Source organism: Pseudochaenichthys georgianus, chromosome 3, assembly GCF_902827115.2.
Source record: "Pseudochaenichthys georgianus chromosome 3, fPseGeo1.2, whole genome shotgun sequence".
NCBI classification, from domain to species: domain Eukaryota; kingdom Metazoa; phylum Chordata; class Actinopteri; order Perciformes; family Channichthyidae; genus Pseudochaenichthys; species Pseudochaenichthys georgianus.
The window spans coordinates 37,232,824-37,377,002 of NC_047505.1; the positions used below are offsets into that span (position 1 = coordinate 37,232,824).

The 144,179-nt window shown below is 41.5% G+C and overlaps 1 long non-coding RNA gene across 1 annotated transcript; it reads right to left on the reverse strand.

Annotated features, from left to right (window-relative positions):
* Positions 1 to 3,551: 3,551 nt before the first annotated feature.
* Positions 3,552 to 119,557, reverse strand: LOC139433338 (uncharacterized). The gene is made up of 4 exons (XR_011642862.1): positions 119,472 to 119,557; positions 110,894 to 110,973; positions 102,873 to 102,919; positions 3,552 to 3,654 (listed from the first exon to the last, which is right to left on the reverse strand). It is a non-coding gene; the product is annotated as an uncharacterized lncRNA (long non-coding RNA).
* Positions 119,558 to 144,179: the final 24,622 nt, after the last annotated feature.

A 144,179-nucleotide genomic window follows, 5' to 3' on the forward strand; every position in this document is an offset into this window, starting at 1 on the left:
TTCAGCTGGGAGCCCCAGCTTGACACAGCGCGGGGCTCTGCTCTCGCGGCTCTTGCCGCCACCGGGCCCCAGCCTGACACGGCGCGGGGCTCCGATTCCGCGGCTACCGCCGTTGTTGAGCCCCAGCCTGACACAGCGCGGGGCTCAATCTCCGCGGCGGTCGCCACCATGTCCCGATTGCCGACCGGCGAATCAACGGACATGAAGGGGTCCTGTCCCGACAGGCTAGCTTGGCGCGCTAGCCGTCAGCGGAGGCTCTTGATGGTGAAGCGGGCACAATGCCCGCACGAACCGGGGGTATCGATAGCTTCCTTGGCGTGTTCCAGCCCAAGGCAGGACGAGCAGACCTGGTGTGAGTCCGTGCTCGAGATCTTAAACCCGCAGCCTCCGAGCCGAGCCTCCGAGCCGAGCCTCCGAGCCGAGCCTCCGAGCCGAGCCTCCGAGCCGAGCCTCCGACTCCTCTGGTGTGAGGGAGAGAAGGGTCCATCCTCATTTGCCGGGGTGTCGGCGCGGAGGGACAAGCTAGTAACAGGTATGTTACCGAGAAAAGAAATCCAACCTTATCGTTATTCCGAAAGGAAAAACGAGGGGGTAGATTTTTTTCCCAAAAAATATTAACTGGTGTGTTAATATCTTTCTTATCTCCGTCTCCTCTGGTGTGAGGGAGAGAAGAGTCCGTCCTCGCTCGGTGTCGGCGCGGAGGGATAAAATAGCAACAGGTATGTTACTGTTTGAAGAAAAAATCAAACCTTACCGTTATTCTGAAAGAAAAAACGGCAGGGCAGATTACAATATTAACTGGTGTGTTAATATTTGTTCAATTCTTCTGCAAAGCAAAAAAGTAACCGGCAAGCGCCCGTCGACCGAATGTTAGCTTGGGTTCAGTCTGTGGACCGTTAAGCTAGCCCGGTTACTGATATTCGAGATGTGCTCTGAAGCGAGAAGAGGTGTTTGAATGACGCTGCGACGTAGCGCAAGCTACTTAAAGGGTGGGTGGATTCCCTGACGTAGACGTCAAGATCACCAGCCAATCAGGATTGGCGTAATGAGATTGATGCTTCTGTTTACATACGCGTTGAGGCGGATCCCATAGTGAGACATCTCACTTCATGTTACTCTGAGACCGTGGGGTTACGTAAGTAACCTATAGTTCTTATTATACATCCATGCTCTACATTCACAGAGGGCCCGCCCATCTACTTCCGGTCCATGGGACCTTATTTTGGAAAAATTATGCATTGAAGTCAATGAAGAGAGAAAACTTATTTGTGCCATGAATTACACAGTTTGTCAATCATGAAAATCCTTTCCATGTAAAAAAGTCACAGTTTGTCGTAAAACTGTTATATATAAATATAAGACTATGAAAAATATGCAACTAGAAAGACTACAAATCGCGTAAGTGATGTCATAACTGTTTTCCTCCACTAAGAGATAGCTAAGATCAGCGCCATATAGATAGAATCATTTATATGGCGCTGGCTAAGATAACTTTAACAAGATGCCTGTGTGCTTAGTACCAGGTTGTTATCATACCAGCAATGGGTCTTGCTCATTCTTTCGCTTCCCGTCTGATGAAAGGACCAGGAGTGGCTGGATCAAGTTAGCTACCTAGCTAGTAGCTAGCACGTTAGTTAGCATTACAGCCTTGTCATTTTTATTAGCCTTAACATGAAGTAACATTAACGGCCCGTCCACACTACAGCTTCAAAAAAAGCTTGGAGCTGGGCGTGTCTGAAGCTCGACAACAACAAATCACATGAATCTCACGCCCCTGACACACAAGCAGCGGTTTGATTGGCTAGAGCTTGTACTGGCATATGATTTGATTGGCTGATGCTTCCACCGAAAGCTTCAGAAGCTTCAAAAGTTGAACATTGCTCAACTTTTGCAGCCTGAAACGCCAGGAAAGCTCCGCTCTGCTTCCCACAATGCAGTTCAGTGAAAAGTGACGTCACCCCATTCAAAGTGAATGGGCAGACGCGTTGGAAACCGTTTTTGAAGCTGTCGCAGCTGTAGTGTGGACGGGCCGTAAGTAAGCCAACATGTTAAACAGAAAGAGTGGTAGTCATATTTCGTGAACCCTTTGAAGAGTACTGTCACACCGGTGTGATCATTCTATAATACACCATTTAAGCCCGGGGGAGAAATGCTAATGCTACATTAGCATCTGTGATCTTTTCTACTTCACGCTATCTGCACAAATGGTTGACATTAAACTATAGACTGTATATATAAATGGACGTAGGGTCCGTGACGTCACCCATAGGATTCTGCAGAGTTGCCGAGAAGCCCTTAGTAGGCGGAGTCGGCCACTAACGGCTCGACAGTGATGTCAGAGTTCAACTCCTGCCTGCTCCAAGTAAGGGCAAAGAGGTGAAGCCGAGGCCGGACCTGCTGCCACCGAGCTGGAAGTTCCAGAGCTAGCTGAAGCTACCAAGCTAAGCTAACCCATCTGCACACTGCCGTCACATTGTACGTTTCTAAGGTAAGTGGACATGAAACTATTCAGCAAACTATAAATAATAATCTAAGTTATTGAGTTTTTAGCATAATACTTCAGAATCTTAAAATCCCTTAACGTGTGTATGCAATTGTGCTAAATTCAACACTGGAATCAAGCAAATATGAATATGTTTGCATGGCATTAGTTATTTATATTTTGATATCACTTAATTATATGTTTAATACATTTAAGTCAAACTAAGGTACATGTGATGGTCGCTAGTTAGTGCTCTTACCTGTGAGGCCTCCTCCAAACAGCATAATAACCAGACTGTATCATTAAAACTAAGTACCAGTTCTAGATACTTGACTGTAGACAAACAATTCAAAAGACAAAATGTATTTAAAGACCAATCTTTATTTGAATGTGCCTCTTAACCTGATATATTAGTTATACAGTAATAGTATTGACAATCCAAAAAAACTGAGCAACTCAACAGTCAACTTTATATTTCTTATTGTAAAGCATTTATTATTTTCATTTTCCTCCTCTCATATTCAGTGTGGGCGGATTGAGACAGCGTGGTGTCCAGAGGGCTGCAGAGACTTCAGGGAGAAACCTCTGTGTGATGGACGTCCAGTCTGTTGGTTTGGAGAGGACTGTGGGTCTTTCCTCAGCGAGGAGGACCAGGCCTGATGGAGGAGCCCATGCTGGGCAAAGCTGATACCAACTGCACAGGCCTAGTCTGTCACGTTATTTTTATACATTTAATAGGTTTACACCTTCTGTCCATATGTGCTTTTTATTTAAAACATGTTTGATTAACTTTTGGTTCACATTTCAATAAATTGTATTTGTATTTGCATCCTTTCGTCCATTATTCTTACTGAAAATGTTAGATTACACATTCACATCTGACTGAAGATTGGCCCCATTTATTTGTGATATTGCAAACTCTGCAGTACAAGGCACAAGTGATGTGAAGCTCATAAAGCAAGGCAAATACAAATAATCAGCTGATGGAGTGTAGATGTGGAAATAGGTGCATTCGATCAGCTGACTGTGTTTTCACAATCAAAGTAGTTTCTTAGTGAATGTCCTGTACTGGTCTTAAAATCTCATAACATCAGCTTTTAATTTTCCTCTTGGATGTTCTTCTTGACCCTCAGAGAAGGAGAACATTTCGTGTCTTTCAGGCATGTCCTTTCCTAACAAAAATTACAGGAAACATAAAACATATTATTAAAGAACAAGTGTGTTATTTATGAAAGCGTTGTGTTTGTGTGTTTAGGGGCTGTTGATATAATTATTTTGCAATTGTAATGTTTTTTTTTATTTCAACAGTGAGCTACAAAGACAATCATATTATGAATGAACAGTATGAAGTTCATCAACATTGAAATATATGTTATTATCAAAATAATATTTAACTGTTATCAAAACGTAGTGCAACTGTAGAAGCTTGCTCTGTTGTCCCCACTGAAAGAATAACTTTTACCACGTTTTTTCAGACAATATTGAGAGATAAATAGTAGCAGTTCTCACTATGTCTTAAATATCTTTGCCTTCAATACATTAAATTAGAAAGCTGACAAAGTCATATTGCTTGATCAAGTCTCAAGTCTTTGGTCACGAGTCCAAGTCAAGTCTCAAGTCTCTAAAAAATAAAAGTCTCATGTCTCTTCTGGTTGTAATAAGCCTTCTATTGTCTGCTATCCAGTCTGTTAAGAATACTGCACAGCTATATCTAAGAAATTCAAAGCATGTACTGTATTATTATCACTCCTATATCTATAAGCATACAGTATCAGTACTGATTAGTTGTTTGTTATATGATCACTTTAAACAGGCTATTGCAATGCAATATGAGGAAAAACATCACACTTTAGCTAAATGCAAAACACTTCAGAATCAGAAATCAGTATCACAAATACTTTATTAATCCCCCGCAGGGAAACTGTGTTAAAAGTATTTAAACGTAAACATTTGTTCTGTGCCATTTGTAACTAAAAAACTATTGCTGCAATATTATCTGAAATATACTGAACTGGTGATATTAAAACATGACCTGTTCCAAAAGAGATATCTACCATTTGTGAAAAATGGTAGATACAATTTCTTTGTATGACAAAAATGATTCCTTGCATAAAAGTAAAACTCAAGGAACAAAATATGGAATATCACTGGAGTTATTGGCTATCTTGACTCTTTTACTAACAAAACAGTAACCTTTTTGTGAAAACAATTACCTGTGTTGTTTTGCCAAGAACAAAATATTTAACAATAATAAACCTGCAATAAGATCAGAATGGTTTACCTTATTCTTCTCTTAATACACACAGGGTATGGGTCACAAAACATTCACAAGCTTGTAGGTATCCTCCAGTGGCCTACTGTAAGACCTAGAAAGGTATTATGCAACAGAATGGTTACATTTCAAAAAGATCAAGCTGGACAGTGTCCTTGCACTAAGCCTGGCTCGGTGAGGGCGCATTATAAGGCCTCCATGACTGAATACCCTTTCCACTGGTGCACTGGTGGCAGGAACAGCGAGCACTCTCATAGCCACAAGATAGATCCTTGGGAAGACCTTTGCATTTCTTTTCCAGAAGCCTAGGCAGTCTGCTTCGTCTTCTTCACCAGAGCACACTTGGAGGTAGCGAATGAGCTCAGCCTTGACAGATGATACATGGTCATCCTTCTTTTTGCTTTTCTTCCTGTAGCCAGTGAAAAGGCGTGGAGTTTTAGCAGGTGGCTCCTCGTCCTTATTATCCTCTCCACTACTGCTCTCAGCAAGTATGGTGACTTTCCGAGCCTCAGCCAAGACAAGGTCTGAAAAAGTTTCACAAAAATCATGGTTAGTTACAGTATTATGATGTTGACAGTGGTGATGGTTAATTTAATGAACGATAAGTAAGTCTAAATGAGATTTTACTGATGTTATTGAAAGCGAGAAAAGATTTGAGTGCCTGAACATTTGGGAGGAGAAGGAAATGTCTACAATGTATTGAATTGTATTAACTTGGTGCCTGAAAACTTCAAGCCATGAATGATGCATAATGTGATGATAATACGTTTGGAAATGGTGTACATTCACCTACCCATTATTATCTCCTTCACCTCACTCTTGACTTCATCTGGTGCAAGGACATCTTGCTCTAGCCAAAAGAAGCAGAATGATGGGTCTAGTAGTGCAGACATCATGTAGACCATATCTCCAAATGGAAGATCTCCTGCAGGTTGAGCCGAGTCATCCATTTGCAAAGATCCCCCGGAAACGGCGTTGCAGTGACTTCTGGAGAGCTTTCACAAAACCGGCCAGATGCCGAGTTGTATTCAGCATACTGTTGAGGTGGCTGTTGAGTGAGAGAACGCAAGGCAAAGCCGCACTTAGAGTCATCACTTTCTCCCCTTGTGTGAGGTCTGTTGCTTGAAGAAATGGGGCCAGAATTTCCACAAGCTCTTTCAGTTGACTCCATTCTCTTGCTGATAAGCACAGGCCTTTATGTCCTTGGGCTTCCAGAAGAGTATTTAGGCTTTGAGGATCCAGGTCAGTGACTGCCTCCAAAAGGCGGAGAGTTGAATTCCATCGTGTTGATACAGCAGAGGGGATGCTTCGATTGGCTCCATACTGTCCCTCAAATGCTTCTTTCAGCCCACAAGTGGAATGAAGTAAACTGCAGAATTTTGTCACTTTTGCCATTGCACTGTTCAGAGTCCTTTTCTCCTTCAGTCCATCTCGCACAGCAAGCTGTAATGAATGTGCAAAGCACTGTAGTCGCTGTTGACGGCAGCTGCTCGGGATAGATTCCACATCGTCCTGGATATTCTCACTTATATCCTCCCATAAATTGCTGTTTTCCAGGTCGTCTTCAGCATCTTCACTCTCAGTTGTTGAGTTTCCTCAATGTTAATACACCAAAAATAGAAAACACAATGATTGTTCACGAGTTCCAAAACACGAGTCCAAGTCGAGTCCGAAGTCTTTTGAGCAGGAGTCCAAGTCAAGTCGGAAGTCTCTGTGTGTGCGACTTAAGTGCGACTCGAGTCTAAGTCACAAACTCGAGTCCCCATCTCTGACCTGGACACCTTAAACAAACAGATATATATATGTAAAGTACCATGTGTAGCCTACAAACAATATAACTGATTATCTTCTGTTGAACATGTTGGATAGTGTATTGTCCGAGTCAGGGTCCTTTTTATTTTACTGTAACTTTGGAAGTTGTGTTACCAATGCTTACTGTTTATTTGATACCAATTTGGTAATGCAATTAATAAAAACAACAAGGTTTGGGTTCGTTCTTCAGATGACTGTGACGTTAACGTGTAAGCTCTATAATGAACTACAGCTCAACCAACCATATTGTAATATCTAAGTAATCATCTTGAAATATAACATTAATAATTGTAATATACACATCTTATTGTGAGGTTGATTTCACAGCCTACACTACTTCGACATTAGCTTGTCTACATACTTGAGCATAGCCAATTTAAAATTAACCTTAGCGATGCAGTTCCTACCTACATAATAAAATATCTCTCTAAGTTACAAGGATGACCTTATTTTATCAACCTCAAACAGAAGCCGTTTGTTCTACAGTATTATCCCATTTAACGCTTAACACTTGTCTATTTCGTTGTAACCTTTATATATACAGTCTATGGTTTCAACTTGGAGACTACGATTAGCATCGTTAGCACCGATGTAGCTACCACCCGCTTACACGCTAACCCAAGCCTTAACATTCATTACGTAGCTGATTAAAATCATTAACACATAAATAAGTACTCCATTTTCACTTACCGCAAAACCGCATGCATGCACCGTCTGTTTCAACCGCAGAGCGAGTCACAATAGTCCGATAAATATACACATGAAGAACAAACAAACACGGCCGGGGTCAAGTTGTGTTCCCTGGATGAACTAAGCAGGCAGAGTGGCTGTAGCTTCACGGAGCAGCTAGCAGAGAGACAAGAAGCTAGCAGCAGCAGTCACTTGACAGAGCTGTCACTCAATGTGACCAGGCCCTAATTTATGCAAACACTTTAAAGAGCCTGTGACACGGTTTTCCCCCATCATCCAAACCCATCAATTTGAGTAAATATTGTCCCTTTGAAAACTGTTACTGAACTGATTTTGGATATTTGTACTTTGATAACCATTAATCTGCCCTTCAATGTTGACAATTTTCTGGATCTTCTCGCGGATTCTTCAAGTCCCGCCAAATGATGGGTGACGTCATTGCGGGCACAGCGCTCCAGCTGCACCGTTCAGGATCCCAGCTTCTGCATGTAAACCTTTATATATATACAGTCAGATGTAAACGCACGACGGCGCACACAACAGCAAGCTCAGACAACGATGACAGGTTAATTTTGAACGTGTCTGAGAGCTCATATGAGGCTGAAGGATCGGTTTATGTTGTGTCTGTTAGAAGTTTAGGAATGAGGTGCGTCAATATGGGCGATCATAGGTCATGTAGCCAGTGGTGGAATGGGACTAAAAATCATCCCGGGACTCTCGACCGGCCCACTTCGGTACCGCTAGTAAATTGTCAACGGGGGGAGTGGGGGATGTCAGGGGCGGCGGGTGCTGTAGATAGTAAATGTAAATATGTAAATATTTGTGTCACTGCATCCTGGTAAAATACAAATATAATGTATAATGTCTGTGTCTTTGACCTTAGCGCTGCTAGCCACCTGTGCCCTGTACTACGAAGCCAGTTCAACAGACCCTGGATATGTTTGAGTAACAAACAAACTAACAACAACAAACTAACAAACGAGATCTCGCTAAGCGGTCCTGCGACGCTGGTTATCAACTCGGTAATCAAGCCAGGGTTTCTCTCTCCAGCTGAGAGCGCGTTCACGTCTAAGACACGAGTGGATCTGACTTTAATTACATTTGTCTCGAGTGTTTCGTCAACATAATGTGTTGCTTAAAATAATACTTCTGCATACAGTCTGTGACACTGTGAGTGTTGCACGGCCAGATGAGGCTGGAGAAGCTGACTCAGATTAGGAAATATATGATCAGAGTTGGGTGTAACACCTGCAAAGAACACATGCTAAGGTGAAGCTAACGCACATAGCTGTTGTTTATTTATATCACACACGTAGTCTGTTCTTCTTCTCTGTTTTCCGGTTGTTGCCTGTTTTGAATGACGAATACACACTACCGCCACCTGCTGGTAAGGAGAGTTATTGCCACTTACGCATGCGCAGTTCGTACGTGCTCGGCTGAAGTCTTTGCGGTGTGCTCCAGTCTGGCTCCAGTGCAACACATGGCCAACACGCAGGAGAACACGCTGACGCAACAGCGTGAGCAGAGATAGACTGTGGAAAATATACAGATAGCAGGAGACAGAGGACAGCCATGGTCAAATAGGAAAACATTCAGGAGCTATCTGGATCAGTCTTATGCGACAATGGAAACTGAACTAAAGAGAACATTTGAAACTTTAGCAGTCTGCGTGATCTGCCTGCAGGGAGGGGCGGGCCGGCCCTGCGAGTAAAGTAACGAGTAAAGTAACGAGTAAAGTAACGAATTACTTTATGTAGAGAGTAACGAAGTAGTGTAATATATTACTTTTTTAAAAAGTAATATGTAATATGTAATATATTACTTTTTTTTAGTAACGACCCCATCTCTGTATATGATATATTATGATATTATATGATCGATGATCTGATTGATGATGTAATATACGTGTGCGACACATCGGCGTCTTCTCTGCATACGGCAGTTTAAACTGTATTTCCTTTATCCTGTAATATGACTTGAGAGATTTAAACTCCGCACACTGAGTTGATCTCTTTTCTATAGACGCCGGAGGCGGGCAGCGTCAGGTAAAATAAGTTATTTAGCCTTCTCAAACCTGAGCCTCATGCGCCGCCTATGGGGGATGTGCTAGTGACTTATCCGACCGGCCCACTTCGGTACCGGCCCATCGGGATTCGTCCCGATGGCCAGTCCGCCACTGCACCCAGCCCATGTAAACTGTCAACGGGGGGAGCCTCGCTGCGGGGAAACGGTGGACCTAGTGTCCCGATCGGAGTGGGAATAATAATAATAATCCGTGCATTTTATCCATTAATTTCCCCAACATTGTGGTAAAAAAAACACAGGTTTAATCCATGTTGTTGGTGTACTACAACTACAAAAAGCATCGGTTTGTTTTCTCATCAGGAAATGCAGACCGGCTCAAACAAACGATTTTTAATCATCATCCTCACAATCATTTAATGTGTTCATATGTTCGCCGAATTGACATGAAAGCATCAATAAATGTAGTTTCATCCACTTGAGTTTACAACTACAAAAATAATCGATTTGTTTTTATATCACATCTGACGGGAGGAAATTCAGCAGCTCTCACTCCCGATTTTTAATCCTAATGTAATCATCATCTTCACCACGATCATTTATGTTTATGTTCGCCGAATTGACATGAAAGCACTGACAAATATGAATATACTGTAGTCAACTTCATTAAAACGTTATTAACGTGCCTAATCTCAGTAATTCACCATTTCTACGCATGACAACACACTTTGTCCGTGTTTGGCTCTCGAAGCGTTCCCGCATTGACGTCACTTCCGGCTTCCCCCAAAACTTCAAAATGAGTCGATGGAATTTCCCCGCGATGTTCGAAATTATTGATATTTAACGGAACGGTATCGCTTTTTCTTTTTTAAACTGACGGTTCGAGATTACTAGTAGCCCAATATTTCATTGCACTAATGAAGCTGAGTGCAAGTTCAGACAGGAAGACCTAACACTCCGTATTGCTCGTCATGGCAATACTTGCTCCCTCCACTGGATGACAGGGAGCGCCTCTCCTTAGCCAACATATCACTTCCCTCCATTCACAAGCCTAATTATCGCACCTGTTAAACCCTCTATATATGCTCTCCCCTTTCCTATCAGCTGTCTTCCAGGCGTCAACGCGCAAGCAGCAGCAGGGCTTTGTCCCAGCTCCAGGCATTATTCATCAGCTCCGCAGTCTGGCGGATTAAGCTACAGACGGCGTTCCCCAGTTCGGCTAGCGGGTCCAGCCGGCCGCCCCGCAAACCCGGACACGGGAGGAAAAAACAAGGAAATCGGGCTCCACGGAAGTTCCTCCGGGCTTAATGGAAATGGGCTTCTTCACGCAAACAATTGACGCACGCCTTCAGTCTCTCGAGAGGGCATCACTGGCTCAAATACGGCGCTTCCGGCTTCACGCGGAACGGTCCTCATCGCAGGCGAAGCTTTACCCATTCTGGCTTCAAACACAACCCCTCCTGCAGGCAGGCAGGCAGGGGTTAAGCTACATCCCATTGAAGTTACTTCCTCCTGCGCCTCACCTCTAAAACAGGCGTCAGGGTAGCGCTGGCAAAAGGCAGTTGCAACAAATTCACGAGATGTTTCGTTATATTGTTATGACATTACGGTCATGCAGAGCGAGATCGCTACCCCTTTAAGAGAGGGGCGTGACGCGTGCATGTGTGCGTGGGTATGGTAGAGCGAGCGAGCGGGATACATGTTTTCTAGAAGTAAACAAGGCAGCAGAGAAAGGATAGGTCTGTGATCTTGCGAATCTATCTCGCGAAACAGAAGAGCTAAATAAATGCAACGACCTCCCAAGAAGAGCTCGCCTCTCTCCAGTCTTTCCGATAAAATGGGTTATTGAACCCGAAGCGTGTTGCTTCTGCTGGGAGACGACAGAGAGTCAATCCCCCCCCACGTTTCCACGACTACGGTCTGGGAGCCGACAGGAAATTCAACACTATACATTTCTACTTTAGTTAAGGTGAGTTCCAGGCAGTGTTGGGTGTAACGTGTTACAGTATGGAGTTGCAGTAACGTATTACTTGCGTACGAAGAACGTAATGCATTACTAATGCAGTTCGGGTAATTACTACCCATTACAATGCTCAGTAACTAACGCAGTTTCAAGCTTCAACACAATATTACCTGAAATGAATGGTGTTTCGTAGGGCTTCTTCTCCTTAATGACAAGTCGCTGAACATTATCCTGGTTATGACACGACCAGATACTAAATTAATAAGGAATTCACTCCCAATATTAATTTAATGATTATTGACTAAATGATCGTATTTTTCTCTTTTTTCTTCCCCAAAAAAAAAAAAAAAATAATAATGTTCCGTTTCTCGGTGCACCAACGGCTGAATCTGCTACAACAACATCTCCTCTGCAGTAGGGGTGCAACAACTAATCGTCTTAATCGATCAAAATTGATTACCAAATTAGTTGCCAACTTATTCAGTCGTCGAGTCATTGGTGATGTTATCACGTGTGTTTTACGCGCCGTTAAGCTCCAACGTATTGGTCTTTTATCGGTACCGGAGACATCTATAATAGGCTATATGTCATGTATATTGCTAAAAAACGAAAATCGCAACGATTCCCCGTTCTGCCCTTATAAATCCATGATCAAATTCTGCATCTTAGACCTTTCATTAATCCTCTCTCACCACTATTTCTTATTTCAGGGGATATTCCCTTAACTCAACAGCAGTTCAATCATTACTTAAAGCAAGTTCTCATTAGATCCGGCTTATCACCCCAATTATTCTCGGGGCATTCGTTCAGGATAGGCGCAGCTACCTCCGCTGCTAATCAAGGCGTCTCGTCCTCATCCCTGCAACAACTCGGACGATGGTCCTCCTCTGCCTTCACATCCTACATCCGCCCGGACATCAGTGCCGTGCTGGCTATCCAAAGGTCCCTCAAACACTAAAAGATGGTAAATATACCTATAACTGGTGTGGTAACACGTCAGCATGTATACGTGTCTACGGTTCCGGATCTGTCAGGCTATGACTCCGGATCTGCGTATGCTAATCCCGCAAGTGCAGGTCGCGAACGTGGGTCCAAGTCAAGTTGCCGACACAGGTCCGCGGTTAGGTTTAACCCTGCGGGCGCAGGTTGCGGACACAGGTCCGCGCTTAGGTTTAACCCTGCGGGCGCAGGTTGCGGACGCAGGTTGCGGACACAGGTCCGCGCTTAGGTTTAACCCTGCGGGCGCAGGTTGCGGCCAGTGGGTCTGCGTCATGTTAAACCTGCGTGCAGGTTTCGGGCAGTGGTCCCGCGCATGACTAACCCCGCAGCCCGGAAGCGATTCCGGCGCTCATCATATCCCCATGTTAATCTCTCTTTTCATCCATAGATCTCCGCAGCCAGCCGCAAGGTAAGGATTGCTCACAGCTCCGTACTTCATACTTCACTTCTTTTGGGGGTTCATCAGAGCGGTTCTTTCCCTCCTGAATGATCATCCTGCAAACCCGGGGCCTAATCGCCAAAACATCATTACAGTTACTTATCGTAATACGTCATCACTATTCCCGCATATCATGTGTCCCGGTAATAAACCTGTACTCATACATCACGTCTCTTCTGATTGAAATGTAGCTCAGCGTAAGTTCAATCAGGAAGACAACATCATCGGGCGTCACATGTTATCTCAATAAGTGATCAGGGGCATTACGCCCCGGCATCTATGACTCATCCTGGCGCACTTAACTGCTATTAAGCTATACTATATCGTGGGTCATGTCTCAGCATTTAACTAAGTGTACGTCTTTTCTGCGTGCATTCTGCACTTCATTCATATTCTCGGGTTTGCTCACTTGGCTCGCATCAATCCAGGCTATGATATTCATGCATTACTGTACTCCAGCTAACAGCTCGTGCTTACTTATTTACATCTCCCTCTTCGCCCGGACATCGGCTCGTGCTGCAATCTAAGAGCTCTTCAGTTTACCGATGGTAAATAATGCATAACTGGTTGTGGCGTCTTAATAGCATATCAGGGCTTTCGTTCAGATAGGCTCAGCACCTCTGCTGCAATCAGGCATTTCTCCCTCATCCCTGCAACTCGGGCGGTGGTCCTCCTCCGCCTTCACATCCCACATTCGCCGGACATCAGCGCGTGCTGGCTATCCAAGGTCTCTCAAACACTAAAAGAATGGTAATTATGCCTATACTGGTGGTGGTGGTGTCATAGCACGTCAGCATACGTGTCACTGTGTTCATGTTTAACCCTGCACGTCAGGTTGTGACCTCCGGGTCTGTGTTGATGTTTAACCCTGCACGTCAGGTTGTGACCTCCGGGTCCGTGTTCATGTTTAACCCTGCACGTCAGGTTGTGACCTCCGGGTCCGTGTTCATGTTTAACTCTGCACGTCAGGTTGTGACCTCCGGGTCTGTGTTCATGTTTAACCCTGCACGTCAGGTCGTGACCTCCGGGTTCGTGTTCATGTTTAACCCTGCACGTCAGGTTGTGACCTCCGGGTCTGTGTTCATGTTTAATATTATTGCCCGTACGGCCGGGATGCCCCGTACGGCCAGGAAGGACGCCTGGGAGGCATCAGTACGTCTAAATTCCCACATGTATTAACCTCTCATTTTCATCCATAAATTTCCACTGCATCCCACAAGGTAAGATGTCTTCACGTTCAGTACTTCATACTTCACTTCTTTTGGGGGTTCATCGGAAACGGTTCTTTCCCTTCCCGAATGATGTCCTACAAAACCTGGGCCTAGTCGCCAAAACACATTTCATTCACTTGTTATAAACTGTCATCATTATGTTTCATTTATATAATGTGACCGATAATAAACATGTATTCCATACATCACGTCTCTCCTGATTGAAATTAAGCTGAGCGCAAGTTCAGACAGGAAGACCTAACACTCCGTATTGCTCGTCATGGCAATACTCGCTCCCTCCACTGGATGACAGGGAGCGCCTCTCCTTAGCCAACATATCACTTCCCTCCATTCACAAGCCTAATTATCGCACCTGTTAAACCCTCTATATATGCTCTCCCCTTTCCTATCAGCTGTCTTCCAGGCGTCAACGCGCAACCCTCCTCCACCCCTTCGCCTCCTGCTTCCAACTCAGGGCCAAGCTCAACCTTCTCCCTTCCAACCGGACCTAACCACTCATCACCACCACCAGGTCTAGACCCAGGGGGGTTCATCGGAAACGGTTCTTTCCCTTCCCGAATGATGTCCTACAAAACCTGGGCCTAGTCGCCAAAACACATTTCATTCACTTGTTATAAACTGTCATCGTTATGTTTCATTTATATAATGTGACCGATAATAAACATGTATTCCATACATCACGTCTCTCCTGATTGAACAGTTGTTGGGATGCTGTCACAGGCTCTTTAAGACCTAATATAAATAAAAGGGTTGTGTTAGAAAACAATTCACTCACAGATTTATAATCATGAAGGTGGAATCTAAATATATACATAATATTTATTGCATCCATGGGTAAAAACATGTTTTTTTATGCTGTAAAGTTGGGCATTTTAACATGGGGTCTATGGAAATTGCTCCTTTCTGCAGTCAGTCCCTATCGGCCAATATATGAACTGCAGTGTGTGGCACTTCCGTATTGGCGTCCTGGTTTTTCCCCAGAATTTGCCGCTTGCATTAAACATTAACAGAACAGGCAGTTCAGAGAGAATCAAAGGAAGGCAGGCAGGCAGGCAGGCAGCTTTGCATGACATTCTTCTGGACGTGTTTCATTGTGTTGATAGTGAGGGTAGTCAATCCTTTTGTTGACAAGAAAGTAGTGACGGCCATCTTTGTGAGGTGTGTTGTTCTGCTAGACCGGAGATGTAGTTCATTCAGCGTTTCACACAAACAAATGTGTTACTTCACAGTTTTACAACACATTTTTATTTTTTTGACTTGCAAAATTATCTTATTATTTTATCTTAGCCAGTGCCATATAGATAGATTCTATCTATATGGCGCTGATCTTAGCTATCTCTTAGTGGAGGAAAACAGTTATGACATCACTTACGCGACTCTGGGATTTGTAGTCTTTCTAGTTGCATAGTATTCATAGTCTTATATTTCAACAGTTTTACGACAAACTGTGCCTTTTTTGACATGGAAATTATTTTTTAAGATTGACAAACATCTATGTGTAATTCATGGCACAATTCCAACGGGATCGAAAGATAAGTTTTCTCTCTTCATTGACTTCAATGCATAATTTTTCCGAAATAAGGTCCCATGGACCGGAAGTAGATGGGCGTGACTTCGCCACTCTATAGTAACTCAATGAGAGAGTAATGTCAAATGACAGTACAATTGACCAATCATATCTTCCCTCTAAATGGGTGGGCTTTATTTTCGCGGTCTTTATGACAAGTTCCACCCGCTGTGAGGTCTATGCAAGTGGTGCAGTGACCATAGACTGTATATATAAATGGACGTAGTGTCCGTGACGTCACCCATAGGATTCTGCAGAGTTGCCGAGAAGCCTAAAGTAGGCGGTGTCGACCACTAACGGCTCAACAGTGACGTCAGAGTCTAACTCCCGTCTGCTCCAGCCTGATCCAAATAAGGGCAAAGAGGCGGAACCGAGGCGGGACCTCCAAAAGTCATAAGATAAGTCCGATATTTAAATGAAGAATACTCCACCAGGCACCAACACCACAAACACGTCCGGGTTCAAGTTGTGTTCCCGGGATCAGCCGAGCAGTTGAGCCCCTGTAGCATCCTGGATGTAAGGGAAACTTCTGTGTAGCAATGCAGTGGGAGTCACCGACTCAGGAAAGAGACACGGTAGAGCAGGAGCTTCGATGTCAAACACTGATGATTTATTTGGAGTTTCGGCCGGAGGATTCACATCACAGGTCACAGCAGTCACGGTGAGACTGCACGGGTGGGTTGCCACGTCAATTCTAAAGAACTCTACCTCAGACCCATGTATTTAACTGAGAGCATCATCAACATGCTGCATAACAAGATAAAATCATAACACCTCTATCAGCTGACGTCAACAGGCAGGAACATAGAATCATAACACCTCTATCAGCTGACGCCAACAGGCAGGAACAGGGAGACAGAACACTGAGAGCACAGCAGCCAAGGTTACGAGGTGCGTGTGCTCAGTCAGGACAGTTTGAACTGACAAACTGGGTCAAAGTTATGGGCCTTGGAAAATATGTCCACAACACTGGAGCTTACTGAGCAAACGGAGCTACTAGCAGAGAGACAGAAAGCTAGAAGCAGCACTCACTTCAGAGACCTGTCACTCAAGGTGACCACGCCCCCTAATTTGTGCAAACACTTTAAGACCTAATATAACTAAAAGGGTTGCGTTATAAAAAAATGCACCCCCCACACAGCAGTCATGAAGGGGGAATCTAACTATACAGCGAATATGGTTTTTTGAACCACGATGTAAACATGTTTATTTCTGCAGTAAATTTGGTCATTTTAACATGGTGGTCTATGGAAATTGCTCCCTTCTGCAGACTGCTCCTACTGGCCACTAGATGAACTGCAGTTTGAGGCACTTCCTTATTGGCCTCCCGGCACTGCCCTAGGGCCCTTCTCACTTCTCTTATTTTTCATTTCCTCGCTCCTCGGTCTCGGTCTCACCGGAAGTTGATTTGTCTGGGCCGTCTTGAGTAGCGTCCCAATGGCCTTATTTTTGCCGGAGGAGCGATAATGGAGGAGCTATAACCGAAGAACCACCAGACCATCCTTCGATGAAATCCTCAGACACTTGCCCCGCCCCCTTACTGTGGATCGCTCACTGATTGGACGATGCAGTGCATGCACTGATCTGATACTTCATGAGAGCAGTTTCCCAGCGGAGTGAAGAAAATACATGAAACTCACGAGAGTCACTCCTCAGTTTATACCGTGTTTTGTTTCAATTAATGTATCATTTAGTTACAAATATGTGATATATCTGAACAACAAAGTGGTCAAAAATCATTTTCTTCATTTCTTGGAAACATTTTCATGATCGCTTTTTTCAATACATTTTAAGAATGGCGTTTATCTTTTTTGAGAATGAGTTCTTATTTTATGTAATGTATTTGGGTCTACAACAGATGATACACATGTTTGTGTCAGTAAATGTGTACTAACAGAGGCGGGGGGGTGTGTGGAAATAACGGGGACAGAGCTGCTGTCAGACGATCAGCTGTGCAGTGTCATCACAAACGGTCGTAGCTTCACGTGACGCTCCGGAGGAAAGGACGTCCCATTGCTCTTAAAACTCATTTCCCTGCTTCTCGTGGTTTCCTTGCATCTCTCCATGCTTCCCTGGTGAGAGGGACTAGTCACAGGGAAACGACGCAAGTGAGGGACGCAAGGAATCCATTTAAACCGAAGTGAGAAGGGCCCCCAGAGTTTGCCGCTTGGCAGTGACGCGTCCTAAAACCCGGAAGTAAGCTGCGCTCGGATTCCCTCGACAGAGAAGCAATGGGATTTCTCCATAGGATTTTGGAAAATAGCTGGAAATAAGGTCTGTGAAAAATGAACCTGTTAGATACATGCACGTTTTGTTCAGCCGGATAATATCCACGTCTACCCTACTTTTATTATTTTCGAATCATAAATCTAATCGATATATTTATGATCGATAGATTTATGATTAGCATAAGTTCATGATGGCTCACTTCAGTGATAGTGATGACATCGTTGCGAAATTATTAACCGAGTCATTTTCAAGATTGAGTTACAATGATAAACTGGCGCGGCAAAGGATCAGCTGAATGACCCGCCATCAAGTGCTTCATCCAGAAGGACAGGAGGATGGACTTTGTGTTCAAGTGATTTGATCATCAAAGGTAGGCTTAAGTCATTTTCAATGTGGGCCGCCGTGCCGACTTCATTAATTTGTAATTGTTACTTGGCTGTGGGTGCCCTGTTATGATAGGTGTTTATATAAATGGTGTTGTTCTGTGTGGTAGAGGGTCGCTGTCATTGATGCGTTTTGCACCCCGGGCCACTGTTTTGATATTCCGCTGAAGTATACGCTGTGACGTAATAACTCTTCTTTTTTTCGAGGGAAGGGAGGGGTCAGAGGGCCTAGGTATAAAACTCACGGCTCGCCACTGTAACACACAAATATGACACAACACAAATAATATGTTGTACACTTGTGTTTCTGCAATGTTTAAGTCACAGTTACATTATTCGTTTATAACACAAAACAGCAGGGAGAAACCTGCTCCAACAAAACCCAAACCTTTACGAACACACACAGTTCCCCAATAACCATCAAATAGCTGGTTTCAACACCTTTGAAATAATGGTAACCTACCAAACCAGAGTTCAAGGTGTAGTACCCACACAGCCATATAAATGTACCCAAGGTTCCACATACATCAAATACATAATAAGGTAAATTCCGTATAATTAAATTGACCTGTATCTTTGTCTGTTATTATCATTCAATTGTGCTGCAGTTTACCATTCAAATGCTGCTTTTCTCGTTTTTCAAGGCCTTCACCACATTTTTACAAAGAGTAGGGAAAATCTTTAATATTTGATTTTCAAACAATTTTCTATTCAAAATGTACCCTTAAGCAAAGAATAATTAACTTAAAGGATGAAACTCTCAGGATGGCCTTTTTTCATAAACATCATAAGTATTGGCTACTATAATATGTATTTTAGCAGCTTTACATATTGGGTAGATTATTCTTCATACTGGCTACATATTTTATAAATTGGTCATATGTGTTGTGTAATGTAGTAAAGTTACAGTATTTACCACTGAAACATAGATATGCAGATATATAAAGGATTATACAATTTAAACTCTGAAGTAAAGTGACTAAAATGTATTCTTACAAATTACATAACTTGAGCACTTTGACCTTTGGACTAAATGCAATATCAGTACAGCTGATACTCATCTCAATTTCACTAACTGTATTTATAATTTAAACTCTAAAGTGTAACTGCTGTGTTATTGCTTTATCAGTCAGAAGCACAACATCAGCATGTGTGTGTGTGTGTGTGTGTGTGTGTGTGTGTGTGTGTGTGTGTGTGTGTGTGTGTGTGTGTGTGTGTGTGTGTGTGTGTGGTGTGTGTGTGTGTGTGTGTGTGTGTGTGTGTGTGTGTGTGTGTGTGTGTGTGTGTGTGTGTGTGTGTGTGTGTGTGTGTGTGTGTGTGTGTTAAAGCATGACATTCCTGTGTGCTGCATCGTCCATTAAAGAGATCAGAGCTGGCACCTCTCCGCAGACCAGGCCCAGGTCAATCATGCAGTCTGTGCAACAGAGACTGTCTCCATCCCCAGAGGAGCACTCTGACCCTCTCATCTAAATATTGCATGAATTACATGTGCTGAGTTTCCTGTACCAAGTTAACCGCTGCTGATAAAGATAGATGTTCCTCTTCTGCACAGGGACCTGCTAAATGTAGCTCCCCCAGATGGCCATATTCTTTACGCGCCGTATATGTCAGTGATATGAGTCGAAATATGGGAGGATCCCTAAACAGCAGGTCTTACAGTGATTCAGGTTAATACAGTCTGGAGACTAATGTAACACAGCCGAGTATGTGAAAGCATAAATATAATGTTTTTGACTGTAAGCATTCTACAGCTCAGCGGACTTTGGTTCATACGATGTGCCGTGACATTGGGAGTTGATGTCAAACAATAACAACACTCTTTATTCCATCTCCTCCGTCACTCCCCTCTAAATATATGGCTCCATAAAGATGAAAAGCATTATCCAACACTCCAAATATTGTACTGTAATAAAGACCATGGCAGCACCTTAAGTCAGCTGTAGGCACTGATAGAGGATTCATTAATTTGCTTATAGAGTATCTGCCAGGCTTAAAGCGGGTTGGGAGCCAACAATTATCAGCTACTGTAAGTCTTATGGAAATAATGGCAGTGTTTTATAAATACTGACATGTAGATATCAACAAAGTATACATAATCCAAACCCATTAGATGTATTGCCTGGAGAAAAGCTCCACATAATGTAGTTTAATCTTCCTGATCTATATCAGTAATTGTGGTGTGTTGCGTCTAATTATGGCAGCAGCATTGATAATCCTGTTAATACCAATCAGATAGGCAGTGGAGTCAGAGTTAGGGAAGGCGCGGAGGGGGAGGAAGAGAAGGAGGAGAGTGCAATCCTTTTAAACAGCAATGGGAATTTGATCAGCGAAAGACCATGCTTAAAGGGGAAAGTGCTAAATAATTTAAATGCCAGTAAAACTAATGACCATAGTTACTACTTTGTAAGCTTTTGTGGACAACTTTAAGACAATATGTGTGAGTATGTGCTGGTTTAATCTATTGCATGTTATATGTTGGTCATTCTATAAGCATGCAAGTGGTATGACTCTACTGTATACCCGATAATTCAAACAATGAAGTTTGCATTTTGTGTTGTTGGTAACAAGTATTTACAACAATTGAATGGACTGCAGTTGGTTGGGGCAGATATACCAACACACTCTCACTCCCTAAGCGTCCAGGAGCGACGTTTGGTCAGTGTCCGTGGCGTCCAGTTGTGACGCTCCTAGGCTCCTTCAGCGTCATAAAGGGACGCAAATAGCTTTCAACTGATTGCAATGTATTCCCATCTGCGGCGGGATTTGACGCTCATGGAAGCACAGCATTCGTTTGTGTCGGCTGCCCTTAAAGGCAATGTGAGCGTCCATTCCCATTGGATAACGGAGAATTGTACACCCGGAAGTAAGTATTCCTCTTACTGTCGATTGATTTTACAGTGATATCTGCACTACTCATCGACTAAAAAACACCAGATTATCCTTGTTAATTACACAACATTGATTGGTTTAAATTGTGTGCAATGCTTTTGTATTTTTCCCCTTCGATTCGGAGAAACAAATATTTAAGTAAAGGATGGCATAAGACACTACACTACCCAAAATCCCCAGCTATCGTTTGGACTACACCATGTGCTCTGTTTGACAAACCCCATTTTTTTTCATCATTCATTCCAATGGCTGGTGTCTATGTCATGTGATCTTCAAATTTCTCCCTGCAGAAAAAGAAAACATGGCCGAACTTCGTTTTATTCTCGGTGGAAAATGCCTATTTTAAAGTTAGTTTGGCCATTAAAATGCGTTTTGATGTCATTTTATGCGAGAAATATGAGTTTTTATTTCAGATTATGTGTGCAGTGGATGTACATGATCTTTAGTTTGCTAGTTATTACGAAGATTACTTCAGGAAATCGCGACGTTTTCATTGTTACCAAGGTGGTTGCTAAGGACGCTGCTATCGATATTATTTCTGTTATGTTGTGTAACTGTTTAATGGTGTTATCTTTATTGCTACCCCCTTCCCCGTCAATGTATAGTGTTGGTCCACAGCGCAAACATATTAGTTTAACAAAATCCGCATCTAAAGATAGCCTACGTTATTTTCCCCTGTGCAATTCCAGTCTCACATCTCACAGCACATCGTCATTAACAAATACCGGAAACAGACCGAAACCATTTAAAAATAATACAAAATAATACGAGTGTGCTTGCTTTTCTCTTTGAAAGTCATCACATAACGGCATTGTAATACACGGTTCGGCTGCATTAAATATTACATATCTGCCGTAGTTCTGTATTTATAGAGCCCTGATGAGAAGACTTCTAGACAAACATGAGGAACTGAAAACGTGACGTGGATCATAAATATAAAAATACAATTGTAAAGTGGCTACTGCCTGAGATCGAATGCTGTAGTTTTATTAAATGTGCCAACTGCTAGGACTGTCTTAGGGAAGACAGCTTTTAGATGCGCAGCTCCTCTGTCTTGGAATAGTCTGCAAATTAAATGGAAACTGAACAATCTGGTGCCACTAAATGTTTTTAAAGCTCGGTTGGATGCTACTCAATCGGAAGCTATTGGTACCTGTTTATGTGGATAATTATGTAAATGATGCTGTATGATGTCCTTTTGTTGTTCTATTTATGTTTTTATGTTTCATGTGGAACTACTTGAGCAGGTCTCCCTTGAAAAAGAGATCAATGATCTCAATGGGTTTTATCTGTATAAATAAAGGTTTGAAATTAAATGAAATATCAGCCATTAAACAACATCTTACATTTTTTTTCACACAATACGTCTCCTTGCAGTATCAACACTAATTCGGCTGACTTTTATATTTGATCCAATTGGTAGATAGGCTGTATTTACACCACAAAGGTGCACAGCTGATATAAAGGGACACCTAGTGGTTAAAGTATGAATTCCATTATTTTTATTATTAGATATTAATAGGATCCCTATACAGTATATTCATTACTCGTTATTCTCTACTAATAGTTAATTAAAGACTGTATATAATGACTATTTTGCACATCCCGTTCAAGATTTCAAGATTTTCTAAGGTTTATTGACATATTATGATATGTCAATGATAGGCCTACTACACAACTATGGTGTCGTTCTGCATTGAATGAAAAACTTGGGTCGCAGGTTCCTCAATAGTGCATTACAAGACATCTATCAATATGTGTGCATACCTCCAGCAATGTTAACTATGTTGAAGCATTTATTTTAACTGATATTATACACAATGTATTATACTCTTATAAGATGTATGTAGATATTTCATCTCCGGCCTTGTCAGGTATTGAACAATCAATAAATAAAGAACACAGAATTGTTAAATATAAAACACAGAATTTGTGTGATTATACTAAATGATTTACAAATAAACACAACTGCATATTTACAACTGTTACACATGCTGATGTAACGCAAATGTTCCAACTTGGGATCAATAAAGTATATCTTATCTTAAGCTGATCGATGGCTACTGCCATATTTGCAAAATGTGCCTCTGAACCTTGACAAGTGCATGTTTCAGGCTTATCAATTAATGTAATGTAATGTAATGTTATCAATTAACAACAGGGGTCACAAACATAAGACCAGTTGTTAAATAAAGCTCTTCTGACTTTAGCTGGCATGTGTGTATATACATTAATGCTGCCCATTATGGGCACAAGCAATTTTCACCAATCTATTAATTATATGTTTTAAATTTGAGTGTTTCCTATCCCCTAAACCTCCAGGGATGTACACAGTTTAATACTGGCAACTTCTTATTATGGGAAATACGAAAACGTCTTTTAAAACTACAACTCCCAGTAGAGACGTGCCATAGATAGAGAACATGTTGCGAAACAGAATAGCCAGCATGTGTAGTTCTGGGGACGGGGTGGGGGAGGGGGGGACGCGGTGGACCCGTTCAAATCCAGTTCTCATTCATAACACTCCGTTCGATGTCTCACTATGGGATGCGCCTCATCGCGGAGCAAACAGAAGCATCAATCTCATTACGCCAATCCTGATTGGCTGGTGATCTTGACGTCAGCGTCAGGGGAAATCACCCCCTATAAGTAGCTTGCGCCACAACGCATGCGTCATTCAAACACCTCTTCTCGCTTCAGAGCACATCTCACAGTAGCCGGGCAAGCTTCACTGTCCACAGACTGAACCCAAAATACCATTTTGGTCGACGGGCGCTAGCCGGCTACTCCTTCTGCTTCGCAGGAAGACGGTAGTACTAACGCCGTTAGTACTTAAAAATCGACCTCGCCCTTCTTTACGAGAAAGTAAGGTAGGTCCAATTTTTTCAAGCTAGCAGCATACCTGTTGCTAGCTCGCTCCCTCTCTACCGACACCACGGTAGCGAGGCAGTCTTTCTTTTCTCTTCCCAACAGAGGGGAAAAGGATTAAAAAAGGAGCATACAGCCACACCTGTCAGTATTCTCCGGGAATAAAAGACCCACAACGTCCTTTTTCTCTGGATTAAGGACAAGGTGGTAATACCTTTTTTCCCATCCCACCTGTCGAGAGCGGGCCCTCTCCACGCCATGAGGCGACAAGGATGGACGCCCCTCTCCCTCACACCAGAGGAGTCAGGGACTCGGTGGCTCGACTCGGTGGCTCGACTCTGCGGCTGCGGGTTGAAGATCTCGGGCACAGACACACACCAGGTCTGTTCGTCCTGCCTCGGGCTGGAACACGCCCGAGGCGCTATCGACAACCCCGGCTCATGTGGACATTGTGTCCGCTTCACAGTCAAGAGCCTCCGCCGATGGCTAGCGAGACAAGCTAGCCTGTCGGAACAGGACCCCCCCATGTCCATGGACCCGCCGGCCGGCAGTCAGGACACGGGGGCGTCTGCCACAGAGAGCGAACCCCTCTCCGTGTCGGTCTGGGGCTCATTATCAGCGATGGCCTCAGAACCGGAATCTCGCGCCCTGGCAGGCCGGGACCCGGTGACGACAAGACACGCGGGAACGGATTCCCGCGCTTTACCAAGCTGGGGCTCCCGGTTAGACCTCACCATGGTCTCACCCGCGGAGGATGTCCTCGAGTTGGATTATGAGGAGGACGATGAGGAGGACGCCCTGGCGTTCCTCCTGTCCGAGTCAGATGAACAAGAAGAGGACACCTTCATGTCATCCGCCCAGGCTGCAAAGCCTGGAGCGAGGGCTGCTCTCCCGGGCGACAGCACACCAGCTTCGCCCGGTCTGAGCATGGATCTGTAGGCCGTGTGCAAACGCGCTGCGGTCAGACTCAATGTTCCGTGGCCTGAAATGGCCAAGGAGACCTCCAGGTCCCGCTACGAGGGGAAGCATCTTCCCCAAACAGCGGGCAAAGGGAGGCAACTCCTCCCGGTTTTTCCAGAAATGTTGGATGAAGTGTCGGTCTCGTGGAGAGACCGGCCCTTCAGCAACAAGGTCCCAATCCAGGGTGCCTCCTCCCTGGACTGCGATGGAATGGAGAGGCTCGGCCTGCTCCGCATACCGCCCATGGAACCGCCGGTGGTCGGCCCACCTTCTACCGAAGGTGGGCCCCTCACCGAGCAGGAACCCCACGCTGCCAGCAAAGGCGGACCGCTTTCAGTCTACAATGACTGAAAAGTCCTACAAAGCGGCAGCGCTGTCCGCCAGGGCCCTGAACGTGTCCTCGCTGCTAACCGCCTACCAAGCGGAGCTCTGCGAGGACCTGTCGGGTAGCCCGGGAGCAGCCACTCTGGACGAGATGGCAGCGGTCACGGACATTTGGAAAGGTCCAGCCGCTGCCTTCGCAGCAGCAGTCCTTCACCCAAGCTGTCTCGAACTCTGCTCGGTTTAAAGTACCGGACAAGCAGAGGTCGCAGCCCACCCCGAGTCCCCAGCCCAGGCTGGAGACAAGGGCAAGTTGGCCGAGAAAATCTCCGGTTCCGGCTGCAGCTCAGGCTCAGCCAACCCAGAATTTCGGCCAGCAGTCGAGGAAGAAGAAGCGAGCGGCGTGACAGCCCCTCCTTCTCCCCTCCGTGAATGTGTTCCCGCCGCCTCGAGAGATGCCTAAACACCATCCTCAAGTCCGCACAAACACATGTCACAATTGATTGATTCCTCTGTCATAAAACATTTGCCACTGACGCATCCAGGCTTCAGGCCGAGGACGCAGCTCAAAAGAATGAAAAGAAAATCAATGAAGCCAATAAACAGCCTGTCAATGGTTCTCCTTCTGAGAGCAGCTACGGCATCTCTCAAAAGGCGGATTATTGGCGGGTCTGTGAAGGCACCACCGCCACGCGCAGTGCCGGCTGGGGCTTTAAGGGCACCACCGTCACGCGCATGCGCAGTGCCGGCTGGGGTCGTGAAGGCACCACCGTCACGCGCATGCGCAGTGCCGGCTGGAGCTGTAAAGGCACCACCGTCACGCGCATGCGCAGTGCCGGCTGGGGCTTTAGGGCACCACCGTCACGCGCATGCGCAGTGCCGGCTGGGGCTTTAAGGGCACCACCGTCACGCGCATGCACAGTGCCGGCTGAGGTCGTGAAGGCACCACCGTCACGCGCATGCGCAGTGCCGGCTGGGGCTTTAGGGCACCACCGTCACGCGCATGCGCAGTGCCGGCTGGGGCTTTAAGGGCACCACCGTCACGCGCAGTGCCGGCTGGGGCTTTAAGGGCACCACCGTCACGCGCAGTGCCGGCTGGGGCTTTAAGGGCACCACCGTCACGCGCATGCACAGTGCCGGCTGGGGTCATGAAGGCACCACCGTCACGCGCATGCGCAGTGCCGGCTGGGGCTTTAGGGCACCACCGTCACGCGCATGCGCAGTGCCGGCTGGGGTCGTGAAGGCACCACCGTCACGCGCATGCGCTGTGCCGGCTGGAGCTGTAAAGGCACCACCATCACACGCATGCGCAGTGCCGGCTGGGGCTTTAGGGGCACCACCGTCACGCACATGCGCAGTGCCGGCTGGGGTCGTGAAGGCACCACCGTCACGCGCATGCGCTGTGCCGGCTGGAGCTGTAAAGGCACCACCATCACACGCATGCGCAGTGCCGGCTGGAGCCATAAGCGTGACATCTCAGCTGGCTCTAAGGAGCATACAGCAGGAGATACTCACGACATCTGCCTAAAGTTACACTTTATCTGTTTTCACAAGCCCAGAGAGAGTCAACCCATATTCTGGAGAGAGAGGTTCTCTCTCTCCTAGAAAGAAGGGTTTTATCTATAATGCCCGCCGAGCAGAGTCAGATTACGCAGACAAATGTCCTCGTAAAGCACCCGCTCAACATGGGTCTCATAATAAAATTAAACCCCTAGAGAGTATTGGTTATTATGTAATGCGTAGTGGCACTACACCCGACTTTTCTAGTGCGGGACGCGCCTACGGGTGCTGTCCTTTCACGGAAGGTGGTCACCACGGACGCATGTCAGACAGGCTGATAGGGTAATTACGAAGGTCGCCCGGTGAGAGGTCTCTAGAGCAGAGACCTCCAGCGGGCGCACGTAAATTAGCTTTTAGCGGTGTTCCCCACCCTAAAACGCTTCCTGCCTTCTCTCAGAGGACACCATGTCCTCGTGAGGACAGACAACACGATATTGTGTATGAACCGCCAAGGGAGGTTGCGTTGTCTCCAGTCACACACACTGGCACACAAACTGATCCCTTGGAGCGGCAGACGTCTCCTCTCTCTGAGAGCGACACAGGTACCGGGAGTGATGCACCTCGGGACAGAACTACTGTCCAGAGGTGCACCACTCTATGCAGACTGGACTCCACATCCAAGGATCGTCAGTCCGCTGTGGGTGCATTACGGCGGAGCCGCGTTAAATCTGTTCGCATAAAGAAAAATGCTCAATGACAGCTGTTCTCTTTAATGCACGATTGAAATGCACTGTTAGGCGGGGACACAAACGAGTGCTTCAAATCCCGCCGCAGATGGGAATACATTGCAATCAGTTGAAAGCTATTTGCATCCCTTTATGACGCTGAAGGAGCCTAGGAGCGTCACAACTGGACGCCACGGACACTGACCAAACGTCGCTCCTGGACGCTTAGGGAGTGAGTGTGTTGGATATACATGTTCTCTTTCATGATTAATTGTAATAACTTTAATGATTAATTAAACTTAATTTGTTAATTATGTCAGTAAAACTAATGCCATTCCCATCAGCCTCAGCTTTAGTGCTATTTACTAAATGTTAACATTCTAACATGCTTTACTAGCATGGTGAAACTGATAAACATCATTCATGCTGAGCATTTAACTTGAAGCACTTCTGTGAATAATGGCAGCCTCACAGTGCTGCCTGAAGACTTATATTGTCTCTCCTGCCATTGGACACATACTTGTTTTGTATGTCTTTGTGGATAAGACTCAGCCAACCTGTCTTTCTAATGATTTGCTATTTTTTGTTGACCATAAAGGTTGCTTAGAAACAAATTCCTAGTTAAAAGGATGGTTAAAATAATAAATATGCAATGTCTTTACCCCTAGTCCAACAACAGAATTGTCCCCTCACAAAAGGGTTGGCTCACCCTTCTATCCCCCACCCCCAATCTCCCCCTGACCCGCAAGAAGATGCTGCAAAAACTGATTATTTTAAACATGAGGCTGGGTGGGATTTGATGGAACCGTGGTGATAAAAAAGGCAACACAGAAAATGGATGAAAGGCATAGAAAATAGATGTAGATCAGCAGTGGAGGCAAATCCCTCCTGTGTCCATCTAAATGAGTCCGAAGGGGACCATACAAAATGGCCTCCCCTTTCCCATTTACAATTCAAGTAGCCCTGTCAGTCACACAGCACATTATTAAAACTCCTACATTTCACAAATATCCTGCACTGTGTCAATAATGCCTCATTAAAGTCCTTAAATTAAACAATGGAGGACCGAATTGCGAGAGATAACTGAATGCAGAGAGAGGAAGTGTCTAAAGGAAAAAGTTTACTTTCTGTTGTTTTCCCTTTGTTTGCCTGAGGAAGGATGTTAGTCGAAGAGAGAGGAAAACTCAGGGAATGCTTGAGCTCCTTCATCCTGCTTATTACAGTGCCGCCCTGGCTCTCTGTCCTCAAGCCTTTCTGCGCCTCACTATTTTAACTACACCTGTCATTTGCGGTCCAGTCATTTTACCTCTCTGCTCGGCTTTCTTTCGCCGCTTACAGGGACTGTTAACTGGGCCTGTCTGTCATGCTGGCTGGGGCTGGATCCGGGGCTGAGGCTGGGTGGGGGCAGATTTAGGCTCGGGTGAATGGTGAGAGTGGGGCAGGCGAGGGCGGGAGTGAATTTGGAGGGGAGGGTTGTAATGAGCTTGCGGCAATGCAGGACTATAGGAACACTGCATGGTTCTTCCCTCCACTGTGAGGCATCCATCTTAACAGCTGCAGACCAGAAAGAGGGAAAAAGGGAAGGAGAGGAAAAAGGTGTATTGACAGAAAACAGATGTGGTAGATTCCATATTTCTCTCATCGCCCTTTAAATCTTTCTGTCTTATTCACTCTCGCTCACTTTCTCCCCGTTTCAATCACTTTAGGGCTTCTTCTCGTGTTTCATGTAAAATACTTTGGATTTAGGAAGGACTTTAAAATAATACATCAAGCTGACTGACTGATGGCGAATATATGTCTGCATATAATCCTAATATGGTGGCAATCACAATGCAGGGAGATTGAATGTCACTTACATATATATGAAATATAGTTGTGTACCTGAATTTGCCTACTTTACAAGTAAGCATTAGATATATGAACTAAAAGTGAAGTGAAATGAAAGAAAATATGCCATATTAGGAGGTTTAACATGATACCAACATCAATTTATTTGGGACCAAAGCTGTTCTCAACAGGAGTTGCTGCTTTCTGCAATATTTATGTTTGAGAGTCAGCGATTTTGCGGGTTCTCTTTACTTTAAGAGTTTTTAATGATATGCACTTCAAGGTTCCCCACAGAGAGACTTTAATTAATCAACAGATAATTAGCATGCACTACAAGAAACATAATACCTTAGCAAAATGCAGCAGAGTAAACATAAATAAAAATCCATTAGCACAAACCTCAAAACAAATATATAATCTTTGACAGATTTTTGCTTCCATATACAGACGTGTTAATGGATCAGATTAACAACTAAATATAAACTAAGGTGTACTGGTATACTGTGAACATACGATCTTTCGTATCACAATTCATACTGAACCACAGACAATGCTAAGCACACCACAAACACAAATGTATATATAATAAATACAAACAAATACATAAAAAGTACTTATTGACTAAAATGCAGTACCACCCACTACATGTACTGAACAAAAGAACATAAGAAAAAAAGGAATGAAGAAGAAGAGTCATTCGTTAGTTTTTAACCTCCCCCAGCGCTGAAGAGTGGATAAACAGAGAGCCAAGTGGCGCCGCGTCTGTGTCTTCATTGCGAGCTATCTTGCTGGTGTTGCTTTATTATTTCATTAAGTGTAAATCCTGTCAGTGCCATACCCCCCCAGCCTGGTCCAGTCCTGCCACTCCACCCTGAGCAGGTTAAATTATAATTTAATTACCAAGCCTTAGCTGCATAAGCTGCTTGGGAGCACTGGCCCCCCAGAATAATTTGAAAAGATGGTGTCTCCCCTCATCTTCGTGCTCCTGATCCACCAGACCTGAGCCCCCTGGAGGCCCACTTCAATATCCCACCTTATTATCTCCATCAAATCAGGCACCTATAACAGAGGGAAAACAGTAATTAAGTTGGAAGGGAGAAAAAAAAAAGCTTTTTGTTTGAAAATTCTTTATAGTTCTTATGAAGAGCTGGATGAGAGCTGTAGGTGTGCCCTGAGGAGATGTTTCTTCAAGCTATTTCTATCACAGACTTTAAAGTTTCTGCAGTGCAGCACTGTTACTTTATCAAGGCTCTCTAACCACACTAACATCCTCTAACATTTGAGCTTCTTTTCAGTGAGCCATGTCACCTATCAACAGTGCAGGAAACTCTAATCAATCAGATGTACTGTATTAGTGCCCACATTTTGACCAGACATGTTTATTTTTTAAATAAAATGTTGCCAGCCATGTTTGAGGTTTTGCATCACAGAACTGATTATAGATAAATGTATTTAACTCTTTACAATATATGTAAATGTTACCAACATGTCTGTGCACAACACACAAAATGCTGATAACTAAAAACTACCACTGCTCGTGTAAACACAGATTTGTGCTCTAAAAGTTTCCACTTTTTTTGTTGTTACTGTGATTCCTAATGCTGTGTCATTTTAAGATATTATCTTCCATAATTAAGGATTTGCACATTTGTAGGGATGTGTGTGCAAACTCAGACTCCCATTTTAGAATAGTAGGAATATAAATGATTACCAATGGTTTGCTTTTATCACATCTTTGGTCCCGAAGCTGTTTAACTAGCAATGAACCACTGCAGCTTATACTTAAATAGCAGCACAAAATGATCCATTTCTTCACCCCAGTATCAGAGACAGACATGGTATCTACATGTATAGTGAAGCGACAAAGAAAAAAAACCTCTATGAATCTGCAGCAGTGATGTTGTGTCAAACTCTCAGATGCAAGAAAAACAAACCTGTAAATCAGCTCTGACAGTCATTGAGAGGGACAATGACAACTATGTTTTATTGTGTTGCAAATACAGAAGAAATATCTTTTCATATGAACTTCCTTTGTCTGCATTTATTTGAATGTAAATACGAGTCGGCTAGTACTGGTTTATTATTCCTTGTCAGATGATCTCTCACCAAGAATGAATCATTTATGAGGAGATTTATTTTCAAAGAGAAATAAAATCATAAACTTGTGTTGTAAAAACACTATATGATTATTCCTGTCCAAGAATAATGATGTGATTTTCTTTGAGCTAATTTGACACCACAAAATTGGGAATTTCATCCAAAAGCAGGCATTATACGAGACTGCAGGGAAATGTAATTTGGAGAAATCAGGGATCTAATACAGTTTATAATACCACTGAAATGCAGGAAGTACTAATTTGCTATTCATTCTGCTTTCATAACATAACTACAGTTTAGTTTAGTTTAGTTTAACTCAACCATGTCAGAGAATAAAGCTTAGTTAAAAAACCCTCTCCACATGAAAGGGCCCCTTTTAACACAGATTTTTTTTTCTTGTGATACAAAGATACATAGGAGATAATGAATAGACTGGAGAATGAGCGTCACCACTCTGCGCTGTTCAATCTTGGGGACAATTGCAGCGTTTTGGGAAAAATTGCTTGTAACCCCCTGTGAACCCACCTCCCCCCCATGCCTATCAGACGCAGATGCACGCCTCCAACAAACACACACACTTACAGTACACACACACACATTTATGCACACTCACTCAACTCACCCCCTCTCATCCTATAATCCTCTGGCAAAGCCCTCTCTGTCCATGTGGACCCCCCACCCAGAGGGACCCTGCCAAGGCAAATTAGAGAAAGGGGGGGCTTTTGTTTCGCAGCACTCTGTGAGAAGAAAAAAATCCAAATCATTTCTTGAGCTGGAGCAATTTGACATGCTGTGATAACTGCTCTGTCAGAAACTTCTTTGACATCTCTAAAAGAGAAGATTTTCTACCACAAAACCAGGGCTCCATTTAAAAACAGTCTTCAAAAGAGCCACAAACTCATTAGGCTGTTTAATTACGCCCTGTTCATGTCTTTCTCCGTCTATCGCTCATCTCTGTCAAAACAGAGGTAAAAAACAAACCAGCCCCATCAGAAGTAGTCCCCGCTCTCAACAGGGCTTTTTTTTCGCTGTCCTTTTCCTACACATCCCACTCTTGGCAGTGGCACAATATCTCATCTAGCTTGTCCTTTCCCTTCTGTACCTGGGGTTATTTTGTGCCTTGAAGAACAAACTCTCCTCATTCCCCCCTTTGGTTCAATCTATCATTCTCTCCTTTGTATTTTCCTCCAAACCAATAAGTTGGGTTGTTGTCTTGCTGTTATCGTCAGCCTTTTGTATAGATGGCCCACTTGTGTTCTTAGGGAAGTGATGTTGTTTGACCACAGTTCGCTTGCTACATTTTCCCTGCTTGCCAGCAGTTACATCTGAAACCAGAGTCGGCCACTATTGGATATACAATCACAGCGCAACAGCACATAAGCAATCAGAGTCACTGACAGAGAGAACATGTCCTGTTTATCTCTCAGAGTGTCTCGACAGATGAAAAAAATGGATTCTGCCAGCAAAAATAAATATAGTTTGTGTGAGGTAATGTTTTAACAGTCACACCTTTTTATAGGTATATGTAAAGAGGTTTACTGGCAGAAAACTCACCATTAGAACAATGTGACAGGGAGTATATTAAATATCTTCTAAGCTTGTTTTAAGCATATTCTTAAAATGTAATTACAGGGTCATGGGAGATACCTTATTCTATAACACATAGGTTTGAGCAAGCTCTCTGATTGGTCAATAGGCGTGTTTGATTCCACGATCAAACAACGATCAAATAGAACGTGCCTAATCACAAAGTATCCAGTGGCCTACACACGCCACTAGCCTACCGAAACTACTTCCATGAGCCTACATCGTGTGGTTTCCATAGCGACGTTTAGCGACACACAGCCGTTACACTGTTATACATTGTCTCTCGTTGGAAATCGGTAGCTACAAAATGTCAGATTTTAAAGTTAATTTTGATTTGTTGGGGGGCCTCAGTATTGATGAATGGTTGGACATGGACACAGACCACAAAACCAACGAAAGATTTGCGGCTATTTCAACTGATGAGTTGAGTGCGTTGGAAAAAAGTCGCAACGAAAAGAGTACATTGGCGTCAACTACCTAGGCGTACGGACCTCGGCGTCCTGCCGCAGTACTGTCGTACCAATGATGACGTTCAAGAACGGCCTCTCGTGTATGATTGCTTAAAGGTCACATGTCATGGTCCTTTCTACTGATCATAATACCATTGTTGAGGGATATTACAATAGAAAAATACTGTGCAATTTTCCAAACTCACATTGTTTCGCATACAGCATCTCTGTAAACTACGTGTATTCACTCTCTCCACTAAACGGCTCGTTGGAGCTCTTGCCCCCCTCCCTGTGAGCCCAGTGTGCTCCGATTGACCAATCCACAGACTTCCTCACACACACACGCAGCTCAGCTGATGTCTCCTCCGGGCTGCTGCTGATAACAGACAGTTGCGATTGCGGCGAAATTCTCTCTGCAGACCCATTCTCACAGCGTTGATCAACCTTTTTCTTCTCAATATCAAGCCACACTTATTGTTTTTACTTCGGCTGAGACTTTGTGTGTGCTCGGGGTGATTCACAACGTCCAATTGTTTCACGTTGTGAATCGCGCTGAGCTCCGTAGAGGTGTGATTTCCTTGTTTAGCGATACACAGCGAAACACAGCCAAACTCACCCTGAGCACACACACAGTCTCAGCCGAAGTAAAAACAATAAGTGTGGCTTGATATTGAGAAGAAAAAGGTTGATAAACGCTGTGAGAATGGGTCTGCAGAGAGAATTTCGCCGCGATCCCAACTGTCTGTTATCAGCAGCAGCCCGGAGGAGACATCAGCTGAGCTGCGTGTGTGTGTGAGGAAGTCCGTGGATTGGTCAATTTGGACCAATCAGCGGGGGCTTAACGTAACGGCTCCACGGATTGGTCCATTTCGTTCCGGTTACAACATGACGTCCTGATGTACCCGGAAGAATCAAATGGATGATGACGTTTCACCAACGAGACGTTTTGGGGAGTTCTTCTCTGTGTTAGAGTTTTACTCGCTACAGGGTGTACTTTGAGGGTTTTGACTCTGCACACCGTTTACATGCATAAAAACCTTCATAAGGGGGCGGGTAATAACCGGAAAAGCATGACATGTCACCTTTAAATATATGCTTTAGAAATTACAACAGGATTTTATAATCTTTTTTGCGCTTAATTTCTTAAAATCCGAATAATTGTTTTACAGAAATGAGGCAATCCTCCAAATTGATCGTAAAGATATAATGAAATTGTTTACAAGTTTTGACAGAAGATTTGTATATGTAATCATGTGGTTCATTTACTTTAGAGTCCACTATAAGCATATCCTAAGTACTGCCCAAATATGAGTCCATATACGCTGTGAGCTTTCGGTTGACACTGATGTTCACGTACTTTTAGGACACGGTCATCTTTTTAGACTTGAGACCGAAACAGTTAAATTTGACTTTTAGAAATGCAATCATGGTGGCTTTAACACACCTCTTGATGTTCAACCGCCCTAAAGCCAATGCAGCCAGAGCTTTATATCTCGCTCTGTTAACCCAGTTCAAACATGCTGTCAATGATTATTCTTATCTGATGGAGAATCACTCCCAAAAGATATCCAGTTTACAGTTTTCTCAATAGCCTTTTCAGCATCAGCTGTGTCTTTGAAAACACTCAATATCTAAATCAAATTGTGTCACTCAATACATGTTTCCCACCCTTTGAGATCAATGTATTTTACATTCTTCATCCCTGTATGCCAATATCAATGATGGAAGAATATCAATAATGACAGCTACATTTGTATCTGTATCAATTCAACAGTGGAATCTATTCCTCTCCTGCCCTCTACTCCCTCTTCACCCGCCAGCAGCTACACAGCTCATGTTCAGCCAGGCGCGTACAGGATATTAGCTTCTCTACCAGCAAATTTGCTTTTCACATCTATTTCTTTCTTCTTCTAACCAGTTCTTGGATGGCTTGTTATTGAGCTTAGTGTCCACAAATGCCATTGATCCAAGCCACAACTGGGATCCATACTCGGGCACTTTAACACTCTCTCCGCGTGTTAGTAATACTAATCCTGCTCCACCGGCAGGCCCATTGATTTTATAGATTCACCCCAAAGTTGTGATAATGATATATCATTGTTAAATTTGGTAGAACAAACTGCTTTGCCAATCTATCAATGTGTGCAGAGGCGCTGATGCAAAGAGGGCCTGCCAGTTCAGTACGATGTGTTTTACACTTTAGATACCACTGTTTTCCCTCTAACATGCGCAAGCAGAGGCATTCACTTTCATACAGAAGCATACACACATACTGTAAACACACAAAAACATTTCAGATAAAGAAAAATCTCATGCAATCTAAATGCAGTATGCAATCATGTACCCTATACACTGACTTTATCAGGAGGGCCCCCTGCAGGGGGCAGGATATGATGGGTGGCACATGGTCTAAAGTACCTTCGAAACACACACATTACCTAGATGGGACCAGACCTGCAGAGAGGAGCACCAGAGAAAAAATAAGAAGAAAAATGTTTACTGTGAAAGCGTGCTCATATTATGGCTGATGAAACATTGGGGATTGGGGAGCAGGGAGCAGAGCAGGCAGAGGTGAAAGATAGGGCTTGGAAGGCTGTGGGGCTGGGGGTGGCGTGGCAGAGGGATGAGCACGGGGAATAGTGAGGCCTGGAGAGAGAACTAATGGGCAACAAGGCAGCAGTTCAAACCGAAGGCGCAGCGAGGCAGCAGTGGCTTGACACAGCTGAAGGCCTCAGAGGAGTGCCAGGCCTATTAGAGCAAGATAAGGGCCTGTTTTGAGAAAGCATCCTCTCAATGGTGCACTGGGCAACAACACAGGCATGGGCATCAATTAAAGACAGAAAATATGACATGGAAGTAGGAGCGCATTAAATAAAAACAACAAACTGCCAGGGCGGCTGCCCTCCCTTCTCAAGGACTGGGATTGGGCAGGGAGCATCAGTCCTGAAATATGGTCGATTTATTCTCCACAGCATTGTCGAGGTGGGGGGAGTTTATGATGAGGTGCAATGTAAAGGGTAGAAAATAAATGAGTCTAGATGCCTTCTGGACACAGAGCAGCACACGCAGATGAAAGATGAGAGACGTGGAGACTCACCTTAAAAAACTCAACCACAATCTTTTTCTTTACAAAAAGAATTGTTGCCGGTAGATGACTGCTATGATAACTAATTTAGCTTTAACTCACCTTTCATTCTTTCCATTAAAGCCTACAGGCAGGATGGGCCAGACCGCAGTGGCCTATATTCTTAACGGAGATGAAACAGCAATCAGACCATTTGACGTGTCGGAAATAAACCAAACTAAATAACCAAAACGATTGGCAGCAAATCCTGTGAATTATTGCAACATTGTTAGAATTTGCCTTAAGAGGTCATGTCATGCCATCACCAATAGGGTGCTTTAGCTCTTGAGCTCAGTAATGTTGTCACAAGGAGCATGACGACTGCCCTCTGGAAGAAGGTGTGGGTGGCTGACGGCCCTCATGAAACACCAATAAACAACAATGAGTCGAAGTGACACATGCTGCTGATGAAGGGGGCAAACAGTGCCATTCTCCTGTTTTTGTTTAGAATGTCTGTGCAACAGTAGGCTTTTCTTTTGGTTCGGGCTGGGTTAATGTGATTTCTGTTCCGCCTGTCGGTTTGAGAGACCCAGCTTTGTGAGCAGTGGTCAGGTGAAGCCTGGACTCAGCCCCCTTTGGCCATTAGTGTGGAAAGAAGACAACCCAATAAGCAGAGAAAAGCTTGATGTGCACAGGTCACTGCACAACCAGCAGTCAAAAAGCATCTTACCCTGGAGATTGTTAAAGCGATAACATGCAGTGGGGATCTGAGGACCTTAATTACAGGTCACTCTCACTTAGGAGATATGACGCAGATTCTGTGTGAATTCATGCTGGCCAATGAAGGCAGTCACAACACAGATTTGAGGCTCAGAGGTTCTGGAACATCTTCTGTAGACAAAACATGGAGATATTTTCCAATCCTGAGTTAAATATCATCCATCAACAAAGATGTTGTGCTTTATTTTCTGTTTTACAATCCCACTCTACTTTCTCCACCATTTCCGTTGCATGCTATCTTTGCTCTTTGAAAAGCACTGAGTGGAGCCGGCAGTACATCTTTAAGGATTTGACTTGCAAAAAGCACATCATAAATTGTTTATGAAATAAGTAGATTTCTTCCCTCCCTTCACCTGCCTCTGACCATGTTAGTTTTATTAAGTTACTTTTAGACTTACACTAGTTAGGAAGAGGCTTACTTGTCTGAATACATCTATACAAATACAGAGAGACTGCATCCTCATCCGTCATGTTGGATTAGGAGCGTCAAAACTATTCTATTAGTGTTAAAGATGCTTGGGTGACATCTTCAATTGAGTCACAGAAGCAGTATTTTGTACTTTGCACCTAAAGAAAGAACACAACATAGGGATAGAATAAAATTTTTTTTTAAAAAAGCAGAAAGTGCCATCATAACATTGAAGTATTATTGGGGAAAAAGGTTTTTTAAAAATCTGTCACCATGTGTCAACTTGATTCACTCTGCAGAAATCTCCTTTTGTTAGGGACATACAGTATGGAAGAAAAGGGGTGAGTAGGAAAATTACCCTCAATAATTGGCATCCCGATCAAGGACAGCTATGGCAGCTGAACAATGCAGCCTTTAATTTATCAAAACTCATTATGAGCTACTGCTATAATGCCAGAAGATATTAGAATACATAGTGACAGAGAGCAGGGGAATCAAACACTCTGCTGTTGAATGGTTTTGTTGACTGTGACGACTCAGGAGTGACAAAAGGATTGTGTGTGTGTGTGTGTGTGTGTGTGTGTGTGTGTGTGTGTGTGTGTGTGTGTGTGTGTGTGTGTGTGTGTGTGTGTGTGTGTGTGTGTGTGTGTGTGTGTGTGTGTGTGTGTGTGTGTGTGTGTGTGTGTGTGTGTGTGTGTGTGCGTGTGCGTGCGTGCGTGTGCGTGCGTGTGTAGCAGAGGCATTCAGTAGCATACCTGATCACAGCTCATCCTAATCACGACCTTGACAGATAAATATGACATTGAGCAAAAGGAGGATATTAATATATATGGGTGTCTGCTGCCTTTGCCTTGCTTTGAGTGTAGAGGGCACATAAAGAAGTAAGCTGTCAGAGGAGCCTGAGGGACGCTTTAACACGCGTGGCCCCCACTGGACGAGCCTGCTCAACTCCTGTGTCCACAGCAGATAATGGACACCTTACAGCTGAGTCATCAACTTTGGTGTTTGTAGTTGATGGCGTGGAGCAACAGGAGAAAGCCTCTTTGACTCTATTATTTATCTGGGCGGGGTAGCTTCTTGAGAGTCAGCAACACGCAGCGCACTGACCAGAGTACTCGTCAGTAACACTGTGTGTGTGTGTGTGTGTGTGTGTGTGTGTGTGTGTGTGTGTGTGTGTGTGTGTGTGTGTGTGTGTGTGTGTGTGTGTGTGTGTGTGTGTGTGTGTGTGTGTGTGTGTGTGTGTGTGTGTGTGTGTGTGTGTGTGTGTGTGTGTGTGTGTGTGTGTGTGTGTGTGTGTGTTTGTCAAGGTGATGGGTGTGTGTCAAGGTGATGGGTGTCATGTGCGTGGAGTGGGGGGCGTAGCTAAGCTAGGTCGCTATCTCACTGTCAACATCTCAAACCACAATGTCAGAACACAAACACTGCAAGCACAACCAAGACATCTGTGCCTTCTTAAATGCACAACAACAGCTGTCATACATTTTTCTAAATATTTTCCAATACAACCTAAATTTGCTCTATTTGATTCCATAATTGAGGGGATATAAAAAATGTCAACCCTGTATTATTCTTTCTATGAAATATGAGGCATCAGGAAATAGTATAGGATCAGGGTGGTTATTGTTCTTCTCCAGATTAGGATTCATTTAGTTTATCGTGATGTAATGCTGAATAATCTGCAGAGGTCTTTCCCTCTCAAAAGAAAAAAGAACCCCGGATTCAACCTGTCAAAACACTAAATGAAGAAATGTCACATTAAGGTGTTTCCCTGGGGGACACAGGATGGAAGCGCTATTAGCTAATGAGCTAACGTTTGCACAACTTGTTTATCTGACAACTTCAGACTCAGACATCAGATGTCCTTAAGCCAGTTGAATTTTAAATTGAAAACAACCCAGATCTAAAAAGTATATGCTACCTCTTATACATTTGAGTAAAGATAATACAGAAAAGCCTTGAACAAAATATGAATTACTGTTTAATATCATGATAACATATGTAAAAATACCATATATCGAATTCAATATACTTAACTCTATTTATTTTTTGCAAAAACAATGTTGTACAGTTGGCACAAGTGTTTCTATGGCTGCTATAAAAACACATAAGGAATGATGAATAGTGGAACTACTGTTACTATTAAAGTTAAGGTTTACTACAAGACAATAAACATGTATTATAGACAGTAAACACACACCTAAACTATAAATGCATCATGTGTGACCTTTGGGCTGCAGTCTTTTCGCCCTCAGAAATGTTCTCCTTCATCTGCAAAAGTCAGAGTGTGTATGAGACAGTGCTCGCCCGCCCCAGAAAAGGCTGGCTCTCCTTACCTTCCTCACCTTTGCTTAATATACTTGTCCCTGACTTACTATGGCCTTCCTCCTGCAGACCCCACAGCCAGGCAAAGACTCTTTTCACCTAATCTCCTGAAACACCGCCGCAACACAAAAATGTTCTTCTGAGCTTCTGTGAAATATCTGTGAAATTAGTGCTCAAGTCTCTGTGCAGAACCTCTTCTCACCTAGAAAATGAGCCTGTGCGTTTACCGTGTACCTTGATACAGGTCAAAATGGATGCCGCACGGACATGGCAGCTGAAGTGGTAATGTACTTCTTGTAAGGAATCAAATTGTCCTCAACACCCCTCCCCACTTTATTACCCAGGCTACTCCACTGGAGGTGGTGAGTGGCTTCATTGTGCAGCTGATCGTGCATCTCTCATTAGCTTCCAGGGTGTCGAGCAGAGTGGGGCCAAGGCGGGGGTTTTATGGCTAATCTGATATATGGTGCTGAAGACACTGCGGTCTGGCCCCAGACAGGGAAACACACAGAGGTCACAGGGGTCTCGGTCAGGAAAATGACACACATGTACCCATACACAGACACATATGAACATACACACACCACATTTGCAGTGATTGAACAAAAATGTTGTATGATTTAACCGATTATATAAGCGTTATAATATTCATAAAAATATAATTTGAAAAAATATCTATTACAGCCAGATATTGATTGTCAAAAAGCATCCATTTGATCTAATTTAACAATTTAGCTTCAAAAATTACATTTACCGGCTCATAGCACATGGGCAGGAGCTATTTAGAGGGCAAGGGTCACTAACCACCCAATTGCCTCTCCAATTATGCCACCAAACCCACCCTCTACACACCCTCGCAGATTACAAGGACAGAAGGCAGGGGTGACCGACACTCAGAGCGGGAGATAATTATCACCTTCCACTGGCTGTGAATGGCTTCTTGTCATGGACACCATGCAGGACCCTGGGTACGGGCTACTGTAGCCAGTCACAGCGAGGGAAGGCTACCTCTCTGGTTTAGTTGGTTTAGCACCAGCCTCCTCAGCATCACTGGAGCTGATCTCCAGCATGAAGACATGAGCCAGGAAGAGGGCAACTCTACCAGTCAAAGCTGGCAGGTATAATTGCACTGAAAATCACTCTAAATTTGCTCCTAAAGGATCCCAGGGAATGAGAGATGTCAGCCCAAGTCCCATGCAGTGAAATATGTAAGAGTGTAGTCAAGCTTAACACACACACACACACACACACACACACACACACACACACACACACACACACACACACACACACACACACACACACACACACACACACACACACACACACACACACACACACACACACACACACACACACACACACACACACACACACACACACACACTTTCCTTCTTTTGGTCTCACATACACAAGAACACACTACTCATACTCCCCCACATTGGAATACACACTTGCTCACAAACTCGCTGGAGCACGTGGCTACATTGTGTATGTGCATAGATACAGTAGATATACACATATGCACGTGAACACACACACACACACACACACACACACACACACACACACACACACACACACACACACACACACACACACACATTACCACAGAGAGGGGACAGATGAAGCTGTAGGGCTGATTCTGCAGGTTTTCCTCTTGGCATCAAGTCCACTCAACTGAGAAGACATTTCCTCATTAGCCAACCTCAGCTTTAGACAGCTGTGGGGCTCAGAGTGTGTTCATGACTGTATGAAGGTGTGTACACCAAGTGTGTGAATGTGTGTGAGAGAGAGCAGGGATCATATCACAGTGTACGTGTTAGTGTGTGCAAAAGAATGGAGGCAAGTAAAGAAGAAAAAGGCCCCGCTCAAAAGAAGTTGATAGCAAAACAAATCAAATCACAGTGTAACAGAGTTTCAGCGATGCACTCCAGCACGGTGAGAGGTCTGCCAGCTTGACCTGCAACTCTGACCCATCAATCTGTATGTTGCTAACCCTGACTGCCAGAGGTGCTGGGCTGTGTGTTCTGTGCTTTCCAACCTAGACTCGGCTATGTTCCTGGGCCAGGCAGAGAGTCAAGGCCAGGGCCAAAGCTCCTAGATAGGTGCTACGTGTTTAGCCTGCCCTGCCCCACCACAGAGCAAGAGAGATGAAGGGATATGTGAGAGATAAATCACTAAGTGCCTCACCTTGGGTCACCGATCACACCAAAGGCCACCGGCAATCTCTATTTAAAGCACTGCATTTGCTGCTTCAAGGCTTTGCTCTCTGGCCTTGCTATAAATCAGCATACACCATCTAACCCCATTGCCGCTTTTTCTCTACACCCACCGATTTGTCTACTACTATGTGCTAAATTACATGTAGAACTTGCTACGGTACAGGTAGTCTGCAAAAACACTGCAAATTAAAACTAGTTGAGGAAGAATCATGGAATTGACCGTTTTTGATCAAAGATAGAAGCACACTTTTTTAAATGTAATTCATTTAACAAAATAAGTTAATACTTTTAACTGTAATTTAAATGGTTAAGAATAGTAAAGAATATGTCTGACTACAGGAGCCATATGTAGGGATTCAGTGACTGAAACAGCGAGCATTCCAATTTCCTTTGAAGAAAAAATTGAAAAAAGGGAAATTCCTAAACTTTAACAAAATGCCTTGTGTGCCTAAGGCGCTCTTTTAGGTGCACACAGTACTGTGGAATGGGAGAGCTCATACCCAGTGATGGTCGAAACTGAAATTGCACTGTGTCACTTGATCGCTTCAGAAACAATTCTGCAGAGGAAAGTTTATGGTAAATAATCACAATGCCATGGGCATGGCCAAGAAAACAAGTCTGTGTGCCTCACTCAAAACCCTAAAATAGAGCTTTCAACGGCAACCTTTGCAATCGCCAATAAAAAACATCACATTCACCCAAACACGGATTCAAAACCATTGTTTCTTGGTGAAAAATAGTGTACAGAATGGTTTCCCATTTCCTTTGTTCCCATTTTGACACCAAGATGTAGGTTTTAGAGTAGGCATGTTGCCGGCACTCCTGTCAGTTCATTTCTGCCCTTCCTCCTGCTGTATAATTTCCTATTATTAATATGACAGAGTCACTTCTCCTGTTTAAAGAGATTCAGAGGGAGAGGAAAAGAGACTGCAGGCTGGGTTTAATGATGTGCTGTACTACAGTTGTTTTTGGTCATGATGGCACACTGCAAAACGAAAAAACTATGAAATATTTATAAAAAAGTAAATCTATAAATCATACAAGAGCTTTTCAGTTGGGGGGCATTTAAAATCTGCCAGGAAATGCACCTACAGTATATGTGATGCCGTTATAATCAAATCCAAAACTCTGATGTTTATGAATACATTTTAAAGACTACAATCAATGTCGACACATCTGATACAATTATACGACTTAGTCATAATCTAAGGTGATCTGGTGTATTTAACAGGAAACTAGTAAATAATATAGTACAATGTAAAACATTTGCATGTGACTAAAGGCAAATGCTCATTCGTAGTAGTCTTAGGAAACCCAAGAAAAAAACATTTGAATGCTGCACCGATCATTTTGACATTTTTGACCTCACGCCAAATCAAAACTTATCACACCCAAAAGTCAGAATATGATCAGCTTTTACCATGCATCTCTTTGACTTATCTGAAGAACTATGTGTGACTGAAGACAGCGAACTCTGAATTGCAGCCTTAGAGACCGTCTTTATTGTGAAAAGGTGGGCCATAAAAAAGGAGAAATCCTACTTATGGAGCTGGCTGCCTGGAAACTCTCTTTGTCCCCAGCCTGTCCAAAAGACAGTCTGTCAGGCTTGTACTGCCTTGAGTGTGACTGTTCTCCTTCTTTCCCTTCCCTCCTTCTCTCCTCAGGTGTCATAATGGCAGCAGACCAGGCCTTGATGGAGGTGAAATGGGAGTAATAAAGAGTGATCCACAGGGAGCAATGTGTGGGTGTCACATGTATGGCATTGCCGTATCACTATGGAACAGCAGGCCTCAGTGCTGCAGAAGAATGCTTTTACACAGAAGGAAAGCTGCAGGTGATACATACAATTACATGACATCTACAACCCTGACAGGCTGACACCCACAGACTGCCGCCATTTATGTGCATGTGTGTGCATGCACGTGTATTTCTGGGGTTAGCAAGCTAGCGAGTAAAACAACCAACAGAGTATTAAATTAAAAGAGAACATGCTGGTGTAAAAAAACAAGTTAAGAAAGAATGAGGGTCCAGATTTATTTCCCACAAAATGAACATCCTTTAAGGACTGGAAAATCAGTCGTCTCACTCTCAAAGGGATCTGCATCAGCCAGGATGAATACTTATAATAATCAGAACACTTGGGGAGGAAGAAAAAAATACAAGACACAGTTTGGCTTCAAATATTCTCATGATTGAGGGGAAAGGGGTATGGTTGAGAAAGTGTCAAAGAGGGAGAGCGGAGTAAGTAAGAGTAATTGTACTTCTTCTATTAACATGACGTGATTACAATAGCCTGATGGGCTGCCTTATTTCATGGAATATTAAATTCAAATGCGGCTCAAAAGGAAGGACAGTGCATAAGAGGGGGAAGGGACACTATATCTTCCCTGAAGCCTCAGAAAGCTTCTACTGGCCAGCAGCCACTCACTGCTGGAGCAAACAAACAGTACTCTCTTTATTATATACTCAGGATGTGTGTGTGACTGCATAGCTTCTGCACAGTATGTACGCATCCCGGCTTTACTTACAAAATAAATATTTCAAATATTTACTGCGGAAAAACTGAAAGACCTCAACAAAGCTTCTACCTATTAAAACTTGAAGTCAGGTCTCTCCTGGTCCATAGTGCCCATGAAAACATTTAGCACTTCAAAAAATGCATTAAATATGTATAAAGCAATCCTTTCATATTTATTTTTACCTTCAAACTGATCATCTTTAAAATAACATTTTAAAGCAACACCTTTGATTGTAATGCGCTGTCGTTATCCATTTTACAAAGACTAAAATCAGTAGCTTCAGAGGGGGTTATAAAAAGTGCATAATTGTTTATCAATAACGTGTAAGACCAAGGTAATTATAATAAGAAATAAGTGAATTTGAACACTTTTCGATTCATCCACAACAGGCCAGTGATGTTAACTGAGGACTTCAGACGTGCAATTGATTTTTCAGGCATAAGGTCAATGTTTATGGAAGGGTGGTTACAAGCTGCAGTGAAAACAGTTGTTCCACTTTAGGGAACTACAGGGAAGCATGTGATCAACAGATTTCATGGCTACTGGTTTTTACCTTGTTACCATAGTGTATAGTGTAACACACCTCACCCTTCTCCTCATGTAGCACTTCAGTACTTTGGTTTGTTCTGTATACATTGCCATGTTTTTATTCCACTACAGGTGCATAGTGGCTTTTTATATAGCATGTGTGTCAGCAAACATGTGTTGTAGTTAAAAGTTAAACCAGTCAGCTTATTCACACATAGTAATAAATATTTCCAATGTCACATAAAGAAAGAAAAGATGCGGTAGTTGCTTCATATTAAACAATATAATTTAAATGAAATGCCAACAGTCTATAATAATAAAATCCATTGAAGCAGCAGCTGTCATCAGCTGTAATGGCAGAGTGATAATGGTACTTCCATGCAGCAACAACAAATTAATATGAACAACTTTAGAGCTCAGTAGTAAACTAAAACTCAGTCAAGCATTCAGACGTCGATGCAAATACTGTGTCTTTGAATCGTTTAATCAAAGTTAATTCTTCCAGTTTTATACAGATTGATTGAAATCTGTCACTTCAGAGTGTGGCTCACCTTGTGGTCAAAAACACAAAAGAGACTTAATTCATATAATAGCTCTACTCAAATGTGTTTAAGCGGGAAGGAATAGCGTATATGAGAGTATATAAGTGTGCATTTAAGTGTGGATCTCTCACGGAACACTTTAATGCCTGAGAAGATAATTCTGCCTCCACTTGTCCGTATCTAATGCATAGCAGGCCTTTCCTGTGGTACACACTCACCCATGAACCAATATGTATTAAAGGAGGCCACAAGTTTGGAAATCATGAACATGAAAAATATTGATTTCTGGTTGAAAGTTTAAGTGATATCCATTTAGTGTTTCTTGTTTTCCATACCTTTCTTTTTTGCACTCCATTAATTCATGGAGAAATGAAAATCACAATAATACCAATAAATGACTGGCACTGCCTGACTACGACACTGAATTAAATCTGTATATCCATGCACTGTCAGATATGAAGCATTCTTAATTTCTTTTATATTCTTAAAAGCAAATTTTTATACCATGAAGTTTGATCACATGCACATGCGAAGCACTTGCATTTCCACGGCTAATTCATTTTGCAGAATAAAAGTATTTTTGTTCCAGGCTACATTTACCATTAAGTGGACAATGGAGCCTTAATGGCAGTATTATATTAGGCCCAGGTGGTAACTGAGGACTCATGCTGTCACTAGCAGCACCATGTCTGCGTGGGATTACTCAAAACAGGAAGTGGAAGAACAAAAGCACAGACACAAAAAGACAAAGCCACTGTGCATTACACTCAACAGCATACTTTAAAGAATTCATTCCATCTCCCGGAAAATCTGGACTTGTAATGCCTCATTTCACAAATGTACCTCAGACACTTCGTCCACAGTTTTATAACACTTCATCATTGGCAAAAACACAGCTGCACTGTAATGCTGAGAGGAAATGAAGTTAGAAGGCAAACTCGTCATCAGTCTTCAAATGAAATCAGATGAGAGCGAGTGTTCAAGCATCGTTATCCAGACTGGGCTTTTATGAGCAAACACTGTGCCTTTATATGGGATGCATAATAAGCACCTCTACCCTCTGGGAGAGTGCAGCCATCAATGCAGCAGTGCTGTGTTGTGATAAACCTCTTCTATCAGTGTGTGTCTACATTGGCTATTAGCTCTCTGGGTGTAATAATAGAGAAGGACACCACCGCACCTGCAGCAGAAAAAAAAAACCTCAAGAGCAATAATAAAAAAAATGTATCAGCGTTTCAGCTTTGTAATTACATAAAATCCATATTATGGCAATCTTTTTATGGAAATGTCACTGCAATCACATTTAATGCACTGGTTAAGACATAAGGGAGATTACACCTCAAAGACACAGGAAGATATACTACCAGAAGAGATACAGATCTCTCGTTCCCAAGTGCACAGGGGGCTGCAAGGAGGAGCAGTGAGTTGGGAGACCACCATTTAACTAAAAGATCGCAATTCAGTACCTGGCATCAGGCAGCATAGGAGCAACTCCCTAACAATGATGCTGTTCTGCAGTATAGCCAGTTCTCATTTCTGACTTGTCTGTAAAAGGGACAAGTCAGGGAAAGTATCTCTTTAAATGATCAGTGTTGTATGGTTCCACAAAATCGTAAAAGGTTACTGTCAATAAGCTACATTAGGAAGTTTTAATTACCATATGCTAAGACTTGCCCCTCTTAGTTACTGCTGTTACAAGATTTCAATATGCATTACACTGATATGATGATGACAGCTTTACAACTCAAAATGGGTTTTAAGACAATGGTAAAAGGCAGAAATAATAAAAACAATGATAGAGTACAAAATAATCAAAATTGAATATATTTTAAAAGGAGACATTTAAAATAAAATACATGTTCCTAAGCAACACGTTTAACTCCAACCTCAGTTCCTTGGCTAATCGTTTCGGTGCTCCATAGAAAAAGAAAGATGGAGTTAGTGAAGCAGTAGGGGGATGGGGGTGAGAAGAAGAAAACTGATTGACCTGAACCGAGACAGCTTTCACCTTCCGTGGCAGATTTTTTCTCTGCCTTCTCCATTTTGCCCTTGGAATGACCGAGTCCTTCGTGAAGCGGCACACTAAAATTAACTTTCCATTTTCACAACAATACATTGGATTGGATGTTAGCACGGAGACCGTGACATGTCTAAACTGGTGTACGGAGGTCTTGAATGGGCTTTGGGGAAAAAGAGCAGACTATCACACATGTATACATATTTAATCTTATATCCATTGTGTTTAGTGTCCAAACACTAACAGTGCAGCCCCATGAGCAGATTAAGGCCCCCAAATGCACTCAATTTATTTTCTCCTGCGTAAAGGGATACAAAATAAAACCCAGGTTGACCTTCAGCTTTGAAATCAACATGTGGTTTTGTTTGGGTGTAGTGTAAGGAGGCAGGTTGCAAAAGAGAAGGCAGAGAGTAACACCACATTCAGGGTGTTTACAGATCTCTCCAGGCTCACCACATGTGATTACAGTCTGATGTTTAACACACCAATTAAGGTTTTTATGGTACTTTGGGCCTTTGCTGCAGGAGACTGGCAATGCACTCCTCTTGTCTCTGTGTGTGGGTTTGGCACTTTACAACATTTCATTTTAAACTCAATTGTGGCATCATAACCACATCACTGATAGAGATCAGATAAACAGAGGTAAATGTATGTAGAACATTTCACAAGCATTTAAAGACAGAGGATAATGCAAGCAGTGTCACGTACTGCAGATAACTATTTGTAAGTCTATGATTGGGGGACTTTAGAGACACTTTTTTGCTCAATAAAGTAAGAATAAAGGCAACTGCAAGACATTTAATTGTAAGGCATATAGTGCAGGCTGCAATGTGTTGTCATGTGTTTCGTAATGCGGATATGACAGCCCTCAGCAAACAGGATCCCCCCTACGTCAGGATCACAGGCCTCCAGTCTGCTTCTCCCCACTGCTAGGTTTAATCCCCTTGGTAAGAGCCTGAAACACGGGGTCTGTTACCACACAGAACCACAGGTAGAGCACGGTGGCCCTTCTCCGTCACAGCCACACCGACAAGAGGGCTCAGCTCGGGGTTGCAACAGAGTAAATGAAGGCTGCCTTGACTGGTTTCAAACCATGGACATTGCTATAGAACCATACACATTTTTAATATGCAAACATGCACCTTTTATAAATAACTCTCATATACTAGCAATTTGAACAGGAAATGTGTTTTCAGCGAAGAAATATGCCACCTGAATTACATTTCTTATTAGTGAGAAAATAGTTGTAATAAACGGATCTGTGAAGTTGCAAAGTGTTCAAATGAACTGAGTGTTTACTAGTTTTTCCTACATATTCAGCTAAAGCATATTGGCATTTGTTTTTATTAAAATGTATGCGTAGAGTACTCAGTTAAATGATAGGTTCACTATTTTTCTGGTAAGTTTACATTTTTGCATAAAATATATACAGAGGATGTTGTCCCTAATCAGTTACATAAAATAAATTGTGGACGGTATCTCGTAAGTGGAAAAGGAAATGCAAAACCTATTGTGATGTTCATATGAGCCCCTTAGACAACTGTTTCATGGAAAACTTGATATTAACAAAATATTAACCGATCCTTTAAGGTTAGAAAAAGACTGGCTAAACATCGAAAAACTCAAAAGAGAAATACTTATTTAATTTATAAAAATGTCCCAGAATCTATAGGTTACTTACGTAACCCCAGCCCTCAGAGTAACATGAAGTGAGATGTCTCACTATGGGATGCGCCTCATCGCGGAACAAACAGAAGCATCAATCTCATTACGCCAATCCTGATTGGCTGGTGATCTTGACGTCAGCGTCAGGGAAATCACCCCCTATAAGTAGCTTGCGCCACAATGCATGCGTCATTCAAAATAAGCACCTCTTCTCGCTTCACCATAGCAAGGAGGGCCGTCTGGTGAGACATCTCACTTCATGTTACTCTGAGGACTGGGGTTACGTAAGTAACCTATAGTTCTCATTCATAACACTCCGTTCGATGTCTCACTATGGGAAATTGTAGCTTCCGTTTTGCCAGATGAGCTTATCTCGAAAATCACCGACCAACCAGAATTTAACAGGTAGAGTCCCGACTCAACAAGGTGCCCAGCACTGCTCGGGCCACGCTTGGAGCGGAGACGTCTAGCCTGTAAAAGCGGACAAAAGTGAGCGGCGAGGACCAGCTCGCCGCTACACAGATGTCTTGGATGGAAACACCCTTGAACAAAGCCCAGGATGTAGCCAGGCCCCGAGTCGAGTGAGCCCGCAGACCCGAAGGTGCTTGCAAATTCTGACTCGTATAGGCCAGAGCAATTGCCTCCACAATCCAGTGGGAGAGTCGTTGCTTAGTAACGGGCTTGCCCTTGTGAGGGTTAGCCCAGGACACGAATAGTTGGTCATTAAAACGAAGCTCCTTTGATCTGTCCATATATGTGTGTAAAGCCCGGACTGGACACAACAGATCCTGCTGCTGCTCCCCGGAGGAAACCAGCGGCGGAGGAAATGCCTCAATGTCAATTGGGGTACACGAACCAACCACCCTTGGTGTAAAGGCAGGGTTGGGCTTCAACAACACTGTCGTTTGCCCTGGGGCGAACTGAGTGCATGAGGGATGTACAGACAGTGCATGGATATCTCTGACCCGCTTGGCGGATGCCAGGGCCAGTAACAGCACTGTCTTGAGTGACAGATGTTTCATGTCAGCTCCTTCCAGGGGTTCAAATGGGGTCATTCTGAGCCCATTTAAAACCACTGCCAGGTCCCATAAGGGCACCAGCGACCTGGAGACAGGGAGGAGCCTGCGCGCTCCCTTCATAAAACGGCAGACCAAAGGATGTTGGCTAGCCGTCTTACCCTCAAAGCCCACATGGCATGCAGCAATAGCAGCCAGGTACACCTTGATCGTGGAGAAAGCTCTGTGTTTATCGATCAAGTCCTGTAGGAATGATAAAATCACCCCGACAGGACATTGAAAAGAGATGTGTCCTTCTTGAAGGCACCACTCCTCAAACACCCTCCACTTACAGTCGTAAAGAGACATTGTGGAGGAAGCTCTCGCACTCTGAATAGTGTTTATCACCTTCTGAGGGAGTCCCACTGTATTCAGATTGTACCACTCACGGGTCAGGCCCATAGTGCCCTGCGCTCTGGACGTGGGTGAAGGATCTCCCCCCCCCCCCCCGCCTGAGACAATCTGTCCCTGCGTGGTGGGGGCTGCCATGGCTGCCCGCACAACAGCTGATATTTCTCCGCAAGCCCATACGTTGTGGGCTAGGGCGGAACCATCAGGCTAAGTGTGTGGCGTTGCTCCTTCACTCTGGCCAGAGTTGGGGGTAACAGAGCCAGGGGTGGGAACGCGTACAGAGGACCCGGAGGTCAATCGTGTACGAGTGCGTCCCCGCCTAACAGTGCGTTTAAATCGTGCATTAAAGAGAACAGCTGTCATTGAGCATTTTTTCTTTATGCGAACAGATTTAACGCGGCTCTGCCGTAACGCACCCACAGCGGACTCACGATCCTTAGATGTGAAGTCCAGTCTGCATAGAGTGGTGCACCTCTGGACAGTAGGTCTCATGAAACGCTCTCAGAGAGAGGAGACGTCTGCCGCTCGAAGGGATCAGTTTGTGTGCCAGTGTGTGTGACTGGAGACAACGCAGCCTCCCTTGGCGGTTCATACATGATATCGTGTTGTCTGTCCTCACGAGGACATGGTGTCCTCTGAGAGAAGGCAGGAAGCGTTTTAGGATGGGGACCACCGCTAAAAACTCCGGGTGATTTACGTGCGTCCGCTGGAGGTCTCTGCTCTAGAGACCTCTCACCGGGCGACCTTCGTAAATCAGCCTGTCTGACATGCGTCCGTGGTGACCACCTTCCGTGAAAGGACAGCACCCGTAGGCACGTCCCGTACTAGAAAAGTCGGGTGTCGTGCCACTACGCATTACATAATAACCAATACTCTCCGCACGCCGTGGCGCGCAGGGTTTAGTTTTATTATGAGACCCATGTTGAGCGGGTGCTTTACGAGGACATTTGTCCGCGTAATCTGACTCTGCTCGGCGGGCATTATAGATAAAACCCTTCTTTCTAGGACAAATATCGGTTGACTCTCTCTGGGCTTGTGAAAACTGTTTTGAGAAGCCCAGGCAGATGTCGTGAGTATCTCCTGCTGTATGCTCCTTAGAGCCAGCTGAGATGTCACCCTTACAGCCCCAGCCGGCACTGCGCGTGGCGGTGGTGCTTTCACAGACCCGCCTATAATCCGCCTTTTGAGAGATGCCGTAGCTGCTCTCAGAAAAGGAACAATTGACAGGCTGTTTATTGGCTTCATTGATTTTCTTTTAATTTTTTTTGAGCTGCGTCCTCGGCCTGAAGCCTGGATGCGTCAGCGGCAAATATTTTATGACAGAGGAATCAATCAATGTGTGACATGTGTTTGTGCAGACTTGAGGATGGTGTTTAGGCATCTCTCGAGGCGGCGGGAATACATTCACGGAGGGGAGAAGGAGGGGCTGTCACGCTTCTTCTTCCTCGACTGCTGGCTGAAATTCTGGGTTGGCTGAGCCTGAGCTGCAGCCGGAACCGGAGATTTTAGCAGCGAGGACACGTTCAGGGCCCTGGCGGACAGCGCTGCAGCTTTATAGGACTTTTCAGTCATTGTAGACTGAAAGCGGTCCGCCTTTGCTGGCAGCGTGGGTTTCCTGCTCGGTGAGGGCACCAGCGGTTCCATGGGCGGTATGCGGAGCAGGCCGAGCCTCTCAATTCCGTCGCAGTCCAGGGAGGAGGCACCCTGGATTGGGACCTTGTTGCTGAAGGGCCGGTCTCTCCACGAGACCGACACTTCATCCAACATTTCTGGAAAGACCGGGAGAAGTTGCCTCCCTTTGCCCGCTGTTTGGGGAAGATGTTTCCCCTCGTAGCGGGACCTGGAGGTCTCCTTGGCCATTTCAGGCCATGGAACGTTGAGTCTGACCGCAGCGCGTTTGCACACGGCCTGCAGGTCCATGCTAAGACCGGGCGAAGCTGGTGTGCTGTCGCCCGGGAGAGCAGCCCTCGCTCCAGGCTTTGCAGCCTGGGCCGATGACATGAAGGTGTCCTCTTCTTGTTCATCTGACTCGGACAGGAGGAACGCCAGGGCGTCCTCCTCTTCATCCTCCTCATAATCCAACTCGAGGACATCCTCCGCGGGTGAGACCATGGTGAGGTCTAACCGTTCCCGCGTGTTTTGTCGTCACCGGGTCCCGGCCTGCCAGGGCGCGGGATTCCGGTTCTGAGGCCATCGCGGATAATGAGCCCCATACCGACACGGAGAGGGGTTCGCTCTCTGTGGCGGACGCCCCCGTGTCTTGACTGCCGGCCGGCCGGCGGGTCCATGGACATGGGGGGGTCCTGTTCCGACAGGCTAGCTTGTCTTGCTAACCGTCGGAGGAGGCTCTCGACGGTGAAGCGGACACAATGTCCGCATGAGCCGGGGTTGTCGATAGCGCCTCGGGCGTGTTCCAGCCCGAGGCAGGACGAACAGACCTGGTGTGTGTCTGTGCCCGAGATCTTCAACACGCAGCCGCAGAGTCGAGCCACAGAGTCCCTGACTCCTCTGGTGTGAGGGAGAGGGGCGTCCATCCTTGTCGCCTCGTGGCGTGGAGAGGGCCCGCTCTCGACAGGTGGGACGGGAAAAAAGGTATTACCACCTTGTCCTTAATCCAGAGAAAAAGGACGGTGTGGGTCTTTTATTCCCGGAGAATACTGACTGGTGTGGCAGTATGCTCCTTTTTTAATCCTTTTCCCCTCCATGGGGAAGAGAAAATAAAAACGTCCTCGCTACCGTGGTGTCGGTAGAGAGGGAGCGAGCTAGCAACAGGTGTGCTGCTAGCTTGAAAAAATCGGACCTACCTTACTTTCTCGTAGAGAAGGGCGAGGTCGATTTTAAATACTAACGGCGTTAGTACTACCGTCTTCCTGCGAAGCAGAAGGAGTAGCCGCGAGCGCCCGTCGACCGAAATGGGTATTTGGGTTCAGTCTGTGGACAGTTAAGCTTGCCCGGCTACTGTGAGATGTGCTCTGAAGCGAGAAGAGGTGTTTGAATGACGCATGCGTTGTGGCGCAAGCTACTTATAGGGGGTGATTTCCCTGACGCCGACGTCAAGATCACCAGCCAATCAGGATTGGCGTAATGAGATTGATGCTTCTGTTTGCTCCGCGATGAGGCGCATCCCATAGTGAGACATCGAACGGAGTATTATGAATGAGAACTACAATATTTCTCCTTCCTTGAACAAAGTGTAAGCTCAGCCTAATCACACATGGGGCTGAAACTGCTGTCATCTACGCCAATGTCCTTCACTAATTTATAGGGTTACTTTTTTGCTTACAATTCTACAGTTGGCAGTTACAGTTTTAACACAATCTATTAATGTTTGATTTGTGGATTTTTTTCATATTTACAGGACTGTTTCATGTGATATATTAATTAAAGGTTACATTTAAGACAATATGGCATTCAAAAAAATATATACCACATAATTCTCTGCACTAGCTGTAATGACATGCCCTTTAAAACACACTAGGAAAAGGCCAAACAAATATAATTCTACAATGATGGCAGTATGTCATTTTGTTTAAATACCACTATAGGTGTGATCGGGAAAGATTTATGGTTTGAAGATAGTGCTGTGGAATATATTTCTTGACATTTATAAACGGCAGCATTTATATGCCCAAAAATTGAGGCTCAGATAACTATAAATAAATATGTGCTTGTGTGTGTTCGCAACTTGATGAAGCAGGAGGGCATGGTGTTTGCACCAGGGGCAAGAAGAAATGCAAAGACAGTGTATTCAGTTTAGAGGAGCCGGTCTCTTTCTCTGTGTCTGTGCATGCAAGGTGATGTTGTGTTCCATCTCCTCGCCCTGTACTATAGTCTTTTATCAGCCCAGATGATGTAGGGAGATACACCAGAGTGTGTGTGTGTGTGTGTGTGTGTGTGTGTGTGTGTGTGTGTGTGTGTGTGTGTGTGTGTGTGTGTGTGTGTGTGTGTGTGTGTGTGTGTGTGTGTGTGTGTGTGTGTGTGTGTGTGTGTGTGTGTGTGTGTGTGTGTGTGTGTGTGTGTGTGTGTGTGTGTGTGTGTGTGTGTGTGTGTGTGTGTGTGTGTGTGTGTGTGTGTGTGTGTGTGTGTGTGTGTGTGTGTGTGTGTGTGTGTGTGTGTGTGTGTGTGTGTGTGTGTGTGTGTGTGTGTGTGTGTGTGTGTGTGTGTGTGTGTGTGTGTGTGTGTGTGTGTTGCTGTGAGTTTAACTCTTGTGTCGGTCTGTGTTTTTCAAGAGACCCTAGGTATCCATGTTTCAGATCACAGTAAACTAACACTGCGTTTTCCTTTTCCTATCTTAGACCTCTTCTGTCCAGAGCCAGCTGTCTAAAACAATTCTCCGACTAAAATCTCTCCAAGAAACTAAGAACATACGTGATTTAATGTAGCAATATTGTATGTCACAATACGAGAGATTAAGTAAATGATAGCAACACAAGCGAATTTCCATGATTATCGATTCCTAATTAAACTCAATGGTAGGAAGAGAAAGATCAACAACAAAAAAGAAACCTTGTTGTTCAACCCACTTTGTTTTGCTTTTGCATATTGTTTTATCGTTAGTCTCAAACCGAGATTCCTGGTACTGGCGATTCCTGTAACACTGTAGACAATCAAGTAACGTCACATTTTTGGGAATTTGGCATTAAATTGGTACCGACGAACAAGGAAGTCAGCCTGTAAACTGTAATGAATGTTTACAACTCTCAGATTGGATTGAAAACATTTGTTTTTTGTAATCTTGAAATGAGTGGTATTCGAACCAATATTTACTCTACTATCAAAAAAGACAGCAGCTATTAACTAATCGCCTTCTACACCCAATTGGACAGCTGTGCACGTAGAGCAGCTGTATGAGCTGAAAATCCCATCATCCCAAAGATGTGATGGAACATAATTGTGATTGTGTAATACTTTCTGATACTGAGGCCAGCAAGACAAAAATATCCATTTGACCAAATATCCACCTCTTTCCAGGCAAGGACATTAACTACCCAAGTGTTCACTTATTTTCTGGACAAGGCCATCTGTTTGACTAAACATTCACCTGTTTCCAGAACCCAATAGAGACCAGGCATGAAAGTGTACAATAGCCCCTGCTCTGCTGGATATGACAATAGGTTGGTCTGACAGGGTGCAAAATGTAACTTCCGCTCTCAAATTAGACCTACCACTGAGCCCACTGACAATGGGATGCTGAGATTGCAATTACCATAAAAGCTAGCAGCCCCCCCTCCACACCGCCAACTCTCAATGTACCCCTGACCTCCATCTACCTCTAAAAAAGGTACTTTCTCTACTATTTCCCTCGAATAGTTCCATTGTGCCCTGCACTTTAGGAGCTCCTAAAGGAAAGGATCCCTACATTCAGATATGTTTGACGAAACTGAACATAAACGAGTGTGTTTGTGTGTCTTTCTAAAATGCAGCATGCTTTTCCCTTCATCTTGCAGAGGCCCATGTGAGAAACGGTGGATGCCAGCCAAGTCAAGACGCCTGAGTTAAAAAGCGGCAGGGCTGAGACCTCACTGATAAAACCTCTCCTTCATTATCTTTTTCATTCGTCTACTTCTGTCATCCCTTGATCTGTTGGTCGCTGCAGTTGCACTCAAGGTTCTGCGGGAAAAGGGGAGGATAATAGGAAACAAAGGGAACACGTTGGTGGTAGCATAAAGGTGTTGACGTGAGGGAGAAAGAAAACACCACTCAGAAGTAACCTTTAAGCAACATGGTCATTAACACCTCCATTACAAACCATTCTGTATGAGCCGCCCTATTAGTCATTCAGAGCCCACGCTTCTCGTCAAGACAGCAATACTTTTTTTTTTTTTTTACAAAACAGCAGGATAGTAGAAAATACCTCTGTTTTCTTTAAACAACATATCTGTCATCGTTATCTTTACCACCAGCTGTAAGTGAGGCACCGGTATTAAACTAATTTTCCTGAATACATTTACAGAGGACGCATTGAGCTGCTATGATATGGTAAGTCAAAACTGAACAGGTATCATGAAAAGAGGAATACGTTCCTAACATGCAATTCCATTGCTGGACATTATCAAAATGGCACACCCAGAAAATAATTTAGCTAAGAAAGTAATTATAGCTATTATGGCAAGCTAGCATCCTTAAGTTACCAAGTAAAAAATAAATAATGTTTAGTACTACATTTATTACAAATTCTACTGATTGCATCCGACTATTTGTATTTTCCAAAAGGCCCTGTCACACTGTCCCGAAATTGACACCCGATTAAGGAAATGTTCAAATTCGGCTCTGATCGTAGCAACATCGGGCCATTCGTGAGGGCATCTAAGCCATCGTATGACCGCCGGTGGAGTTTCTCAGGCTCCGGCAGCAACTTCATGAGCGGCAACTTCGTAAGGCACTCGTGAGGGCATCTTGTCAAATCGTGTCATCTTCATGTTATCATCGGTGCATTCACCCTCACTCTGATCGGGGCGAATGCCCGATGGCACCGATGATAACAAGATGCCCTCACGATGGCCTTACGAAGGGCAAAATTGACACACGAATTCAACACGAAAATGAACCTTCGCAAGGTCCTTCGGAAATTTTTTGGCATGCCAAAGATTTTGCCACCGCTCACGAAGTTGCTGCCGGAGCCTGAGAGACTCCACCGGCGGTCATACGATGGCTTAAGATGCCCTCACGAATGGCCCGATGTTGCTACGATCACAGCCGAATTTGAACATTTCCTTTATCGTGTGTCCATCGGGTTGTTTTATTGCACAACAAAATCATGTAAACATATTATGTAAATAACCCAATTTGTGTTACTGTGAAACTAAAAAGGATATAATATATTATTTTGAAGGAGAGTTGACAGGAAGTTGTTGTTGCTATGGAAACAACATTACGGAGAAAACGTAATATTTTCTACATATAAAGACGGAGAAAGTAAAGAACAAAGTCTGAAAATATCAGTACAGTATCATAGTACTGTAACATAATTGTTTTTGGTACTTTCATTGCAGTTGTATGTCTTAAATGTAATGTAAATGTTGCCTTCGTGTGTGGTTCGGGGCCATCTTCGTGCGAAATTCACAATTCCATATTCGTGTGTCCATCGGGTGTCAACTTCGGGACAGTGTGACAGGGCCTTAAAGTGGGGATAAGGAAGGAATCAAAGTACTTCATGTTATTTAAAGTAAATGCTTTATACTGGCAAAAATAGCTTCTGGATTCACCAGTTTCTTCATGCAATTAAAGTCTGTTCCAATAATGATCAGCTGACTTCCTTAAACTCATTTCGGTGTAAGTTATGGTCTTTCTTTGTCAAAAACTATTTCAATTGGATACACTTTTTTTCTACTTGAAATTCACCTATTAACTGTACTTCAAATGATACAGCTGTTTCATAATTCAAATGGAAAATCAAAAAGACAAGGAGTCATTAACACATAATGGAAAAAGTGATTTGTTAGAGGTCTGAAAATAGGTCCACTTTCCCTACCTATAATCATAGCTGTGAAACATATTATCTTACAGGTATAGTCTCAAAAGTGTCTTCCACTCAGTGCTAACAAGGCCTGAAACTCTAAAGGGGAAGGCAGAAGCCTTAATTACAGAGGTTCATATATTACTTTATATCAACCCCTGCTGCTGCAATATCAATTATACTGTACATTTTCTGCCCCCCCCATTTCCTTCAGGCTGAGACTATTACAAAGTTAACTTTCACTCGCTTTAACTGTGAGTCATGCGTATTTCCAACTGCGCCAATAATTGCATTAATACCAGTAGGGGATTTTAAATAAAATCAACTTATAGCATTTGAAGAGAGTCAAACTACAAACCAGAGTGTGATTGTTGTGTTGGTTAAAAAGCATACAAATAAAAGACAAAGTAAAAAAATAAAAGAATCTCAGCCTGAGATATATGATCAACGATAAAAAATATATTTTCTCCAAGCATACATATCTATGTGTTTTACTCTACTTTTCCACAGCAGATGATAGTATGCACGTTAAAGGGTAATCCTAAATGTTTAAATGTATTGTGCCTCCAGTGATACGATATGACTACATCAGTTTCGTCACCAGATAAAAAACCTTATTCAGGTTTTGAGGATGCATAATGGATCCACCTAATGTCTGTCTTACAGTATATTTGTAGTAGCAATAACCGTATTAGACTAACGTATTTTTCTATCATAAACGTGTTGATATGTAGAGACATTACCATGATCAATACAATACAAATACAACCAAACTATTAATTAAATGCTTTGGAAAAGCAAAGCGAGTAAATATTGATGTCAATTTATAGATTTCATCCGTTTGTAATCAAGCCTAAACTAATAACAAAATAGCAGATTCCTGTTTAATGAATATGCAAGCACTTCAAACAAATACGTCACTTTAATAAAGTGTAAGAATGAAATATTGTACACAAACAGGAGCCGCACAAATCCACACATTTGAACGTACACCACACCTAAATATTACATTACATGTTACTTGTTAGACGCTTTTACTTACATACTCAATACTGTGGACAATCCCCACAGGAGCAATTTGGGGTGAAGTGTCTTGCCCAGGGACACAACGACATGCTGACTGCAGTGGGGTTTGAACCTGTGCTCCCCTGATCCGAACACCAACGCACTACGCCACTGCGCCACAGCCCCCCTAAATATCTTGTGCAAATATGAGCAAAGTCAATTTCAGCCGGGGTCGTGCATGGTGATGCTCTCTCTGATATTGTAGTGGTCACGGTCTGTGTGTGTGTGAGTGTGCTGTGGACATGAGTGGATCCAGCCAGGGGAGTTAGTGCAGGGGTGGAGTTGGGATGGGGGGCTGCTGGATGGGCCGAGGGTTTCTTTGAAGTCTGGATTCCAATTAAACCCCTGACTGAGTTCTAAGCGCACAAGAGAAATGACTGAGGTACATGACATGGCCAGGTCCCCTCATCAACCCAAGCCTTTCCATTTTACCCCCTTTGTCTCCTTGCAGCTCCTAATATTTATGATCACCCCTCCTGACATAACCCCCACATCATGCCTACCACCGAACCAATGGGGAAAACAATCTGGACGGGACGTGAAAACAAAAGTAGCAGAGTGGAGAGCCAGAGTCAGAATCGATGTTGCCCTGCTCAACGCAACATAGAAAATATTTGAGAAACAACCACACAGAAAGGAGAGTAAGATGAGGTCAAAGAATAAGATCAAGCGGAAGAGCTAGAGACAGAAGAAAAGGATAGAGACAAAGGCCTAAGAAATAGCCTTTTGTGATCCTGCCGTTTAACACTTCTCTGTAAGCTCTTGCTTCCATTAACCAAACAAGGGAAAATGCAAGAAAAAAGATAGAAATAAAAAGATCAAACAGTAGTCTGTGAGACAGAAGCAGAGGAACCTATTAGAAGACACATTTCTATGTCAATAACAAAACAAATTCTGTCAAAAATACAGCATTCTTATTTTCCTCAAAAACATGTCCGCTCATTCTGCTTTTGATAACAATTTCCTTGAAACATAAACAAATAGGACTTTTGATGAGACATTATCATTCTACTTGACAATGCAGTAAAACCGAAGTAATTTGCCATCATTTTGATCGGCGCAGCTCGCCCCTCACAGTGAGAGAGATGTATGGAATGGGGCTCTAGCACACTGCCAATTTACCTTGGCGAGACAGACTATACACCTTTACAAAACTCAGTATCTGTCTGCTACTCCACACAGTTTTGTTTTCTCTTGAAAAAGTGATGGTAACAACGATGAAGGTGCACCTTAGCTGGGGGACATGTTTTCGTTGAAAGCGAATGGAGAGAAATGGTTGATTTCAGAGGTATCATTCCTGCAAGGCAACTGCAGGCAATTCATACAGTACCTGACACGCTGCCTAAAAAACACACTGCAGTTTTTCTGTTTTTATTCCAGCACCTTTTGCACATGAATTTCATTCACTCACGCACTCCGAGCTACAAACCGTAGATAACGATACATACTCCATAATTCATTCTCTACTGAATTTGATTTCCTTTCCTTTTTTTTTTTTTAAACATACACAATGCACACACCCTCAATCCTACAACACAGGCATACAAAGTGCAAAAGTGCACACATGTATTGTTCTCTTCAAACTGAGAAGTCAAATATATAACAACTCAAATACACACACTAAACACACAAACACGCTCCGGAATAAAATATTGAAAAGTGTCACCGACACCTGGTCAAATGCTCATATGATTCCCAAAGGAACCACCCTGAATAAACTACTTCCTGCAGGAGAGACAAATAAATTGAGGCAGCAGGTTTTGAGTTGAAAGACGAGGTTTATATGATGTCTGTTCCCAGCCAAGATGGAAAAGGAGATGGGACGAAGCAGGAAGGGGAGCCAGCAACCTTTTATCACACTGGAGGGAGACAGGGAGCTGAGAGACGCAGAATGGTAAATATTTCAAGATGATAGGTGACATAAACAAAAGGTTTACTCTCATTCCCACTTTTTAAGTTGCAACATTTGGGGCTGGTAATTCATAACGGCAGTCCTCACTGACACACTAATACGACACTGAAGAATAGGCCCCTGCAACTCAACCAGGGACAATATCTCCTTCATAGCTAAATCTGTTTCCTCTGAAACTCAGCGATTCCGATCACAAAGGCATTAAGGTTATTTTTTGTATATCAAGGAAATCATCATAATAAAGTTGACAATTAACTGCATCTATACTGTTTGTTTAAATGTGAACAATAAATGACACTGTAGAGAGGCACTGCGCAAGCTATAGGTAATATTTGCAATTAGGAATCTTTGGGGACTCTTTTTGGACCAGATCTCTCACTCACTTATTTTTTAAGTTCTTTTCTCAAAAACTTTTTGAAGATTGTTTTAGTTCCTATCAATGAATCCCTTTGCTGTTTCCAAAGGCAGGACTCCTCCCTGTCAGAGACACAGCACTCGGCCTCTGCTCCATGTCAGAGAGAAATCTGTCAGTGCGCCTGTGAAAGCCAGATAACCCTTTGATGGAGAGTACCGGTGGTTATTGTTGTCTGTACCCTCCACCTTCCCTCCAACACATATGAAGATTTATTGAAGGAGAGGGCTGAGCAGCAGGAGCCTGCACTAACATGGCAGGCCACGATGGCAACAGGAAGGGAGGCAGGAAGAACAGAGGCAGGAGGGAGACACACCAGGGGGTGACGGGATCTCCTTTGACCTGCCTGTGGAGGACACAATGCTCAGGTAGAGCTGGCCGTGATTATCAGGCTGCTGAGGAGGACAAATAATGACAAGATGGATTTCGCTGCATGTCTTCCTCTCTAACAAAGGACCAGCAAGTTTAACCAGAAAGATCAAAGAAAGGGGCCTCTTGAAAATCATGAAAAAACACAGACAGTGAAGATATTTGCGTTGATGTTCAGCGACAAAGAAGATCTACTGCAGTCAGTATTTACATAAAAAGCCAAATCCCCCAAAACGACACCATATATAGAACAGTATCCTTTCCGACACTTGTACAATTACGCCTATATTTTCTCTTGCAAACCAGCAGCAATAATGAATAAAAAACCAAATAATACTAATAATGAGTGCTGTAGGACAATACTATAACAGTTGGTTGATGAAGGACTGATGTGTGTGACACAGGCAGAAAAAGTATCTTTAAAATAATTAAGAACAATTGCTATGTTTGAAATATTTATTTAGAATGTCTACCATGATGTAAGTTAAGTATAAGTTAATCTTCTGTTAATCTTTTTAGATTTCAACTTTTGTCCTGAAAATATGATATAAGCTTTCCTCCAAATGAATTAATACTGATTACGCTTTAAATACAATTTGTTATAAAACTATAAAGAACCAAAGACATGTGCGAGTCCTAAAAAAGGAATGAAATACAGAGATAGACAGCAACCGAAAGAAAGAGAGGTAGAGAGAAGGAGAATGTGCATCTGCAACTCATAGTGCCCTCTTCTGCTCGCAAGCTGTATGAAACAAATACTTTCATTGTGATCATCCCCAAAAAATACAGATGTAAAGCAATTGATACAGTAAATGCCCTGCTTCTTTCTTTTCAGTTCTGCATAATACATGACAATGTATACCCTTACTTCCATGCATAATTAAACAGGAGTTTTTCATGTATCTGTCTGTCTATCTAATGCACAAACCTCAAACATCATCTCCATCATGAAACGGAAATAATGATTCCAAGTCATATTGAACAGGTATTCCAAAACCACTACTAGAAGAGAAATTGTCACCACTAAAATATAAAAATCCGCCTTGAGCTAGCAATGTTGTACGCATGACATGTGCACAATAAAAAAAATGCTCGGACAGTATATTTTTCACTCAGAGAAATGGTGGTATCTGCCTCAAATCAGCAACAATAAAAAGAAAGCTGGATTCACAATCATCTCTAAACCCTGAGCGTTGGTTTACAGATGCAACACTAACCCCAGCTGAGCAACAATAGGCAAAACCTGCTGGCATATATGATTGAACATCTGTGTCTCTCTGTGTACCTACCTGTGTGTGTCTCTGTATATAAATCAGTCACTCAAAAATAGTTAGCTTAAATGCCTCCCAAAGGTACACAGTGTAGCAGTAACAATGGATTATAATGCTTCTAAATATAATTGGATGTGGAAGACAGCTGCTGTACTACTGTATGCTTATATCTATACTGCATTTGTGCATCATATATTAATAATAACAATACTAAATCACGAATATATCATTTCCTGTGTACACATCAAAAAGGCCCACACTGATAATAAAAAACCATAAACACTCAAATAGATATATTTTTTAAATGTTTTGACAAGACACAATAATATTTCCAATTTTATATAACTTATATAATCAGTTATCATGCTATTATGTGCATGTATGTCTCAATGATTTATATTCTGCTCACATAAGAAATAAACACATTGCAATTGTAAACTGCACAAAGAAATGGGAAATGTATGGCTATTGAATTCCTTTGATTGAGTTGATGGTATTGTGTTAGCGAGCCTTAATTGGGTCTGCATACAAAGAAACAATATTGGTACATATGCAGAGACTGTATACAGTATACTATGTGTGTATAAGTGGGGTCTTCTTCCCTGAAATGTTAAATGTGTACACAAGACACAAAGCAGTGACTGGACATCTGTGGGGCTGTGAAGGGATGACCCATTTTTAAACCCATATTTGATTACCTGGTTTTATTAAAATTGGATCCAAAGAGACCCGTTCCCCATTTGAATTTAATGAAGGCTGTGTGGCTGACAAGAGGCTTTTGATTTATATACTGTTATTAAATCCGACAAGAGAGCCAGCCAGGTAAGCAGGCAGGCAGACGGTGGAGAGGAGAGGGAGCAGGACCCAGATCCCGGCCCTGCATCAGTCACAGCGAGACTCCAAGTCCGACAGCCCTCCTCTCCCTCACCCCCCACCCCCCCACCTGCTCCACTCTAAGGAAAGCAGGAGCAGAGAACAGCCAAGGACACATGCTGTGTGGCACCCCTCTCTCACATCCCTCTTCCTTCTCTGATACCTCCTCCATTATTCATATTAAAATACAGACTGATATAAAAGATGAATAATAAATGCAGTCAACACAAAACAAAAGCTGGCAGACCAGTGCTGTCAATGTGGTCACTTTATAGAAATGAAAATGTATTGTATATATTCATCTTAATAATGGGGTATATCTAAAACAAACACATTTCAATGTCAACTTCTTTCTCAAGATGTATTTTTTAATTATGGTAAGATGTAAATATATTGTAATTAAGTTAAATGACTTGTGCTGTAAATTAAGTTAATATTGTTCAAATATATAAAATATAATAAAATCTTTGAAAAATAAATAAAAACAGCTCATTGTGCTTTGAGGAAGAAACTTGATACCTGGGAGCCCTGAGTGTATTTCCTCTTTGAAACTTCAAAGCCAAAGTAGCTGTCTGAAACACATTAGCACACTTACTGTTGGAGATCCTCACAACTACAGTTCTGGGCTACACTGCTACTGTACGACAAATCACAATTATTCTCAGAAAAAGAGGGCTGGTCAGAGCCTTATATGACAAAGACAGTAGCAACAAAATAAGGCTTTGTGTGATTTTTCCACCAGGGTTCAGAGATGAACATGTGGAAGCACAAAGACGTGCTGCTCCAGCTTCAGGACAGAAGCAGTGTGGTGATTGAAGCTTTCTATGCTGACTATCAATGTTTACCTGGAGGTTAGCATACAGTGGAAAGGATAAATACCAGCCAGGCATCTGCTCAAAATGGAGAGTAGAATAAATTATTATAGAGTATCACGCAAAAGTACATTAGTACAAATCATGAGGGGGCGAGACAAAAACATGCAGGGGAAAAGTCTATCTGAGTCTGTGTGCCTCTTTAAGCTGATAAGATAAGTCCCTTTATCTTTAGATGTGTTTTCTATAAATGCTGTCATTTATTTCTAGCATTTCAGACAGCATGAATCAAAATGTCCTTGATGTTTGTTTAGTGATTAATATTGTGAGGATTTGTCATGCAGACTTTCACAATTAATATGGGTGCAAACACACTGAATGTCTGCCTGAATATCCTTTATAAAAGAAAAACGGGTGAGGATTGCATTTTGTTTTTAATGTTTTGCTCAAGCAGAGCACTGCTGTCATGCCTGCTTTTTTCAGGATGTCAGACAAAAAGAGAGGAGAGATGGAGAGGGAGGGATCCTGGAGGATAGGGGGGTGGGAGGAAGAGGAGAGATGGAGGGGCTGCTGACATGCACTTGTCTCCAATCTCTTCGAATCCATTGCACAATTCATCTGCTTTGTCTCTACTGCCACGGCTGAGGACAATCAGACCAGACGCCCATTAGATTCCTCATACTGCCCCCCTATGCACACCCCCCCTTTACCCCACTCTCTAAACCCCCTCCACCCCCCCGGACACCTTTTTTTCATGTGACATGCTGACTGAAGGAGAGGCAAGGCAATTCACAAGCCTCCCCAAATGGGGAAATGTCAGGAAGGGAACCCACATCAAAACCAGGTTGTCATGGAGATTCAGTATGGTCCAGAAATTACAGACTAACACATACAGTAGGCACTCAGGATATAGGATATACACACACACGCTTTTATGCACCCTGATAAATACATTTGCTTTGTGAATTTCTTTAAAGGCAAACAGTAGAAATACAGTACAGCAGAAGAAAATAAAAATAGGCTTTTGTCTCCTTGCACTGATTTCCGCTATTAAATTAAATATCTTTAGCTGTCCATATTTAAATGGATATATATATAAACAGTGACAATTAATATGTGTATATCATTTATGAAAGTATTTTTCATATATCTTTTGGCCTATTTGAAAACATCTTCTTTCAGAGAAAGCATTGTTTAATTTGTGTGTTTAATACAAATGGCAAGGAACATGTTTGACACTATTAAAAATATATATATTTAAAGATTATTAAATTAATAAACAAACATTTATTGTTTCACAAAAAGCAAATGTAATCGAAATAATCTTATTACCAGTCTGCATTTATGAAAATGTATTCATTCACCCAGTGTTAACTATAAAGTAAATCCTGAATTCAATGAGCATCCTTCATATCAGGAATACAGTAACAGTGAAGCTGACTCCAAGGCTTTGCATGGATGTGTAAATACTACAGCGAGGTCATGTGACCACTGTGCCCATCCACACAGCAGCCATTTCTCAGCAGATAGTGTTATCAAACAAACAGCATCCCTGGAACGCTTGGCATTTCGATGATCTCTTCTCACAAAAAAAAGAGAAAGAAAGAGGATTTTTTTTTAAAAGAGCTCCTTCACCCCACTTTTTTAGGAGTCTGCCAGCACTTTGCTTTAGCTTTTGAGCACAACTAGACCGGCTCTGCCCTCTTGCAACAAGATCCTCCATCCCAACAGCCATATGCATACACCACCAGGCCTCACTGGGGTCACTTTATTGAGGTTACTCTGCTGTGCACTCCATAAAAAGAGGAGATTGAGGGATATTAATGGTAAATGTGGCATAGTTACTGCTATAAAACCCCTTCTTTGCCCTCCCTTTTTTCTTTGTTTGGCCAGAGGAGCTGAAGGCTTAGGGATAAAGGTACTGCTCAAATCATGAGACAGGGATAAAGCCAGGGAGAGATAGCGAGCTCTGACCCAACGACAGAGCAGTGGATAATTAAAACACCCAGGGCCCCCGAACTGCCCTCATCCATCTCTCCCTTCTTTTTCTCTCTTTTTCTTCCTTCGCTCAGACTTAGCCTCTCCCTCCTCCCCAGAAAACACACATTCACATTCTCAGATAACAAAACATACAAGACGACACAAATGCTTCTTGAGATGATGTTGGATTTCTACCAGTGAGATCCGCCGATGACTGGTCCTCTGGGTAAAATCGACAGAAGCGGAAGCACACATCGCTCCCACTGGCTCTGTGCGATCTGTCTATTTTTCATTTGTACATTTTTGAGGATCATGAATGATTCGTGTTTTTATCTGATTACTCCCAGACAGTCTGCCTCCACTGCCTCATAAAAACACAAAGGACAGGAACAAAATGGCACACAACCATGTAGTCCTTTTAATTTAACAAACGTCCGTCTGCTTTTGCTTATATTTCATTCATTTCCTATTCAATTCATTCCTGCATTCATATTGGCACAGTTTATACGGATAAATAAATCTGGACGAAGGATATTATTATTTATAAGATGTATTAAATGGGTTGGCTTTTCAACTAGGATATATTCATTTTGTTTGGACAAACATCAATTAGAGTTGAACGGAGAGGAAATTAACCAGAACCTATAAGAAAAGGATGCATGCCAGAGAGGAGATCAGAGAGTTTCAGCACACCACCATGAAGAAAGGAAAAAAAGACGGCCATGTCTGTATATCATCTTTGTATATAACAACTAAGCGACGGACAGGGCATGTGTGCTGGTGTGTGTGTGTGTGTGTGTGTGTGTGTGTGTGTGTGTGTGTGTGTGTGTGTGTGTGTGTGTGTGTGTGTGTGTGTGTGTGTGTGTGTGTGTGTGTGTGTGTGTGTGTGTGTGTGTGTGTGTGTGTGTGTGTGTGTGTGTGTGTGTGTGTGTGTGTGTGTGTGTGTGTGTGTGTGTGTGTGTGTGTGTGTGTGTGTGTGTGTGTGTGTGTGTGTGTGTGTGTGTGTGCGTGTATATGTCAGGTGATCACAATGTTCCAACCATGATTTGCAGCTGCGAGCCTTGCTCTTGGGCAGGCCATACTGCCCTCTCTTGGTAGCTCCACCACAATGCTGCTACAGACTATATATTACAACAATTAGATCATATTTTTGAATATTTTTTATATATATTTCATACAATTTAACATTTAAAATAATAAATGGTGGTTTATGGCCCGTTGCATGATACTTCCTCATGATTTACCCTCACAAATATTTCCTTTTCTTTTCTTTTTGATGAAGTGTGACCGCCTGCATGGGTTGGTTAAAACGGAACTGGCTCCATATGTCATTTGTGTGGTCGTTGACCTAGCACGAGAGAGCTGCACAGCGTCCTATGAACAGCCAGTGAATGAGGATGTGTGAAAGCAGTGCTCTGACTGGGGAATAGCAGCTCAAAAGGACCCCCACACATTGCCCAGACTGAAGTCATTACCAGCAGGCCTTTGATTTTTCCACATGTAAAAACCTCAGGTTAGAGACCAGTATGTTGCAAGCCTGGACAACGGATTCTACTGCTGTGTGGCTATATCACCACGAAAGGACCGATTTGGAGAGAAAGAGGGCAAAGTGCTAGCACTGATGAATTTTAAATGTGCTGAAGATGATTTATTAGAGCACTTAAAAGATCTGTAGGATGTCCTTCACACCCCGCTCACCCTCTAATAGACCCCAGCGTGAAATTGCACTCCCTCCACTAACCATGGCACTGTTTACAAAGTCGAAGAGATTTTTCTTCACATTTATACAGTATATTCCTAAATGTAATATGAGTTTTGTGTGTGTCTACACTGTAATGCCAAGAGAGAGGGTACAATCATGGAGGTATATGCTTTCTGCATGATTAAGATTCTGCAGCTGAAAAGACCAAGACGGGGTCAACGGGCGTGAGAAAAAAGTCACCTGCTGTTTTCTGACCCGCTTGGTGAAATGCAAGGTGTGTGTGTGTGTGTGTGTGTGTGTGTGTGTGTGTGTGTGTGTGTGTGTGTGTGTGTGTGTGTGTGTGTGTGTGTGTGTGTGTGTGTGTGTGTGTGTGTGTGTGTGTGTGTGTGTGTGTGTGTGTGTGTGTGTGTGTGTGTGTGTGTGTGTGTGTGTGTGTGTGTGTGTGTGTGTGTGTGTGTGTGTGTGTGGTGTGTGGTGTGTGGTGTGTGGTGTGTGGTGTGTGTGTGTGTGTGTGTGTTGTGTGTGTGTGTGTGTGTGTGTGTGTGTGTGTGTGTGTGTGTGTGTGTGTGTGTGTGTGTGTGTGTGTGTGTGTGTGTGTGTCATGTCATTGGTCAAGCTATCTTTAACACATGCAAAAAATGAATACACACATAATCAGCTAAACAAAACTTTGCATATCCCCAAACAGAGATCTCTTCTATGTCTAGTTTTAAATCACCACTTTCTTTATGACTGCAGTGCAACACAAAAGGTAATACCAAGCCTATGTCAGTGTATTGTCTTGTTAAGCACCATTGTGTATCCATTTAATGTACTTGTATTCATATTTACAGTAAACTTAAGTGTAAACCTCCCCGTTAAGGAGAGAAACCAGATAAAGAGTGGTTGGTGGTAAGTAAACAATGGACATAATGCCAGCAGTTTATAGCTATAATATAATTGTTTTATATGTAGTAGTCATGTTTTAGAAAAATAGCCACCAGGGAAATACATTTTCCGGTTGCATTTACAGTTGATTTAAAAATGCTTTACTGGAATATTAAGCTTATCGTAGTAAAATATAAAAAAAAATAATAATAATTTATGAAACAAGAGACTGGTGTGTCAAGCGAATTTACATCCTAACACATTGGATCATTTAAAAAATGTATTTTATTTAAAATATATATATATATATATATATATGGAAACAATATATGTTGTGAGATAAAAACATGTGTTTGCACATGTATTATTTTCTTATTAATTGTATATGCACAGCATCAGTAAACTTGCGGCATCTCAAAATGGAGTGAGGGGCATCTACTATCATAAACCACCCATCATGGCATGCAGTGGCAGTGGCAGAGCAGCTCCCTGCACACCTGACTCTGACAGAGAGGGTTAAAGTCAGCGACAACGGATCTAGCAGCTTTACTCCCCAGAACAGCCAGCTTACACAGATAAGTGGGCCAGGCTGGATAAGCCTCACTAAAGTATTCTATTACAGTGCCAATTACCTCTTGGTAAATAATATGGAGATGTAGAGGAAGCTATCGACAGGAAGTGGAATGCGCAAGTCTAAAAATAAAAAAATCTTATTTTCTTTTGTTTCCCTAAATAACATTTAACGTCCCAGATATTTTAAGACAAAACAAAGGAAGACTTTGTTTTGTTGTCAATTAAAATAATGCAGGTTTATTTGCATACTCAATGGTGTATGCCTCCTGATATCTAGCAGGTTATCACAGCCAGCAAGTGTCTGATCACCCCAGCTGAATGGAGCCCAGCCCTCTGTGGTCAGGCCTAAGCTGGGCCCTGGCTGCTCTCCAGTGGGCCCGAGCTGCCTCTCACAGCAGACACACACAAACTGGGTTCTCTAATAGGGACAAATTGGCAATGTCTGTGCGGGCCAGTAATGTGTGCTAGGAGCTGTGAATTGATAGTGATGCCTAATGATCCCCCTGGGTAGATCAATACCAATAATCCTCTTTCCCGCCTATCCTCCTCATTGACTATAGAGAACCTGGAAGAGCTGGGGAAAACTGCAGCCCAGAGTGACAGGGCCAGGAGTTCAAGGCAAGGGCTCCAACTCTCACACATGCAGAAACTTTCACTTCCCACACCCACCCACCCACACACACAGAATGCAGTCAAAAGCTTAAACCAGAGACCAACCTAGGCATGTAATCACCTTTCTCTTACAGCATATTAAAAGTCCATTGACAATCCAAACTGATGATTACAGCTGCACATTAGCAAACACAAACATGCAGATGGTCAAATAAATATACACGCATTACCCCCCCCCCATCCCAACCAAGTCTCCCAAACAACAACATACCCCACAAACTGTAAGAATCAAATCAAAGCTTTACTATTCTAAATGTACCGGGTGATCAATATTTATTTTCCCTTCATGCATTTATTAGAGCTCAATTGCACTGGCCAGTAGGGCCTACTTTGTATCAATTATTTGTAAAGCGCTGTAGCCACAGGCTCCAAAATACTTCAATTGAGATGTGTTTCGTAACAAAGCAAATCTGTTCAGTAATACAATTACACCACATATTCAATATCTTGCTGGGTGTGCTCTTTAACAAACAAATAATCAATGCAAATTCACAAAATACAGCATGATAGACATCAGAGACAAGTACAAATTAAAAATGTCTGAAGATCTTTGCTACAATAAATGTTTTGAATTGTTTCCTAATAATAACAAATATATTATTTGCAGGGAATTACAAATAAATGCAGAAAATATAGTTTTACTGATAGCAAGGGGAAAAGCTGTGATGTTCAGGGTACGCTCAGCCGTCTCAACGGTGTGTGTGTGTGTGTGCGCGTGTGCGTGTGTGTGTAAGCTCTGCAGTCAGAAAGCCTCACATCAACCCTGTGCACCCCGTGGTCGGCAGCTGATTACTCCCACCAAACACATCCATACACTTTATCCCAGCTGTCACAGTGCATACTCATTACCCCCTGCACCAGCCAGCTGACTCCACACGGCCACACCCGCATAGACATGGCTCCGGGGCCACACGAATAAAAATCATAAACTAGAAAAATACATTTGCCATTTCTTCTCCTCTCTTTATTTCATCAGAAACTTCTACAGTTGGTGCCTATATCACCGGATATGTGATTCTAAGGACACCCTCTATTTATGAAATAAATATTGTTATACTTCAAATACACATCAAACATGTTATTGAAATGTTTTTAGTTTTTCAATAATTACTGCATTTAGACCTTTTGTAGATACATCTATAGATATTCCACTGACGCATCATGATGTCTTCATTAACTATTGATTTGGTGTCAATCAAGTCAATTCTTCCTCTCCGGGAAGAACCAAATCATGACCGAATAGAACAGACAACCATCAGGCAAGCAAAACTGAATCTGTGTAGAACATCTCTAATCGATAAGAGTGGAGAGAAGTAAGATAGTGTGAATAACGCAAAGTTTAGAGAGATGAGGGACATATCCATCTCCCCAACAAGCCCCCGTCCTGCCCTTGTCCTCAATGAGGCAGCTTTCCTAATTGTCATAGGTGACGGAGGTGTGTGTGCATGTGTGTGTTTGTGTTTGTGTGTAGAGGGTCTCTATCATCACTGTGGTGGGAGATGACAAGAGTGACACACTCCAGCTCCTGTCACACAGTAGGTGTTTCTCCATAGAGACCCAGGTGTCGTGTCTCAGATCTTTTCGGCTTCATAAAAACGCTGCTTTACCAGTGCATCAATCGATGATATACTCCATACGCTTTAACTGCTGCCACACACAGTCACTTTAGTGCTCTGTGTTAAAGGCCATGACAATTTAGATCACATTTAAGAAGAATTGTTATATAGTTCTACAGCGAAGAAAATCATTAAAAACCGAAAAAGAAACAAAAATATTCATAAACAATGTCTTGCCAGGTTATGAAATTGTATGATGTACGCACTGGAACTTGAAAAAAGCAAGCTACTACCAGTACGGGACAGCCAAGACATTTGTAACTTTTGTAATTCTATTAAAACTACAAGATTAAAAAATAGGTTTTCTTTGATTTAAAAAAAATATATATATATATAGTAGAAAAATAAATCCCAAACACGACAATTGAAGACTTACATTCATATTTCCAAATGCATTCAATTAAAATGCAATGTTAAATCTGATTTGTACAGAACATATGATAAAAGTCCAAGTTTACTGTAATCAGTGAAAAATATATATGCAGCTGAAATATGTAAATATGATTAAGTTCACTGCGAACTAAAATGTAATGTTTCAATCAAATCAGCAGTAAAGGTTATTTCAATCAGAGTTCCTGAGATTAATGTAAAAGAAAACTTAAAGGAAAGCGTGCCAGGGACTCATCCTAACTTGTACCTCTCTCATTGTCCCCGCATCCCCCTGTCCTTGCCTCCCAAAGCAGAGTGCAGCGCTTAAACAGACGCATTTAATTCATTACATCATTATGTCATCTCATACTAATCTGCGCAGTGGCCTCCACTGCTTTGACATGCAAATGGTTTAGAAAAACGTCTGGGGAGGTAAGGGGGAGGAGGGAGGGGGCAAAACAGCAATCATCACGTCTTGTCAATGGGGTGAAAATATGCCCTGAAGCTGCTCTACCATTTTTTTCGTCTCTGCTCTTTAACTGTATTTTTCTATCTGTTTTCTTTTGCCCTATACTCTTCCCCTACCCAGCTCTTCTTTCACTTTAATGGTCAGTGAATGCCACAAACAAAGCAGCGTCGAGATCACACCAAACCCCGGCAATCTGTTGAGGATCAGGCTCCCTATGGAGAACATATAAACAATAAAGCGTGTGGCGCGCACTCACATCGAGCCCCCTCCCATTTACACATGCCCCTCATCTGCATATTCATAAAAAGGCCCCTCTGGCTTTCCCTCATCAGTAACCCCTCCCCACAGCCTCATCAGCACACGCCGGTTTGACTACAGAAAGGCAGGCGGGCTGGCAACGTGTGCCGGCTAAGACCACACACACGCACATCAAGACGATACACAAACACACACAAAATCAATTGTTTTGCACATGCCGTATACAAATGTGCAATGGCAGAGGAAACAGAGAAATCAGAAAGAGAGTTAGTGAGATCTGGTGATGTGAGCGCTGGCCGTGCTCATCTAATTTCCACCCCTCCTTCTCTCCCCTCCCTCCCCTTCTTCCCCCTCCTCTCGTCTTTCCCTCCTCTCATCATCAGGTACCTGGTGACGAGCGGCCCGTGATAATCCACAGCCTCTAACCAATCAATCAGCAGCATCGTAATCAGCAGCGCAGAGAGGGAGAAAGAGAAAAAAGCCCATAACTTACCCTGGGTCGCCTCCAGTCTGCTCAGCACAAGTAGAGGTCTGGTCAGGGCTTTGGCTGCAGCTATGAGGACTAGTTCACCAGAAATATAAGAAATATATTCAATCAGGATTCTATCCTCAAGCCTTGTTTTTGTTTTTTAATCTAAATTGATATTTTTCACTGCATCATAAACATGTAACCAACATATAAGGCTCTCCCCCCTCCCTTTTCCTATTTCAGTCTGACTCTTCCTCTACCTCTCTCTCTTCCCCCCTCACTCCCTTCCTGTCACTCTCTCTCCCTATTTCCCTCTCTCCTCCCTCAGTGTCTGCCTGTTGCAACAGTGTGGACCTATACACCCCATACAGTGATGAAATATATTAAGAAGCATGCATCTCTGTGCAGGAGATAGAAAAGGCTCTCTGGTGTGATATCCTGCAGATCTGCTGGACCCTGTGTGTGTGTCTGTGTGTGCTTGAGTTGGGGGTGGTGGGAGGGAGTAGAGAAAGCAAGGGAGGGTCAAAGCTAAATGTTCTATAAAGAACAGGGGGACCAAATTGACTTTTCTTTTTTTTCTTTGAATCAAACATATTCCCTCCCTCCTGTTTCCCTACTATTCAGTGCCCCCCCCTCTCCTACCATCCAACCCCCCACACCCCCATGTTTACCCCACCCCATCCTAAACCTCCCTCCTTCCTCCCCATTTCTGCTCATAGGCATTCCCTCTCCAGACATCAGCATCCTTTGAGGGGGTTAGCTGTCTCTCGGAAGAGGAAGAGGTAACGCCGCCTAGCAGCCTTGTACATTTTGCCTTGAGGGTGAGATAGCTGAAAAGCCATGTGCTATCATCATTTTTGAGGTGTGCAGGAAAAGTAAAGACAAGAAAAACATACTGGTTTTACACCGCTCCCCGGAAGATCTGATGCTGAATTTAGCATAGGATTACACAAAACCTCTCTTCTGAACCTCCGAACAGAACCCCCATTTCTACAGACTCTGTGATTCCTCTTCTCCCCCTCACCAAAGAGCGAGATGTAGAAACTCCATAGAACCTGCAGCTAGGGCATGGTGCCTAAGTTTAGATCTACATTAGAGCACAACCAAACAGGCACACAGAGAATCAAATGCAGCAACATTGCAGTTCTGTTCAAGCAGTCTCTCTGTGGAGATATTTGATGATTTGATTTGATATACTTATATACTTATATACTTTAATCCCCATGGGGAAATTGTTTCTCTACATTTGACCCATCCTAGTGTTAGTGGGCTGCCATTTTGAACAGCCAGGGGAGCAGTGTAGGGAACGGTGCCTTGCTCAGGGACACCTCGGTAGCACTTGGTCTTGCCGGGACTTCCGGTGACCTTCCAGTTGCCAAGCCAAGTCCCTATCGACTTCGCCACCACCGCCCCACCAGTATACCAACAACAATACTCATGCACTCAGTGTTTTTGTTTCCCTATATGCAAAGACCTCTGTCTGACTGTCCTGTTGCATCAGATGGAAATACTTGAAGGTCCAGACAGCTCAGAGAGTATATCATAGTACAGATGAACCCTGTACAATTAGAAGGCCCTATTGGCCTTATGTAGACAGGAGCAAGAGGGAAAACACAGCCCAAATAAAACATCACAATGCCCTCCCCCCCCCAGTCCCAAGACCGTGGCCATCCATCTCCTACTTATATAAAGGCAGTGGTGAAAGAGCGAAGGGAGGTAAGAGTGAAAAAGGAGAGTATCTGATGGTACCGCCAGCGTTCTATCCTGTGAGCTGTGTTGTTTTATTAACCGTGTGTATTTCTGCAGCTGCAGCCCACTCACCCCTCAACTACGATTCTCCTTTGCCGCCGTGACCCAGAGACCACACCCCTCCACCCTTGTCCTCTCTATGAGTGTTGCACATGCGCACACAAGTCTTGCGAGCACAGAGCCCACCAATTTACTCTTGCTGCTTCTCTCCCAGTCCAACCTGGGGAGAGTACTCCCCTCCCCCCAGTGAGGTGAGGAAGGTGGTCTTCACCTGCAGAGCACATGTACTCTTTAGTGGCTGCACAGGGATCCATGGCGAACACCTTAACGCTGAGAAGCCCAAAGAAGAGAGAAATACACACACACTGAAGACAACAGATAACGCCACAATGCCATCTAAATGTATGACTAGCCTACACAGGGTGAATGTCATTATAAAACTCCAGAGATGAAACACTAGAGGAGTAGAGAAGATAAAGTGCACTGGTGTACCATGCTAGATGAGAAGCCTCCATGTTCTCAATGAGGAGAGACAGAGAATTTACGCAACATGGCAGCACTGTGTTGTAATGCATCAAGCCTACTGAGAGCAGCACTGTCACTACCACTCTTCATCATCAGCAGGAGCAAAACACCAGCCATGCATTGTCTTTGGGGCAGACAAAAGTGTGCGTCTGTGAGGGTGCAGTGTTCAGGCATGCAAGGAGTACATTTATGTCCGTGTTATTGTGTGTGCGCACATGTACTGTGTTTGCATGTTTGAATGTGTGTATATGTGTCCGCCTCCACGGCATCCATATTAAACAGTTTTGGAGGTGACTGTGCTTCCCTGGATGTCATGAATATAAGAGAAAGCATCCATCTTCGTGGAATACAATTTCACAGGTAGTGACAGTAAAACTGACTCTACCCTCTGACTGCAGACACACAGAGAAAAAGACAGAGTGTGGAGAAGGGAAAGATGCAGAAACTCAGACATAGACAGACGAGGCTGCCAGCCATCTTCTGATATTTTAGCACATCGCTAGATTTTCCAGCTGCATCGCATATTAAACTTAGGCGATCATGTTCTCATCGGTTAAATTCCACTAAAGTCAAACCACACTGATTGATTCAGCTTGATTCAACGCATGCTGACCCTATTCTAGCTGCAGCTTCTGTGAAATGGGCCTATTATCAGTTTCAAACTCATCAGAGAAGCATATATTAGGTCACTTTTCAAACTTCATCCTATGCGTAACAAGAAATGATGATTTAAGTGATGCAAAGTCCAATCCAAGCAAAGAAACCAGAAAAACTTTTGGAGAAGAAAAAAAAATATTTGTAATAAAAATCCTAAAACTAGGAAATGTTGAAGCTGATTGACTTCATTCTAAAATGATCAGTTTCTGAAAGAGAAAACCCCACCTAACATTTTTTTCTATTAAAAGAGTATTTAAGTAGCCTATACATAAATGAACTACATTTCACATTTAAACTGTGATCCGTTGTGTTTGATTAATTACCTGTAAAAGACACATGCACGTCTTCATGTTCATGATTTTTCATTAATGGTGTGAAAGCGGAATCACAAGTGGGAACTTTCACAATTATACCTGGTGTATCACTGTGTATAATTAATCTCATTTACTAATCAAGGGGAATTCCTCCTGTTTTACATGAAAAAGTCACAGTATTTAACACTAAGCTAATTATCTTAATCATGTAGGAGATAATGAAGTAATTAGGGTAATTAAATCCCAATTAACGACTAAAGATGAAGTGATTATTTCATCCACAGAGACAGTGGTGGGTTAAAGGGAAATAACATTAAATGAGCTTTACATTGCCGATACGAAAATAAGGAAAAAACATGAAGGACATGACAAAAAGCAATGAGAAATAAAGAATTAGTTTAGGAGAATGGGGGCATGACTATAGTAAATGACAGCTGTCTGGAGGCCATCACTCTCTTTTAAGATGGAGGGAGATACTCCTTTTGTCACAGCCAATCATTACAGCCTTGAACATAAGCAGGGGAAACAATGTCAAGTTCAGGTTGAAAGAACAAAGTATCCAGGAGGCAGAAAAAAATTGTGAAAACAACTATAGCTGTCCTGACAAGCAGCAGAAGCCAGATGCAGAGAGGAACACCAGCGATAGTAACTGGCTCCTGCCATGTGAGAGTCGAACCAGGAGGAAACATTACCGTACACGTACGCTCTCCGCTCTTATTTTCTGCTCTTTGCAGCGTTCACAAGAAGAAAAACACGGTTTTCCTCCTACAAAATCTCCTGCATCTCACAAAACATTTTGCCTGTAAAAAAAAAAACTAAAGTCCATGCATAAATGTGTTTTCTTGAAGTGTACACACTGTTCCAGTTTCAGTCAATTCACCCCTAAATGATTTACATGTAATTCACAAAAAGGTTAGACATTTTACCACCGTGAAGTATTTTAGGACTCTATTTCTGTTGCTTTTGTGAGTTCAAACATTCTTCCAGCTTGATTTTATAGAGAATTGTTTTTGTCTGTGTGTGTTTGTTTTATTCTCGGGCTCGGTTGTGTGACTCTCTGACCATTGCTTTCGCTTCAGCGGGAATCTCCAGGACTTAGAACACGCTCCATGGGCATGGGTTGATGAAAAACATGAGTGACAAGATTCATGGCTATCAAAGCAGCTGATGAAAATGGTAAGGCGAGAGGAGGATTCAAAAAATGAACCCTTCTCTCTTATGTTTTTTATTTCCATTCAAAGGGGAGAAAGAAGATGAGGAATACAGATATGTCAGGGGACGGAGAGAATAAGAAATAAATAAACACACTGCCGCCCCTCTCCTTTTGTACCTAAACCCACAATACACATCCCATGTCAGAATCAAAAAACAGAACCAAAAGAAATTACCTTTTGGATTGGACACCAAGATTACACAAAATAAATGACATTGAAATATGTTATGAATTCATGAAATGGGGAATTAAATTATAGTTACAATTAAGATTTGTAAAAAATTAAAAAGGTAAACCTAATTTAATAAGATAAAAGAGAATAATAATTGAAAAACAGTCCACATCTTATTTACACATAAAAGCACTTTGATTAAATATATTCAAAATGTATTTTGAATATTAAATACATGTAAATGATTGTTTATGATCATTTAAGTAATTTTTCCCAGAACCTAAATTCTCCAAGGAAGGAACACACCAGAATATTTGTTCTTCTGTATGTTGGATTACATTGGTGGCGTTTTCTCTGTACTGCAAAGTCAAGCATGATTCCATCACGCTCGACTTTGCGGACACCAGGGATTTATTTACGATCGGGCTGTGACTTTGGCAGTTCGACCAGTGCTAAAGCATACAGTAACAGCCTCTCTCACTCTCAGCTCCCTATCGGGGTCAACTGATTCCTACCAGATGCATCTGTAGTACATAAAAAACTCCATAAGACTCAGCCAGGGGGAAGTCCCTGTTTAAATAACCAGTAAAGCATGTCAACAATTTAAAAAAAAAAAGAGGTAAAGTAAGATTTCATCATTAAATATAATTTTGTGACAAAAACATCAAGTAAATTGTTTTGGTAAACAAAATAATCACAAGTAAATAGTTTGCACTTTAGCTTATGATTGTTTTCATTAGAAAAAAAGAATTTGCATAAAAAAGAACATTTATCATTTGTATTGTTTTGTATTGATTTTTTAAAATATAATTTGTGACATCTTTATTAATTTAAGATTTAAAAGTACCCCTTTAAATAAAAAATGTAACCTAATACAGTATATACATATAGATACCACTTGATATATAAATATATTCTTGAATTTTAATTGTAACCATCGGTTGGAAGAAAAAGAAAGTGTATGCGCACACTACTGTATTAACGCAATGAAAAACTTGAGATAACATCAATCAATCAATCAATGTTTATTTATATAGCCCAATATCACAAATGTTACATTTGTCTCAGTGGTCTTCACAGTGTGTACAGAATAACATGCAGTTGACTACAATGTGAAATAGGTTAGAAATGGCACACGTCACAACACCTGTGCTACAGCCGGCTGAATTGGTGCTTCAGCGAGGGGCGAGGGGCTCCAGGGACAGAGGGAGGAAATGGCTGCTGTGTTTGTGTGAGAGCAGGTTAGCAGAGGGGCACGCTGGATTCTGCTGTGGCCCAGATTTTCTCCAATCCCTTTTGTCTGTTCACTCCATGTTTGAGTGGCTTTACAGAGACATTGCTTTTATTGTGTCCAATCATGAAAAACCAAAACGCAAAAACACCTCCAGCATTCACTCTGAAGACAATGCTCACAAAAGCATTGAGGAAATGAGTGACCAACCAGGATCAACGCATCAACAATGTGCTATAGTTATTATCAGCTGTTCTAAATTACATCTTGCTGATAATGAATACCTCCCCACATGTTGAAACCTCAAAGAAAACTTTCTCAATCTGTAATGCAACTCCCCTCACAATGTCCGGATGGAAGACCACAGAGGCAAATCTGACAGCTCCGAAATGCAGACAAACTAAACATCTGTGTGTAGATAACTCTCCAAAAACAGGCACAGAGGAAAGCATAAGCTCTATGTTCTGATCTGGAGGCCAATAGATGCACATCCCAGGCCAGATGTTATATAGTGACTGTGCACCACAGCATAAATACACTGTGGTATCCCTCAGTCCCACCTTCTGTCTCCAGAGGGTCACAGAGGAAACAGTAGCACTAAATATTAAATACACAGGTTCAGTAGCCCCTTCCCCAGTTCATAAGGCAAGGTGCAAATACCAGAGCGATACTCAGGTTTTCAATGTAAACTAAATTGCTCGACAAACAAGAGAGGTGAATAACTTATACCCAATTGGGCGTTTTGGATTTTAAAATACATTATAAATAAGATAACCATAACATATATGGTTCTTTTTGTAATGCATCCAGAAATAAAATCAATGAGAAACAAAATATGACATTAAAAAAAAAACATAATATATAGCCAGTCCATATTTAAAAAAAAAAAAAGAGTTTAACTGCAACATCTAACTATTGTTTGTATAACCATATGGATTTCCATGTACAAACACAGATATATTGCTAGTCATTTGACATCTGCTAAACCTAAAATGCCATTAAAACGACTGAATAATATCGGAGCAGTATCAGTGGTCTTTCACCGAGCCTTGCGTACACAAGCAGGTTCCATTACTTTTAGATAACGATGAAGGCTTCTCTCAGATGGGAATCTACCAAAAGAACATCTTGCAGAAAATAAAAGGCTGAGTGCTGCAGGTGAAGCCATATTCACGGTGTAATTCTTTAAACTCACAGAAAGGTTGTACAAAATTGAAGGACCAAGTGGGAGAGGCGCAAGGAGAGAAAACATAACAGATACTGTCATTTCTGTATGCATTACATTTTGTAAATTGTGAAATCTAGGTTCAGGGCTCTGAGACTGCACACATACAGATGAAATAGGGGCATAAAACTGAGGCATTACCATTCATGTTATTATACACAACGTTTCCTATTCCCTTCTCTTGGATGAGCAATTTCAATGGCTCTTCTTCCATGCTAGGAGCATTGGTGAACATAAATGATAACACAGGCTTTTACAATCAATGTGCACTTCCTTGTTTTCTGGCTTTAGGAAAACCATAAAGCCCTGCATCTGTGTGTGTTAAATGAAGTGTGCAGCAACCACATGAGTGTATGTGCAAGTGTACTTTCCTGCATATGTGTGTCTGCATGCGTGCATGCTCACTCACACATATGTGAATGTGTGGTGAGGAAGTGACAGACCAAAGCCGCATGTAGGGGGAGGACACAATATGGCGGTTCGTTTCCACGATCTTGTATATTTCTTGGTGGAGTGACCCGACGCCATTTCATCAACATGGACCATGAGATGACAGCCCAAGAGGGATGCAAGATGCAGAAGGATAGCACCACAAAATGAAATGAGAAATCAGAGAGGTGCAGAGAAAATGAAGACTGAAGACAGGAGGGAAGAGAGGACGGTACAGGAGTGCTCCATTATTAATGCCAATCCACCAGTCAATGATTCGCAAAAAAAACTGTTCTAGTCCTCCACCTGTCCCTGTTCTTCTCTCTGGAAAGACATGGACACACATTTAAGGCTGGATGAACACTTCACCTTGTTCACAACAAACCAGATATCTAGATCCTGTACATTTGCATGTCACTGACTCTCTAATGTTCCTGTTAAAAAACATTTCACGAGTTGTTGCTATTGTAATTTTTTGTTGATGTTTTCTTGTGCATCTTTTAATGTCTGAAGCATGTCATGGTAAAGATGTCGACTGTGCACAGGGTTATCCTTGGGCTTATCATGTCAAGCAATACAAATTCATTTCATATTCATCAGAATGGCTGTTCTCTGCAGGGGGTTCATGGCGCTACCTATCCGACTCCCCCTTTTCTCTTTGATTTGGCTCATTTGAGCAGTGCGGTCCCCGGCAGCTTGTTAGAACTGCCACCTCGGTGACTCTGCCCCCTGGATGGAGAGAAGGGGGGAGGCAATGGGGGTGATGGCAGAGATGGAAGGGGTGCTCAAAGGGGTGTTGAGGGGGGTGTAGGATGATAGGTTAGGGAGGCCTACCCCAGAGCGCTTTCACAAGTCACGGGTGAGCAAGCAAGGCTCGGTGAGTGGAAAGCAAGAAAACCTGAACGAGGCACACCATCTACTGGCTGAGCACGGGTACTGCTGTCTGCTGGAAGGGAAGAGGTTGGAGAGGGAGAACTCCCCTGACTAAAAGGTCAACAAACTAGTCTGCGTCTACCGTTAAAAGTTCTGTCAGAGTGCAACCGTCCACATCTACAATACTAAACCTTTGACAGATTCAAATGTGTATTTCTCAGAATGTACCTGAAAATCTGTTATTTTGCTCTTCAGACGCAATTTGCTGAAGCACACACAAGGAGACATTAAAGGTGGGGTAGGTAAGTTTCAGAAACCGGCTCGAGATACACTTTTTGTTATATTCCATGGAATGCTCTTAACATCCCGATAGCAATGAATATCTGAAGTGCTTTGACAAAAAATCCATAACAAAATTTCATCTGTAGAAGCCGTAATACTGTAAAAAGTACAACCAATCAGATTGGTTGTACTTTTAATATTACGATTGGATGGCCTACCTGCCTGTCAGCCTTCCATCGGGGCATAAACTTATCTCGTGCCTTCTTTGGTCATGTGCGCGTTCGTGTGTGTTGGAGGAGGGGCTCTGTGAGGAAGTGGCAGATTTTCTCCGGTTGTGTATTTTCAAATTCTAGCGATCTCGAGCCGGTTTCTCAAACGTACCTACCCCACCTTTAAGTACAGACACACGCCTGCAAGATGACTGAAAATCAAACCATTTTGAAAAATGAAAAGGCAACATTCAGAATGGACCTTTTTTTTAAAAATATTATTACTGACAAGGCACAGGAATGATCCCTTTAGGTCAAAGGGACAAGAGACATAACTGCCTAAATTGCCCATAATGGCCCACATATGTACCTCCATGTGCCTCAATTTTGCGTCAATACATTTCAAATGCTAACATGCATACCTTTGTTAGACATGGGTGAGAGTGAAAGCAGTGTTGTCTCCGTTGAAGCTGAACACAGGCTAAAAGTGAAATCCTTGTTCTTCAACCTTTCTATTTTCCAAGGTCGTGTTCATTTATCACAGCGGGGAGTGCAGTAGAGTGGACAAAGGCTTGAATATATAATGTCAGGTGTAAGATAAACAGTATAGGGTGTGGGGATGAGGGGTACAAGATATTCAGCATCAAGACGTGGCCTGATTAGATGTCCAGACATGCCATAACCTTGGGGATCTGACAGTGAAAAAGGGGAGCAGCAGGAGGGATGGACTTGGGAGGGTTAAATGCAGACAGACAGAGAGGTGCAGACAGAATTACACACACATATAAAAACAGGGAAAAAAAGAATGGCGAAATCAGAAAACATTTTCTTCTATCTGTACATATATCAAATACAGTGAGGTGCCATTACAGAACCCTGCAACCCCCCCTCCATCCTCCTCTCTTCACCCCATGAAAAAATTAATCTAATTTTCCCATCCCTGCCACAGAAAGCCTCCACACACACACACACACACACACACACACACACACACACACACACACACACACACACACACACACACACACACACACACACACACACACACACACACACACACACACACACACACACACACACACACACACACACACACACACACACACACACACACACAAGCCCCACCCACCACCGCTCCCAGCCCACATTCAGGCTTCCCCAGCCCCTCGCTCTCATAGTGATGCACCATCTCTTTTTCTAAGCAAGGCTCCATTTTGTAATAAGTTCTGATCAGTGTTTTAACCAATTTGCATTCAATCCTGAGAAAATGGTGGAATAGCCTAAGTGGAGGAGCAAATGCTGGGGTAGAGTAGCATGAAGAAGCACGGGGGAATCAGAGTGAATTATCTAATATCCTGCGGGGATTACCATGAATTGATAGTAGTGTGATGTTGTAAGTTTTGTATGGTTGCGTATGTTACATGTTTACGGTGGTGCGCCACTGTGTTCACGGATAAGTGGATAAAACAAAAAAAGCTTGACTAGACTTTTATGCTTTTTTAAATGTATATTCAGATATTAAACCTGGCTAAGTAGTAAAGTAGACAGGTAACAATGTAAAAATACTGACATGCTCAGCTAGCTGAAAGGTAATAATGGAGATAGTGGTTTGTTTTCAGCTTTCAATGCCTTTAGGATAATGAGAAGAAAAAATATTCTTCATACAACCTTTTACCCTTAGGGCAGGGCAACAAAAACACATTATCACAAATGTTATTCTATTGATCAAATAGAGTACAGATAGAAAACATACTCATACTATGTGCAAAGTGATTTAAGCAGAGCAGTTAAAGTGCCATGGCTTAACATAGCGAAAACATACTCATGCACAAGGAACACATAAAAGTGAAACAGAATACCATTTACTGCCAGTTTATTTATCTTGCAGCTTTAGTGTACATGGAACCTACTTGGTAAAAAAAGGTGACTGGGTGAAAATGTGGGACATGTATTCTCCAGAGTCAATCGTCCAACAGTAAGAACGCATTTGCTACTGATACAAAGGCAAATAAAGAGAAACTACTGTATTCGTAAAATGCAAACATGTTCCCACGTTTTACTTAAAATCATTTGAATACTGTTGAATAATGATATTGTCAACCACACTGTTTTTATGTTTGTTTGTTTTTGGTTCCAGTTAATGTGATAGTATGAATGATGAAAGCTTAGAGCTTATTCAGCTGTGCAAAGCCATTTTTCCTGTATGGAGAACCAGATCCCCGGGCATGTGAACAGGAAGTAGAACAGAGGGTAGAACTTCCTCAGGTCCATAGCCAGCCATGACCTGAATGCTAGTGGCCAGCTTTTGGAGGGAATGTTAATGGGTGGTTCAAATCACATTAAGGGCTGCAAAGATAGCCAAGTTAATTACAACATCGCTGAAGACAGTTTTTTTTTCCTCAATCTGAATACGTTTTTCATTAATGGTGTCACAGAGATCAGCAGTTATCAGTACCTCCGGAGGGATAGCGGGGGGGAAAACAATCACTGATTCTTTCACACAATTTCACCATCTAATTTCCGACCATGCATTTTGGAACAAAATTAATTTCCTTGGCTATCTAATAAATCAGAAACAAGTGATTGCTGTTGGTGCCAATCCAGGCAGGCACAATGAGATCTCTCCGTTCTGACAGAATGAATTGCGTGTCCCTGCTGAAGCCGAGACACGTCATGAAGACTGGGCTGTAAGTCTGTGTGGGATCTCCCTCTCCAGCCATTTCGTCACCATCACACTCACTCACACAAAGGCTACACTCCTTTTATTAGAAAGAAAGTCAAGGCAAAGGCAGAATATTGTAATGATTCTCGGAGTTATCGCCCATCAACCCACTATACTGCCTTGTTATCCTACTTCCTCTATAATCATCCTTATCAATCTCATTGGTTTAAGATTCAAAATAACCTACTATGCATGCTCAGAGGTGCACCGGATTAGGGTTATAATATCCAGTGGTCTATATGATCTGCTGTATGCTACATTATACATGCGGCATCTTGTTAGATTCAATGCATGTTTTCCGCATGGCATCCCTCTGAAACAACTGGGGGGTTTTGAAGATCGGCTATATGCTGAAATGCCTCAGGCCATCTTTACAAGGTTATAGAGCATTAAGAGTCGGAATGCACACCCAGGGAGTTGAGGGGCTGAACCCCACACACACACACACACACACACACACACACACACACACACACACACACACACACACACAAACACACTGACACACTACCACCACCACAGTCTGGACCTCAGCTCTTGGGGCGGTCCCTGGGTAGAGCATTCAGAGACGTTGGGGGCAGGGTGGATTGGGTAGGAAGGGTTAAACGATGGTGTTGTAAAACATTTATCTGCTTCAGATAGAGCGTTAGATAGCTTGAACCTCATCCCCTGCCATTACAGAATTACCCTAACTGCTGCCATAGTGTGGCTGAGCATAGACACTGCCCAATCCCTCTCAGCCATACTATTGATTTGCACGCCCTGAGACAGTGTGCTCCCAAAGGGCAGTAAATTATAGGGCGTTTCACAGGGAATTACACCTGCACCGGAAACTTTACAGGTATACAGGTGTCACGGACCACTCAAGCACTCTCCTACAGAATACTGTGAGAAACTGGGCATGGGGAGATCTATTCAGTCCTTTCAATTGCACCCATTATAGCATGTATTCACATAAGCCATATAAACAGAGGTTTACGCCAGCACAAAAGAAAATGTATACTGTATACCTACTGCTGTGACATTCAAGGGAAAACAGCTCTATAAGAGGCGTTTCAACGTTATTTATATGGCATTTTACCTCTATTGAACTATTGGCAGTAGAGTGACAGAAAACACTGTAACTGCAAAGGAAAGAGGGGATTAACATGTGACATATGTCCCTAGATTTAAAACAAGGATCTTTTCATAAATAGTGCTGAAGGAAATGTTTCTCATTTTGAAATTTCATTCAACAGAAATATGAAGATGAAGTATGAAAATACATAGCACAGAATCAAAAATATTGGTGCCAGAAAACGTCAAAACTATTATAGAATGGGCAAATTAAAATATAGCATGTGGGGTTCACATATTTGTATCAATAGGTTTATGATATGAATTAGTAAAACTAAAATGAACGTGTAAGAGGACACAAGAGTACGTTAAAGCTTTGGATACTGCTTTCTATGAATGCCTGTTTGTTGTAAATATTCATTGTTTATAGGAGTTAGAGAGTTTGTAACTGAGGTATATTGTATGACAGTCTGTATCAAATCAAAGTTTCTGACAGGCAAAAGCATTGGAGTATAAAGGTTAATATAGTCAAAGTTAATACTTGTCAGAGGATTCAACAAAAAGCACACCTCCTCCTATAAATATCTGAAACAAGATTTGACCGGCAGCTTGACAAAACATACACTAGAATCTAAATGCTGTAGTGTTGATCATTCAAAAGACAGACTAGTATGCATCTTCTTGTTTTAAAAACAACTGTTCAATACATGGGAAAGGTATGATGATGCCAAGGGGAAGAAATCAAGAAAGAAATGTTAGGCTAATAAAACGTCCTTAACTCTGAAACACCTGGATATATATGGTTTCTTTTCATTTCTTCTACAGCCCAACTCACTCCTACTAAAACTAGCTCTCAACACCAGCACTCGCTGACCTCAGGATAGCCCTGCAAACATGAAAGACCCTTTATCTGTTCCAGGTGTGCACTGACTCGTGCTGTGAGTATGTGTGTCTGAGAGAAAGTGAGTGAGAGGGACACAGATGTTTATGTACATGAACAGATTAAAGATCCACAAGCAATTTATCAAAGTAAAAGAGGAGAGCAATTCAAATAGAGAGTTATCAAAGTTCCATGTGAAAGTGATGGGCAAGCCTTGTACACAGGCCCTAGTATCATGTGTCCAGATAGAAATAATGTGTGTGTGTCTACTTGCAGTTGAGACTGATTGTAGTTCACACAGAGCATAAGGATTTGTTTCTGTTGATGCCTTATGATCAGAAAAATAACTACCATCTGTACGCATCCTTTTTTGAGTATAACCGAGCTTAATACTGAGGGAAATACGTTTTTGTTACCTGCATTCTTATCGTTTTGTTCTCCAAAAGGATACTTTTTTTTAATATATATATATGGAAATGTGTCACACAAAATACAGTTGGACTCGTCAATACAGATGCATTCACAATTCAATTCACAGTTAATCATGTGTACAATTCTGACTCCCACACAATGTGGCTTTAGCAGCCCCAACAAACAACTGATAAAGCCACCCACTGATGAAAACAAACATGCACATTGGTGCCGGGCAATATGCTGCACAAAAGTGACCCCAGCCCCTCCCCCCCCCCCCTCCCTCTGTCTGGTTTCAGGTTAAACTTGACCCCTCACACTTGACCTTTGGAGCTTGGCTCAGGGCTGGCTGAGCAAAGAGAGGCAAGGGCACAGCTGTGAGGGAGGGTCCACAGCAGGACAGACTCCCCTCTGACAAAGGGAGAAATTCAATTGGAGCATATTAGTGTCCAAGTAGTTGAATATCACTCATTCTGGCTAACTGGAAACATATTTTCCTAGGCGCTCAAGGCAGCTTCCATTAACCTCTAAAACAGTGGGAGGGCCAGGGTTGTGTGGGTCACACAGAAGAGCGATCAGCTTCAACTTTTCCAGCACTTCTCTGCGGCACTCTATTATTAAACTTCTGATACATATTGCCGTGGTCATTATTTTCAATGTTTCTGTCCTGCACTGTCAAATGCCTTGCAGTTTTGATGTATGAACGGTGGTCCATCACTTACATTGTTCCCCAGGACAACCAATGAGTGTGTGGTTCCCTGCAGTGGGCCAGACAAAGACAGATAGATGGGCCTAGCTCAGGCCACAGGTACCAAGGGACACTTCTCAGGACAGCTTACAAATAGGACTGAGAGAGAAGGGATGAAGCTGAATAAAAGCTGATACTCCACAGAGCTGCTCAACCCATAACTGTCACCTCTACAGATTGAACAGCCACCCTAAATGAAGATAAACTATCGATCCACAGAGTAATATCTGTTGTTTGGTAAGCCCACAATGAGCAGAAGCGATGCCCGAGAAATATTCTTTTTCACTCTCTCGCTATTTGAATATTGATTTCAATAGTGACACCTATAGACTTTACAAACATGAAACAGGAAAACGTTTATGTACTGGATCCAACTTCTCTCTGTGAGCTGCTTTATAACAAATTAAAAACAAGAGGCATATAATACTGAAATGGGGTCCCATTTCGCTGCAACAACCCCTCCAACCCCACGCCTTCTCCCCTCCTGCCATCCCCAATGTCTCTTTTCTCCACAATCAGTGTCAGAAGAAGCGGCGAGGAACGGTTTGTGAGAAACACTTATCTAGCACAGCGGCAGAGCCCTGTTCCTACACCCTTTATCTCACCAGGAGATGGAATTCAATATACAAAAACCCCATCATGCAGCAGCATCACGCCTGTGCTGGGGATAAGGGCAGGGTTGCCAGGTAATTGGTTGGTGGTGGACGAACACAAGGTTTGAGACTACCCGTGGAGGAGTGGAGATTACAGGAAGGGGTGGAGGGACTGGGTAACTGGGAGTCAGTAGAGGGGGGGGGGGGGGGGTTCTTGACAATCTTCCTCCATATCCCCCTTCTCCTCCATCCACCCATCCAAACCCCGCCTGCTCAAGTAATCTACAGCGCCACAAATGTACATGTGTGCTTGTGTGTGGTTTTTTTGTTTCTAGAACAAATAACAAAGGATGTCAAGTTCATTCATATAGCCCCTATGTCACAACGCAACCCCCAAACCGCCTTTCAAAAAAAGGGAAAAATCACACTAGTTTGTTTCCATTATACAAGTTTATATTGTGCATCCCCCGTGCACATTAATTAAGAAAATCCCTCACATCCATGACATTTAAATTAAAATTAAAGCAGATAATGTCAAAACAAGAACCGAATATCATTACTGAGCAAAAATAATTTCTTTCCTTTGAGATAATGTAAAAGGGGATTGGAGGGTGATGATCACGCACATGCAGTAAGAGCAGCGAAAGAGGGGGTGCACACAGGAAATCCCCCCGCACACCATTTCCCGTCTTCCAGCGACTCTTCGAGATAGGCAAAGAATAGGATGAGATAAAGGAACATGCGAGGGAAAGAGAAAGAAAAAGTCATTTCTCTGATTTATTTATGATGCAATGAAGGTATGCTGAACGCATCAGAACATGCAGCAGTGGTCATACTGTCAGGGAAGATGAAGTGTCTTCATAGTCGACTGAGCGAACGAGCGAGAGAAAGAAAGAGGGAGAGAGAGAAAATTAGAGGGAGAGAAAGGAGGGTGGCTATACTGCAGAAGGGTGTTAACCATCTCATCTCTACCGCACCACCGCACTCGCCACAAAATGGCTACTTCGTTCCTTCTGACGGCCAGCACCGGGAGGGGGGCCATCTGAGCCACCGCTATCTCATCTACCACCTCCGTTGCCTATTCTTCAACATCAACTATTTCTCATATTTATGGACTGGTTTCATACCACATTCTGCTGAGTGGCTTTTTACCTGCACATTTTTAGACCACATGAAAACTGATAAATCAGTTTTATTCTTTTAAAACTCTGTTTAATGTTCTGGTAAATTACAAAACTACACTCAACTTTAGACTATAATTGGAAATGCAAAATGTGCAGATCTTGTACATACTGAACAAAGACAGAGAAGCAAGAGATCCACAGAATATTATTATGCTGCTGGTTGTGTACACTTGAGAGAAAAAAATAATGAAATTGGGAAGGACTTTTATAATATAATGAAATACTTTGGACTTGCATACAAAAGGATTAAGCAGATGTGAGTGTAAAAGTCAGTGCAGGTAGTAAGCATACCGCTTCCTTTAACACAGGACATGAGCTCATTTCCAGGGCAACATCCCCCTCTGCAGGCAAAAAGAAAACAATCACTTTCCACAAAAACCTCTTTCATAAACTAAGATGGAGCCTTGGAGGCCATTTCCTTCATTACTTCCTATCTTATTCATGTTATTCTGTTTCCATTTGAAGACCACTACAGAAAGTCATATTATAAAAAGGAGTAGATGGCTGTACTGCATGAAAGTGCACACACACAACTTCAGTCCACATCTTTACATAGGAAGGCCTACTTTTAAAATGTTGCTGAACCGCAAAGTAAAATAAAATAAACCTCCTTTTTTCCTCCTTTCCCTGATTCAGCCTTAGTTCTATGCACTTATCATGTGAACAGAGAACATTTGAATGAAGATCATCTTTACAACCAGTGCTCTCTCCTGGTTGTATTACTCCAGCAAAGATTTATTAACCGTTTTAACCCAGCATGCATATGAAAAAAATAGATTTTCTATAATTTAATGGGTCACAGATGGACTAAATTCAAAATGCACCTCAGAAAACTAAATTGTCCACGTACATACAGTAATATTGCTGGCACTACAGATAGAAGTGAATATACTAGAACTGAGCGTAAATGTACTTCAATATTTTCAGGACCTCTTTAAATCCTCACCTTGTAGTTGATAGAAATTGGATGTCTGCGGCTTCGATTCCTATAAGCTTTAGAAATGCAACACATGTTCATCTTAGTGGTATAAAAATGGAAAAGGTTAGAAATGGTGTGTGAAGAACGGTGGATCTGGATAGATGACTAGTCTCTGCTTTTCTGAAGTGTTTCAGGATATACATCAGTCACAAGTGAACCTCGGCTGCTTTTCACTTCTATGAAGGGATGTTGAAATAGTTTTAGTCAAAACGAGAGGTAAATGTATTGGTTAGTTTGAACTTGCTATGAAATAATCATCAATGGTGCAGCCAATCAAATGGTTACCTCATGACACACGTTGAAAAGGTTGTAGACCTTTGTATCTTCCTTTTAATCTGTAAAGCACTTTTAATCGACACGTGCTGAAAAGTGCTATATAAATAAAATTGTCTTGCCTTGCCTTGCCTACATACTTTATTATTTGCCATGTTTAAAAAATAATCCACTGCTATCAAAAGTTGTTTGAGAGTAAAACTTCACCAAAAACTTGACTGCATTAAATCGGGTAATTCATAAAAAGTTAGCAAAATAAGTCGATCAATAGTTTTACATTATCATTCTGCTCAGAAAATTAAAAAGATATAAAGGCTGAAATAAAAAAAATCCTGTGCTTATGTGGTTCCATTTTTTACTACAACTTATCCAGCGATTGACCTGGCACTTTTCCCTCAGTGTTATGGAAGACTTTGCAGCTGAGCCTTTGAATCAGCAGATGCTTTACCGCAAGCCCTCAACTCCAAGCTTATTTCTTCAGGATTTTCTTTAAATTCTATAAAGAAGAGCTAGCATTTTGGAATACATATTATACATAAAAACTCAGTCAAATAAACTAACAAAAGTTAGAGGATCAGAAGCATCAAAGCATTCCTGGGCTGGCTCGAACCACAGGATGAGCCTTGTGTCTTTGTGAGCAGAAGCTCGTAGATGTTCAGCACATTTCAGAGCCTGGCTTTAGATTTTTTTCGGCAGATTATCTTTTGGTCTTTGAAGCCCAGAACCCACCTGCTTCAATCCCAACAGCGCTACTCCTCCGGTTTGCAAACTGTGGTTCCATTGGTCAACATAAACAGCACCTATGAGCCGTACCCTAGGGGGAATTCCTGTTTATTACTGACCAAAGTCTGAGCAGAAGCTCTGCACAGATCTTCAAAGAAGCACTGGCAACCTATGAAATATGAATCATTTGGGAGAGTTGCTGGAAATCTGAAATAATTCTGTTCGTATGAACAACATGTATCCTTGATGTACTGCTATGGATTATGATTTGAGAAAGGAAACCCAGCTCAGATAATAACAAATAGAATATGAGAAATGGCTTTTTAAAAGTGTACTTTGAATTTAATAGAACCCCCTCCTCATAGCCATAATGAGTGCATTACGAAAAAAGACATTATCTGACACTCAATCACACAGAAAACAATTTGCAGGCCTTGATTATATACTTATGGGTTTACACATACCAGCGATTTATAGTATGAAAATGTATTACAAAGAAAAAAACACACAAATCAAACTGAACTAAACTGGGGCAAAATGCCAGTGGAGCTACATGGAATCACAACTTATGAGAGCAAGAGTAAGCAGGCACAGGCCTGAATGAAAAGGGGTCATCTTGCATTCTACCTTCAAGGTAGAATTAATAATAAATGGACTAGCAATGGACACAGGGAGGAGTGATCAATATTTAATACTTTCACCTCTAATTTCAGACTCGCTCTCCCAGATTTCCACTCATGTCCCACTATATATTTTTAACCTTTTCTATTTTGTGATAAGCAAATTGCACTTGCACAAAACTAGAATCAACAAATGTAGGAAGAAAAGCAACACCGAAGTCTTGCGTCACACAACAACTTGACTTTTTCCCCCTCTCTTGGTGGTTGAATGGTGAAATACAGGTGAAATGTAGCAAGAGAAAGCACAAAAGGCCAATTAAAAACAGTGAACTCATTACCATTATTATTTTAAATTCTATGAATCTATTAAAAGGCATGTAGCCTAAAAAAATAAACATTATTTGGAAAGATAACCTTTAAAGCTGTGACACTTCTCTGCAGTGCTTACTACAGCAAATGAAAAAATAATCTAATTCAAAATGTGTGCGTCTGAATCATCGGATGCAAATGAACAAAAAACAATTAGGCTAAACTAAACTTTTGTGCTTATGCACTCAGGTTTAAACTCTGGAGGCAAATGAGATATATTCCTCTGGCAGGCTTTGTGTGTAAATCCTTTTGTCGTCCCCTCTCTCATAAAGTGTCACTGTCCTGATTACCCTGCAGTGCGGCAGAAAAGCAAATGGGTGAGCAGCAATGGGAGGGAGCTGGGTGGGGGTATACAGATGAGATGCTCACTGACCCTGCCACCATCACAAAACACCAGTCTGATCTAATATCCTCACTGGTTGAATGAGTGGGTGGTGTGGTACATAGCAGGCCAGCTCGCTCCAGCTGAGGACCCCGCCTCAGCATCAAACACTGTTTGTGCAACCCGATCATTGGGTTCGTCCACCACAGAATTACAATAACTGCTTCTGTAGATGGTAGAGGTTGATGTCTCTGCCCTGACAGGGTGTGGAAGAACAGTAAAAGCAGTTCAGCATCATAACTCGTGATCAATCCTTAAATATGGACAAACACAACCAAACACACATTTCCCATTCTCAGAAAATATTCCCCTACATTTGATAAATTCAAATAATTTGGTCGTCCGCAATGGATGGCACCCCTTTGAAGGTTAACAAATCCATATTTCAGAAGCTTGTCATTTATTCACACAGGAGATCTGGTTGGATAATGATGACTGTGCAGGCATCCAGAGACAGTGCTGTGGGAACAGGCCATTAAGCATGGCAAAGACCATAAAGTAGAGAAAGGGACTCTAATTGGGAGTATGATTGTTTGTCTGTAGCGCAGTCATCTCAAATATCACAAAGCTCTTCTCCACAGCGAGGCCTGTCAGTCAGATTTGTGTCCAAGCCCCCATTGTCCAAACTGTTCCCCAGTTAAGTGCTCAGTTTCAATCAACCAACGACTGGGATGAACTTCATTTTTTCATTTGTGAGACTTCTGTAAAGTTACTTTCATGGCAAACTCCTCCTCTCGTCTAAACACGCCAAGACTGTGTAGTGAGTAATGGATTTATTCAACCAAGTCGCATAAACTCCATCACCGCAGCGAACAGACAGGCCACTCAGAAGTTAGCTAAACGGACAGTAGCACCAGGGACCGGATGCATCCCGTGTCTGTTCACATTAAATGAGAGGCTGACGACGTTAATTAGGCAGAGTACATTTACATCAGCAAATTATGTAAGCAGCTAGAAGAGTAACAAAGCGTGATACCAGTTAAGTCACAGCTTGGCAAACGCTGCCCTGCCACTTCATGCTGATGTGGCCATGGTCGATCAAGCAGAGAAGCCTCAAATGCCAATTAGACATGAGTGGGTAATTGTGTCGGGGGGGCTGGTGGCACAAGGGACTTTGTTACAATGTCCTGAGGCACTCTGTGTTTCAGTCCTTCTTCAACATAGCAAGTGACACATCCAAGTTCACAGATAGAAAAGTGCTCCTCTGTCTTTCTAACACACACACACACACACACACACACACACACACACACACACACACACACACACACACAAGGATGGACTGTTTGGCTGCTTGGAAAATAGAGCATTTAGTAGGAAATTCAGTAGACTAACAGGAAATAAGCACAGCTTTTTTAAAGTGTTTTTGTAAAAGGATTTTTGATATCCATTTATGGAAATGAAGACATTGCAGCGTGACAATAGCACTAAATAAATAACACTGCATAATGCACTACATGTTCGTCCAATAGCTGATTTATTACACAATGATAAAAAGTAACACTTAACTTTAAGTGGCATTCAAAGCGAAATCTATCTCTGGAGCATCAAATCCTCCATCCACATAGGCCTAAAAAGCTGGCTGTAAAACGTTTCATCACCCATAGAACAAAGCAGGTGTGGTCAGTTTTAGTGATATTAATTAAAATGAATTCAAAAAGAAGTGCCGTTGGATGGTGGTACAAAACTCTCCTGGAGCATAATCCACGTATGTCCTACTCATCCATATGCTAGCTATGTTCCAACCATTCATAGTTTTAGCAAAATATAACTTAACGCACAACCCTGGAGTCAGTAACTGTAAGTGTTTGTGAGAATGTGAGAGTGGAAATCAGGCACAAGCGCCCAGTTCCAGAATGATTGCAATGTATAATAATCAGCAAATTCATGCTGATTTATTGATCTGACATTAAGAAGGCACATTTCTGTAAAACTCTATACATAGTTTTATGCATCCAAAACCAGCTCACAAAATAAAAAAGGCCCATTATGATTAACCAGAAGTACATTATTCTGATGGGGTGACCCCCTCTATTGGTGGTGCAATCCCTGTTTCCTCATGTGTCCTATAGAGTGGCGAAGTCCCTCCCTTTCCGGGGGACCTCCATGGGACCTTATTTCGGAAAAGGTATGTATTGAAGTCAATGGCGAGAGAAAGATTATATCTTTCGATCCCGTTTGAATTGTGCCATGAATTACACATATCATGTTTGTCAATCTTAAAAAATAATTTCCATGTCAAAAAAATATAAATGTGTCGTAAAACTGTGAAGTAACACATTTTTTTGTGTGAAACGCTCAATGAACTACATCTCTGGTCTCGCACCAACACCAAGACGGCCGTCACGTTGGCACATTTCCCTTCTTTCTTTCAGAATGAGGCGAAAAGTATTAAAAGAGGTGAAAATCACTACAAGTCTGGGCATGTTGAGAGCTGTACATACACACAAGGGGAGTTAGTCGGTCCGTAAGAGCCAGCATGCGGGACCGGGATTCTGGGATTTGTAGTCTTTCTAGTTGCGTAATTTTCATAGTCTTATATTTCAACAGTTTTACGACAAAATGTGACTTTTTTGGTGGAAATGATTTTTTAAGATTGACAAACATCATATGTGTAATTCGTGGCACAATTCAAACGGGATCGAAAGATAATCTTTCTCTCTCCATTGACTTCAATACATAATTTTTTCGAAATAAGGTCCCATGGGGCGGAAGTAGATGGGCGGGACTTCGCCTCGCTATAGCAACATACTGAATCTCAAATGTGTCCTAATGTGTGTGTATGCGATAGAGAAACAACTGTAAGCAGCTTTCAACAGAACCATCTTCTAAATGAATATAATTTAGTGTATACTTATTACCGTATTTTGGAAAAATTATAACTTAAAGAATCCAAGAATACGTTTTAAATCCACGTTTCAAGTTTCCATGTTTCATACAGATTGTAGGGTTCATTCTACAACTATCTATAGGCAAATTACAATTATATCCCAGAGTCTTAAATGTTTTATTTTGTATAAGCAATAAGAAGTAAGCCTTGATGGCTGTGTTATTGAATTACAAAACAGGAGCTAATACATGATATTTTTTTTTCAAACTAAAAGCCAGCGTCTCTCCTCTCTGAAGCACTACTGGTTTCCATCAAGCCCCAGCTGTGACTTCCTCTCCCTTCCTCTGTCACCCTCACAGCAGGACCCGGTAGCCCAGGATGCCCACCCACGTCTCCGCTTTCTAGGCTGCTCTTGATTCTAATTGGCTCGGACCAGTCTTATGCCTCTGTAATCCCTGCATGTTAATACTCCCATGGTAACATTCTCTCACCTAATGGCCGAACAGTGAGAGGCCTTTTCAACTACATTACCTCTTATTGAGTTATGGAGCCCCATCGTTCCAAATAAGACAAATGTAATTGATCCAGTCTATAAAAATCTCTGTGCTGCTGTGAAAGACCTGTTTCTTGGGTTTCTTTATTTATTTATCCACTCAGTTTTCCCACCTTGCAGAGTGAAGCCCTGCATGAGGCACATGGAAATTAGGTTTACTCCACACCATACAAGAAAAAGATGGATACAGAGGAGAAATTCAAAGGTTTCAAAATTAGATCAATGGTCTCAACAATAAATCAAAGGCAGGGTTCCACAGGTGTCAGCCTTGGATGTAGGTTCAAAATGAATCTTTAAAACAGCAGGTACAGAGTCCATTCTTTAGTGAACTATGCAGGAGGGACCCACGCTGTGAATAAAGTGAATAAAAACAGCCACAGCAAAGATGTTATATTACATTAATCTTTGTATATTTTTCAACCCACTTTATCCATATCCAGTGACCTACTTGTAACTCTTTAACAAGAAGAAGAATGGCCAGCACATTTGCATTTCATTTATGGGTCAGAGTGCAAACGTTTATCAAAATGTACATCAGACAGAGCTGCTGAAATGGACAGACTGTAACTGCCAGGGTGTTTCAAAGTAAAAATGTACTTTGGAAACTTTGTAATGCAGTTTATCAAAATGAATGTTTATGCCCTGACTTTCACCCACTGATCATACAGATAATCCTATTACTGACTACTGAAGATATTGAGCTCTGCATGATACTAAAGTGATTAACTCAAATAAATATTTAACCAGTGTTAAAGCTTGGGATTGAATAGAGCTGAACATTAAAACACTGGCCTTAAACCCGCCTGTGGAGAAAAAATGTTGATAATAAACAGAGAAATGGCGTGCGTATACTTCAGTAATCCTACCAACAGAGTGCTTCCCCCGTGAAGGACTTCACTATTCCCAGCAACTAGATAAAGCAGATATTATATTGCAGAGTGGTATACGTGTGTATGCAGTTTTGCACTACAGGTAAGGAGTGTGTGTGTGGATGTGTGTGTGCGCGCTTAAGGGGTCATAACGTCTGTCTCCCGTTAGAAATGCTGTGATGACGGTGGAGAGCTCTATAATTTGCTCAGGAGGATTTTTGTGCCTTACCATATTTTGAAAGCTGCTGAATTAACTTTCCGTCCATTGAAATCCTGTATCAGGAAATATAATTCCTTTTCTATTCCCTTTTCTCAACCTTTCAGAAACATTTCTATCAATCTCATTTTACGCATGATTACAGTTTTAATGAATGATGGTCAGTGTTATTGCTGGGGTTAATCTCAGCTTTCTCTTCTTAAATGCTGGTAACTGGGCTAAACACTGCTGATAAAGCTCAAGGCCAGTTGCTGAGAAAAAAGCTCAAAAAAGCAATTTGCTTCTTATTTTTTGGGGAATAATATTATATGAATTGTGAAAAAGTAACAGTTAAATTGCCTATAACATACACTGATTTATGAAAACTTCAAATCAAATCCTCCAGATGGATTTTGTTAAATGTTTAATCAATCCATGATTGATCTCAAAAATGTTCTTATTAAGTCACTCGGTCCAAATAATAGTTATTAACAAGCAGAGAACTATTGCCTCAGCTTGTGCCTATTTCTACTTAAGTCCCTCTCATTTATCAGCTGGGAGCTTTTTAATAGCTAGTTAATCAGCAGTTAATCAGCACAGTGAATTACTGATCTCAACAGGTATGCTAAAGTGACCTGAAATGCAACATTTGAAATGAGAAGACACATTTCTCAAGCATTAGAAATGTTTCCAGTCAGTAAAAGGATTCAGCTCAGATTTAAAAAAAGAGTTTGAGGTACAGTAAAGTAAAATATCGTGAAAATCAAGAAAGCTAGATGAATACTAATGAACTTTAGAGAAGGGACTGCTGGAAGAAACTGGGAATGGGGCAATTAAAGAATGCCTGAAGCAACTTTACAGAGGACAAAGCATACAGTCTTTCTAATTAAATTCTGTGGCAGACACCTGGCCTTTCACCTCCTCCTCCGTCTCCCTGCGCTCCCAAGTGGCAGTCGCGAAGAGAGGCGTCGCACAAGCTTCATACTTCTCATCTTCACTCGGGCGTGCTTCAAGAAAAGCCCATTTTATTCATGGACAAACGCTCCCAACAGATCTAATCAGCATTGGAAGACTGGGGTCACGGCGTAGATAGAAATCACAGTTACTATTTACCACACATCCCTGGATCCCACGGGATATCCAAACACAATATTTCTGACTCAAAAGGCAGCAGCTAGTGACAATTCAGACCCGTTTTGAACTTTTAAGAGGACCTTATTTATGTTTCTGTAGAATGTCCTTGAACAGCTGATCCAAAATCCACAGGGGGCAAACCATAGTTTTCACTGGATACTTGTGTCAGCTCATATCCACAGTCGGGAAGTCACAAAGTTCATGCACTTTTGGCACAAGGTAGCAAGGTACAGTACTTGGCGATTAAAGGGAACACAGAGTACAGGATAAGTAAGGGTTCACAACCTTGCTCCCTCGGGGATCTCTTAGAAGTACAAGACAGTGAGGAGGAAACACTGTCAAAGGGAAGCTCTCTGGTAATGGTACGGAAGTTAATAAAATGAAGGCAGGTAATGGAAATTGGTTTTAAACCACTGGCCACATTCCTCCTGAGATAGAGATGGCTTGGGCTAATGAAGCCTGACAGCCCATTCCACAGCAGTTCCACACTTACAGCACATTCACCTCCAACACCGTCTCCTACCGCCGCCAGGAAAAGCCAAGGTAGAAAGGGTAAAGTTACAACTTCACACCGATTAACTACTCCCTGTTATCTAGTTATTTAACACCCAATCGAACTTGAAAGTGTGCAGCGGCAGCATGGTTCCCCTCACAAAAAACAGTGACAATTCCCTCATTCTGCACAATTACCTAAGTTTAACTCCGTCTGATGACAACCTTTACTTAAATACAAAGTGGATCATCTCGGTTGTGCCCAGACCATAGCCACCAAAATGGACATAGAACTAAAGCAGTAGAGCAGGATTTCTCAAAGTCAATTTTTGTACAAGAGTGAACTTTGACATAATGCTGATTTGTATTGTCCCTTTTTCACTGTTAGGAGTAATATACTGATAAGATAGTGGATTATATGCATGTAATATCGAAACTTACAATGTTGATAAGTTGTTTTATATATCGTCGCGGTTTTAAACCAGTGTTTAGAGTGATTCAAGAAATGTTTTCAGATCATGTAACAGTTAGGATTGGATACTGTTAGTACCCCTAAAGGGTATTTGGTAAGTGTTAGGTATTTTTAGTTTGTAAAAGTTTCTGTATAATACATAAATATATATATATATATATATATATATATATATAAATCTCACCTCTGACAAAGTGAAAAATACAGATCAAAAAAGAAAAACTGCACTGGTAACACATCTGTACTCTGTATCGGTATCTAAGTCAGTATCGGGAGAGTGAAATTGATAAAATAATTTCATTTTGCACAATGAACCTCACCATTAGAGGAAGTCAATTTTGTACTAGATTGGAATTTCCACACAGCTTTCATTAGTGATTAGTTCAGACCTTAGGTGATCTATTTACCGGGAAGATAACTATTTTTAGACAATTAACACTTAAGGCTTATATTCCTAGGGTTAATTGCGCTGGTGGAATTGTGTGATAGAATAGGGGCAACCATGTCATGGAGGAGTACAAAGACTCACACTAATCCTGAAGAGGAACCTGAAGTTGTACATTGCTTTTATAGGAGGTAGTAGTGGAAAAGGGTTACACATTTCTGAATGAATCGTAAAAAAAAAAATTGCAAAATATATTGTTTGATTCATGCCCTCTAAAACGACATTATCTTCTGATCTAATCTGACGACCATAGGAGCAGGTGATCATTTTACAAATATACATTTTATGATGCAAAAACGTTTTCCTTCTTGAAGTAAGTTTCATAATTCTTTAGATTTTATTGTAGTGTTATAAGTTCAGATCCACCAGGGGTGTTACCCCTACAGCATATCTAATTTTGAGAAAACCGGGTGGGTCATATTGGTGGTCTCAGGCCTAAGGTCGGTATCATTGACAGAGGTGAAGTTGACTTGTGTTTTTAGAAAAATATCACAAAAGCTGAAATGCTTGTCCCATATTAACACAGAGCATGAATGAATATGAAATGGTAAGGACAAGAGAGAACCGAGGGACGGATGAGGAGCAGTTAATCTACATCACATGGCCAGACAGTGCAAAAAACGTTGGATGACAGAAAGAAAGAGATGCTTGAGCACACAGTCTCTGAAATGTCCCTGCCACTAATACTCTCCAGCTTCCCTCCTGCAGTGGACTTCCTCTAACCTCTCCTCCTACTTCTTCTGTTTCTGTTCAAAGTGAATGTGGAACTAATGCGTTGTTTATTTCCCCCTAAAGTGTCTGAGTTGTTCTGCTCACGCAACCTGTCTTGTATTGGATAGACAATTTGATCCCAGAGTGATGGGAGATGAGATATGGGGGACAGGGGCTATGAAAGAATAAGTAAATAATGTTTACCAGCCGCAACAGAGACGCTGTTACAAAATAATATCCCTAAACAAGTGCACACACATTATGTCCCCAAAATGTTTTCCTGAACATGAATGAAATACTTATTTTGTCCCATGATGTATATTCCTGCGGTTCAGACCGAGCCTGTGTTTTAGCTGATGGAGAGAAGGAATAACATATTTGAGACAAACCCAGTAAGTTGCTTTAGGAACAGACAGCTTCTTTCATAGGACGTAACACACGCTCGTTCATGATTCTCTGGGAGATAAGACATAATCTAAGATCGCATACACTGATAAAGGTCCTCCTGCCCACCCTAGTGGAAACAGACGGGGAAGATTTGAAGACATAGGGGATACAGCAGTCCCCTGTTACTCAGAGCATCAGACACAGAAATATAATGTAGTCCCACCTCCCCTGAACATCCATAAATACAAAAACAATCAAGTAACTGAGAACATAAGACAATCCCGGCCATGCCACAGTGGCAGGAGAAGCAAGCAGCAAGGGGAGAGTTGAATCCCAGCTGTGTTAGATAGTTATACTTAATGAATTGGAAGCAGGAGCAGTTTTGCTGGGTCCCCGTGCCCCAGGTTGCCCCCACACTCAACCAGGCCAAGCCTTCAGAAAAAGGTGCTCTGTCTAATCTGGCCTCATTTTATGCCTCTTTAACCATGACCAATGTATTTAAATGGCTGTTTCTTTGACAGATGCTCAGTTCAAATGATTCCTAACTGGAAATTCGTAGGGGTGATATTAAATATCCTCCAGGCCAACTTGCCTAAAGAGAACATAGGAACATCAAAAGCCAAACACTTCAAAAACTAAAACTAATGATCCTAGCCCACTTCTGGGGAAGAGGAGGGCTTCAACTTTGTCCAACATCCCCCTGGCCACAAAAAAACATCACTCTTTTAAATGGAGATTTGACCATTCCCCCATCCTACTGCATTTAAAAGTGATTTAACATTTAAGATACATAATGTATATCTCCCAATCAGTGAATCCACAGGGGAGCAGTCAGGGTGAATATGCATCCTATCTGACACATCTAACCGTGTCTTGGCAAGATACAATCTATAGTATAACAAAACAAGACACAACACAATTGTCTCCCTTTCATTTGTTCTGTAGTGTGCACGATTTTTGACCGCATGCTCAGAGCATTTAAAGAGTATTTGCTGAGTCCACAGTCTGGGTCTACAGTAATGTACTCACCACTGAAGGAACTTGACCACCACCATGAGGCCACTGTATGTAGAGATCTAAGGAAAGAGGGAAATAGACACAGTCACAAAAAAGGAGAGAAATAATTAAAAGCAGGGAAACAGCTGGTAACATTCATCTTAAACCCTGATGGGAGCCGACAGCAGCAATTAAGTAATAATAAACCATCCAAGTTGCAGTTGTGAGTGGGCAGACTGAACAGACACACCTGGTCAGAAAGGGCAGATGTGTGAGGCTTTAGACGTAGGGCGGGTAAAGTTGACATGATGCCATGAGCTCTACATGCACGGGTGGATATTTAAGCAAATGGTGGAAGGTCAAAAGCCCAAACAGTGATAGGTGTTTATTCACTTGTTCAGTTGAGATCAGCACTTAAGCGCTTGACGTTTTTAATCTGTGAATTGGATAACACACAGTAGTAAAAGGGTAACAAACAAAACAGATTTGTTAGTATCAATCCAGCTTTGTGTTTAAGCATAAACATAGCCTTCATCGATGTAAGTCATCTAGGTTTTATTCATGCAACCATAAAAAGGGAAACAACAAAATGCTTTTTAATAAAATAGGACAAACAGAACATCTGGTCAAACAATATATATGGGTTCAGGTTTCCTTTATTACTTTTCACATTTACACCCTCAAAATATAAAAAATAACTAGGATAACACTAAAGACTATTTTTATGTTTGATGGATTCCAAGAAAATGTCATATAGTACTTCGAAAGAAAAACTGAAGCATTGCTGTAAAGAACAGCAATGCACATAAGTGACATTTTGAAATAATAACAGTAAAATGAATGGTGAGTGAGAACACGTTTTTATTTTTACAAGCTGCAAGGTTAAACAAAAAGCAAATGTTAAACTTTATTTCGGTAAAGTTGTGACAATGAGTCACAATGATGAGTCAGAACAACTATCCTGCGGTCTTCAGACTCTGGCCTGCTTACCACCCCCGGCCCCCGCACCAAACTGCGAACCTTCGGGGACAGAGCCTTCAGCGTGGCAGCCAATACCCTCTGGAACGCTCTCCCTGCGGAGATCCGCAACATCCCCACGCTTGACGCCTTCAAAAGGGCCCTCAAGACCCATCTGTTCACCAAGGCCTTTGGCCCCTAATCTATTTGTTGTTTGTGCCTGTCTGACTGGTTGTCTGATTGCCTTTTGTTTTGTTATGTTTGTTTTGCCCTGTTCTTCCTTGTAAAGCGACCTTGTGTCCCATGAAAGGCGCTATATAAATCTAAGCTATTATTATTATCTTCATACATTAGCGCAATTCATGTACTACACAACTATTTTAAACACGACTGACATGTTTGTGTTGCAACAGCCAAGACAGGCTGAGTACCTGACTGTAAAAAAACAGGCAGCTATTTGAAAGAACACGGTATGGTTGTTTTAAAGTCAGAGGGTGTAGCATGAAACCCTCTCAGCTTCTCATGTGTGAATAGAGAAAAGAGATGCAACCGAGGCAGATTTAATGCATTCCATGTGGTAGCTTGCCAGCATTTTAGTTCTTACCGATGCCTCCAAAGTCCAGAAATATAATAACATAAGCATATGGTTTGAGACTTCTCAGTTCAAAGTAAAAAAAGCCCACTGGATTTCTTGTACCATCGCAAAGTAAAGCTGTTACAATTACAATTTCACTTAATGTCTGCAGGCCATTAATAATACTAAGTTGTTCAATGAAATGTCACAAAGCTAATGGCGCAACACCTTTCTCAATTCTGACCTCTGAAGGACTGTTTCATTTTGTCCGTTTGTACTTCACAGAACAGAAAGAAATGGTGCTTAGTGGCGCCATTGTGTATCAATAAAAACATCACAAGCACTAGCTGAGAGAAAACAAAGCCACAAGTAAGCATCAAGTTTCTTCTGCCAATCATACAAGTATTTTCAGCAATTTAAAGTAAAACCAGTTGGCATTCATAAAATACAATGTTTCAGGGCTTTGCCTGAAACAATCTGATCTCTCTGGGGCTATGAGCCATCAAGAGTTTGGTTTCAGCTAACCATTTAAAGACAGCCAATTGTACTGTGTTAGAAACTCCTGGCCAATTGCATAGAATAAGACTTGATATGTGTACTGTTGAAAACAACAGCGGCAGGCCATTGATATACAAAAAAACTAAAGTCAGTTTTCCCTGAAGCAAATTCATTTGAAAGAAATCTCAGCTATGGCTGGCTGGATGTTAACCTGTAAGCATTAACCCAGAACAGCTGTCCTCAAGCCCTCCAGAACTCCAGGCTCCAGCATCAGAAGAATAAGCCCACAGTCCTGTTAGCCACATGCCGCATGTATTTAATTTTCAACATCTGCTGGCTTTGCTTTCCATTCCCCCTGCACATTCTTCACAAATTCAGTAGCTTCCTTCTTCTTCAGAATTTGTAAATGTTGTTGATTGTGGAAACCGTCCATGTTTACTTTGACTCCCTGGCCATTCCTGGGCCAGCTCTAATTACCTGCAGCTGTCCACTGTGCTGCTTTCATTGGCAATATTCTCTCTAAACACAGGGTTAGTATTTTAGATGTAAATGATACATTTCTACACTAAATCAAACACGCTGATTTTAAGAAGCATTATCAATGTATTCTCATATTATGTTTTAATAATTATAACAATTGGCACACATCCACAAATGGATACATATTTGATACAATGAATGTTCCTATCAATTGACAACCAGCTCTACACATTCTGATGACCTCTTTCTCAGTTATAAATCAGTATAATGACTAAGATAACTTACTCTGTTCTTTTCAATGTAAAGCTTGTACTCTACACATGCTTTCATTGCTTGCACACATTAAACTCTATAGCACTGACAAAGAAAGACCTACCCTGAAGACATCATCTGTACGAGAACTATAGTATTTTACTTTGATTGTCGGTACTTTGAAGAATATGTTTATTTATCCTCTCATCCTTCTATAACTGACGGCAATGAGGGGGTAAGAAAATGTTTTTAAAAGCTGGAGGGAGAGAGAGGGGATCTCTTAAGCAGTCAGCAGCTCTTTGCCTGAGGACCTTGTCTGCTCTTACCTGCTCTGTTTGGCAGCAGTCTAACAGAACATGTTACACCGTCTGGGACACAAATTATCATTCTAAACTCTGTTTATTCCTTCAGTATAATCTAATTAAAAGACACTGCCAGTGGGGTAAAAAAATCAGGGCATTATATAGTTTGATAGACAGACAGACATAAAAGTGTTTGCAATTTCACAACATACTGTGCATGAGTGTACAACTTCAGAGCCTTGGCTGGAAAAGGTTTGGGTTAACTGAATTAGCCCAACTACACGCTCTGCAGTGATGAAAAGCACAATATAAGGTGCTGGAATAGGATTTTACCATATCTTCAGCTTTGAAGTCCAACCAAAGATTTGTTTAGTGACCTCTGATATCATGTTATGGAAGGGTGCACCAACTGTGTTTTTCTTTTTCTTTAAAAGCATGGCTAAGTATAGGGTATCCTGGGCACATTCCAGTTTTGACATTTCGGAGCAGAGGCATAGTTTAAAACCAATAGAGAAATGCACAACAACATGACAACTATATACTAAAAAATGACAGAACAAGTTGCCTTTTGGGTGGCTGCTGCTAATACTACAATCAAATTCAAACAATCTACATCAATTTTGTAAGCATTCTTGCCAAAGAAAATTCTTTAAGTTCTTCCCCTGTACTTATATCCGCAAGGTCACAGGGGATAAAGTCTAGCAAAGTATGCATTGTGCAGGAGACAGGTACACATGATGGATCTGACAAAGACAGATCATCACTTGGACACATTTGGACAATATCTTATGGTAATGTCCCAGCTCTGAAGAGTAGGTTAACGTGGCATGCATTGACCATAATCATTATGTTTCTCCAGATCCTTAATTTCGGTTCCAAAAAAAATGTTTACCATCTGACATGTGCCCATGGTCACGCTTGAGATTGGTCTCCATATTTAAGTATGGGGAAGGCTGTTTATTACTCGTGTAATGAAAGCTACCACACTTCCTAAATCATGCAGTTACCAAAACACTTTACACAAACTGCCACAGATGCAGATCAAAAAGGAGAATTATATTTTACAATAGCTCAGAGAACATTTGTTTAGAGGTAAATATACCTCTAAATTCAGGTTCCCCCAGACCACAATGTGGGACTTCTTAAGAGACTATAAATAATGATAAGGATCTCCAAAATGTCAAAGACAGCTGTGTAAAATGTGAGGCAATAGTAAAACAAAGCGAGAAAGCCATTTTCTATCATGGATGAAACACAAAAGACTGTAGTAAGGGAGATGCTTCACAGAGCAGGATATAGTAAATCCTACTTGTCAGGAAGCATAAGACAAAGGCTGTCAACATAAAGAGGAAATACCTATCTCATGTTTTGTTGTAGAAGACAAATGTCACCCCTGAGACTGTCCAAACAAAGACAATACATCACTGCTCCCATTAGATGCAAAGATACTGAAGGAGGGGCTGTTTGCTTTCATTGTTAATCTTGCAGGACAATCACATTTGACCTATATTTACTCATTTACTTAGAGTTAGAAGCACAATGTTGAAGTGTGAGGCATGATCATAAAGGGGACTGTTGCGGCTAATAGCTTTACACTTCTATTCTTCTATCGGATGATGCACTTTTATCTATCTCAAAGTAACAATGCAACTAGTATAATATAATGGATGTCTAGTCAATTTGATGACATAATATAATGACAAAGTTAATGAATATGATACATCATGGTCTGAGCTGGCATTCTCTTGGAATTGTGGATTGGAAGTATCCACAAAAAAAGTAAGATTTCTGGCAGACTGAACTCTTTCTCATCTGGCATCCTTCCTGAGAGTTCAGCCTCATTACTGATCTGTGAAATTAGCAAGATATTATTCCAGATAAACCTCCTAAAGACAAGTTCCAGTGCACCTCTCTGATTTGATGGTATAACAGTTATTTGACCCGACAAAGTACGCCATTAAGATTGGGCCAGATAGTGTGAGATAAACAATATATAAAAAGGGATTCCTATGATGTACACAGCCAATGCAATACGAAGTATTAATCGCCGCTGTTTTAGCAGAATCAAAGTCTCCTATTTATTTGGGGCTAACCTATTTTCAAAATAATTTAGGGCAAAGCTTCCTCCTTTCCTTCATGTTTCCCAGTGCCTTTCACCTTGGTGACCTGCTGTTCAATTCAAATGCTTTTAAAAGATACCATCAGTTCATCATTTGCAGGAAAACAGTCCAACATTAAAAGCAGCTGAATGTTCGGAGTGTGTCGTTTAAAGTACATGTGGAACATGAAACCTGATTTATTAAGGCCAGTTTGAATTAACAGATATTTTAGCTAAAAGGTTTATCAGGCACCAAAATTCACAAAATGTGCAGGTTATAAAAAAAGGTTTTCACGGAATATAAAGCAATGACTGCTATAAAGACACGAAAAATACTGGGAACAGAATGTAACAAATACTATTAATAGGGATTTTTGATGGAAAGTACAGTTCACAAGATGAAACAGACTGTGAATTCATCCATTTTTCCGACATTATATTCCAAAGCCTCAAAACCATGACAAAAAGACACCTTTAGTCCAGGATACAGCAGAAGTTAAAACGTTTCTGCACTTGAATAAAGCCCGCTCACAAAGACTTTTCTAGTAGAAAAAATAAAGTTGCCTATCCCTGTTCTCAACTGTATAACCATACTAGTATGAAAAACTGTACATTTCACTATCACAAACTTTTTGTCAAAATGTTAATTAACTACAAAAAAGCATTACAGTACTGAATCCTCAGACTTTTAAACCAAATCTGCCAAGCTTCACCAAATGCGGTTCGATTTCTTCGCTTGCTGGCAAAGCAGCAACAATGAGAGATTCTTTTTTCTTCATGAGAAGAAACCTGAATGTAATTGTGTTTCCATTTACTATCCATCAATATCTTGGAGATATTGTATCCCTTTCTTCTTTTCATAATTCTGCATGGTACAATTGCTGAGAGTCTAATGAGAATGAATGAAAGAAAAGCAGAGCAGGAAAATGGCTACCGGGTCTCCCATTCTCCTCAGTCTATGCTGGCGGGTTTTTTATTAATTTTATTTAATTATCCCACAAAGCTCTTTTTTTTACACTGGGCCATCTCTGCCTGTGTCCTACTCCCACTGTGTGAGCTTTGTAATTTAATAAAGCTTCATTTAAAGAGAGAAGTTGATTAAAAAATTAAGCTCCAGTGATCACTACAGCCTCAGCCCTCCCCATTTTATGAAAAGATCCAATATATCATATTATGTCGGGCAGAAATTATCACCGCAGGACAAGTTAATGCTTTCCATACAATTTTATGACAATGAAAGCAAAACTAATATGGGAAATGTCCCACTAAAACATGGAGAAGTACGTAAGGTTAAACAAATGTCACTCCTTCACTATAGGTTAGTTTTGTTTTTTCTTGTTGCTGCTGTCTGTCTATCATTCACATGTTTTTACATTTATAATTCAAGATGTTCTACTTCTGACAGCAGGTGAATGCCAAAACTTGCTGGCAATCTGTGAAGGAGACGTCTTATATTTCTACCTCTTTAGAGTGAATGATGACACTGAGCTGCAATACTGAATTGACGATATTCCAGCCTCCTGCCCTCTGCTTGGTTTCACTGTACAGCCTAATTACTTATACTCATATAAAGCCTTTGAAATACAATCTCCTTAAGATATCCCATCTGTGCAGCAAAGTGTACACAGGCACACACAGTCACTAATATAGAAAATGTGCAAGCTGTCAATTCCTATTACAAAATAGAGGAGGGGAAATAAATGATAAATGCAATATCTACACTGCAGCTTAGAGTTAAATACCTTCTCACTGCTGGAGAAACATAATCCACACAATTAATGCTTGAAAATTATAGCCTGGATCTAGTGGTAGTTTTGAACCATAAGTTATTGATTTTGAAATGAAAACCTGTACTCTTCAAGGTTAAATCCAGTCCAGCCTCATTACTGCTCTGTCCTTGAGAGGGGCTGCTGCAAGGAGCAGAGAGGACTGCTTTAATGAAGGTGAATTTAATGGGATTTAATGTAGCTGGGGGCAATGGAGCAGCAGAGATATGGTTTTAACAAAGAGCAAGGGACCAAGGGTACAGCCATTTTCCTTTCTTTTTATTTATTTCACATTTGGCACACCACATTTTCCTCTGACTCAGCCCCAAGAGTCAGTGGTTACACTTCTTCAGTCAGGACAATGCAGGCCTCTTGCTTTCCATCTTAGCATTCACAAAGTTATTGTATAACATAGGATAATTTTAACATGATGTTCGAATTACATTTTTTAAACACTTAACCATGATCTTTAAATGTTACTTTTTGTTCTTTTATTTCGGTTCTTTTAAATAACATGTGAGTGTTACATATTTTAACATGTTTCTTTCAACATGGTATATCAAATACTTGACCGTCAGTATTAATGTGTTTATGTCCTGCAGTAAGGAAAAACACTCTAATGTTATATTGCAGAAAATGCTTCTAAAGGTTTTATGGGCAGGCAGTATTCCACTTTCACAGATATGTGTAAAACATTTTCGGTGAGCCCAGCAGAGACCAGAATAACATTTTTGTTAAAACCGACACCCAACTTACTAAGATTTAAAACAACTTACAATTCCCTCTTCTTTTTGATAAGCTAATGCTTAATTCATATCATGCCCCTCAATGTTCTGCTTAAAACAAAGCTTTTATAAAATAATTGTTACCAGTCTTTGAATTTCATAACCCGGTACCATTATTAATTGTGTGGAGCTCTCATAAATGCTGGATCCCATTTGCATCACATCGTTTGGCCCTTCATTTGTGAGGTCATGATCACATGGCTGGGCCCTCAGCTTTTGTTAACTTGATTTGAACAGTGTGTGCTTTCTGCAAATAACATCGAAAGGCATACGCCTAAAGTAATGCCCCATAAATATGCCAAAATCTTAAAAAGTAGACAAATAAAAGGAAAATGTTGATACCTGGTTTTGTAACCCTTGCACGTGTTCTTTCCTTCCAAACTATTTCCTCTCTGAAGATCTGAAGGAGCGCTGACAGGGTGCTATCTCACAAACAGAAAGAAATGGGGAAAGCAAAGATGTCATTACAAATGCCAATGCCATGATATAATTCATACAGCTATGTTATCAGTAGCAATTCTTAATAATCATACGGGGCCAACAGCCAAACTCATTACTGATCGTTGCCTTTCCTTTCTCAGTGGCTGGATGCAGTATAACATTTCACTTCTCTTACTGTATATCCCTCACTTATTCTCCTCAAAACACAAGTAGGAAAAGTCTTTCTATCGCCTGCTTCAGTGAAATAATATTCTTCTCTGTATTTTAAATGCTGAATCACACTGCAGGTGGTATGTTTAAACAATTCATATCTCTGAAAGATCAAATACAGAGCATATATGTAAAGACATTAGGTACATACACAACATAATTAAGGAAGGCTTTTGAAGAACACTAACCCTGCCAGTGTGGATATGATACTTAAGCACTAAGGAAATGAGAAAGTGGCATAGGCTATCCAGATTGCTTTTTTTTCTGTCGTGAGAAATTTGAGGAAGAAGATACAAGACATGACTGACAGAGGTACTAACCCTGGAACAATGGTGCGCAAATGATTGACATGCATACAGACAAGACACAGCATATTAACAGGGCCATTATTAATGTGTCTGCATTCCAGGATCTTCTTTACTAACTACCTAGCACCCATCTGCCTGTGAGATCATGGCAATTTTGTTTCAACTTCAAAGGTTTCAAAATAACTGTTCACAAAAGAAAATCAAGCCAACTTTTAATAAAATAAAATGAGAAAATCAGAAATGAAATACATGGATAATTAACATAACATTTTATTGGTCAGTGCTGGAAATGTAATTGAAAAAGATCAAATATTTTTCTAAGAAATCTTTAAACGTCCTTGAAGAGCTCCCCTGCTGACCCACAAGAAATGTCTTCCAGATTTTACATTTTCAGAGGAATTTCATCTTTATTTTTAAGTGGATTTAAGGAACCTTGTCCATGCCAGTTAAGTTTTCAAAAATACAAAAAAAGCTGTGATAGCTTGAGCTGTATAGCTGTATAAAAAGAGCCACATTGTTCGCACATCTGCATTTTCCATTTCATCTTTGACATTCATTGGTGCTGTCTGTAATCCCTCAAACATGACTAATGGGAAACATTAAGTACAGGTCTTGGAACAAATGGTTTTAATTAAAATGCTGGTTCACAGAGGAAATATATTTTTTTAAATCACTCTTCACTGAACCTTATGTTTTTCTTTTATCTGTTGTTGCGGACACACTAAGACCTCAGAAAAGAAAAAGGAAGAAGAACGATACAGAATCAGCCCAATTGCAGTCATCAAATCACATTTTGCCCACTGAACACAATATGGGGGAAAATGTCAAAGTTGCTGAAGATACAACTTCAAACAATTATTAACCCTGACACAAAGCCTCAATGCTTTTGCTGTTGGGTTTCCTTTGTACAAAACCAAAAAAAGTTATTTAAACAGATGTTTGGCATATGAAGCATCTTGAGAAGACCACGCCAATATTAGCTTTATTCATTCTGACAAGGGAACCGGCAGAAGGGGTTCCCCACTTGAGCTTGGTTCTTACTCTTTCTTTAACTTCTGAAGGAATGGTTTGTTCAACCCACACATCTCAACTTACTTAATCTACAGCACTCATGTTCATTGTGACACCATGACCTTGACACTTTAGAAGTAAATGACATAAGGGCATAATCACTATAACAGCTCTGACTTTAGGAGCCACTTGAATAACGCACTTGGGCTTTGATGCCACAAGTTTCATCACTTTCAAAGAACGGCAAAAAGAAACCTAAGCCAGTATATTAGAGGTTGTATCCAGAATATAAACTGCAGTTGGAAATTGATATTGGAAAGACTTTACAATACCCCAAAACAATAATTGTATATTTTCAGAGGACTAATCCCTGAGAAGTGTACGTCCACAATCCTTTGGGCAGTAAATATATGAGCAAAATGTTACAGTTCAAGGTGCAATGTTAAGACAAAGTAGTGTCTCAATTGTATGCACAGAGTTCATGTAGCAATGGCAGCAATACATCTACTCAACAAAGAAATGTGTGTATAACGGAAAATTACTTTGTATAACTTTATTTCCTGACAAACATGTGTATGTGTTAAGATTACATGTCTAATGGTCACAGTCATTTTGTGCTGTCGAAACAAGATTAATGCATGCATAGTTTTTTAGAAATAGGGCACACCTTTTCTAACCCACTTTACCTGTAGCCTAATACAAATAACCCAGTACTTGTATTGTTCTCAAAAGGTTTCTAAAACATTAAAGTAGTGAATAACATAAAACATGGACCACTTTGACTGAATAGGAATGACTTATATTCAGTCAACTATAGTACTTTATTTTATTTCCCTTTTTGCAGCTCATAATATGAGTTCAGACTATGGCTAAAAAGTTATCTAGAAATACATTGCCTAAATATTCAGCACATAATGCAGCAACTGTTAGGTTATCTAATGGTGTTATGCTTATGACACCTGATAACTGTCTGGAATAATGGTTCATTTCCCAGAGAGCTTCAGTCTGGTTGTCTTCTTCTTCAGACAAATCTCTTGACCTTAAATTAACTTTTGTTCGCTAAATGTTTGTTTACTTTCTTCCGCTCACCTGGAAACCCAGCGCCATTTCTTGCAGTGTTCTGCTGGTGTTCAACATGTATAATTTATGTTATGTAAATAAAAAATGCTATTGGTTTGGTAGTTTGTAGTTGACCCAGTCACCAGTTTATGGCCATACGTTTTGTAGCATCGTGTTTCAACCAGTTTCAACCATCAGATAATTTGCATCGTTTAACAGAGACATACTAGGGCTGCAGTCGGATAGTTTAAAAATCAGCTCCTAAGTTCTAACCCTATCGTCTATTCCTTGACCTCTGAGTGAAACGTCACGGGGTTAAAGGATAGTAGATAGGAGAATTCAAAAGGACTGAGAAGAAGAGACTGCGGTACTTTAGAGAATCCGAATGCACTTTCACTATCCGACGTGTTTATGATGCGCCAGCGGACGTCATTGTGTGCGTCTGCTGCTGTGGGGAAACTATGGAAACTACAGTTTTCTATCCAGCGGACTACAACATGGATGTTTAATAAGAACGAGGGACCACTGTGAACTCATCTGGAGACTCTGCACCGTGCTCTGATGCTGCTGCTTTGCTTTATGAACGTGGACAACAGAGAAACATTTTCTTCAGGACCAAAGCTGGAATTGAAATAAAAAAGGAAAGTGAAACTCCGGTCCACATTAATACCAATGATCCCAATACGTATGATTGTATGAACTAAAGATCTTAAAATCAATACAGATGTATTTATTATAAACATTAGTCCTTAACATCTATCACTGTGTATATCAGCATTCAGACATCTTTTAAAAGTTGAACAAACCCCACACAGCTCAGTAAAGACTGAAATGTTGACTTTATTTGATAATTTCAGTGAAAACTAACGTTCATATTTCTCTTTTTGAGTATAATACTGATGAACGTTCAAAACAAAGCACTTTGGCAACTTACCACCTATGTTTTAAAATGCTTAATAAGCACCGTAACTTTCATGATATAATTTCTCCGTCATAATCGGTTGTTTCCGTGAACGGCCGACTGTTGAGTGACGGCAAATGCTGCGGCTGCAAGGCATTGTGGGGCAGCATTTTCGCTTCTCCTGTTGGTTAGGGAGGTCCAGTGGTTCCTAAGCTAAAGGAGGTTATAAAGGAAGTTTGAAACCTCCTTTCCTATCATTCTCATCATTCTAGAGAATTCGAACGGCACTTATCATGGCTGCCACTGAGGGACTTCCGGGTCATTTCACTCCTTTAGGAAGGTTCCTAAGCTAAATGGACTATTCGAATTCAGCCTAGGCTTGTTTGAGACGCGTTGCGGCTCGCCTCGAAAGTAGACGAGAATAGCCGATCGCAGCCGGGGGAGGTCTCAAAAGGCTCGCCTGAAGTCGGACGTCGGACAGCTCGGGCTGCAGTCGGATAGTTTAAAAATCAGCTCCTAAGTTCTAACCCTATCGTCTATTCCTTGACCTCTGAGTGAAACGTCACGGGGTTAAGGGATAGTGGATAGGAGAATTCAAAAGGACTTAGGAGAAGAGACTGCGGTACTTTAGAAAATCCGAATGCACTTTCACTATCTGACGTGTTTATGATGCGCCAGCGGACGTCATTGTGTGCGTCTGCTGCTGTGGGGAAACCATGGAAACCACAGTTTTCTATACAGCGGACTACAACATGGATGTTTAATAAGAATGAGGGACTACTGTGAACTCATCTAGAGACTCTGCACCGTGCTCTGATGCTGCTGCTTTGCTTTATGAACGTGGACAACAGAGAAACATATTCTTCAGGACCAAAGTTGGAATTGAAATACAAAAGGAAAGTGAAACTTCTGCTCGTCCCCCTCTCCCTGCGGTCCACATTAATACAAATGATCCCAATAGGCCTACGTATGATTGTATGAACTAAAGATCTTAAAATCAATACAAATGTATTTATTATAAACGTTAGTCCTTACCATCTATCACGGTGTATATCACCATTCAAACATCTTTTAAAAGTTGAACAAACCCCACACAGCTCAGTAAAGACTGAAATGTTGACTTTATTTGATAATTTCAGTGAAAACTAACGTTCATATTTCTCTTTTTGATTATAATACTGATGAACGTTCAGAACAAAGCACTTTGGCAACTTACCACCTATGTTTTAAAATGCTTATTAAGCACCGTAACTTTCATGATATCATTTCTCGGTCATAATCGGTTGTTTCCGTGAACGGCCGACTGTTGAGTGACGGCAAATGCTGCGGCTGCAAGGCATTGTGGGGCAGCATTTTCGCTTCTCTTGTCGGTTAGGGAGGTCCAGTGGTTCCTAAGCTAAAGGAGGTTATAAAGGAAGTTTGAAACCTCGGCTGCAGTCAGATAGTTTAAAAATCAGCTCCTAAGTTCTAACCCTATCGTCTATTCCTTGACCTCTGAGTGAAACGTCACGGGGTTAAGGGATAGTGGATAGGAGAATTCAAAAGGACTTAGGAGAAGAGACTGCGGTACTTTAGAGAATCCGAATGCACTTTCACTATCCGACGTGTTTATGATGCGCCAGCGGACGTCATTGTGTGCGTCTGCTGCTGTGGGGAAACTATGGAAACCACAGTTTTCTATACAGCGGACTACAACATGGATGTTTAATAAGAACGAGGGACTACTGTAAACTCATCTGGAGACTCTGCACCGTGCTCTGATGCTGCTGCTTTGCTTTATGAACGTGGACAACAGAGAAACATATTCTTCAGGACCAAAGCTGGAATTGAAATAAAAAAGGAAAGTGAAACGTATGCTCGTCACCCTCTCCCTCCGGTCCACATTAATACAAATGATCCCAATACATATGATTGTATGAACTAAAGATCTTAAAATCAATACAAATGTATTTATTATAAACATTAGTCCTTAACATCTATCACTGTGTATATCAGCATTCAGACATCTTTTAAAAGTTGAACAAACCCCACACAGCTCAGTAAAGACTGAAATGTTGACTTTATTTGATAATTTCAGTGAAAACTAACGTTCATATTTCTCTTTTTGAGTATAATACTGATGAACGTTCAAAACAAAGCACTTTGGCAACTTACCACCTATGTTTTAAAATGCTTAATAAGCACCGTAACTTTCATGATATCATTTCTCCGTCATAATCGGTTGTTTCCGTGAACGGCCGACTGTTGAGTGACGGCAAATGCTGCGGCTGCAAGGCATTGTGGGGCAGCATTTTCGCTTCTCCTGTCGGTTAGGGAGGTCCAGTGGTTCCTAAGCTAAAGGAGGTTATAAAGGAAGTTTGAAACCTCCTTTCCTATCATTCTCATCATTCTAGAGAATTCGAACGGCACTTATCATGGCTGCCACTGAGGGACTTCCGGGTCATTTCACTCCTTTAGGAAGGTTCCTAAGCTAAATGGACTATTCGACTTCAGCCTCGGAGTCGCCTTCTTCTTCTTCTTCTCTCGGTTTTTTGGCGGATTGCAAACAACTTTAAGGTGCATACCGCCACCTCCGGAGTCGGCTTGACTCGGTTTGCATTTATAAAGAATGCACACATGTGTTTAATCGTTAATGTCAGATATGTACTAAGTAAATACATTTGTTCCTGCTCAAGATTAGATTCAACTGTATTGTTATTGCACATATTACAGGTACTGAGAGAACGAAATGCAGTTTAGCTTCTAACCAGGTGCAACAAGCAGTAAAGTGAAAAGTAATGTACACAATAGACAGAATAAATTATAGAATGAATTGAATGATGAATAAACAGTGAGGAGTATGAATACACAGATATCAGCCCGTGAGCAGTATGAACAGTGTGTATGAATATGCTAAGATATATAAAGTATGAAAACGGTAAGCAGTGCAAGTATAGTATAAAATATATAGATATTAATTTCATTTTGATAAACATTGTGGAACAATGATGAAAAATCTGAATGGAAGTGGCGACGTAAAACTGACACAAAACAACAACAAACTTTTGCCGAGCCAATTGAAGAGTTTCATCAGCAGCACGTGGTAAAAACCACCAATGAGCGCTCAGCTCGAGATACCAGCGAGTCGTTTCCCATCAAGCATTTAGCTTCCGCAGCCCGTGGAGAGGAACTGCGCCGCCTCGCCTCGCTCTCAATGCTGCGGGCGTCTTTGTCCCGCGAGATTTCAACGTCTCATGTAGGCGAGCCTCCAGAGCAAGTCGGACAAAATGACTAACCATCATGCAACGCACTAGCAAGACGTTGATCGCAACTGCGCAGGTCTCGCTTGTCTCAAACAAGCCTATTGATCGCAACTGCGCAGGTCTCGCTTGTCTCAAACAAGCCTACTGTATTAGAGGCAAACACATCTGTTTTTTGGAAAGTAGGCCTCACGGTAAAAGTTTGAGAGTATAATAAGCCTATGTCTAAAATGGACAACATTGTTAGGAGATTTAAACTATACAGCGGTTCTGCACTGCGGTCACTCAGCCGCCTCTCGCGTTTGCGTCCACACTACAGCTTCGACAGCTTCAAAAACGGTTTCCAACGCGTCTGCCCATTCACTTTGAATGGGGTGACGTCACGTTGCCTCGCTTTTCGCCGAACTGAATTGTGGGTAGCATAGCGGTCCGTCTCCGGCGTCTCCGCCGTCACGGAGCGTCCACACTACAGCTTCAAAAAAAGCTTGGAGCTGGGTGTGTCTGAAGCTTGGGGATTTTATTCGAGCAACGTGACCAATAACCAATCACATGAATCTCCCGCCCCCGACATACAAAGCAAAAAACCCCGAGCATTTTATGCGAGCAATATATATATATATAAACTCCCCAAACAGGCGAAAACCTACCAGTTTCACCCACTGTCTCTGCCACCTCCCTCCATGACTGGTTCTTCCGGTTTGTATCCCGGTAGGTGAAGAGGGTCTGGTCATTCAAAACCGGGTGATTTGCTACGGCGATAATTAGTTTCTCCTCCATCTTTTTTTGAAATATAGAAATGAATGGCGCGATATCTCTCCCAGCTTAAACGCGGTTTGATTGGCTAGGCCTTGTGCTGTCAGATTTTCAGAAACGGGATTTCTCCCGATTTTCTCCCGCAACCTCACGAAGAACTAATTGCAACAAAAAAGAATTCCCTCATCAAACTTAGCAGAAGTGGCATGATTTTGTTCTCAGCAGGGGACTTTGACTTTGAGTATTTCCCAAAAAAAACACAGTAAAAGTACTTCAATGTATTAGGCTAACTAAAACAAAGTCAAACAGTATCAATTTCATTAAGAACTAATGGTAACATTATATGTTTATCATTCATCAAAGATAGCAGAAAAACATGCATTATGTAGGCTACTAAGGAGGGGACTTTGACAGAGGATTACTCACAAAGTACACATTAAAAATACTTTATTTCTGGTAGAAGTCAAACTAGAACCGAGTCCAACAGTGTCAGTTTCCTTAAGAACTTGTGGTAACAAATATTTGTATCACTCGTCAAATATAGCAGGAATAATGAAGAGCAGCTGATTTGAAAAAACAAACGCGAGAGGCGGCTGAGTGACCGCAGTGCAGAACCGCTGTATAGTTTAAATCTCCTAACAATGTTGTCCATTTTAGACATAGGCTTATTATATTTACAGCCCTTAATAACATCCATTTTCTGGTCTCAATATCTGTCTTGGCCGTTTTCGTTGTGATCGCTAAATTCCCCTTGTTTATAATAATCACCGGTCCATCAGCAGGATACTGTAGTGATTCAAAGTGTGATTTTAGCAAACGAGTGCTTTTGTTTTGAAATCACTTCCGAGAGTCTCGCCCCGCCCCTCGCTCCAAGGACCATTTGACCATTTAGTAAGGTGAAAAGCAAAAAGCAAAAACGCCTCTCAGACGCTCTTCTGTTTACGTGTTTAATAAAGAAAAACAATTGGACGGTAGATACACGGATTGACAACACTTACCGCTGTTTTGAAGACATCTTTCATGTTTTCCCAAACTTTGGATTCCGTGGGAAACTTGCAGTGTGCCGTCTTTTACAAAATAAAGAACATGCCTAACTCCGTTGCAAAGGTGCAGCTGTTTCAAAGATGCGGCAAAAAATGACAACAGGAAGTGACGTTCCTTTGCGTGTATTTATAATGTCCATGGATGAAAGGTGAAGCTCGCTAAATACAAATGAGTATAGAAAACATAAAGAATCTAGGAAATGTACAGGCTAAATAATCAGAAACGTTTTTTAGTCAATAAATACATTTAGGAGATGTGAATAATGTCAAACAGTTTTGTCTCTTTTTTGTGGTTAAACTAAGTCTTATATGTAATTCAACTAAACTGTATGTAAGGCCTAATATGGGAAGTGTAGCCTTATAATCAAAATAAAACCCTCTAAACAACTAAGTAAGATTATATTCAACAAGGATTAGACCAACAACAGCAAAAACACTTTGCTGAAAGTGCGCCAAAACACAAGATATGTTGTTAATGTTAAAAAGAGCGAGACCTTTGTTTTTTGGAGATTACCATTTGGTATTATTGTCACACAGGCTTTATGTGTATCTGAGTGAAAACACAGATTTAGAACACTGAAGTCAAGAAATAAACACACTTGTGCATCGGTTTTGCTTGTGTAGTTCTTATACTTTAGTGCAAGTTAGTCAACAACAGGCGCTGACAGGAGGTATTATTATTTGCTTTAGCTTCAAGTGGCAAGAAAAATGTTGGTCCTTTTTCGAGAGACAATTGCAATTCATACTTGAGGGTCAATGTATTCATTATATATTCCCCTCGTAGTGTTATAGTGCAACCTGGAGGTACAACAATAAACCTTCCTCTTTTCCCATCATCTGTTTTTGCAGATCTTAAACTTCTTAAGTCTGGTCCATTACTTTGCAGTTAACAACATCCATCTCTCAACACTGCTGTGACAATGCAGTTGCAGAGCTGAAAAGACAAAGCACTCGTCAACCATCCGAGGTCTGTATGTGTCCATCTGGAAAAGACATTGGGACAGACAGGTTGTAGGGGCAACTGGAGGCTCTTGCTTTCTCTCTTCCTCCCAAATGCCTCCCAGACCTGCTGGTGTCTGTGACAGGCCCTCTCCTGGTGAGCTAGCCTCCATGATGAATGGCCACCTTTCCGCTCTTTATCGCCCCACTAAATCATGCGCTTACCATGCTTTTATGACCAATTTTTGCTGCTTTGTTTTACTCTCCCTCCATTTTTGAATGAAACTCCAAAGGCTTCATCTTTTGTCCTGTATATCACATTAGTCTTTGAGGGTTTATCATTGCATTGGTATTCAGCTGGAGATTTGAGATATAGCTTCATTAATCAAATTCACTGAGACAAATGTGTCAGGCCTTGTTTGGACTTAAGAAAAGCTCCACACAAAATGTTCTTATCTCAAGCGCACATATTTCCAGAACATTTTATTTTTCATTCATTTACTGTTCTCTAACCTGTATTCAGCTATCCTGTCTTTAAGTTGCTTGAAATTGATTTTGCTCTGTTTATGGGTGTTCTAGGCTTTATGTGAAACTGCCTTAAATATTTCAGCTGACATGTTGTTCACACACATTGCAAGTTTGAATTTTTACAAAATATCAAATAAAATGCAACGGTTATATTATGTTAGCTTGATGTTGTGTTGTTTAGTTTGATATGAAGTTGTGTTAGCACAATCTTATCCTGATTTTCTTTTTTATCCCAATTTAAATGTACAGATAACATCATTCACGCCATTTAACATACATGCATACAAGTAAATAAACCGTCTATATTATGTATCTTCAGTCAAACAAATAAAACTAGGTTGGGTTAGGCAGATTTTTTTCTTAAATTCAGGGTATATCAGCAAGCAAACTTAAAAATGATGCTTCATTTACGATGAGTAATTATGACCATGCCAAAACATCTTCAATAAGTTCCAGAATGCATCAATTCATATTACCTAAAGATTGGTGATATGTATTGGGAAAAAAATGTTCATGAATGCTAAGGCTTTTTTGTAAAACAGAAGGCCAAAGGCCAATTTTTTGGGAAAAGATAAATAATGATTACGTAGATGTTTCCTATGAAAATGTTTTATAACTTGCTTGGTGATGCAGGGCTTTAGTAAGATTTGGATCATGCACAGATTCAAAGAGAGGCCAGTTTGGTCGGATGTGTTGTACTCTCTCCCCCCCTAGTGGACAGAGAAAATCCTTCCCGTCATTCCGAGTTATATTCATCTCTGACATATTTTCATATCCATTGGGAGTTAATTAAAACAGATGGACAGAATTGAATGTTGCAGTTTTTTAGTTTTAACTGATAATTATTATAATCTATTGGAACAAATTAATAAAAATAACCAATTGAATTTGTAAGAGTTCAAAACATTTGTAGCTTGTTGCAGTATCTAGTTCACAGTATACATCTTTTATGATAATCGTGATGTTTTAAGATTCACTAGCCAGACAATCCATATTCATGGGTCATTTTTAACCCTTTCCTGGAACATCGAAGCCTTTCTGCAGTCTTCATACCTCTTTGAGGTTTTGATGCTCCATCCATCACCTGAACAAAGCTGAGCGTGGAGCCACTGCCAGGGGAGGTCTGACCTGCGGCCTAGCGTGACATTCAAGGAAGGAGTGCTACTCACCGAGGAAATCCCATTACACCAAAGTATGATGGATATCAGTACGGGAAAAGCTTATATGGTCTGACAAGTCATTTTTTATAATTTGTCAAAAAATATGGTATGACCACGTTCACCTTTATCCCTGTCCTTCACTTTTTCAAAACTCTGTCCCAGTACACACACAATCTCATAATTCTAAAATCCATAACACAATGCACCCCTGAATTGTGTTTGTTTTTAGGCCATATAGTAGAAAAATATATTTAATGGTTTACATCAACAACAAAAACATGGATTATTTTGTAGCCTTTATCAATTATTTTTGCCACAAAGAGAATGAGTACACACTACGTCGAGTTTTCAATTAATAAATAATGACTATGTTTTCTGAATGGCATTTCTCAAATGTAAGATGGCATAAAAAAAGAAAGCAGAGCAAATTGGTTTGTTAAAGCCAAAATGACTTTTTGGAGTTTCAGTAGTGGTTGCACTGACAGCCAAACTCTCCAGAATGGTGTTATTAAAGAGGATATTGATTAAATGTTTCTATAAATATTCAGAAGGACTCTATTGCTAATCAATAACACCAAATATATGACACTCTTCTCATGGGCAAAGATGAAAATGAAGTGAACTCCCATCATGAAAGTAAAAAACTCTTTATCAAAACTATTGGGGCAAACAAATGTGTTGATAAATGGTTAGCAAATGTCACATCCACCCCCTGTGGTTTTGTACAATATAACTTAACTTAAAAACTAAAGGTTAATCAGGCATCTTCTCTTGTGTTATCAAGAGTATGTATCCCACTGTGTTTGTTTGTGCTATACTGTATATCACTCGCCTGTGCCATATTGTGAATACCACTTAAAATGCCGGCTTAAATTCACTAAGAGATCGCAGCATTTTGGTTTTATTCTTGACTTTTTTTTGGTGACATCAATACGAAAAATGAAATTGTCATATATAAAACATGTAAGTGAATTGATTTTATATTCTTAACATATACAAAACAAGCAATCAGACAGTGGGACACATTTAAATTCCGGATTGGACCACCAGAGAGTCGCATTTTAACTCCCCCCACAAAAATGACATTGTGAAGAAGTTTCAAGTTTTAAAACTGTATTTGACATTTGTTGAGGTACAGGTTTACAGCAGTTTTGGAATTTGATACAAATAAACATAGTAACAATGTGGAAATGAAAATATAGATAACTAATTTAACAATTAAAACAAAAAATAGATGTACACACACTTGATAAATTAAACATTTGAACATGGTATAATGAAAATCTAATGCACAATGCTAAATTTGTATAAAATGAAAATCAACAGCTCTCTCGAGAGAGGATAGTAGACAAAAGCTGGCAAAAGTGTGAGATGTGTTTTTGTTTGTTTTGGTCCACACACGAGATAGCTGTGACAAAGAGAAACTGGGCTTAATACATGATCAAGAAGTCATGGTGAATCTTGCATATAAACGAGTTTCAAAACCCTTTCAACATAGAGCGTAATCAGAACTAAAGACTTTAAGAGTGTTTGTTTTTAAAATAATCTCTACTTGTGGCATCTCACAATTTCCCAAAGTCCAAGATCTTTAAATGGCTTGCTTATTCAAAGCAAAGGTCAAATGCCAAAGGATACTTTACATGATACGATTATAATTTAGAAGCTGGAATCAGGTAATATTTAGTATTCTTGCTTTAGAACTGATTAAAACGATGAATACATTTTTTTTAAAGTTGCAGATTTATTCTCTGTCGTCTACATTAGTTAACATTCTGATCAAATTTTCTTCCATAATCTTATCCTCTGTCATCATTATAATAAGCTCAGTTTAGTTGAATCAGGGCCTTTTCCTTGCCACTTTAAATGAAGAAGCTTTACAAACAGGCCGCTCTTCAAATCCAGATAACTGCAAGGCAAATGTATTCTAATCTCTTAATTCAATCTAACTGATCTTTGACCACAGAAAGCATTTTCCTTGTTAAATTGTAATCCCTAGCGGCTTCATCTCCCCAAACTAAATATGCAATTTACATACATTAGAGTGTGCGCTCTGTATAGTAGGAGCTTGAGCGCAGAAACGCTGCACCATGAATGTGTATTTGACGGTCAGGGCTTTTAGGAGACACAATCCTGCAGCAATCAAACACTGGTAGGATGCTATTTAGAGCAACATGGAAGGAGAAGGAATTTAAACAGAGTGCCTGATGTAAAATTAGACAGAGGAGAGTGGTGGACTTTGACTTACTGCTGACCTCTAACTGCTTTAATTACATGGGGAGTTTCTTTTTCCTCTTGAGTAATAAGTAGCAGTCTCTGTGGCCCGTGGCACTGGCAGCCATCATCACCACTATTCCTGCCAGAGCAGTGAAACAGCGCCCTGCTGATTCCTGAGGTGCTGTACATTCCCAATCAACACCTTGCTGCAAAGTTCTGTCCATGTAGAAGGTTATTTCTGAGGTGGAAAAAGATTCATTGTGCCTTCGTTGATTAAGGAGATCCTGAATGATCGTCTGCGGTGAAGCCAGTCTGCTTTTAACAAAGCTGATGTTCCCTCATGTCTTCCCAGATGCTTCTGGGGTTTATTAGACTCAAAGGTGTTGACTTATTCATTAACAACCAAATGAAGGGGGGGTCATGTCTTTAAGATTATAGACAATACCACTACCTTGAAATAATCATTTCCATCCCTGGTCTAAGAAAGTTTTCACAATTTGAGTCAACATCTTTGATAAATCCTCCTAATATACCATATCATTATCCTTATTGAACTTGTATTTATTCTAAATATACACCAACATATTACAAAAAATGTGTTCTTCTGACAATATAAACTAGGAGCAATAGCAATGATGTTGAAGTTTTAAAAAAAAAGGGTTTTTATTCAAGTTATTATGTGGTGTTAAAGTTATCCCCCATTGTGAGATGTATCATAGAAAAAAACTGCACCTAGCAATAGAGCAGCCATCTGCAGGAGTAGCTGGGACCAGTCCAGACATGGAAGCAATAACATGTATATAATGATAGACGACTTTTAAATCAATGGTGAGATATAGTTGTAAGGTTGTACTTTCACATGTGAGCATTTGATTGAGCCAGACAGCAGATTTGGTCATGTCTAAGCTTGCATTAAAAGGTGTGCCAGAGAGCATATGATGCACGTAATGCTGAAATATAACAACTATATGATCAATTCCCTAACCTAAGAGAAACTCAGAAAAACTAAAGGATAACTCAATGTTCGACCCAAGTGTCATGGGAAGCACTATTGCAAGTTGAATGAAGCCATATGTGGCCCCAGAGAGAGCTGCATGAATTGTGAATAAAGTGATTTAGACTTGAGTCAGCTTCAGGTGCATTAAATGTGGTAAAAGAACATGTTGAATAAAGATGACAAAATCTCCAGTTTTGATTTTGATCATTGTTTTTGTAAAAGTCCATCTTCAAGGGCAATCCTGAATTGGTCCAGTGCTCTTTCAATATAATCTCACAGCTGGATTTTAAGGATCTGCAGTACGTGGATCTGTGTTTGTGCAATTCACAATTGTTCAGGTGCGACAGGCATGTACTTTGGAGAAAGATAAAAAGGGACAAACAACTTAAGTCTTTAAAGGCTGGGATGAGAAAGGAAGGAGGAAAAACTTGTTTTTAATAAAAAAATGTATGTAATACAATGCACACTTTTAAAATGTAACATAACACAAAACCTGCATCAATGGTTTCAAGTCTACCAATTATATTAAAAACATGTCATGTGTACTTGCTGGAAAAGAATAAGGGGTGGTAAAATATAAATTAAATATATTTAGTGTCTTTTTTGAGCAACAATGAGTGTGGCAGTGTGTGTGTTTATGTGCAGTGTGTACATCAATGGCTTTATTTTCCATTGAGTCCCACAGAAAAGCAAGAAGAAAGTGTTGCGATCAGAGGAGCCATGAATAGTCTCTACACATAAATAATTAACAGGGCTGAGTAAAGGCAAATATTTGCTCTGCAGTTTTCTGGAAAGACGTTGCTCACAGTCCCCTGAAGTGAAGGCCAGGGCTGCTAATCTAAATGTTTACTATCACTAACATGCTGTAATATCACTGCTGAATTAGGCCAGAATACATATTTGGTAGAAACACATAGGAGAGTAGTTTGTACTTTTCCTCTGAGCATGCTCCCTGTGTACAAAGGATTTATTTTGGATATTGTCATGCAGGACCATGTCATGAAGCACAGAGGAGCCTCCTGCTCCTTCTCCTCCTTTAGTTTGATTAATACGCCCCCGATTGGTTGCTGAGAGGACAGCTCTGATGACTGATTACTCTGACACTCGGTCCTGTTGTTTGACTTTGTAACACCATATTGGAATCAGTCTGAGACCATCCAGATTGCTTTGTTTCTAATGACTCTCGCAGAGGGGTCATCAACATGTGATGACACCTCTTCTGTTAAACATAATCCACCATCAAGCATCCAGGCATTGATGGCCATTTATATTGTCAGTCACAAATGATAGATGCTGTCAACATCAGAATATAACATCAAATAAAGATATTTCTACACAAAAGGATTCAAACATTACCCTCTACAACCTTGTGAGGATAGACTTCATACTCCCATGGCTGAACAAGAAAAAGGCTTTATCTATATTCGTCTCATTCGCTCTGTCATCAATACCACCTTTTTCTTATCAGGGATGAACTTTGAGAAGATAAGAAATAGAAATGAGGAAATTAATAAAGAAACAGAGGACAAAGGATTAAAATCATACTGAGTATCAGTTTCAATACTAAGATTTATGGTCGCTTTTTACTTTTACTCTTTAGTCCCAGTATTTGTAAGCTAAATACACAGCGTTAAATATCAACAAAAATGTTGGTTTATTTTAGGAGATTCTGATATTTGGATATAGACCAGACTTCTTTCCTTTTTTTTTTCTCACCACATTTTTGAAGTAGGTAACACATAATATTAGCATGCACATCAACTTCAATATCACAGGGAATAAAGGGACCATATGGAGCCGAAGAGCAGAGGGAACATTTGGAGAAGCCAGGAAATGTGTTTGATTGAATTATTATCTCTCCTTAACCTTCAGCTGTTCATAATAATAATAAATGATATTTATATAGCGCCTTTCAAGGGACCCAAGGTCGCTGTACATGGTGGACAAACAACACAAACAGACAATCAAAGGGCAAACAAAAAATAAAGGAAGTCGGGGGACCAAGAAAGGGCTAGGGCCCGAGGGCCAGGGTGAACAGGTGTGTTTTGAATGATGATTTGAAGATGTCCAGGGAGGCAGCATTACGGATCTTGGCAGGAAGTGCATTCCAGAGGGTGGGGGCCGCAACACTGAACGCCCTGTCACCAACAGTTTGGAGGCAAGAGCGGGGGATGGAGAGCAGGCCCGTATCTGAGGACCGCAGACTCAGAGAAGAGGTGTAGGGATGGAGGAGGTCCGATAAGTACTGGGGGCAGGGGCGCCGTAAGGGGGTATATGGTTAGGACGATTCTAAGGGCCCATGACTGACAGGGGCCCAAACTATTTTAGAACATTAAGAAAAAAATGTTTAAGTAACCAATGTGATATATTTTCATGGGGCCCAAAATCCCGGCGCCCCTGACTGGGGGGCGAGGGTTTGGAGGAACTTGTACGTGAGGAGGAGTGTTTTGTAATGAATCCGGGACTTGACCGGCAGCCAGTGTAGGTGGTTGAGGGTGGGGGTGATATGTTGCCATGGCTTGGTGCGGGTGAGAAGCCTGGCGGCAGAGTTCTGGACGTATTGGAGCCGGTCCAGGGTTTTGCTGGGAACCCCGGACAGGACTCCATTGCAGTAGTCCAGACGGAATGTGATGAAGGCGTGTATAAGTGTTTACACACGGCATCTATTGCACGTCTGTCCGTCCTGGGAGAGGGATCCCTCCTCTGTTGCTCTCCCTGAGGTTTCTCCCATTTTCCCCTTTAAACTGTGGGTTTTCTCTGGAAGTTTTTCCTTGTACGATGTGAGGGTCTAAGGACAGAGGGTGTCGTATTGTCATACTGATATTCTGTACACACTGTGAAGACCACTGAGACAAATGTAACATGTGTGATATTGGGCTATATAAATAAACATTGAAGTGTTTCTGCCACAGAGTCAGACAGTGAAGGCCGGAGTCTGGCAATGTTTTTGAGATGGTAGAAGGCGGATTTGGTAATAGATTTGATGTGCGCCTGGAAAGAGAGGGTGGTGTCCAGGATGACTCCCAGGTTGCCATAACGATAAAGACTGCTTCAACAGCGACAGGTAACAAGGCTAACGATCTCAGATACTAGTTTTTGTGACAGAAATTGACACTTTATATATTAATTTCTCATACATGTCAACCAAAGGTTCCCCCTCCTATTTCTGGAAATCATATAGGTGAGGGCCAGAGACAGAGATATAGGGTACATTTTAAACAGGCAGCAATTAAATGATGTGGAGATTGTGTGGCTGTTGGCTGGATTCAGTTACTTCTTAGAAATGAAAAAGATTGCAGAGGGTCCCCATCTAATCATAGCCCATTTAATTGCACTTCCAGGTCTGGGATTGTGTGCCAAAGTTCAGTTACCTTTGAATGCATAATCACAACCAGATATACTCTTTCCATGTAAAAGGAACACACAAAACTATATCAGATGGTGTGCAAATGAGCCACCATATGCTGCTAGGATGTTTTTTTGTTCAAATGTGTCATCATGTGGTCTTCGTGCAGGATTGTTTACCACGGGTCCATGAAAAACCCTCCTCTACCTGCCTTGTCTTGCTTTAACCTTCACAGCTCTCCAAGTGTCAAAGCACTCATACACCTATCGATATTATCACCTTCCTCTTCCCTCCATGTATCCCCCTCCATGCATCCACCCTCCCACACCTTCTCTAAGGTTCATTCCCACATTGCAGTATCACCTGAGCCTGCTGTGAACTCACATTATGCTTTGCTGCTCTCAGTTCTCAGCTCTGGTCTCACATAGGAATCTGTGTTCAGTCCATGAAGCAGCATCTCCTCCTGCTGGTGGGAAGAGGAAAGCACATTTTAGAGTCTACACCTTCTTGTTAGACGACTGGATGTGAAGGAGATGAAATACCTTTTTTTTTAAACAGTAGTTTTAAACCTTGCTTCACAACTTTGTACTTTGGTCAGATCAGGTTGATGCTGAGGTTTACAAGCTACAGGTGCATATGATAACTTGGTGGCATGAATCATCTTATTCTAGGGGCAGCAATATATATAAATATAAATAAATAAAGATTGAGATAAGACAATCTCTACCTTTTTAAAATATCATCCTTCAAGCAAGGAAAGATAAAGCTTCCTCCTGGTTGTGTTTTTTTGCAGTTTGCTAATTTGTAGGTGCAAAGGTTATTGTGCAGGTAATGTCTTTGTGATACACAGAGAGTATCAGACGTGTTCAGAGTTGTTTTAAGTATCCAGGAAAATCCGGTCAAACCTCTCAGAGAGCTGGACAGCATACAAAGAGTGTGCTTGTCTCAAATGTTCTTCTTTGTGGTGGGTCAGACCAGTCAGACTGTGAGGGAGACTAGGGATTGTAATTTCTGTTCTGCCACTTGATCTCATCCATTGCACCAGACAAAGAATAACCTTTTTTAATGTTGTCTCTTGGATCAGTTTATTTTCTTGCTTTTCTGCATCTGTAGTTTAGTCTAAGTGGTCTGGCTTAAGGGAGAATTTGATTATAATATCAGGATGTGGTGAAGCCTTGGCAGTCGGATGGTTGCCTGCTGAACTTAATGGCCCATTTGGCAGTAGCCGGAGGACCAGAGGTCTGCACTGATTCAACTCTGCCTCACAGCACAGCAAAGACAGCCAGCATAGCATACCCAGCTAGCAATGTTTGGTTCTAAAAACATTCTGATGTTACATTCATTGTTCGAGGAATGTTTTCAGCGGGAAGTTTTATTTTGGTTCCCAGAACGTTCTTCTGGAAGGTAGGATAACGTTCTCTAAAAACATTCTTAAAATGTTTGGTGATAACCTTCTTAACATTTTTTGATAACATTGTTAGAACATTATGCCCTACTATAATTAAAACGTTTTCAGCTGTACCTTTTATTTTGGTTCCCAGAATGTTCTTCTGAAAGGTAGGATAACTTTCTCTAAAAACATTCTTAAAATGCTTGGTAATAACCTTTTTTAAATGTTTTTGATAACATTGTTAGAACATTATGCCCTACTATTCTTAAAACGTTTTCAGCTGCAAGTTAGGCTTTTTTATTAGAATGTTATTATTTTAGAGTATGATAACGTGCTTTATCGTTCCGAATTATCAGAAGTCTTTTCTTTTTTTATAAATGCGACCAACAGCTAGTACAAGTCACTGTCGGTGTCACATGTACTGGAGGGGACCCAGAATCAGACTCGGATTGTGAAAGTAACATTTGTTTATTAGAAAAGGGGAGCTGGGAGTGGAGGTTGGTTATGGCGGCAGTGGGAAACAGTTGTTCCAGGGTGGGTAGAGAGGCCTGGCTGGTCTTGGGAGTGTGGGAAGGCCTTGGATTCCTCCTGGGAGAGACATAAAAATGAGTGTGAGGCAAAAGAAGGCAAAGTTGTCAAAGAATATGCTGGTAAAAAGCTAGAGCGGCACGCAACAAACCGTTCACGGCAACAATCTGGCAGGGAATGAGTGCAGGTTGCAGGTTTTCATAGTGTGGCTGATGAGCAGGTTGCAGGTTTGGTTGATTGGCGATTGCTTCCAGCCGTGTCGAGCAGACCAGCAGGCAGAGAGAGAGACACACAGTAGAAGCAAACACATACAAACACTCACCCCCTGATCCCACCAGAAGCGTCTGCGCTGCGCTGCGACCTCCTCCTGCGTCATAACCCACCAGGCGCGTTTCAAAACGTTGCGGAAGCGGAGCGTGTGTGCAGCCTCGCAGTATTCCACCAGACTGAATGAGTGAATATTGGCATGCATAAATTCGTTTTTATACGTCCTATTCATTGTCTCAATGCGCTCATACATCTTAAGAAAGTTATCACCAAAAATATTAAGAATGTTTTTAGAGAACGTTATCCTACCTTTCAGAAGAACATTCTGGGAACCAAACTAAAACTTGCCGCTGAAAATGTTTTAAGAATAGTAGGGCATAATGTTCTAACAATGTTATCATCCACATTTTAAGAAGGTTATCAAAAACATATTAAGAAGGTTATCAAAAACATTTCATGAAGGTTATTACCAAGCATTTCAAGAATGTTTTTAGAGAACGTTATCCTACCTTTCAGAAGAACATTCTGGGAACCAAAATAAAACGTCCCGCTGAAAACATTCCTAGAACAACGAATGGTAACAAACATTTCTAGCTGGGAACTCAAACATGCCACCGCAAACATGCTATATCTGTTTACAGCTAATCATGAATTACGTGCTTATTTTTTTCAAAAGGAAAATATGGTGACATCAGATTTTTTTTCAAACAAATTCAACAAGTTTGTTTTTTAAAGAGCTCTAGAAATGAATCTGACGTTGACCATGTCCGTGTTAATATTTGCCATAACATGAACGTTTTATAAAAAAAAGAATAACATCCTGAAAACATTTTCAGAATGTTGCTTGGAGAATGTTCTTCATTTGTTATCATGGGAACGTTTTATAAAGAACATCTTTAATGTGTTACCCCAACAATGCCCAAAACACACCCTTAGAATTTTGCAGGCAAAACGTTCCACCTTTGTTAACATATCACATTAAAGGAATGTTTTATAAAACACTTTCTGTCATCTCAGGCCTTAATAACATCCTGAAATCAATTTCAGAATGTTGCTTTGAAAATGTTCTTCATTTGTTATCATGTAACATTGAGGGAACGTTTTATAAAGAACATATTTAATGTGTTATCAAACAAGGTCCAAAACACATTCTTAGAATGTTGCAGGCAAAACGTTCCACCTTTGTTAACATATCACATTAAAGGAACATTTTATAAAAATACTTTCTGTCATCTCAGGCCTTGATAACATCCTCAAAACATCCTCTGAATTTTGCAGTTAAAACGTTATGTCTTAGTTAACCTTAAACCTTATAGGAACATTATTTGAAAAAATAAACATCCTAAAAAGGTTCTTTGAACATCAGATTAAAACGTTTCTTTAAAACCGTATTAGAACCTGTAGGTAACGTTAGCCAAAGTTGTGAGAACATCCCCCGCTAGCTGGGTAAACGTTGTATTATAAACAGACATTATTTTCAAACATTATTTAAATCATTAACATAAAAATATTGTTTACTTAACTCTTACTGTACGAAATACTATTATTATAGTAATATTGTTTCTGTTATGCCTTGCTGTTCAGTGATTGCAGAGTCAGTCCCGAAATAAATGATCAGATATGTTAGATATCATATACATATCTTATAATTAGATTACAATAATTCTTTGTTCGGACTGGTATAAAGGCTTTTCCTTTATATGAAAGTAACTTTAATGTCTGCACACAAAAACCTAATCTCTTTATCTCATGCACCTATCTGTCTCTCATTCTAAAATCCTATTCTTGTTTTCCTGATTTTATCAACATCGATAAAGCGTGCCAGTGCACTCAGACAGCACTCATCAATGACATGCTAACAGTGTCACGATATTCATGTTACGTCACGTTTTTATGTCTAGGTCTGGGTGTTTTGCTGTTCTCCCTGTCATGTTTTCCTCCTGGTTTATTGTCTGGTCCTTTTCCCTGTGTTTTTCCTCCTGTCGTTAGTTTCCCTGGTGTGTCTAGTTGTCTGATTGTGTTCACCTGTGGCCCTTGTGTTTCTCCTCCCCTGCCCGGCTGTTTCTCGTCTTGTGATTACCCCTCCCTGTATTTAGTCTTGTCTCTTCCTGTGTTCAGTGTTGGATCGTCTTTTGTTTGTGACCGAGTTCACCGTGGAGTGTTTTGTTTGTCCATGTGATATGTTAGATAAGAGCCCTTGAAATAAAGGTATTATTAGTGTTATCTGCGTTTGGGTCCTACTTGCTTCACTCCTCGTATCAAACAGGACATCTTTGAGTGCCAACAATAGCCATGATGTTTTTACGCTGCTATGGACAATCTTGCACTAATGTACATTCCCAAAGATATTGAAGTGACTGTTATTTTGTATATATTGATTGTTGTTGTGTTTTTATCTTAATGTGTGCATATGTGTCTGGTGTGTGTATATATAGGATATACATATTTGTATTGTATTTTTGTATTCGGGATTGTTGGAAACGTTACTTCGATCTGTCTGTACACACAAACTGAAAATTGACATTAAAGTTGACTTTTTGACTTTGATGTGAGCAGCAGGGGAGGTTTCTATCATCTACATAATACATATACAGTATTTATCATGGTATTTCTTTTCTGGATCTGACAATTATTTAAAATATAATGATAAATACTGAACCCTCATGTGTTAAATACCTTAGCAGATGTCTGTTGGTCTCACAGAGCTCTTTCAAGTGGCTCGCCTGCTTCCCCCACAGACTGGCACCGAGGTGTACAGACATGCTGATGCTGCCAAAGTGCCCACAGCATACCAGAGGCACCTATCCGCACTCCATGAAGAAGAACAACCAAGGAGTGGAGTGTTGAGAGCTTGAGACGGGAAAACACTCACATGAACACACAAACATACAAACACATCATTACACACACATTATTTTGTTAACTGGACGTAAAATAGTGTAGTGGTGGTGTAATATTAAAGCTTCAGTTATTATTGCATCTTTGCAACCAGCATTGTTCATTTGGGTGGAACAGAACAAAAATAACATTGGCGAAAAGGTAAGGCAAGGCTATATATATAGCACCTTTCAACACAAGGCAATTGTGCTATACAAAAATGAAAGACATTAAGAAAATGGCATTTAAAAACAGTCATTAAAAAACAAAGATAATAAAATAAACATTAAAAGAAAAAAATACATAGATAAAAGTTACAGTGCAGTCTAAGATATGAATAGTTCAATTAAAAGCAACGGCAAAAAGAAAAGTCTTCAGCCTGGATTTAAAAGTAGTAAGAGTTGCAGCGGACCTGCAGGTTTCTGGGAGTTTGTTCCAGATATTTGGAGCATAATAACTGAACGCTGCTTTACCATGTTTAGTTCTGACTCTGGGAACAGAAAGCTGACCAGTCCCTGAAGACCTGAGAGATCTGGATGGTTCATAATTTAGCAGGAGGTCAGAAATATATTTTGGGCCTAAACCATTCAGTGCTTTATAAACCAGCAGCAATATTTTTGTATTTTTATCAATTATTTGACACACAGGAAGCCAGTGTAAAGACTTCAGAACAGGAGTGATGTGATCCACTTTCTTAGTGTTAGTGAGGACTCGAGCAGCAGCGTTCTGAATCAGCTGCAGCTTTCTGATAGATTTTTTAGTGAGACCTGCAAAGACACCATTACAGTAGTCGAGTCTACTGAAGATAAAAGCAAGTAATTGAAACAAATTAAAATATATTTCTGAAAGTCCTGTAATATAACTACTGACACATGCAAATAGGTAAACATTGCACTGAGCTATAACCAATTCCACATCTAAAGGGTTTGTACATAGAGCTGATGTGAATGTCAAATAAATTGTCAGCAGAGGGCGCACAAAGCCTGCTCAGAGACAGATTTGTTGGCTCCTGTGAGGCAAGCATTCCTTCCAAAAATGTTAACTGATTTGGTCAAAGGTTTGTGGAATGGGTTTTATTTCAAGTAACATCACCAGGGTGGGCTTATCATTGCAGTGTTCAATTTGCTATAGTGAGGATTAGTAACCATTCAAAAATATATATATATGTTTTGAGTTTTTTTAATCATACAACCAGCCACACAACAAAATTAAAAGGAAACAAACATTCAGTTACACAAAGCAAATCCCCAAATCTTGTCTCACTTTAATATGCTAAAAAGAAACAAAAACAAGATATGATACAACATGTGCATTTATCAATTCAGGAAGTTTGGTGGGTTAAAGCTTTGCTCTGATATACTCCATAAATGGTTTCTAAATGATATTACATTCTCAAAGAAGCCAAGTATTGTGAATTTAACTTTCAAGTTTGAGATGCCGCGTCACCTTCCTCAGCAGTCTCCCTCGGTGGATGAGTGGACTTCAGGCGGACAATGACCAATCTCCGTGCTAACATCTTCACCATTACGATTTAAGGAATGCCAAGTGACATCAAGCATAAAGAAACATCTGCTATCCTGAATGACTCAATATAACCTTATGATAAAAGTGTGCTCTGCATAAGGAAACCATGTATCTTTCTAACTACGCTGTTTATCCTAATTACTGAATTCCTTAAAACAACAAAGAAAGAAATCCAACCATTATTCTCCCCTGAAGCGAATGGCAACCATATCCACAACAGTGGGTATAATCTAAACAACATATTGGTTGTTAATTCCCTTTTTCTGTAGATTGAGCATTTTTGCTTTCTTAAAAAATACTCATGCATCACAGAAATGTGCTAAATGGTGACGTGTTCTCTTTCCATTTGAGAGGGTATCACTTGATATTTTGCCTGGAGCCAATCAGGAGAGGAATATCTGATGCTGAAATATGTTATATAACATTATTTATTCCATAAGGCTAAGTGGGTTAATGTAATGAATCTCCACGTTTACATTTCACTGACTGGCATATACAGTATGTGCTTGGCTTGCACTCTTTTTAGTCGCATGCAGCACATTAGCTCGTATCGACCAGCCAAATCTCACTCAATGGAATGAAGACTTACTACTGTGGCAGTGGGACACTGTGGAAGACAGCATGAACAGATTACCCCGAGATGAGTTGTACAACTACAATATTATTACATTTAACCCACACCGCACTCCATTCTGGAAGGTCACTTTGAAAACGAGTTACACTCATAATAATATTAGTAAACACAATATATATTGCACATTTCTTGAGTGTTTGTTTACATTTTTTAAAAGCAGATACAAACCAAAAAAACAACAAGAGATTGGAATAAAAGAAATAGTTGGACATCTATAACATTGACAAAATACTCAACATTGTTGGCAGTTTTTAACCCACAGCAATGTTTATGGTTAAAAAATGCAGTGAGCAAAGCCTGTCAGGGGACAAAGTGCTTCTAACCAATCTATATGTGAGTGTCTGTCATACACTAGCTTCTTCTACCTGATGCATGCTGATAAAGGCTCTTTCATGAGCCGAAGGATCAGATGAACATCTGTGTTGCACCTGACAGCTGATCACAAAAGCACATTGCCCTCATCATGGTTGATGTGCATTCCTTACTCACACCAACCACAACAGAGAGAAAACTGTATTATGACATATAATTAACAAAGCAGAGTTGTATAACCTTCCTGCTCCATGTGCTATAATTTTCTAGCTGAAAATATATTTTTTTAGGACTGATCGTGTTTCTATACATTTCTAGTTATTCTGTGTTGACCTGCATCAGCCATTAGCAGCAGACGGAGGATTACGTTGTATCCGCTGTAAAGCCTGGGAACAAAATCATGTGTGTGATTGGCAATCCATGTAAAAAAATCATCGTAAAAAGAAGTATGCTTCATAAAATCTCTTTTACACCACAAATAAATGACTTTCCAAGCCGATCTTGGGTGAAGATTTATAATATCAAATAAGTAAACTAACAAGATATTTACACAGGTCAAATCCTTGGTGCCTCAGACTGATGCTATTAACGCAATCATCATTATAACGGATAGTTGAGTGTACTTACACAATTATATCTATCTGAACTGTTCAATAATTGGCCTTGGATTGTCCATTATTGGCTTAAAGTTTGGTTTAAGGTCAAATACACTCGCGCAAGGCGAGATGTCATTGCTTTCTTACTAAACGTCGCTCAGATCACAGAGTAGAACATGTAATTAGGCTTTTTAAACAGGAACATGAGGAAGTTGCAAATAGGCATCTTGACATACTCAGGTTTCTCTGTTTGTCGCAGTTAACAGGTTCTACAGTGATTGTGCTGTGAAGTGGATTTACCTCCCGGAGGCCTGCTGTGCTGGCAGTCTTATTGATCTGTTGAGCTCAGCAGAGAGCACACTCAGCACAGTGATCAGTGTTAAACGCTGAAAACCTGCTGCCAGTAGTCAATGTCATCTTACACATCCTCGGTGGAAAGAGTCCAGAGTCTTAATCTTAATCTGCCCTGATGATGTTCTCTAACACATCTTAATTCCTCTTTTTGTCTCACACACCAGCTCTGTTTTGAATGTTTGAACGAGGGCACTGCCAAACATTTTGGAACTTCTGAACCTTTATGATGTGTGCCACATGTGAGATTTGAATGGTAAACACTATAGATTACATGGAAACCATCTTTATAAATATACTGAGAATAGAATAAAAGAATATTGTGGTCGCTCATATTTTCAAAGCAGTGTTTGGAGACTCACCTCATAATAACACGGAAAATATTTCACAGACAGCCGCAAAATACACCTTGTTTCTGTTTTTGCTAAGATTGAAAATCTTACACAATGATATAAAACGTTTTTTCTATCTCATGACTGGTTTCCCTCATGAGATAGAGAATGCTTTGAAAATCAAACAACAGGACTTCAATATTTGTTGAAATGGACAATTATTTTGGTTTCAATTCTAAGGAGAACTGGTGACTTTGCAGAAAGGCCTGGTTTCTGTCAATGAATTCGTTATGAGAAAATGCATTTTCATGTATGATGATTTACTAAAATCATGCCATTCGGATGAACAAATTGCAGCAATTATGAGAAGTTTTGAAATATATAACTTAAAGTGACACATATTTAAAGAATGGCTGTATTACTATCGTGCTCTAAACTTAAAATGAGGGAAGAAGAATAAGAAGTGAAGGGAAAAATAGAGACCTGTGGGAGAGAAAACAGAAAGAGTGGTTCAATATTTTCTGTTAAGACTAAATCTTGTAGGGGAGTGAATGAGATGGTTCCAGTGCTGTCTCCGCTCTTGTCTGGTGCCCAGAAATGCAGGAAACATGGCTGACATCATTCCAACAGTGGGATGAGAAGCACTTACACAAAAGGGTCAGTTCAATCAGGGAATTGAACTGAATAGGGGGGGGGGGGGGTGTAAGGGTCCTTACCCTTACACACCCCCCATTTTCCCTCTTCTGGTCTATGGCCTTGTAGAGGGTAACGGGGTACAGAGTCGCTTAGATAAGCGGGGGAGTGCATCTGACGAAGAGATAGGTTGTTGTGCTCCCTATCTTTGTTTCTTGTCCTATATCTAATAGAACTGCTCGGGTCTTGATAGATTGAGTGGGGAAGTTCATGAGATCTTTCTAGAGGGTTATCAAGAATAACTTTTATCCAATTACCTTTTCCCTCTCTGTCTGTGTCTGTGTATTCTCTTGTTCCGATTAACCCAGCCAAATCTTTTTTCTTGTTTTGTATCTATATCTACGCCGGGATCCGGAGTCGAGGCTGATCCTCTTGCTGTAGTCCTGTGTCTTGGATCCTCTATCCTGAGTTCTGGATTAAGTCGTGGACTTCGGGTCGTGGCTGAAACTGTCTCTGCGGTCCTTCCTTGGGTCTCGCCCTGCTGCTTCCCTGATGGCTTCCACAGGATTGTAGCTGACATCCTCGGATTCATCTTCTTATTACAGACACATGCATTTCCTAACATTCGGTCTATATGCTGTAAAATGTATTATCTCTTCGATTTACACACGGCATCTATTGCACGTCTGTCCGTCCTGGGAGAGGGATCCCTCCTCTGTTGCTCTCCCTGAGGTTTCTCCCATTTTTTCCCCTTAACTGTGGGTTTTCTCTGGAAGTTTTTCCTTGTACGATGTGAGGGTCTAAGGATAGAGGGTGTCGTTTTTCTCATACTGATATTCTGAACAATCTGTGCTGTTGTATAAAGTGTCTCTACTGTAGGCTATTTTTATTTTATGTACAGCACTTTGGCTCGACCAAAAATTGTTTATAAATGTGCTATATAAATAAAACTTGATTTGATTTGATTCCTCATATGAACTCTTCCCCTTCCTCTGACTGTAGAACTCATATCAAGACAGATAATTTATAATGGTCATAAACATTCATCCAATAATAAACATGTATGTTGGCTGTAAGAAAAGACAGTATGTGTCTTTCTGCCCAGTCAGTGCAGTCTAGCTTCCAGATGTTCTCAGTGCCCTTTTAGGTAGAGACAGACAGCGGTCTTCTTTGTGTTATGGATTTATGACTGGAAACCGCGCCACCTAAATATAGCTTTGAGCTGTGAGAGCTGCTTTCACGTGCTCTGAATCTCAATCAGGTACCCTGTGTGGAGAGCTAGCACCTCAAGTTTAAAATTGAACGTTCAAATGCGGGGAAATTAGTGGAATCATTCCGGAAATAAAAGAAAACTATTTGAAGAATGGGTTTCTTTTTGCTGTAATTGCTGTAACAGGCCAATTGGAGAACATACGCTGTCACCCCCTCAGCAAATCACCCTCTGACCCCTCAATTTGGAAAGTACAGCACATCATGTAAAGGTGCATTGAACCCTGAAATGAACACATATTGGTTACAGACTGAACCAAGACAAGAGCGAGAGGAATGTCTGCTCTTTGAAACATTAAAGATGTACTGCCCAATAAATGTTGTAGCACTTTAGTAATGGAGACGAAAACTGGGATAGCTGTGAACATCAGGCTTCAAACACTATTCCACTCTTAGATCAGTGAACTATAAAGTTCAAGCCTTACTCAATTCAATTCAAAACCTTTATTTATCCAGGTAAAATCCCATTGAGATCAATGATCTCTTTTTCAAGGGAGACCTGCATGCTCGGTACTATTGCCAATTTATATTGATAAACATTGTTTCAAGAGACGTCCATTTCCCTGCTTTGGGTGTATAACGTTTCATGAGGCTCTTTTAAAAGTGAAGGGCTTTCCATGTCACAGTATACAACAAAGCAGACTGAGAAAGAGAGGGTCTTTACAGTACGTGTACAATGACACCAGAATACTTCTAGTTGGAAGACAGAAGACTGAACATGTTTTTTATTTTATGACTAAGAGTAGTAGTGTAGGCTACTGCTTAGATATATGTTGCTGTGTTACCCAAATATGTTAAGAGAGGCCATTTTACATAACCACTGATAACAAAGGCCCTGGTGTGACTTTGCCTTTTCTGACCTCTGACCATCTTCAGGGGTCGGCAACAGGCGGACCGCGGTCCGGATCCGGACCCAGACGCCGACCTATAGGCCTACGGACCCGGAGCTATAATCAATACATTAATAGGGGATTTTTCGGCACCTCCCGCTTTTTTAACGCTGATTTGGGTGACATGTGTAATTCGCGGAGAACCGAAGAGTTTTCGTTTTGGGGGTGGGGAGTCCGTCCGTCAGTCCGACTGACGGACAACTTCTCACTTCAAAAAAGAAGAAGAAATCTAGACCGCAAAAATAATTCAACAAGCGAGTACCTGTTTTTCCTGGCCAAGGACAGGTTCCTTGAACACAACACGAGCGTAACGTGTCTTCACGTGGTATATGTCTCGTCTGAAAGGAGTGCTGACAGAGAGCACCGGAACGCCGCTCCAGCCCTTAAAATATTGCAATACCCATAAGGAGCCGTACACATGCCACAGTGTTTGCGTGGCTGTGTCTTTAGTTGTAAGCACAGTGGCGATCTGTTGTTATTCGCATCTGGTTAGCTAGCTATGCTAACGAATTTAAAGAGCTTTTCTACAACCAGGTGGAAGAGAGCTCTCTCCTGAGAGGCTCAAATAACCTCAGCTCAGTGAGGTTAAGACTAAATGAAAAACAGGTATAAAACACTATGACAGTAACAAAAAAGTTGTTAAAAACAACAAGAATAGAGTTTAAAAAAGGAGTGATTTGTAAAATATCCAAAAAGAAAAATCTGCTTACAGTTCTGTTTCATATGGGTGTTGAAAGATGTATCCATAGATCTCTTCATGTTGCTCTCAAAGTGCACCAGATTGATGCTTTTAACTTCAATATTTAAAAAAAAATCTTCCCCGGGGAACATGCCCCCGGACCCCCCGAGAGGAGGTTAGGTCCCCCCCCCCACTTAAATCATGTTCACATGGAAAGGATATACATTTGCACACATCTTGTGTCCATATCTTTCTGTTTTGGTGGTCATGCCACAACCGTGCACGTGCATGCATACGTGAGTCATGGTAAGATATCTGGATTGGTTGCTTTTTCTTTGCACAGCATGAAAGAAAGGCCAAATGAATGGGCTGTGATTTTAGTTTTTTTAAGCAGAGGTTGAGTTCAATAATTTGTACGACCCTCGGAGGATTTTATAAAAATTGAAAGGAAAAAGGTTCCCCATCCCTGCTGTAAATAATAATACAAACCCTTGATTTATAACTTAACATCTCTGTATCCTATTGATCTGAGTATATTATAAAGAATAGCCAGTTAATTGAAACATTATTGCACAGGCCTTTGTCAGATGTTATATTACGCTGTTTTTTTTCTGCTTCGAATAGTTCTCTCTTTTTTCACCATACCTGTGTTTGCATCACTGTAACCAATGAGCACCTGCATGTGTATGAGAATGGCCCTGACACCATTTCAGCCCAGATTTACAAACTCCTGGCAGGACAAGCTCAAGCTCAATTCTCGCACAGAATTTAAAAAAAAGTGAGTGAGGGACTGCACTGGGTAGTGACACACAGTGGTTAGGTTTATGCACAAAAAATACTTGGTTAGAATTAAGTGGAAGATTGGGGTTTAAGGTAAAGTAATGCCTTGTTAGGATTATGGGAATTTAAAGACCATAGGAGTCATTGTATTAATGATCACATTTTCCATTAAAAACATTTTCAGGATTTTTGCAGTGCCTCTTCTAGATTTCCCTAGGTGTAGAGGAAAGGAAGAAGTTGTAAATACAGATTTTTGTCTCAACTGAAACTAAAGGATCTTTTCAAACAGATCAAATTAAACAATGGCTGTTGTATTAAGTGTATTAGTGTCAAATGTCAACACTGTGGATGGTGGCCTTAGATGTGACCAAACCCATCTATCGGTTCTTATACGTATATGTATATACAGGTAATTAGTTAATTAATCATCTTCAGCTCCCTTTGTTGCGATATCTAGAGACGACTAGAAATTGAGCTTGATTATTATATTATTACTTCTGTTGAGGTATGACCAAACAATTAATTATCTTGTGATTCAAGGCTAATTAATGAGATGTTACTATTGTTTAAGTGAGTTTATAGGCAGGGAAATGTAATATATGATACTGATATTCCTAACAAAAGCATATCAGGCACAGAGCTCACAGAAGGCAGCGCTCACCAGATCAGCCTATGAGGTCTAAACTAATAATTGCTCTGCACAGTGAAGTATAAACTGCATGGTTTGTTTGGCAAAGGGACTTCTGGGCAAAAGAGTTCAGACCGAGAGGGGTGACGTGGGGACGCAGGAACAGCTGTGTTTGCTAGGACAAGGCCAAGCCATGTGTTGAGTGTCTCCCCAGTATACACTCGAAAAACTCCACAATGCTAAAATGTTATTTGTTTTTAGCCAATGTGACAGAGTAACCCTGCACCTGTTTACTTAGAGACACTCCAGTTGGACCAAACCTCAACACAACATATTGCAGTTTATGTTTTTCCACTGCAGTGAAGCAGACTTTGAAGAGCACTGTTTTTGCACAATTAATGGGGCAGTTAAGAAAGGCACAGATCGTCTTTTTTCTTGAGATGTGGCACTTTGGTGTGTTGAGTTTTCCAGGAGGTGCATTGGTTTAGCCCAGTGGTTCTCAAACTTTTTCTGTCAGGCCCCCCCTTTGGAGAAAAAAAAAAGTCGGGCCCCCCCAACAAAAGTCAGGCTCAGTGGCGGCGCCAGAGATTTGTTTTGGGGGTGCTGTGGGGTAGCTTGACGTTTCATAGAGGGTGCTCAAACATTTAGGGTTTCCCATTAATGTACCGGTCGCTACAGTGGAATGTTCTACTGCAACACTCCCCACACGCATATACACAGTGTACCCGCGACTGTTACAATGAAGGCACGATAATCAGCTCACGGCATATAGGTGTAAGCAGGGGTCAAGTGTTATTTTTATAGGTTGTGTGTAGACCTCACATAGGGGGGGCCGGGGGCAAGCTCCCCCGGGAAGATTTATTTTTAAATATTGAAGTTAAATGCATCAATCTGGTGCACTTTGAGAGCAACATGAAGAGATCTATGGATACATCTCTCAACACCCATTTGAAACAGAACTGGAAACAGATTTACTTTTTCTTTATGGATATTTTACAAATCACCCTTTTAAACTTTATTCTTGTTTTACTGTCATATAGTATTTCATAGCTGTTTTTAATGTATTCTCTTATTTTTTTATAACTATAATGATCATATGTGCCTCGGAAATAATTGTTTACATTAATGGTGACCAAAACGTTTGAGACCCACTCAGGCTGCGGCCCCACGAGGACGAATTCGGTCGTTTGCGTTACTGTTTAGTGTCATATAGACCGTTCGGCCACACGAGGACGACCGAATATGGCACTAAACGACTGAGGAAACGACAACGGGTCCCAAGGTGGATAGAAATGCATACGCCACTCTCTGGGGGGTCAAACAGCTCCGTGTGTGCGCCCTATACGGACATTTTCAGATCACTGATAGTGATTGCGCAATAGCCCCGCCTCTCCCCACCTCTTCTGCTCACCTCCGCTTACCCCGCGCCAGTGCTGAAGTGTTTCGCCACCAACAACAACAACAATGGCGGATCGCAGAGTTGCTATCGTGCTCCGGACGCTATTGACCATGCTACAGTTGTTTGTGCAACATCTACAGCAATAATGATGAGGCAATAGCCCCGCCTCTCCCCACCTCTGCTGCTCACCCCCACGTCAAAGTAAACTGCACCCTGAATTCAGATTATTTATCTTTCTCTCGCGAGTGAAGTCTAATCTGACAGGACGGAGACACGCAGCTCTGCTCACCTGCAGCTCCTCCCTCTGCAGCAAAACACACACTTCAAGTCAGATCATCACCCTTAGCTATTTTAATTACCTCTCAAACTCCCTAAACTAGTTATAAATGT